The 113,441-nt window shown below is 41.4% G+C and overlaps 3 protein-coding genes across 8 annotated transcripts; all 3 read right to left on the reverse strand.

The window, feature by feature from the left end:
- Window positions 1–1,675: 1,675 nt before the first annotated feature.
- On the reverse strand, window positions 1,676–50,760 carry osbpl5 (oxysterol binding protein-like 5). Of its 5 annotated transcripts, none has more exons than XM_076732876.1 (23): window positions 50,515–50,760; window positions 35,453–35,512; window positions 17,732–17,887; window positions 17,419–17,492; window positions 15,982–16,062; window positions 15,514–15,615; window positions 14,973–15,176; window positions 14,166–14,250; window positions 13,912–14,074; window positions 9,328–9,541; window positions 8,899–9,083; window positions 8,713–8,794; window positions 7,774–7,872; window positions 7,499–7,595; window positions 7,242–7,340; window positions 6,766–6,863; window positions 6,565–6,654; window positions 6,073–6,209; window positions 5,194–5,373; window positions 4,404–4,533; window positions 3,994–4,108; window positions 3,798–3,900; window positions 1,676–3,452 (listed from the first exon to the last, which is right to left on the reverse strand). In XM_076732876.1, exons 3-23 carry the CDS (start codon window positions 17,865–17,867, stop codon window positions 3,317–3,319), a joined length of 2,610 nt encoding a protein of 869 aa, XP_076588991.1. In that variant the 5' UTR covers window positions 17,868–17,887; window positions 35,453–35,512; window positions 50,515–50,760; the 3' UTR covers window positions 1,676–3,316. The 5 variants fall into 5 exon arrangements, with proteins under 5 accessions (XP_076588991.1, XP_076588992.1, XP_076588994.1 ...); XM_076732877.1 differs by lacking the exon at window positions 50,515–50,760 and adding an exon at window positions 50,407–50,424; XM_076732879.1 differs by lacking the exon at window positions 17,419–17,492 and having other exon boundaries at window positions 50,515–50,748.
- Window positions 50,761–54,271: 3,511 nt separating this feature from the next.
- LOC143321627 (receptor-type tyrosine-protein phosphatase eta-like) lies at window positions 54,272–96,641 on the reverse strand. 2 transcript variants are annotated; one of them, XM_076732077.1, is made up of 32 exons: window positions 96,441–96,641; window positions 81,743–81,764; window positions 81,315–81,503; window positions 80,858–81,118; window positions 68,140–68,385; window positions 67,725–67,985; window positions 67,112–67,372; window positions 66,412–66,684; window positions 65,914–66,180; window positions 65,529–65,792; window positions 64,409–64,672; window positions 64,024–64,278; window positions 63,234–63,494; window positions 62,834–63,094; window positions 62,491–62,742; window positions 61,668–61,943; window positions 61,296–61,556; window positions 60,616–60,882; window positions 60,114–60,263; window positions 59,723–59,924; window positions 58,903–59,021; window positions 58,711–58,798; window positions 58,585–58,629; window positions 58,468–58,476; window positions 58,271–58,358; window positions 57,621–57,711; window positions 57,379–57,455; window positions 57,024–57,158; window positions 56,324–56,440; window positions 55,554–55,714; window positions 55,286–55,421; window positions 54,272–55,176 (listed from the first exon to the last, which is right to left on the reverse strand). In XM_076732077.1, exons 1-32 carry the CDS (start codon window positions 96,504–96,506, stop codon window positions 55,018–55,020), a joined length of 5,784 nt encoding a protein of 1,927 aa, XP_076588192.1. In that variant the 5' UTR covers window positions 96,507–96,641; the 3' UTR covers window positions 54,272–55,017. The 2 variants fall into 2 exon arrangements, 1 of the variants encoding a protein (XP_076588192.1); XR_013077228.1 differs by lacking the exons at window positions 54,272–55,176; window positions 55,286–55,421; window positions 55,554–55,714; ... (2 more) ...; window positions 57,379–57,455; window positions 58,468–58,476 and having other exon boundaries at window positions 57,685–57,711; window positions 58,271–58,361; window positions 58,579–58,629.
- On the reverse strand, window positions 70,669–73,158 carry LOC143321765 (receptor-type tyrosine-protein phosphatase eta-like). The gene is made up of 3 exons (XM_076732395.1): window positions 73,116–73,158; window positions 72,499–72,759; window positions 70,669–70,937 (listed from the first exon to the last, which is right to left on the reverse strand). The coding sequence occupies exons 1-3, from the start codon at window positions 73,138–73,140 to the stop codon at window positions 70,669–70,671; spliced, it is 555 nt and encodes a 184-aa protein (XP_076588510.1). The 5' UTR covers window positions 73,141–73,158.
- Window positions 96,642–113,441: the final 16,800 nt, after the last annotated feature.

The raw sequence follows: 113,441 nt of genomic DNA on the forward strand, positions 1-113,441 counted from the left end.
CACACACACGCACTCTCCTCTGGCCTAATTTGGGTTGTCGCTTTTTCCGTCACCCCCAGTCGGACAACACAATGGTCCAGTGTGCACCCACTCAAAAATCCAGCTAACTGGAGAATAGAAATAAGCCATGGAGGAGATTATTCCTCGATCTTTACTCAGCTACCAATCAGCCCACTCCGTTGCGTCGACCCTATTCATCACCCTGTTTCAGGACAGAAATCAAAACATGTGACTATCTTGAGACTTGGGTAAGAGATGGTAGAAATGTGGATTTACTGGTTTAGATCCATTGTTAGAGCTGACCTGCTGTGGTTCAGTCATAGAAAGTATCAGGGTGACACAGTGAGTACATCTCGGGTCCAAATATCTGCCCTGCCGTAGGGTCTTTGAGCAGGACGCCAAATCCTGACCACCTTCATGTACTTGTTCTGCTGCTAAACCTGTTCTCTGCAAGATTATGGCATAAAAGGAAACTCATTTGTTTGCTTTCATAGTTACTTTAAGACAAAATCTTTAGTACAATGCGGCATCGCTGCAGGCTGTGTTCATGTCTGGAACATCATTATAGCCCTTGGTGTAACACAGGCCTGGCGGTGTCTAACAACTGAGCGTTATTAGTGACAGAAGGGGGTTCAGTTCAGGTTGAGTCACACATAAAGGCTGCAGGTAGCTACAGTGAGCAATAAACCACAAACGCATTCCACTTCTGGAGATTAATCTCTGTTTGGATAGACCTGACGCTTTGAAATGCCGGGTACTCGCCTCACCACACAGACAGGAGTCTGCGGTGCCACGATGCCATCGTTCAAATCAAAGAGGAATGAACAGGTTGGCAACTGACACAACAAATTTGATTTGTGATTAAACTGAGAAAACTATAAAATTGACATTATTAGTAATTTATGTTTTAGCATTATACTTTGCAATTTCCAGCTATTAGTATTCTGCTCTTTTCTAAAATATACCTTGGTGACCTGTAATTCTTTAAAAATAAATAAATAAATAAATAAGACCATCTTTACAGTGAATGAAACTTTTCCTTCTTCTTACAAAGTAAGAGTAACTGAGTGCATTGTATGTTCGTAGTACTTGAACGTCTGTCACCCTGCAGGCCTCCTGCATTGTGGGGAGGCTCCTAAACACAATCCGATGGTCCTCACAGGAGCTTAAGTCTGTGTGTGTGGCAGAGATGTTGATCCATGTGGTGTCTACCAAGAGATTTTCACCTGCTCAGGTTCAACTCTCAGGCCTGTGATAGGGCTTTGCAGTTAATGTCAACCACTCAGCTCAAATCTCACGTAGTTTGGAGAAAAATGTTGCCACCAACGTTGTTAAGTCTTGTGTGTGGCCTACCATCAGGATCTTTGTCACCTGGAGTTCCCTCTAGTTTTGTCTCGTCTAAAATTTGCATTCAACACCTGGAAGAGTTTTCAGGTTGACTGCTGCAGTCTGGTTCTGTAAAGAGAATTACTTTTACAGTTACAAATGTGACAAACACTTGTAAAAGACCCAGTTCAGAGATCTTAGTTTACCCAAATCAACATCTCCCTCTGGTGGAGAATATTTGACCTCAGCGGAAACAGACTTCCTCTGGAAAGCGAAGTATTTCTTGTTTTGTGCACCAGCTGATACAATTTTCTACTATAAAGACAATAATGAGAGCCAAAGGCAGAGGCAGGGTTAAAATGTTTTACTGTAGTGATACAGTATGCAACAGGTATGAATGAAAACATCGGGCAACGTCATGTTCTCTGTAGTTTCATTCCATATGACAAAAATATCTGGTATGTAGAATCCCTACAACATGGCAGTAGAGTAGAAAACAGGAAACAAATGAAAAGAATAAACAGATTAAGGTGTAAATAAAAGCATTCAAAGAGTCGACTTCCTTCTTTGTGCTCCCCGAGTCTCTCCCATTCTCCCATTGGGTAGATTAGCACTGGTAATGGAGACTGAAATGCAAGGGTTTAAAACCAGTAAAAAGCCAAGATCACAGACCTGGCTTCGTATAGCACAACCATAATGGCTTACTCGCACGTATGTGCTCCCTCACACTGACTGACGCACACACACACTGACTGACGCACACACACATACACCCCTGGGAGAGCGATTGTCACCCCTGGTCTCCGTCCTCCAAGCTGAATTAGATTAGGAAAGTCAAGGTTAATCACCCAATAAATACATTCTGAAATCTCTTTTTGAAACACAGAAATATATACAAATTGATTAAAAGAAAAAAAAAAAAAAACTCATTACAGTGTTTACATCTTAAAACAGTCACTTGAACATGTTGTGGACCTAGATGTACACACAAACTCCTTCTATTAGGCCAAAGTATTCAATTGTTTTCTTGTCCCCCCCCCCACTCGTTCCCTCTGTCCCGTCCTCCACACGCTGCTTTTCTATGCAACTGATTGTACACACTAGTGTCATGGTCTAGACCAAAGCAGTGCTATGCTATTATCCCCTCTGTTACAGCACTACAGGCACACAAATACAAAGACACTCTGTTTGGCTTTCTGCCCTGCCTCATTCCCATTCTCCTTCCTTCCCATGTGTCACTACAAACACATACAGTGCTCCTTGTAAACAAGTACTCTTTGTCCTTTCGGATTATAAAATACTGTTTTGGTAAAATCATCATCAATAAAAGATGAGACAGAGTGTATTTGAGCGTACATCAATACAAAACACACAGAATTGCACTGTTGGAAGATATTCTTTCTTTGCTTACACACGTTGTAGTTTTCTTCTTCTTCTTTTTGGCTTCAGCGTTAAGGCCCGAAAATCTGGAGTGGAAGGGGAGTAGGAGAAGTCCAAGCGGTGATCTGCCTGTGCCCATAGGGCCTACTGTACTATAGGTACGAACAACACACATGGCACACTAACAGACAGACAGTATTGCAGGGTAATATAAAAAGACACTAAGGAATGGTGAAACATCCTCTCTGTCATTTCTTTTTTTGTTTTTCATTTTCCGTTTCATCTTTTTTATTCAAAATCTTTTTGAGCCGTGCTTGTATCCCATCCCTCCTTTCCTGTCCAAAGTGCGTGGGTGCCGGTGCTGTTTCAGTCTGGCTACACTAGGGGGTGCCGTTCCTCTCTGCAGATGACTGACAGGCGGTGGCTGTGTTTATTGCTATAATGTCCGTGCTCCTCCCCTCTTAGAGGAAACAAAAAGGGGTAAAGTTGCCCTCCTACCACTGATCTGGGCTCTCTGCCCTCGTCTGCTGATTAGAGTCTGTGCTTTTTGGGGGGAGCTGATGCCAGATCAGTGCCGGAGGGAAACTCCTTCCCCGCTGAGGAGTGGGGCTCAGGTGAAGACGTAGTTGAGGAGGAGCTGTGAGAGGAGCAGAACACAGAGGATGAGACAGTGGCGACCTGTCAACGACACGCCGTCGTCTGTCGCCCTCTGATGAGCCAGCTGACGACTCAGAGCCACCAGGTTCCTACAGGGAGAGAGAAGGGTCAGAGTGCACGTGTGTTTAAATAATTCAAGAATTAAGTCTACGTGATGTAAAATGATCACAATAAAACCTCAAATACATCAAAAACAACCCTCTTAAAGGAAAACTGACAGTTCTGAAAGTGACACTGATATGAACTAACAGTGGATATTATTTTGTAATTCTGATTTTGAATGAATATCATCACCTCTAAACTCTGTGACTCTATCCCTGTCCTAAACATATGTATTCAAGTCTTGGACACAGGGTCCAAAATCAACATATTCATGGTCCATGTGAAGACATGATGCTACTCTAATTCCCCCGACATGTGTGCGTTATTTTCACCTCTGGATGTCTTGCTGTGTCTTCTGTATAGATGTGATGGAGGCCTCTATCAGAGCGATGTCCTTCACCTCTTTATTGCACCGTGCACACTGGTTTGAGAACCCTGGGCACATGACAGTCAACAACAGAAGACTTACGTCGTGCAATTTAAGATTCTGTCTGCTTTTGAGCGTGTGTGTGCATGTGTGTGACTCACCCTCATTGTCTGAGGACTCGTGTGTGGGCTCAGGTGTGGTGCTGCTGCTTTCAGTGTTCTGGCTGCAGCTGGATGGCTGGCTGCTGGCCTTCCTACGTTTCCCATTCACCTCAGCCTGGGAGGAGGCAGAACAGTCTTACATTAGGTCATTCAAACATCACTGCAGACTAACAGGCAGGGAGCTGCCGGCTGACGCAACACGGTAACAGTTGAATAAAGACAGGGTTTAGCTGTCTGGGCGTCAATGCAGCGAGTAATGAGTGAGAAAGGACTCAGTGGTTGTGGAGCAGGTGCAATCTGGCTTGACAGGAAGGAGTGCAGCTTTCATTTTGATTAAATGTCAGTGACACATCCATTAATAATATATCACTATGGCTCTAGCTTGGAGGTGTGTGATCAGTCTGGCTAACCTTTTGTTGGCTGGCCCAGCTGTGGCTGTAGGAGAGTCCGTTGTGTTGCCACTGGCTTTTCTCATGTGTCTGAATCACTCCGTCCTTCTCAAACTGAACCAGACAGCGCTCAGGGTCCCATGCCCGCATCCTGCCAAACAGAACAATATTGTAGAAGCCATTTTTTATAATGGTCTTTATTAGTTCAGTTTATGGTGAAAATGAGTTGAATTTAATTTAAGTAGACAGTAAATTATGAATTGCATTATGTTGCGAATATTAAGGAAAGAAAATTATTTATTTTGTCTCTTAGTTTGAATTTATCTTAGTAATATTTGGTTATGGGTGGAGTATCCAATTATATATGGCCGGGCGCACAGGTGGTATGGTTGGCCCTTTTGTTCCTTGAAGGTGAAGAAGAGCGTCACGGTAAATGTTTTTTGACCGTTTAATTGTTTGGTAATCAATTACGCCTTTGGACTTTTTGTTGTCATGGATCCGCACTAATGATGGAAATTGTGAAACAAATGAGAAAATAAAGGAACGCTAAGAACGGATCCGTGAGTACTGAAAGTTGTTTTATATTGTGGACGGTGGATGCGTGTCAAAATTACGAGACTGCTCCTGTCACCTAAGTGACAATTTCATTTCATGGGAAAATTGTCACTACACTTATATTAAGATGAGGGTACGGTAGAATTTAATCTGAGCGTGTTATTTCCATCTTTTTCATCTTACTGTACAGCTTGTTAGAGAACAGCATGTGCCATGTCCTGTGTTTTATTTGCTTGGTGTGAGTGTGTGTTCATACTCTATGTGCTTGTAGGTCCACTCAGAGGTGACGGGGTCCTGATGGAAAAGTCGGGGGTTCCAGGGTTTGTCTCCTCTCTCTCTGGCCTCTTTCCGCTGAGCTTCCTCCAGCACAAACTTCTCCTGGGTGGCCCGCAGCTGGTCCCGATCCATGATGGCACTGGTCACATGCTGCCACAGTCTGTCAAGAGCATATTCAAACTCCATGAACATGAGGGGCAGACATACTGTACACGCGTTACAGATTTTCCTCACAGTGGACGGTTTACCTTGTCAAGCACAGGTGGAGCTAATAACGGCGGCACTTCATTTAGGTGTGTCAGTCCCAGAGCCATGGATATTGTGGCTCACTGACATGACACACTGACACACCTATATGGATGTTATTCCTAATTACTAATTAAGCCTGTGTTTAACCACAAAAGATTTACGCTGAGAGAAGGATCTTTTATCCTGTTACTTCCAATTAACTACCATCTGCTTAAAAGTCCAGTGTGTAGGATTTGGTGGCATCTTGTGGTGAGGTTGCAGATTGCAACCAACTGAATACCCCTCCACTCACACTTTCTTTTGAAGCAGTGGCAGCTAAAAAATGCAAAATGTGCTCTCTGGAGGCAGAGCTTGGTTTGTCCATTCTGGGCTACTGTACAAATATGGCAGCGCAACATGGCAGACTCAGAGAACCTGCTCCCTCTGGAGATATAAAGGGCTCATTCTAAGGTAATGAAAACCCACATTTTTAGGTGATCATACACTAATGAAAATGTAATGTCTCTCAATAGATCCTCCTAAATCCCACACACTGGACCTTTATCAATACTAACAGATGCAGTATGGGTGACACATGAATTATATTAGGAAATAATCACATGTGGTTTACCTTTCAGACTCAAACTCTCCCTGCTGGTCTATCTGGACCACTTGTCTCTTGAGGCGGCTGCTGCGAATGTCTGGGCTCGGGTTCCACAATGTCTCCCGCTGTCCCGAGCGCTTCTCATGAATGAACACCTCACTGTCCTGGATACAACAAAAAGGCGACAAAATGTTCAGTCCCATCAATCAAAGCAACTCACTACACTGGCCTCTCGTTATTCTGTCTCCTCCTGGCAACTCTAGACACACTGGAAAATATTCATGGTTTCTGTTAACAATTCCCAGAACGTAAAACGAACATATTTTCAAACCTTTGCATACTTCTCTCTGCTTTTTCAGACCCTCCTCTAAATGGGGTCATCTCTTTGCTCCGTCTCCCTGCTGCTACTACATTTCAAATGACCAGTTCTGCCTCCAATAACTACAGAGAATTACTGAATACCAAGTGGTAGTGAGGTAGTGGCTAGTATGGATAAAAAAGCTGAATAAAGGTTCTCACCCAGTGTCCGTCAACGGTGGCCAGTAGCTCCTCTCCGACAGAGATCTTCCCGCTGATCTGATTCACAGAGCAGGAGCCTCCAAGGAAAGGCTGCAGTGAGCAAAGTGCAACACCTTTATAACCACTGTTGACCTCAGAATGTACAGTATCAATATACAAACAGTAACGATGGAAACAAAGTCTTTAAGTTGAAAAATATACCTTGAGTTTGAACTCCAGCTCTGTGAAACATTTGGTTTTCTCACACTCAATGGTAACCTTCCCACCCAGCTCTAGTGTCATTGTGCCATACAGGATACCTACAGGAGACACAGACAGTCTTACTGCATCAGATAAACAGCACATCAATGAACAGAATGTAGATGGTCCTGCTGGAAGTCTGGAGACTTGACAGCCTCTGTCATCCATGTGTGAGATTTCATGATCAGACCACAATCTGACTTACTTATTTGACAGTCTATGCAGGCACCTCGGAGATCCACAAAGGACCTCATGCACTCATTCATTCATTCACTCACCTACAATGTCCCATCTGGCCCCTAGAGACTGTTGAGTGATCATTCAACCCTATCCTTTCTGTACAGTACTCGGAAACCTACTGCCGTCGTTAACATAGCAACAAGGTACATTGATAGATTTGTAGTGATAGCTATCAACATTCACAGTCGATCCATTACCTTTGCAGTGAGCGTAGGGCATGGTGATGACGTACTCCTCACCCCTGCTCATGAACAGCAGCCTGGCTTTGCCATCCAGAATAGCAGACAGAGAGTTACCTACAAGAGCACATGAACAGAGACACAGTGGATCAAAGAGCTGGAGAATCAATTCTCTTCATAATTTCAAAGGTATAGAAAGGGATCAAATGATGTGTGTGTTGGTGTATGCTGATCTTTCAGCTATGACAAAGAAATGACACATGTATGCTGTGTACCATAGAACTTGGACTTGGCCAAGATGCTCCCACTGATAGAAAATCCATCCTTCCTATTGCAGACATGAAAGGCAGAGATGGGTGGATGGTGGGACACCTGGCAGGCGGGGGGGACAGAGAGAGAGATGTCAGCCCGCTCGCACATATTAATTTTACACTTGCTGCATTTCACAGGTGTGTGTCTGTGCATTTGCTAAATTGTGCAGAAATATTTCACACAACGGATGAATCGTGTCCTGTGTATTTACACAGTCTAGCTGTGAGTCTGGTCTAACCTGTTCAGCTATGTAGAAAGTGCAGCTGTCGGTTTGAGGATGAAGCCAGCAGCAGCGAAATGTTTCCCCCAGGATTGGGTTGTAAGGCTTCTTCAGACCCTGGAAAATGGTAACACATACAGCAGTGTTAGCTACAAATTGTTTTTCTCTAAGAAGTCTCTACTCCAACCAGTTCAACCTTTCTGTTACAGCTTGCATTTATAGTCTCTTAACCAACACCTGCTGCTGAGGACCAGATGATCAATGGAGCAAACTGGCCTGAGAATTCAAAAAGTTAAGTCACATTAACACTTGTCTGGACACAATAATTCAGCAGGAAATAATGCACAACACTGCAGGCAGGCAGTTCAGCAGATGTCCTAAAAATGAGAAGTTTCAACCCATCCATCTCCAGCGAGTCACCTCGAGGTTGCCAGCACAAAAAGTGCCGAGTAAGCTCAGTTTAATCTACAGGCGTTATCCGCTGGCTCATGGTTGGTGTTTCGCTGAGGAGATAAATTCCTTATGGGAGGAAACAAATGGGAAGAGTCTCCTGACGTCTTTAATGCAGAGACAGCATTTGTCAAGAGGGCCAACAAATACAGTGTTCCAGAGTGTCATATTAGAGAATGGTAGCCCCAAAGGGACAGTCAGAAAAATGCAAACATTCAGAGTCTTCCAGTGCCCCCAAAATGACCGCTTCAGCGTGGGTGGATATGTAACTGGAAAACACGGAGGAATGCCCATTAACAGAGCTGTTATTCAGCTAAAAGCTTTGAAAGCAAGCAAGAAAGACCACCAAGCTACAGCTATTTATGTTTACTGTATTTTAGCAATAATACTAATTCAATCATTTGAAAATTTTGTCTATGTCACTGTTATTTCTATTTTTTTAATGTCCTATATTTGGGCAACTATGATAACAACGAGCCATGTGCAGCAGCAGTGAATGAATCTTACCTTTGGCTTCTTGTAGAAGCCAGACAAGTACCATCTCAACACCTGCTTGATCCGACCGTATGCACTCTCCTCCAGCGCAGCTCTGTGGCAGGAAAGAAGATGATGAGAGAAGAATGTAGAGAATAATTTCAATTTTCATCCAACTTTGAAGGAAAAGACTAATATGTGCACATTTAAGTTACTGACTGTGAGAGCAGATCAGCGTGGTAGTAGTAGTCAGACAGCTTGTCCAGGAAAGAACGTGGCTCCAGGATGAAGGTCGGTAGCACCACCTTGGACAGGTCCATGCCTGGCCGGAGCTGCTTCAGCAGCCCCCAGATCAGACCCTTATTCTCCTCTGATACAGTCTCCACCTGGGACGCCTCCCCAGCCTGGAGTAACACACACAGACATGAGTGAGGTCAGCAGAAAGTCACATTGGTGGCTCTCTGGTCAGAACACTTGGTTAAGACAAGTGGGAGAAGTAAAAACAGAATTTCTCAGAGGCAACTAGATAAATTTTAATTAATACTGGGCCAGAGAAAGTGAGAGAAGGTGTTTACTGATCTATGGTGGATATGCCTCAAACAAAACCAGGCAGAGCTCCCTGCTGCAGCTGTAAACTCAGCACCTCACCTCAGCCATCTCCTCTGTGCTCTGCTCCACATAGGCTGTGGCCTGTGGGCCGGGGGACGGCTCGTCTGATTGGTCCATATCGCTCTCCTCCGTCAGCCTTCCACCGTTCTCATTGGCCGTAGTGTCCCAGTCATCATGAGCCTCGCGCTCAGATTTGTCTGAAAAGCCGTCATGCTCCATGTGGTGATTGCCCAGCAGCACAGTGTCATTTAACCTGAAATGAAAAGAGAAGAGAACACCAAGGTTAGAACAATACCAAGCAACTTTCAACTGTCTTATTACCTACACTCATGATGACAGATCACATGATTGATGATAAGGTGCTTCTGTAAAAATGTGCATGAGCACAAACATCAGTTTGACTTATGGTTGCATCTTGATAGATTTGAACTGGAATAACGTGTAAGTCATTACTAGAGATAATCCAAATGAGTGTGGAAGCTTGAGGATGTATTAATAACCATGATTAGGCATTAAAGATCAGAAATGTCACATGACATTGCAAACATCTTGCTTAATTTTACTTCTGTGCTGCCAATGCTTTGATCACTGCCTCTCCAGTCAGGCAATCTACAAACAGCTCAAACATGGTGCAGAATTTAACTCCTTTGAAGCTTCCAGGCTCTGAAGTGGCCTTTAAATGTGGACTGAATGTATGATGTTCTCGAGTATCCTCCTCCTCACAGCTGTGATGAGGAAGCCCACTGTGTTACAGACTATCCGCTGTAAAAACCTGGCTGACCTGGAGGGTCTGGAGGTGTTTAGTAAATCTGACATATCTGGTTGCCAGGACAACCAGACCACACCACCTCATCTCATCCTTCATCCCACACCTCCCATTACCTGAATGTGAATCCTTCGTCTGAATGTGACTATGACACAAACAGGGAAAAGTATGCATATGTATGCACTTTACATATACACATACACTCATTGATCATTTTACAGCTACATTTTGCAACTTTTTGCTCTATCTAGTATCTAGTAGCTTCACAAATGTGAGGATTTGCCGCATTTCCTTTTAATTACTTTAATAATAGAAATTCTTAATAACTTTGAGGTTTGTACTCTGGGTTGGACAAAATAAGCATTGTGGGGGCGTCACTGTGGGTAGGTGCGACAACATTTCTCACTTTTTTTTGTAGAATTTTTACAAACCAAACAATCAATTGATGGATTAATGGAGAAAATAATCAGCAAATGAATCTGTGATGAAGCTATCATTAGTTGCAGTCCTATACAAAATAGTCCAAACTGAGCTCCGTCTGTCAAGTGAAAACATAAAATCCTGCCTTTAAAAGCATTACTAATGCATAAACAGATAAACAGAGACACCGCCTGTCTGTTTATCGAGGTAAACAGACACGTCCAAGCCTTCCCCCTGCCAGCATGTAAGAGTATCAGTACGTTGCCTAAAAGTGTGAGCTATATGGAGCTACTTTCGTCAGCTGTAGCCTGGCTAGATCAGTACAATTGCAACTGAAAGGCCAAGGACTGTGTTGACTGTCACAGAGAAGTAAATAGTCCCAGTTCATGCAGTGTTACTACAGCACCTTCCTGCGTTCTTCAGAGCACAGTTGTGTGAAATGCTGCTTACCACGGATAAATGCTACCAGCACGATCACTGATACTAGATAACTGTAGCAACGACGCACAGTGAGGGTCCATCAAAGAACTGCAATGGTCTTAGGTTGCATGTTGCCGCCAGTGTGCAGAGTCGATGTCAATGCAAAACAAAGTGTGCAAAGCTGCTTTGATTTGCTTTGCTGACACCACAATAGGCACAGTGGACAGTGAGGGTCACATGAGTCTCAGCCAGTACACATTATAAACACACAGCAAAGTAAACCTTGCCTACACTGTGATTTCCAATGATTTACCTGCAACCTGGCTGATGACCAATTTATTTTTCTGCCTAATCCATAATTTACCCGCATTTGGCACTTGGCAGATGTTAATTTTCAGATCTGTCCAAACTCTAACAAGAAGAACAGAGCAGAAAAAGAGAAACACAGGGAAGAAAGTCATGCATCAGCTTCTAAATGGCCAAAGAAAGGAGAAGTGAGACTGAGAGAGGGGAGGGTGAAATCGATAGTTAAAAAGGAACATCACGGATTCAATCCCACAGCCATTTTACAAGTCAGACAGTGGAGGTCTGCGTGCTCTGGGGAGTGCACTCGTCCAAAAACAGACAGACAGACACTAAAGCAAGTAATCATCATATGCGTACTCAAACATCTTATGTCAGATATTTCACAAATCTTCCATAACAAATACAGACAAGCATTAAGGTAGTGGAAGATAAAGGCAGTGTCATATGCTTTCAAATCAACATTCAGTGATGGGCTCATGGTCACAGAAAACAAGGAAGCAGCTTATTTGCAACAACGATGGAAGAGAGCTCAATTTTCAAAATGCCCGAGGGCTCGACAGACCAGAAGAGTCACATTCCTGCACACCCTGTGAATCACTAACTAACCAGTGATGTTATTCATTAAGCCAAACACGCCCTGGAACAGCAGCAGCTTTCCTTACCTTAGAGACATACAGCATACAGACCAACTCTTCCTCAGGAATCAAAACACCATCGATGATGTTACCAGTGAATCCAAGCACAGCGCAGTCTGTCCTTATCTCCTCTCCTCTCCTCTGTGTGCGTACATGTTTTCAATCCACTGGTTAAAAGGTGCAGTTTTGTTTCCTTGACTCTGGCACGCCTGCTTCCTGAATGTGTGTGTGCATATTTATGTCTGTGTGCCAGTGTGTGTGTGTGTGTGTGTATGCGTGTGTTTGTGTGCTGGCTTGCAACGGCTGCACTGCTGCCGTCTCTTTCTGGGTGGTGTATGGTTCACACTCTATTCCGTCTTCCTGCTCCTCTGTCTGTCACATGATCGTACGGGCTGCCGTGATTCGCTGGGAGAGGAGCAGGAGAGGAGGGCAAGCTGGGATCGATGGCCAGAGGGCGGGTCCAGCCATCGGGGGAGGTAAGGGGAGGTGGGGGGTGGGGAGGTAAGGGATATCTCATATAGGATCTAAACGCAAACAGCGATGCACACTTTGAGAAAATAACTATGATGGATAACTACCAACACACATAAAGAACGTAAAATAGACAGACATGCAGAGTCGCAAGCAGTAGCGCACAAACAAATGTTGTTAAATATTAATAGAAACAACATACACACCCTGGATGGGATGCAGGTTGTATTAAAACATTTGGAGTGGCTGAAAGTTTTATATCATTCTTGTTCAGCAACAACCATCAATGGATTTCCCAACTGAATCACGCACGCACACACAAACCTCCACACTTCCTGTTTCCCATGTAATGCTCCTCATCTCATTCATTTGGTTGCACATTCAAGAGTTCAGAACGGCCACAGTCTCCTACTGTCCACCGCCTGATGGGCGTTAGCTGCCTTGGTTATGAAAAGCAGCTGGGTTCCCTTTCCCCGTCAGCACTGTCACTCTTCAGGTGACTATTTGACAGTCTGTCAGTTTAAGACTCTGCTCTTAAAGCTGTATTTTGAATATTTTTCTAGGCCATATAAATGTAAACACAATATAAGACTAACCAGTTTTAGAGGGCGTTAAACGCCACAGTAGTTTCTTTGACAACATAATTTGCTGTGTGGAAGATATTTCTACACTCAAATAATCTATAATAAATATTCCATCCACAGACCACAGACTTTTACCCTGCTCACAAGGTGCTACTTCATACACTCAACAAAGCAAATGCTCCAGTGTTAAAATGTGGGGGAAAAAAAATGATTACACGACAGGCTCAAAGTAGGGCAACATTCACACTATGCTCACACTGTTCCAGCACAGCAGAGAAGCGTCACACTGCTGCTATGCTATTATGCCACATTTCATCAATGAAAAACGGTGCGCCACAAATGTTTATGTGTGCGTGACACACATACACACTGAATACACGCTGGCAGACCGACACATATGCATGAACGACACACGTGGCTAAGCTGCACTAATAAAGCTAAATAAAACAGTGACAGACTAATTTTAGCATAAGCAAGCTAAATTTAGACTCCATTTGCAGTGTGGTGTATTTTCAAGGGTATTTCAACTACAACAGGCACAGTGGCTGCAGTGGCTGCCTCCCACATGACGACACGAGCAGATGCAGAGAGGACTCTGTGGTGCATCTCTCATCTTTTCACTATGTTAATCAGGACTTCAAGATTCTATGTAGCTTTCTATTCTACACCAAAGGCACAGACAGGAAACATGGTTTTCAACAGGGGCCAGAAGACTAAATTAACACAGTGACAGCAACACTGTCACAGCACAGCATAAAGCTGTTTGAACACTCTTTACTGCTCTTCCTGTTTATGTCCACATGAACATCTGACTGGGCTGGGATGGCTTCAGTTACAGCTTCTGGGAAACCAGACACAGAGTTATGTGTATATAATTTTGCTATTTGTTTTTAAATGCAGCCTTCTACTTACAACTGTGATTAGACTTACACATGATTGTTAATGACCAGAAATGTAAGATGGTACTAAATTATATGTGAGAGGCTCTCAGTGTGTGCAGCTGTATGAGTGTATTGCTTACTGCAGCAGCTCTGTATCACTGAGTGCAGTAGATTGCAGCAGGTGGAGTATATGGGAGGACTCTGAAGACGTGCTGATATCTGCTTCTCTCCCAGCTTTGGCTGTCAGCTTGTAGAGACTGGAGCAGCTGAGAGATAGCTCTAAGGCATCCATCCAGCACCGACCTGGAGAGACAGGCGCATTTTAGAGATGTGAAGGAGGGCCTTCAATAGATTACGCTCATAAAAATAATCAACAGCCACACATAAAGCTCACCGTCAGACTCAGATGCTGCTCTGAAGATCAGGTAGTTGCTGGGTAGAGGCTGCGTGATGGAGCCAACATTCTCTCCTTTGGGACCCTGAGCATATGGATGAAACAGTGAGTCACGCTTCACGCCATTTTAGTCATGTTGTACCAACAGAAACAAATGGCTCTCTAAAGGGCCATAGGCATTAATGGAGCAAGAGGAGGACTGTCAATTAAAAATTAAAACTAAAATAAATGGCACCAACAAAACAGACCATCAACATGTGCAACAAAATTTCTTGAAATTAAATAGAAATACAGATAATTGTTTTAATCCTGCAATACAAGTATACGCCACACTTCCACTCAGCGTTGCTCAACCAAATCTTATTGAACAGATTCCCTCCAGATGTCTTAACAAAAACAAATGTCACCTCACAAAGCTTTTTCTTTTCTTTTTACAGCTTCAGTCCTAGTTAGACCACTGCATGCATGGTTATTAATTTCTACTTACGTAGAATTACCTAAGTCCAGTGTGCATTACCACCTGCCAGTCTCTTTTTTGATACCACCACTAGATGGCACTGAAGTGACCAATTTCCAATCCTACGCACAAGGGCATTATCAGTCAAGGCGTTAGCAAAAGCCCTTGCTTGTTGCAAAAAATTAAATCAGCCTTAGGACTAACCTTTAAATATTAAAATTATATCAAACTAGAATTATGCTAGTATTGAGTGAACAGTTCTATTAAGATCTCAGTCTGAAGTCTTCTTCATCGTCTGCTAAATCCTGTGTTCATAAAAATGAGCCAGTGAGCCTTCAAACATGTCTGACCTTAACAGCCCAGATGGATTTGTCTAGTGGGTGGTAGAGCTTGAAGCAGAAGCCGTCTTTCTTGGAGGGTCTCTCAATGAGCTTGCATGCGCTGAGCAGGATGGTGCCCACCCAGTGGTCTGTTTTGGGGGTCTTATAGATCAAAAGAACTCCAGGCTTCAGGGCACACCACAGCTTGGTCCAACTCTTCAAAGAGCCACGGATCTAAAGAAGGATAAGCGATAATGAGAGGAAATGTTATTAGAACATAATGGGGACACAAGACATATGACTAAACATGAAACTACAGGTTTGACGTGGAAGATGAAAAAAAAAGGTTGACTATGTTTAGTAAACTGAAGATGAACATGAACACTTTCTGAGCTGTTCCATTGTTGCACAGTTATTTGTAGCGAATGTGCAAATTGCAACAAGGATGATAATTAGCAAAAGGTGTAAATGACATATGATACACAGTCTGAATAGCGTGCTGTCAGTGTGACTGCAGAGATGTTGTTCAGGGAGTCAGTGTTGTAGCTCTGACAAACACACATCACCGCACCTTTAGCCAGTTGGACATGATGACAACACTGGGATCCTTTAGAGCGCTAAACAGTTCTTTTGCTGCCCGTTTCTTTTCTTGCCTGTAATTCTGCTTTTGGACCTGCGCAACAGAAGAAAGCAAAATAAAAACACATGAATGAGTCATCAGTCTTACTGGTCACAGGACTGATCTGAGAGCACCAACACTAGGTGGAAGCAGAGTCAAGCAAATGTTTGCCGTCCTGCTGTGATCCTGCTGCCTTTGGTTATCAGTGACATGATTGATTGCTGATGATTTGAAACATAAAGGTACAATTTCATTAGCTCCCCAAAATTTGTCCCCCAAATGGCTTGCATACATTCTACCCACTGAGCTTTGACTGACAGAGATACTGAAGAGCTAAATTATATGGACTATGATAAATCCGATTGCATAATAAAGCTCAACATTTTGCACGAGTGTCTCATGGCAGCAAGTGATGAGTACCTTGAGAGACTCCTTCCGGGCCAGCTTCTCTGTGGGGGAGGGGCAGTCCTTCTCAACACCATTAAACATTCTGGAATCAGACTGGAGGAGGTGGGGTGGAGAGGAGAGCGTCAATGAGGATGAAGAGGAGGGAGAGGATTTTATATCTATCTATCTATCTATCTATCTATCTATCTATCTATCTATATATATATATATATATATATATATACACCCACAAACTAAAGACAGTACAGAAAAGACAGAAAAATACATCTGTCTCTCATTAAATCTATATCAATAAATGAACAACCACGACAGAATTTTAAACTTACACAGACTACACTTTATAGTCTAATTGCTCCCTTTCTCAAATAGCACATCTGATCTGCCACTTGTGTGTATGAAGCAGGTGGGTGGCCCTTTCAATCAGCAAGGAAACTGACTGCCAGCCTCTGGTGTGACCACAAAACCACTGACTTCCTCAGTTAGACAGCAAAGGGCACTGACTCTTTGATGGGCTCCTCTGATCATTAAGTTGTTATTAGAATCTCAGTGGTAAATTAAAATGTAATTTCACTGCAATATGTAATTACATAACCATTTGTTCTGTATGCACTAAACCAATGTGACTCACAATATTATTTGGTGAGCCCACACAGGTGCTTAGTCTTATCTAGTCGTGTTAAAAGAAGCCACTCTTAAAGTGTAGTACACTATTACAAGCCCTGTATAAACGACAACATGCAAAGGTAACGCTGTGGTCACTCTCCTATTGGCCCAAAAAGACTTTCAGCATGGAATAAGGAGCAGGGGGCCGGGGATGCAGCTGTGCCTGCATCTTACTCCACATGAACAGTAAATAGGCAATATTGCAAGACGAGGTGAGGCGAAGCAACAAGGAGAGAGGAGACATGACAAGATGAGATAACCAGGTTGCCATTGGAAACATTTATGGACCACTCTTAATTAGTACTGCTGAAGAATGGACACAGACTGTTAGGACTAATACAACTTAAGCAAAAGAGGCAGCATCAGGACCATAAAGGTCTGGGTTGCCAAATAAATGCCTTGTGGTGCTGAAGACACAGTTCCCACCATGGCCCTGACACGTAAAATACCACAGCTTTTACACGACTTCATTACACTGGCGCAGTGTCATGACTTAAAAATGTCGTTATTTCCTGGTGTGGTACACGCCTAATTATCAAGAAGCAATACTCTGGTTTCTTTTTCAAACGCACTGAATGTTTGAAATAAGGTGGAAATCAGATTCTCATACTTCATATTTCATATATTAATATTCATTTCCTGATATGACTCAACTTTCAGGTTGATAACACTGCGAGCAATCAGAATCAGAAATCGTCACAGAGTAAAAAAAGGCGTACAGCTCATCTAATCTCTTGGTTAGAGTGAGCTGTTGAGGAACTGCCCAATCAGGAACTGTGATCTTACCTTGCTGCCTGGTGATTGGGCAGGACTAAGTTCATTACTCAGCATGGAGAGACCGTTCCTGTCTGTCTCACTGCCTGGTGGGAACCCACAACACACAGTCACATACAAATGAACTCTGCGAATAAACCTGCTGACAGACAATTAAAGCATGGCAGCCCCAAAAGCAGCCAATAAGCAGCAGCTGAGGTTGGTTGATTTATATGGAATAAAAACAGTACAGCACATCATCATTTCAGACACTGGAATCACTGAAATACCATATCTTTGTCATATTCACATTTCATTTGTCAGCTTTGACCTCGTGGTCTTTTACCTGGACTGAGGTTGTAGAGGTCGTTGTCTCCTCCATAAGACAGGTTCCGGGTGAGGGTGTGGGGGTCAATCTTGGGTGGGGAGGTGGCATTGGGGCACAAAGAAAACCTCCGATGGAACAAATTCTCCTCCTTCATCCTGACAACCTGCGTGTCCTCTGCAGGGGGAGAAATGCCGAAGGAGGGAAGGAAAGATTTGGAAAAGAAGCACAAAAAAGAGGAAGAAAAAGAATATTGATCAGAACAAAATGATGCAATCAAGATTTTTGCATTTGTGCATTTCTTAATCTAATATCAGGATTTAGAAACAAATCAAGTGATTCATCCTGTCTTTGTAGCTCCTCTTCTCTTGAATATGATTGTACTTGCTGTCTGTCCCTGTCTCACCGACTCTGAGCCCTTAAACTCCATCTCCACTCCTTCTCTTTGTGTGTATCTATCAGTCTGTCCAGACCCACGCCCTTTCTCCTGAACACAAGCAAAGACCTACTATCACAGACAGACTGATGGAGATGCCACTATTGGGTCCAATACTGCGCTCACATACTCGCAATTGGTCAGCAGTTTGGAGATATTTTAGTGTAAGTGATGATGACAAAAGTGGAAGAGGCTGCAAACTGCACACTGCTAAATTATCAACTGTCAGCCAAGGTATGAGATTCCCTGCCATCACCACATCACAGAAACTGTATTTGATTGTGTAGCCAATCAGATGTGATTCCTGCTGTGACCATGTTTCAGAGACTTAGCTGCAGCTGCCAAGAGACGTTTCACTGACACACAATAACCCCTCTACTGCATTGCAACTGTACTCAATCTGTGTGCGTGTGCTGAGCATGTTAGTACTGTAGTAAAATATTGAGAGAACGTAAAATAATAGTAACTGTAATGGCATTATTAAGTACTCATATCAGTACTCAATATTGGCAAGTACCCAAATGTAATAACTTGTACTTGGTCTGAACGGTCATGGTAATGTTGCATCCCCACCTATTGTACCAGGACGTGTCAGCCTGTCCACATAATGGCACTGTGTGTGGCCGTGACAAGCAGTTCAGACTGCACATTGTCAGTACATGTGACAGACAGCATCTCCGACCGAGTTCAGTCGCTCTGCCCACAGAGACCCACTGTCCAAGATGACCCCCACCACCATTACCACTGCTCCTCCATCCTCCCTGTCTGCCTGCATCAACAGGCTTCAATCCACAAATTGCTACACCAAAAAATGCAGCCTCCTCGGTCATTCGCTTAATATCCACAAGGATCCCATCTGCTAATGAGATGCACATCTCTGCACACAAAACGGGACAAATGAAGCTACTGCAGATGTGTGGCAGGATCAAGCTGCGGCTCTGCAGCTTCATGTTGTCATTGTGCTATTGTTAATTAACAGCGGTGAGTGGATTAGTCATACTGTATTTTCAGGCAGCCATGTCCACATGAAGGAGACTTAACAAGCACACACATATAAATAAACCGTACAGGCAAATGCATACTGTACGCGAGTCAACACTTACAGAGAACAAAGGTGTGTCGAGACTCCAAGTCCTTTTTCTTTGATAACCAGAGAGACAATGATGCAGCACTTAGCCTCACTTTGCCTGTTCTCTCCTCTCTCATATGCCCTGTTTTCATCTCTGCTGAGCTCTGTAACTATTGACAAGTTGCAAACTATTCATAGCATGTTATTAACAACTGCTGAGGGTCACAGCTGTTTCCAGACAGATCATTAAGCTTGTTCAAACGGGCGGCGAGCTGATCATAGCAAATCAAAGCTGATGGTAAAACACTGAGGTAAATGGAGCGTAGCTGTTACCACCTGGGTCTGTCTGGATGGCCACACTGTGCTCTGCTCAGATCAATATAATCCCATTCATTTTCTTTCAGTGCACAAACACATACAGTAGACAAGACCCTCTGACTCTCAGCCTACAGAACAGTCTCGCCTACAAGTCCTCAATTATGACATCCAAGAACAGAGTGTTACATAAAATTCATTCATAGAGCGTTTTCACTCTCCCACATTATTCAACTGCGATTTCACTGGTGCATGAAGCAAGTGCAGTATGTCAAAGTCTACATATACTGTTATAGGAGGGAAATCGTACAGTATTGTGAGCAAAATAAGCAGTCAATGACATGCCCGAGCATTTCCACCTTGGAATTGTATCAATTACAGTCTCAAAAAGACAGATTCAGACAGCCAGGGTGCCATAAGGAACCCATCAACTTGTATGGTGGGACTTTCCAAATCAGGATAATGTTGTTATGCATAACACAGATAACCATTCTGACTTGACGAGTCTGTGCAATTAACTCTTCTTCAGAATCGGTTTCCAGTTTGAACGTGTATGGCCGAATTACTCCTAAATTACCATTTATCACTGTGTAGCGTACAGTAGCTAGCAAAACAAAACCAGCAGGTTTGTGTGTTTGATGAGCAGAGTCTGAGGTGAGCAGGTATGCTTCACCTGCACCCGAGCGGTGGGGGGGTGTGCGGAGACAGAATTGGGAACTATTTGCATATACATAGATCTGTGCATACTAAATGAAGCCAAAGGTGTGGAGTTACATGTAAGCCATTTGACTTTCATGGAAAAATGATTTTGATGAACAGATGAATTTTTAGTGGTTTTATCAATGCCAGAGGAGGGACTGTGAATTGGAAATTCGAACCCACATGTTTTGGCAGTTAACAAATTGTTTCCTCCTTCTAAAAGTACACACGTACATATTAAAAATACACAAGTACAATCACATCCGTATACTCAGCACACCACTCCCTGCTTCCCTCCGTTTTCAACCCTGCCTCTGTGACTCACTCTCCCTCACTGGCTCCCTTCTCGTTTCTGATCTTGCTATATCTTCTGTGCATTTCTTCCTCCTGCCCTCTGCTCTTTTGTCCTTTCAAAGAGGCAGCTATGTAAGACCAAGATATGAGTGTGAAAAGGTAAATTTATTCTTCCCGAAAAGGAGCCTTATTTGTCCTTGTGGGGCAGGTCTATAAATAGCATTCGGTTGCTGCAGTGCATGTGTGCATGTGTAGTACAGTGCTGAACCCACAGCGCAGTACAGACTGCATGGGAAGAGCATGAAGCTTTTGCCTTTACATAACAGTAAACAACAGACTGGCACATTGTACCAGGACAGTCACACACAGAGAATTAATACCACGTACAGTACAGGCCCTGAGGCAGGTCAAGATGTGGGCAGACGTGCGGACTGACAGGACAAACCAATCACAGCTGGTTCCCACAGCTACAGGGTGGGATTTGATGGGAGAAAGACTGTGTATGAGCAAATCATGCAGTCTAGACGGAGCATGGGTGTGGAGTCCACGCATGCTTAATATGTTTGTGTTGTGTGCGGGCCTGTCAGTTGAATATATAGAGGCCATTCCAGTAGTGTTTGTGTGGTGAATGATGCAAGTGTAAAAAATGAGTGTGTCGTGCATGTCATCACTGTGTCTGTGTGTGTGTGTGTCAGCCTTGTTGCTGCAGACTGAAGGGAGGATTATGCATGCAAAATGATGTAGTGCCAAAGGAGAGAGAAAATGCTCCTCGCCAACTAGCCAATCCAAGCAGCAGTGGTGGACCAGGCCACATACAGTGCACAATATTCACAAAAACGCATCGATGAGTGCACAGATCACATGCACACACCAGCAGTTTTGCTGTGAGTTAGAGTCTTGCTAGGGCTGGGCCATTAACTAAGTTTTATTTTTGATTACGAGTTCGGCAGCAACAGTTATGATGAGATGATTGAGATGAAACGCGTTCTGTTTCACAAAGATGCTCTTGTTTTGTCTTTTGTTATAAATCCTGCACATCCCTTTCCTTTGCAGCAGCGTGCTTTCGGCACTCCCTAAAAGCTCAAACTCACTCTCAGCCAGGCTGTGGCATGTTTAGTTCAGCTCATTGCGGTCAAGTGAGCCATCGCTACCGAAAACCCAGTCAAGCCAGTCACCGCTTGAATTTTGATTGGCGTCTAGAGAGAGTCGCTTTTCAGCAATCCTCATGCAACACATCACATAGTAAATAAGTCTTTATATTTAATTTATTATTAAACATCATCACTATAAGACATGTATTTTTTTTTTAAGTTTATTAAATGTTCAGTAAATACATGATGTTTCCAGAGTGACCATGTCAAATAATTGTGATCTCAATTTTGACCACAATAATCTTGATTACACAATCCAGCAGCCCTGTCTTACTTCATCAGGGATGGCCTATCACATGAAGTTAGTTTAGAGTTTAAGACAAAGGAGTATTTGAAGCTCAGTCACAAACACACTGTTGTGTGTGGTGTTTTCCGGTCTAAATATAAATCAAAACATTTGGGCTACTGTATCCTCTGAGGTTAAATGGTTCAGTTGGCCTTTAGAGATGTAAGAGAAGATGTTTTGTGTGTAATAGAGAAGGCGCTACTGTGAGGGGAAGCATAACTCGACATCAACAGCAAAAGGACATTCAGATAAGGTATCAGTGGGACCAATCAGTGCAACAAAAGGACAAAATGTGAGTGGAACCTATCCAGTGAGAGCCCACAGAGAAATTCAAGCACCACTGAGTGCCCTAAACAGTCATTCTACCCTTTGACTGACCTATTAATATTGAAACACATCATGCAATCGTGCTGAGCCCCAACCCTCACAACTCACTGTACACAGTGCCTAAAGTTTGCCAGGCTAGGCTGGCATTAACTTCATCTACCACAGTCATGCCACACAGATGCTAGGCTAATATTTACCCAGTGATAGGAAGATCTTGTGGAAAAGATAACAGTAAGGTAGCAGCACCAGGCCAGTCAATAACACACATTCCTGTGTCAAATATTAACCTTGAACTATGAGAAGGATAGACAAGGAACAACAACAAAAGCATCTGACCCACAGTTACCTCGTTGAGGTGAAAGCACTTGTCTTGCCGTCACATGGGGCATGCTTGCTTTTAGTAATCATTACACCAATTGGGAGGAGGGAGGGAAACAAAGGGAGGTGTATGAAAGAGAGCATGTTGACATGTCTTAACCTGCATATTGTTAATATGCTTGACTGATTTAACTAGCATAAATCTCATGTTCTCTCAAGCACACACAACACAGGCTGGGTTGCAGATGTACCGTCTATTAGTAGCCTTGGCCGTCCCAGGAAAAAGTCCCAGCTGGCATTTTGTTCCATAGGTTTAGTGGAGAGGCCATTTCAAGCAAACAGTTTTATTCTATTAGTTTTGTTCTATTCCTAAATTCTACTCACAAACACTGTATAAGAATCTACTGAGAAGCCCTTTACTGAACCGATTGCATACATACACACAAAACATTGGAGCAGCAGTTAACATGGTATCATGCTAATGCAGCTAAATTTGAAAATGCATCGTTTCCTGTCCATTTTCATCTTTCACTCACATTACGTCATCATTTTTCAGACCCTAAAACTGTTTTCCAAAACCAATCCCAGTGCATAAATCTGTAACTAGCAACCACATGCTTCATGAATGTGGAAGCTTTACCCAAAACCTTGACATATGCCTTCACAGACTGTTTGGTGGTCTGTACAGATAATGCTATCATGCAAAGTTTGTGTCATCTTCAACAGTCTTTGCAATACAAACCAACAGCCTACAGCCAATTCCTCCACACACACGCTGTCATTACCTTGTATATATAATAATGTTCAGATGATTTCATGAAAAATACTGATTAGATCAGCAGTCTCAATGCAGCACTGCAAGAACTACTGTGGGGTTGACGGTTAGTGTCTTTATCTGCTAATCAAATCATGGTTTTACACTGGTTCTGTCTGACAACTGAAACAGAAAAATATGTCAATATAAATGATGTAAATGGTCTGTGATTGAGAGACACATCTTGAAACACAGAGATTTAAATGGTAGTTTGTGAGGATCTCACAGGCCCCAAGTAGCTCACAAAAACCAGACCAAGCAGATTAACCAGACTGGATCGGCCCCACTCATGTGAAGTATAACTTGGTTGTTTATCTTGGGTCAAAGAGGTCGACCTCGTGTGTACACGTTTTGTTTTTTTTCCAGTTAAATTCACACTGAAGAGAAGGCAACTTTTTTATTTTTACACAGTCCAGTAATCCTAAATTATACACTGACACTCAATCCATCAACACAAGTGCTATTTAAGGTGGGAAATGGCATATGGAGTTTAAGCATCCTGATTTAGCACTCACGTTGGCCCTACTCCCTCTGTCCCTGATGTTATTCACCCTATGTCTCTCTGTTGCCACACATGCAAAGAGTCTGAATGTATTTCAATAAGAAACTTATGTCCAACAAAAGAAAAAAAAACAAGACATTTTAAGTATTTCCAGTCCATGAAATCAAACAAAATTTGATTCGATCATTTTCACCCCTGGCTTCACAGACTGTGCTTTTCTGTTGCTTTACCAGTGTCTCACTATCCTGCTTCTCTTTAAGTAGCATGGTATTCTTGCTGTTGGCATCAGAGTGAAAAACAGCCGGGCTGATAAGGAAACTCTTCCAAGTGAAAATTTGAAATATTTTCTTCAAATAAATGAATAAATAAAGACCACACACACTATTCAAACTCCAGACAGGATCAGAGCAACAAACAAGTAAAGATCTGTTCAACTACAACAACAACAACTTAGCCATGACTGCCTACAATAAACCTGATCTACAGCACTGGTTTCCAACCCCCGGTCTGCAGACGAGTACTGACCACGCAAGATTTTATTCTGGGCACCAAGGACATGGTATGATTCTACAAAAAAAACAGGTGAATAATACTTACATTACTTAACAGGCTATTATAAGCTATTCTGTGGCAATTACCATGAACTTGGCACAGTCTGTCCCTGCTAGATTTCCTCATGACTCCATGTCACGCCCACAACAAGAGCAGACTGATTTCAAAATAAAGCAGAATGATCATTCCATCATCATCTATTTATCTGCTCGATCTGTATCTGCTGTGTCCCTATGACTGTTGCAACTACCTCGTTAACACGAGACAAAAATTGGAGCTTAACAGTTTCCTCAGAGGAGGAAGGGAGATAAAAGGTGTAATGTGTGTTGACCTACTTCAGACCTAACCTTTATATCAGTCCTGACCTCCCTCGAGCCTGCGGGGCTGGAGTAATTCTGTCGATATAAAAATGGCCTGTCATAACAAAAGAGGTTGGGAAGGGTTGGTTACACATCTTGAGCTAACACACTGCCATTTGCTGCGCACTGCCAGGAGCTATATGGGATGATATTATGCATATTAATAATTCAAAAAGTTCTGCCCTGACTGATGCTCTTGGATAGGTTTTTTAAAAATGCAAAGGCATGTGAGAGCATACCGACATGTATTTAGTCTCTGACATGACGTGAGAACTAATATTTATAATAAACATCATAATTAGAAAACACACATCCTTAACCACTACCCCAACTTTTCCAACTAGCGTAAAACAACATCTGCTCAACAGCTAAAAGAAAAATGGGTATAGTAGGGTGAGGGGGGTATACCAGTCTTGATTCAAGAGCAATACCCACTTTCAGAACCTCGATTCTGAATCAAACAGCGGCTCCACTGCATGTGTGTGTTTACATGAGTACACTGCAGTAAGTGCTCAGCTTGTGTCTGAGTGTGAGAGCCTTGCAAAAATGACAGCTAGCATCAAGCCAGCTGTTGCTAATATGATGGCACAGATTAAGTCCAGACACTCCCTCCATCCTTCCATCACTCCATCTGTCCTCCTTTCATCACCCCCAACCCTGTTAACCCCCTGTCTCCAGTCGCGGCAGGACTAATGGATGGCCATATGACCTAGATATACACCAATAGGCTGTTGCCAAGTACAGTGTGTGCATCAAAAATGCACACCTCAACATAGTGAAAATGGCACAATGGGGAGAGTGGGAATACACACACACACAAAAGATGTGCAGACATTAGTTCTTCCATTTACTTGTGTGCAGTGCATTTCAACCACTGGCTTTTACGCTGCTGCTGCAGGACTGCTCACAGACATTGTTTCTGTCCTAACAACATCCACCTGTTCAAATGCCTTTATCATTCCTGAAACATCAGAAACACCAGGTACTTTTTCATCTACTGCCACATCCTGTAAAACAATCAACAATTGCTGAGAAACACAGTCAAAAAAAGAAGACCAAGAGGCATAATCATTACATTCTTTCCAAACAGTCATTACAGACTCTAAATGGACTGTATTTATATAGCGCTTTTCTAGTCTTAACGACCGCTAAAAGTGCTTTTACAACACGAGTCAGCATTCACCCATTCACACACACATTGATACAAGGGTTGCTATGTGCCACCTGCTCATTACAAGCAGTAACAATTCACTCACACACACACACACACACACACACACACACACACACACACACACACACACACACACACACACGGCACAGCATTGAGAGCAATTTGGGGTTCAGCATCTTGCACAAGGATACTTCAATGTGTAGACTGCAGGGGCCAGGAGCTGAAACACCAACCTTCTGGTAAGTGGACGGCTGCTCCACATCCTGAACCACAGCTGCCCCAACTCATCAACAAAAAATGACCCATCATCATCATCATCATCATCATCGTCATCCATCATGTCGATAAGTCTGTGAGTATTTGTTTTGTGAAATCAGAAGTTATTTGTTCCTCTGCTTTGAGTAACGAGACTTGTGTGATGTTATACTGTCCTGAAATGAATTAACAAAATGTCCAGGCTCCTCGCTGGTTGTTCCCACACATTCGGAGTTATTACTGCTTTTGACATTCATCAACATGTGGCTGCTTGTAAAATTTAGATTTTTTAGGCTCATTATTAGAGTTTTGTAGCACAGTGTTAACAGCTTCTTGTAACGTTCTTTCTGAGCTCTGAAATTCAAACAATTTCCTGATGCACAAAATGATATTTACTCAAATAACTGAACAAAAATAATAACCTTGCATCTACTAGCCGACTAATGGCTTGAACTAATGACAACTAGTTGAGGGAGAAAGTCTTAAGTCGGGGCGGCTCTATGGTTTAGATCAAGCCTGCATTTGTTCATTTATACTCATTTTTGTGTTCTTGCTTTGGAGTTGGCAATTAAATATTGGTATGTGCTATGTCAATCACATTTTCACTCAATCAGTATTACACAGTTTGGCTCAATCACATTAAATTCTCTTCCTATCACTGGTGGGATGGAACAGAGGACAAAACTGGGGAAGAGAAAGTGAAAACAATAGCTCAGAGTAACATGACTTACTGAGGCAAGTGGGCTGGCAACATCAAAGCTGATGATCAGAATCTCCTGCCTGGCTGTAGGAATCTGACAGAGAGGCACAGAGGTAACCTTCTCTCTGTCCAATCTATTTTCTGACAAAGTGCCCTTCAGCACAGTACTTCAGTCCCAACTACAGCAAGGACAGAGTATGGCTCAACAGCAATTTTCCTTGTATTTACAAGCCACCCTCAGTTTCCGTTGTGTACCCCTTTGAGACCTTAGAAGGATGTTGCTCTAAGAGAAGAGACACCATGAGAAATAATATACAGTGGCATGCAAAAGTTTGGTCAAAATCCCGTTACTAAGTGAGACTCACTGTTATAGAAGTAACCACTTTTTATCTTTAGCTTTTTTACAGAAACGTGAAGTTCGCTGCTATTTAATTGAATCCATTTTTCCCTCGCCAGTGAAACGCTTGTCAGCCACTGCCTGCAACACAAAGCCAAATCATGATCGATCCACCCCTGTGCTTTACAGTTGAAGAGGTCTTCTTTTAATTAAATTCTGCACCCTTTTTTGCCCATTGCAGCCGAAACGTTCTATTTAAACCACATCAGTCCACAGGACTTATTCCCAAAATGCATCACACTTGCATGTTCCTTTCCAAACTTCTAATGCTGAATATTGTGGTGAGGACGCAGGAAAGGTTTTCTTCTAATGATTGTTCCACGAAGGTCGTGTTTGTGCAGGTGTTGCTGCACAGTACAACAGTGCACCACCACTCCACAGTCTGCAGAATGTTCCTGAAGGTCTTTTGTCCTTAAGCAGGGGGTCTGATTTGCCTTCCTGCATTGTGGGCATCAATTATTTTACTTTTCAGAGTGCTAGCAGCCGCTTAGAGGAGTCTGTGGCTGCTGGCTGTTGGGACAAGGTTTGATGTTTTATACAGCTTTGAAATCTGCATCACCTGGCCTTTCCTAACAATGATTGCGAACAAGCTGCAGCATGATCAAGCTGATTAAGATGAGAGAGCTCAAAACTCTTAGAGTGCCCAAACTTTGGCACGGGCCTCCTTTCCTTTTTTCACTCCACTATTGTATAAAACCAAAGTAATTATAAAATACTAATAGATTTGACCCGGCTGCTGAAACTTTTACGTGCCAATGTATGTCTTGGTAACACATCATAAAAAAGCAGTTTAGAAAATTTTTTAAGTATCTAAGAGTTTGACAGTATCTATGAATTTCATGCTAAGGCACCCCAGTTTCATAACTACCTTCCCTTCAGCTCTAAATGCCACTCCTGCATTTCCACTCCCAAAGCTGAAATGTCAAGATATGAGAAAGCAATGCATCAGCCAATCTGACTTTCCACATTGCACCTTGAATTATATATAACAGCTATACAAATCAGATTCTTTCTTGTGCTCTACTTCAAGTCGCTGCAGCAATTTAAAGGCCCTCTTACATCCTGACAAGGCCTTTTTATAGAGCTGAAAACCTCTGTGACAGAAAAGGAAATAATAAGCTGCGGAGGTTGGTAGAAAGAAAAGGAGCAGTGAATGAGCTCGTGTCTGATTCAACCAGCACAGGCCATGTGCTGGGCGAAGACTGGTCCTCACGGGAGTGAGTGTGTTGAGGGCAGGGGCTCTTGGAGATACAGGAGGTGTGCTGGGGGAGAAAGATGCCTCCCAGCAGAGATCTGGAGGCTGCCTATCCTGACCGGACAGAAGGAGGGTCATTAAGCAAAGGATGGTGGATGACAAGGTGACGGATATATGACTTTAATTAATGAAGCTAAAACAAAGAACAGAGGGTAGGAGTCAATTACAGACTCCTCGAGGCCTGAATATACTCCAGAATGGACACGTACACGGACAGCTGTGTTCATAAGGATAGAGCTGCAGTGATTCGAGTCGATTAATCAATTAAGGTAAGGCTGGGGAAATTCACTGGTTACAACAGTGAGTATAAAAAGGAGCGTTAGAAAAAAGAACAATTAGACGATAAAAAGATACAAAGTCAATTATAGAGGCTGTGTAGATAATATAGAAAACAGTATGAAAAATAGTGTGAATGGCTGAATTTCATTGTGGATTTTAACTGTTCAAAGAAAACTATTTTGATAACCGATAAATCATATCAGTTATTTTTCAAACAAGAAATTTACTGGTTCCAGCTTCTGTAAAGCAAGCACTGTTTTTTTTTTTTTTTGGATTGTTAGTTTACAATAGAAACCATTTGAAGACGTCACTTTGGGACCTGGGAGTTTTTACAATGTTTTACCTTTTACAAACTAAACAATAAATTAGTTAATGAACTAATGGATGATGAAAATAATTGTTAGTTGCAGCCCGACACCTTATATTTTTCCCAGAAATGAGACATTTAAGCTTCAGTCAAAATGCATATATTTGAGGCAACACTAACTGCAGTAAGGAGAAATATGCATGAACCTTTGGGTTCCCAACCTTCGCTGTATTATTTCGTAGTACCGATAATCATTCAGAACAGATAAACTTTGCATGCACTTTGAATTTCACTATAGCTGCGAGGAACATAAAATATGAAGTTCACTGATTGTGCTCTGTGTGACAACAGCCTCACTGAAGTAATATCTGACGAGTCTTCACTGTATAAACAAACAAAATTCATCCAGCAACTTATTTGGTATATTCAAAGCCATTAAGCTAAGACTGATGTGTTACACCAGCACGAACACACGCACCTGTTGCAGACACGGAAAGTATAATAATTTCAGCTTCAGACAGTAATATACTATTTAATCAATGGCCAGCTGCCAAAGATGCAGAAATTATGGTTAATGTCGCCTCTGAAGTAACATTTTTATTTTTAACTGGCATCTTTAAGCAAATTTGTCTATTTGTCCTGCGTTCTGTGGCAGCATCCTATTTGGCAACAAATACCTGCTGCTTCTACCTTCCAATCATATCATGAGCTGGCTCTTTCTCCAAATACTGACTGCATATTTTAACTGAGCAATAGAAAGCTATAGAACTTTCTGAATGAACAAACTGGTGAAAAGACTAGAGTCCCTGGTAAGCTTTGAAATGAGTCAGAGTCTGAGCCATCACACACCTACACAGGCACATTTAGAACACACAAGGTTGGCGTGTGTTGCTGGCTTCATACAGCTGTCTGTATTGTTGTTGTATCGTCATTTTATTGAAAATAAGTCATATTGGTGCAATAAATCAAATTAAATTGTCTACAGTCTGAACACAACTTTAAACGTACTGTCAGATCTTACATAAGTCCCTGTAACCTCTGCCCTATACATTAAAGCCAGTCTGCCAGTCATTCTATTTTTGCACTGCCGAACTATGAAACATTAGCCTTTCACAGCGTACATCGGTTGCTGACTGTCTTCCAGGTTTAATTTTCCAACAAAAACCAAGATGTGTTTCAAAATCCAGCTTTCAGACATCACAGTCTCCACCAGTATGCCAATGCAGCATACGTGCAGACATTTTAAATGAATCCACACAACTGCGTTAGCTGCAAGCACCTTCATAAAACGGAGATACTAGGTGAGATCCATGAGTATCTCCCCCCGTCTCCAACGTCTGATCTCAGCATGGGACTCCCCAAACTCTCCTTCCCAGCAAGGGACAGTGAGAGAGCAAACAAGCCAACTTCACACCACTTCTCTCCAAACTCCAAGCCTCTCATATCTGGAGAGAAAAAAAAAGAAAGAAATTGGCTCACTGGCTGGCTGGACTGCTGGGGGCTCTCACACCAGAGATGAATGGATACTGCCACAACAAGACTTGCTCATGATTTGTAAAACACTGAATGGGAGGTAATTGGGTCAACCTGCTAAGAGTGCAAGTTCTGCCCTTTATCCAGTCACTTGATAGTCATGTCACAAACGAGCCTGTGAACTAAATGAATGTAATGTAACGAGGTTAGACTTTTCTATAGATCCAAATTTGTGATCTGTTCTACACTTTCACGTACTGTCTTATTGTGCGCCTGTAACAGATCAAGACCTCCAACAGCATGGCCATCCTCCTCCATTTGTCTCTACTCCCTGCCCTCCTTCTGTCCCTTCATCAATCCAATCCCCCACTGACAGACACGTTAATGCTTGAGGCTGGTCAAGGCTTTTCACTGACAGATACACAGGCTTATCCTAGCTGGAGTGCTAAGCATATACTCAAGTCAGTGGAGTACATAGAGAGGGTAAGAGCTGATCCCAGCTGACACAGGGTGACAGGCAGGGTCTGCCCCCCCAACACACACACACACACAGACACACAGACACACAGACACACACACACACACACACACACACACACACTCTTCTCTTGCTAATACTAAATACTGTCATGTTAATAATCATAACCATTTTTGCACAACAGTGAGTTCAATATCTTTGCAGGTTGGGGTAGCACATCAACCTTCAGGCTGTGACCAATGAGTGCATCGACTAACGAAAGTTGAACAACAGGCACCTGAAATAGAAAAAAAAAAATAAAAAATCCAGCCAGCCAAATACAAACGTTGCTTTTCTTGTCCTCATTGTCTTCTGTCTTTCCGCTTCAGCTGTAAAACCTCGACTAACAGTTGAACTGGTATCGTTGGGCTCAATGGGCTGCACTCTCTTCCTTCTGCTGCCCGTGCCTTTAGGCTCAATACACTCGGATGATTTGACTGGTAATGGCGGTAAAGAAAATTTAAAGTTAACCCAGCCCACAGATAGGATGGTCTACCAAGATCTCTCCCAGTGCGACTGTGCACTTGATGATTGAGTTGACTCACTGAATGATTCAATCATCTGTTAATGCCCCTGTTGTTTACCCATCACCGTGGCTGGTAGATTGATCAAACTCACTTGTTACGTCACAAATTGACCCGTATCTGGTCGGTTTATAGTGGTGCTGATTAGCAACCCTGAAGCAAATAAATCACTTAAAACTGTTTTCCCAATGATCCCCGGTGGTATCTATTCATGCCCACAGTTTCAGTTTTATTTGTCAAAGGTTGGGAATCACCACATACACTTCAACTGCCAACTTAGTAAAACTGGTATGTACATTTCCATAGTAGTGTGTTACTTTTGGTATCATTATGCTGTTTTAGACAGAATCATAAGTCCAGATTGGTTTCCATGTGTCACTAATACACTGGGGGACTCTCAGATCCAACACAAAGATGGATATTGCCAATCTTTAACTATCAGGAACACAATAAGTAAACATAAATCTCACACTGGCTCCCTCAGTCTTGATCTCATTAAATGACACTTTGCTTTGCTGATCAAAAGAGACTGCTGGGTATTTTCTGTCAATGGAATTCTACAATACCTCGTGAAGATGCTATTTAACATTACTAGCACTGCCTTTAATTTATTCTGCATGACAACTAGTATGGACCTACTTTTCCTTCATTATTACAAGGTCAGGACCTGACTGTCTGAGTAGTCTTTCATGAACTGTCTCAAGGCTACATTATGTGAAATTAGCATTTCTGTATTTTCTCACATGTACTGTATATAAATTAACATTCTAGTAGCAACTGCAACTGAATAAATCACTACTACTACAGACTATACTGTGATACACCCATATTTATTGCTAAACAATCACTAGGATAATAGTTATTTTGAATCATTAGCCTATGTTTGTATAATTTAGCTAACTCTGTGTGGGCTCCAAGATGCTAGCATACAGAACATACCTGAGGTTAACAGGGCAACAGAAGATGAACTACAAGGTAGCCAGTCAAAAACTGTAATTCTCCACCTGCATGTGAAAGATTGTTCGTGTTTCTACCTTTACATGCAACAACCTTGTTGCACTTGTGAAAACGCACATTGCCCCCATTGCAACATACAACAGGATCCAGATTGGGAATGGCAAAGATGCACCACAGACGAAGGTCTTAATTTCTCCAACAAAACCGATAATGTGAGAGCTTATCAATACTATGATCTTTAACAATTTAGGCCTGGGCCCATTTAATACCAGGTACTCATCCCTAGGTGTGACCCATACATCTAATTCTATTCTGTTGCTCTCACTGTGCCATACATGTTGTACTATGCTACATCAAGTAATTTGCTGATCAATTGAAAATGTATGTATGTATATATGAAAATGTAAATATGTGTATATTAACATATTAACAGTCTTGCATACTTTTAATGCAAGACTGTTACTAATTTTAATGTACAAGAAGAAGAAAGGTGTACCAAATGTCTGAGACAAAGACATAAAAATGACATTTTGGTATTTCAGCATGTACTTTGCAGTAACCCCAGGGTGGGAAATTAGCATCAGCCACCACCCAAATGCTAGTAGAATAGTAGATTTCTAACACAAAATAATGATTTACTATTGACTGGCAGTGAATTTGAACATTTATCTGTTAGTTCAAATTCTAAACAGTTTCCACTCTGAGTACCTCCTTTATTAACACAGACAAGTGAAAATAAGCTAAAGTTGAGTTAGTGGAGATACTTTCTACTTGTGAAAATCAAATTGGGCCACAGTGCTAACTTCAAACTGTTGGTATAGGCTGACTGAAACAAACAAAGCCAGACTGATGGAGTCTACACTTTGTGCACAATATTAAACCTCATTAATGGAATACAGAACAGATGAGGAAACTATGTTGGCAGTTGACAAAAACATAAACTCTAAACTATTTACAACCATTATCTTGAAGTCGTAGTACATCAGACAGTCTGAATGTGTGTGGCTTTTGAGGCAGATGAAAAATGAAGCAAGAGCAGCCTGGGTGTGAACCGCTGGGTGCAGGTTGAGACATTTTTCCTGGTTAATGTGTAATTTGCTGTTAAATCTCATACGTCTTCGTGCTGCAAACACATGCCAAGATAAACATCTTGGGAAAGGCTGAATCCAAATGCTTCCTGACTGATATGAACAGGCAAGTGGTGTTTTTTCACAACCACCACAGCTCAGTCTGCTACAATCTTAGGACTGTATGGAGTAGCAAAGGGAAATTTCTAACTGAAGTAACACCAACACAGTTTCAGGAAAGCAAAAGTTTAGTTTAGTTTAGTTTAGTTTAGTTTAGTTTAGTTTAGTTTAGTTTACTAGTTTAGTTGACAGGGACCATGTACAGAATCAGTTCTATGCCAGAGTTAGCTAAAATAGCTAACCTGTGGTCCTTGGGCAGGGAGTTAAAAAGACAATAAAACACATACTAAACATTACCAACAATATCAGCAACAAGACAGCAACAGCAACAACAACATTACAGAGTAAACATCATACAAAACACATAATACATTTGGTGTTCTATATACAAGATCAATGATCGCATGATTGATTCTCTTTCAGCCATGTGTTCAGAGAAATTTTAAAACTGTGAGCAAATGTGGAGTGGGACTGAGGGCCATTTTCCAGTTGCTTGGAATGAGAATGCTGATTGCCCAAAAGTGGTCTTCCTAAATTTGGTGGAACAATCGCCTCTCATTAAGGCCCTGGACACCCTTACATTGTCCCTGCAGAGTGACACACATTGCTTGAGTGGTGGTGGTACAAGGTCATGAATCAACGCAGAGACAGAGACAGCTCTATCAGTGTGATTCCATCACACCAAAGGGAACTTTTTACAGTGAGGCAACTAAATTCATTTGACTAAGTGTAACAAGACCACCTGGTTTCCATCTTTCCGCCCAATGGACACATGTGCTCAAGAGCTGACTGTCTCCAGTGCTGTTTATACAGCTAACCAACATGCATAAAGACACTGGCACACTTATCCTTCCAAGGCAGCCTAAAATATACAGTGTACTAAGGGTGGGAAGCTGAAAAAAGAAACCGTAACTAGTCATTACACTTCCTCTGCCACTGTATGAAGGATCAACATGTACTCCAGGCAAACTGCCTGCTTTAAGGCTTTGCATATATCTCTGAAGTATCAGTCTGTAGCCAACTGTCCTTGTGCAACCCCAAACATTTACTCCCTTCTAACCCAAATGAATCTGACACACCCTGTAAGCTGCTGATCTCAGTTCTGTTAAACTGTTTCTGTTCTTCCAATGTTTCACTGTTCTCCAACTTTGCAACACTGACACACAATTGCTAAGATGGAAATGCAGAAGTTACCAAAAACAGCACAAAGGTAAACTTAACTGTCATTGTGATCAAATAGCTGCAAAAAGCAAGCAGATTTACAGTGTAATAAAAACTGACATAAACAGCAAGTACATCTACTGCACACCTTAAGAGACATGCCCTAATTCTCTTTTCTGCTGAAAAAGTGAGTTATCCCTCCTGGCAACACTGGGTAAAAATGTACTTGCATTTGTGTCAAATTTTGAAAGTAGACTGACGCCTGAGATAAAAAAGGTCCACAAATTAAAGCTTAACCTTGGACTGTAACATAGGAATGGCACACACAAACCTTTCGATTAACTGAAGCAAAAACAGATAGGTGGCCAATTTAATCGAGCATATGCATTATTAAGGCATTAAAGAGCAGGCCAGCAGTTGAGATCTCAGCTTACCTTTCACCTGAGCCGCAGGAGACACCACATCCAGATGCCTTTGTTGGAGCAACCTGTCACCTGCAGGGATACAGAAGTTCAGAGTAAGGTTTCACTTTAATTCGCACAGTACAAACAGACAAACTGGCTCACTCCCGGTGTTTCTCCTTCCCATGCTCCTCCTGGTCACACCACTGTGCTAAGGAGGGTGGAGCCCCAACCCACCCAGTCCCAGTCCAGAGGGAGCTGCCAACATGTCTTTGGGCCGAACGCCCGAATCTGTTTACCATCTGCACACACACCACTGTCAGTCAATTACAGGTATTCTCCAGCTAGTGCAGATTTGGGGACAAAAGAACGACTTGAGCAGTTTATCATGGACACAATCCAATGAATATGGTAACTGAAAGTAAAACTGTAACTGATACAGTTGAAGTCGGAAATAGACAAACACGTTTGTTTACGTCATTAAAACATATTTTTAACCACTGTACTGTTTGCAAGCCGGTTAGGACATCCGCTTTGTGCATGACATGAGTAATTTTGCCAACATTTGTTTAAAGAGAAGGGTTGGGCTAAAGCTTCCCTAAATACTCCCGGAGTATATGTTATTACCAGTTGCTGCTACACCCTTTCCTGCCAAAAGGTGGCTACAATGCACTTCAACTGTGATTTTTCATCTTATGTTACATTACCGTTTTTTAACACTTTTGTTTGTTCATGTCTATCTTTATGTGAAGCACTCAGTGCATGTATTTCTTTGCTGTAAAGCATTTTGAGGGGCATTTCTTGTATGAAAGGTGAAATACATATAAAGTCTATTACTATTATTATTACTTTCACGTGACAAACATGTGGTACATGTTCCAGCTTTTTATTCTCTGAACATCAGAAATGGAACGTTAATCAATAACATTAACAACATCTACTGACAACAAATACACATCTTTGGTCAAATACAGCAAGTAGCCGTAAATAAATAAAAATCAAAGTCACAACACAATGTCTTTGGCTACACTCCAGTACAAATAAATTAGCACAGCCTATAGCATCCAGTAGGCTTATCAAATAATAAAATAAAAATAAATAACAAAAAAGATAGTAACGCAACAATACATAACAATATATAACACCTTATTTTATTGGTATACCTTGAAATGTGTATGTATGTTAATATTGTAAAAGACATGTTTACGTTTACATATACAAGTACTACGTCTCTCACTGTAGTGGTATTATTCTTACAGACATATTGCGCTAAAATAGGTATTCAAATGGCTCAAACCCGTATTTTTTCTGGAGGAATAATCGAATATTACTTTTGGGCAATTTCGACAGCCCCACTTCTCTTTCTAATTGGTTGTACTTGGCATAATTATATTGTATTGTTTGCAGCTAAAAATGCTGCTTTCAACACCCCATTCTGGTCTGACTTTGTTTTTCCTTGAAATGCCTCTTAATCCTGCCTTTGCAAACAATGCATTCTCCAACAGCTGGGATGTGTGATAAGCCACAAATCCAAAAACTAAAACAACACACACACACACACACACACACACACACACATACATCAATTCACACAGCAGCAAGCACGCAAACACACACACACACACACACACACACACACACACACACCCCTAATATACAACAAGAACATTAATATGATTCCTAACAGATGCAGAGTCACATCCACAAATGCAGTAGTGCATCACTGAACCCAAAACAATTCAGTATGTCTTGTTGAAGGAAAACACATTTGCAAAGTAGAGGTTGGCTCTATGAAACTTGAGCTATATTTCAAAGATACAGTATCACCAATCCCCACGCCAATTCCCTGACTTCACCAAGGTTCTCAGTAACTGTATCAAACCAGCAAAAAATAAACATAATAATTCAGCAGTTCAAAAAAAGTTCTTGGCAGAGATGTCTGTGGATAACGACCCAGCTAATGATCTCCTGGAAAACCAACAAGTGTAAAATGGGCTGGGCAGCAAAGATGGAATCTATGCCTTCAAATGCCATCGCTGAGCAATGGAGAAAGCCATAATACTTGAGTACATCTAACCTAAATAAGAAGTGAACTGAGAGAATCCCTGAGCTGACCTCGAAGCGCTTAAGGGACAAATACAAAGGCAGTGAAGAAGAGATGGAAGCCAAACACAGGGAGCAGCTAGAGGAACAGAAAAAACACGAAGAACTGGGAAGGAAGGGGTAATTCAAGATCATCTCAGAGGACCATGGAATCCTCAAAATAACCAAACAGTATTAGTTTCTAATTATGTATGTATGTATATTTTTTTTTGTCCCACACAAAAGATGCATTTGTACAAAGTGTGCACGTACCCAGAGTAAGAAGTAAAGGAAGACACTGTGACCCAGAATGTGGCATGGTTTGGATGGAAGGAGTCCAGAACTACAGCACTTTCTAATACACACTCCTCGCTGTCCTACATTTTCTCATTCAGACCAGATGTTTAAGTATCCGTTCTTGGGACCAATTCGGAGCACATTAAAATAAACCAACTACCACATATAAAGTAACACTGCAAGATTAGGAGAGTGCCTTCACCCCATGACCTGCATTGCATTTCTTCTACCTCCAGTGTGCTGTCCAACAACACACCAAATATGCCACTGTCATATGGACTTGACAACACCTTGAGCCAGACTTACAGAAAGTACTTGTCACTATGAGAGCTGACGTACAGCTTACTGCAGAAGCTTGTGGGTTTGCCAAAGTCTTGTGCTGCCTACTCGTAGCTTCGAGTAATTGGGCCAAAATAGAGCAAGGGAAAGATTAGCCACACTAAGTCTGAAATAGAAAACTATATGGTTATGGATGGCTGAAACATTGCCGATGCATATTGCACAACTATTGCTCTGCATGCTTCTTTTCAAGCACACAACTAGGTAACATTTACATAAGAACACTTTGAGCTCGCCAACTTTTCCAGCAGAGAGCCAAGACTGACTCATAGGAGGGGTCCGGGCCAGATACTGCCCACTGATTCAGAGTTGTGTCTCTGGCTCAATTAAGGGAAACAATAGGAAGCATGAATAATAACTTGAGGCTGGAAGTGGGTGCTCCAACTTAGGATACAGGATACAGTAGTGGCAAGAGGCTGAGCCAAAACCGATTAGTGAGAACAACTGGCTGATATTTTTAACAGGCAGGAGATTTTATTGATTTAAGACATAGCAAAGACTTCAAACATGACACAAAGTCCTTGCACATCCATATCTGTCCATCTACAGTGTTTGAAATTTTGCATATCACTATTCAGATTGGACCTTTAGATCCTTCACCTCCTCAGGCAATCTTACTTTTCTCATTGTTTGTCCTTTCTTCACTAGTCAAACTTGTTCGCACATATTTTTTGATTATTATTTTTCTCAACGGTAAATAGTTATCACTCCTTACTTGTATCTTTACATTGTGGGCATTTCACTGATAATCTCGAAAACACAGATACTCAAAAACCAAATTCTGGAAACAGACACAAAACGTATGCAGATGCCTTGATTTTTTTATATGAAAAACTTCCATCTACATCTACCTTCATCTCCATCCATGTACATCCACTTTGCTTAATGTAATCTTAAGCAAAGCTGAAAGTGTTTTCAATTAACTGATTAGACGAAGTCCTTCACCTGCTCCTGGATCTGACAGTCTAATCTAAGTGGATAATGAAGGCTGATATTTACAAGTGCCCCTAGGTACACAGGGATTGGTTACCACGGTAAGCCAGGGCACACAGACAAACAGAGACAGACCATAAACTCAATCATTCTCCCTGCATGAAGGCAGAAAAAACAGAACCATGAGACACATGGACACAAAGTGTGCATTCACTGCACATAATGAGAGCAGATTAGACTTTACAGGAATAGTACTGGGTCTAAGGGTGCTTACCATTAAGTGCACTCAAATGTCTTACGGACTAATTAGTGCTCATCACATGCCCTCCTACCCCAGGGCCTGTCGTCCGTGCCATTAGGTTCAACTCTGGGTGGCCACAATAAAACTGGTGAGCAACTGATCTATCGGATCTAACAACATGGGACAAACAGTCAGCAGCAGCCATCTAAAATGGACCAAAGTCCCAAAACTTGGTTGTTAACAAATTACTATGCTTGTAAACACAAAAAAATGGTAATGTTTATGTAGCTGAAGTTGCAAACTTCACTGTGGAGGAGTGACATTGTGTTTGCCTTTTGCAGCTTTGGTTCTAGTAAATATAAAAGGTATCTACTGTGTCACATAGGTAAAACAGCCTGCTTTGGAATTTTTGCAAAAGCCTGGTAGTGTCTGAGCTGCGTTCAACCCAGGACAGTTGAAAAGCCGTGGACCCAATCAGATCAACCACAGAGCCACCTCGCTGTGTCGATCTGGATGGGGTAGATAAGGTATCTTTTTTCCGCTGCACTTCTGCACACCCACTGACAAGTTACATGTGGTGAGCACAGGAAGTTATATGTGGCCACAGACAAACAAATGCACAGCATGTGGGTTTTCTTCTGCATAATGGTGGACATTTCTATTTGAACGTGTGCTTCAAAGTAGGATATACATGTTAGTGAAAAACAAGAGATGTCATCATTCATCATGTCCCTTGTTTACATTAAGGTTAGTGGAACAGCCATTCAACCATGAATGTGTGGGCTGCATGTGGAAATTATGTGCTGATTGGAAGATGACACAGGTCAATTTCTAAAACAAGCTTTAATGTCAAAACCAGCAGCAAAAGTCAGCAAATGTTGCATCAATAAAACCATCATCACGTGGTATTAAAGGAATTCTTTGACATTTTAGAAAAATGCACTTGTTTGCCTCCATTCCTGCAGTTAGATGTGAAGTTCAATGCCAATTTGAATTCAGTAAACAGATCAGACCAAGACATGTTTATCTAAGTAAGTGCCAGACACAGACAGACACCAACACTGGAGGGAGAGAATGCAGAGAAATGAATGCTGCAGTGGTAAAAGGTGGGTGAGTCATTCTGGAGAAAGATATGTCATTCTCCAGAATGACTGGAAATTGAAAATCAGTGAAAATCTCCTCATGGTCCGCTAGCTTTCCGTTTTGTGTGTGTGGTGGGAACAAAAAGAAAAAATAAAAAAAGTTCTTGTTCGCAGGGGAGGAGCAACAGAAACGGTAAATCTTGCATGCTAACATACAATCGCATTGTGAAGTAGAGATAGCAATACCAACGACTGTTCTCCTGAATGACTCACCCCATCTTTATAGAACTTTCTATGAAAGTTTTTGATTTATTAGCTGTCCAATACCACAATGATTGGGAAAAGTTGAAGCTAAAACCCAATTACTGTCATCCTTTTTACAGTTTCATATACAGTGTCAGGATTGAATAGCCAAAAGATAGATTTGGGCTAGAGTATCACTTTAAGACTGAGGTCCCATGTCATGGAAACTGTTCATGCTCTGAAACCTGAGTTGTTTCTTAAAGGTTGAGGTGACACTTGCTTTCTTGGAGCTACTTGGCAAAGCCAGCTATGCCTGAGTGTCACAATTTTCCTCTAAGTGTAATCTAACAGAGTGTCACTGTCTTCAGTCACCTGACTACTGCATTAGGAAAACAGAGACTACACATATTACAAAGCTTCATAAATACAAAGCTCATGCTTCTGTGTTCATTTTCTGAAACAACACAGTTTAGACATACCAATTAGGGCTGCCTCCTAACCCACCAAACTGTTTGTCGATGAGACAAGTCTTAGTTCTTAGTTGAGTCTTTATTATTCAGTTAGTTGCAGAAAAAAAAAACTCAATTCGGGAGCTGGGCCTTGTCGTTTGGCCATGACAAAGTATTGGGGCAACAGTTAAAACACAGATCAGTTCTCTTGTAATGTGGCAGTCAGCTGCTAACTGTAGCAGCTGTTATCTAATGGTAGGTAGTGTAGTTATGTAGTGAGCTCTGTCAGCCATGCAGCTAGCTGACTCTGCCTGTGAGCTTGGTGCATCGGGGCGTGCTGGTGTTTACACCACAAGCATGAGAGCTTTGGGCCGGCGGGTGGAGAAGAAGGTTTTCAGGTCCAGGGAATGCTGGTGGGGAACACAGCTCAGGCTGATGAAGGCCACTTTGACAACAGAGAATACAGTATAGAAGTGATTTACAACAGCTCTGACCAGGATTCTCAGGTGGGACCAGAGGAGGTGTGAAGCGATAGAGGAGAGTGAATTTCTAAGTGTACATGATCTATCATGTTGTTAAGTTCGCAAGCATTTATTAGCATGAAGTCAGAAGTTATTTGTTTCTGTGTTTTGAACAACAAGACTTGCGTGATGTTACACTGTTGAAATCAATTAACACAATGCTCAGTCTCAGTTCAGTGCTGGTTGTTGCGACACATTCAGAATCATTCCTGCTTTTGCCTTTTGTTAACAGACGACTCGCTTCATGCGTGAGCTTGTAAAATGTATATTTATTGGGTTTTTATGACGGTTTTGTATTTTTCTGTAATGTAACACAATGTTAACAATGTCACCCATAACACGCCTTCTCAGCCCCGGGATTCAAACCATTTTCTGATGCACCAAAAAATATATCTATATAAATAACTGAATTAATCTCATAAACATGCAACAACTAGTCGACTAATGGCTGTAACCAACACCTATTAGTCGATTAGGAAAATCTTTAGTTAGGGCAGCCCTAATATTAAGAGTTATTAACTAATTTGTCCCTAGTAGATAAGATGCCATGACATGAAAACAGCATGCACATGCCAAAAATTAGAGCCAATCTGACAGAATCTGCACAGAGCGCCACTATGACCCTCCAAAGAGGGCTTTAACAGGCTGACGTTAAAACCGTGACGTAATCAAGCCTCTCAGCAACACATCTTTCATAATAATACATTCAATGTAATAAAAGGATGTTAAAAAAAAAACACATACAACCCTGCTGTAAACTTCACACAGATGCTGCGGCTTATCCCTTGAAACTGCAGATTATCAGCATCTGACATGGGTGGTACACAGCAGCAATCATATTCAGGGACTGGACAAAGTCCCTGTGCAAGGCCTGCCACTCAGAAACAGCTTTGAAACAAATGTAGATCGTGGCAAAGACTCATGTGCCACCCTTCTAATACTTGCACTGCAGGTAATTTGCTAAATTGTTGCACTGGGTCCTGTGTAAAACTGGGAGCTTTTACACAAGCAGCAGCTCCATACATTAAGCTAGAGATGAGTGAAAGGTGAATATTGATTGCAGAGGCACAAGCTGCCGTGGAAACACCACGGCCGCTGCTGCTTCTGTAAAAAGAAGAGCGGCGGCTCTACGGTGTTAAACCTGCTCTATAAATACACACACCAGCTACCCAGCAGTCAAGGAACAAACATCATGGGGTCAGGAGGTTAGTCGCAAACTCTAAATTTGTGTGTGTGTGTGTGTGTGTGTGTGTGTGTGTGTGATGTCAATTCTGTGAAACTAAAATCTTAAGATCATCATGGAGATGAAAAAAAGGCCTGTATTTTCAACCGCAGTCAAATATTTAGCAAATTATCTCCAGAATATTTCTTGCAGTACTAAAGCACAAGTGACCACACTTTAAGGAGTGTTTAAGTCATACAAGTAAGTAAAAATACAGGTTCACACAGCAGAACAACACTGGGGATATACTGTCAAGCTAGTATGGAGTTAAAAAGGCTGCAATTTGGGGTTTTTAGTAAAGAAGTGACGATAAAAAAGATGATTAGTTAAAGTATTATAGGACTCACTATGCAAATAACATCACCGGCACTTTGCAATTTGCATGGAAACCGCAGGATGGAAAAATCCAGTTTCTACTGGAAACTGTTGACTGCATCTGAGTCATAAATATTGTTTCAGATGTCTTAAAAAAGTAACTGTTAGTCTTTGTCTCACTTCTGTTATGAGAAACTGAAAAGCTGCTTCCCTAGATTAATGCGGTAGTAACACAAAAGACTACGTTTACAGACATTACAGGCTGGTATAATGCTGGTGTCACCATAAAAAAAACAGCAAATAATATGGCAGACATTTACATCTCACAGACAATGACAATACAGCCCAAAAATAATATATTATATTGTAAGGTGTTTCTGCAATAACAATACTCTTGATATACTAAAATACCGAAAAATATTTATTATTAATTTCAAGAACATGCAACTGCAACAAAATAAAACATAAATAGTACAACAAAAGTACACGTCTTATGAGGCTGCACTGGTGGCTGTGGCACATGTATTTCTTTTGCTAAACGTCTGACCTGAGGAAAGTTAACTTTGTGTAGCTTCCACCATATGAGCGTCTGCTGGTGGACACTGTAAGCAGCAGTAGCTCATCCTCAATCATCTGTCTTTCAGACTGCCCTGTCTTGGTGTCCTCTTGAAAAAGCTTCCACAAGTCTTCTTTGGTCTCTTTGCACCACTTGCTGTGTCTTCTGCTGATCTCGAAGCTTCTACATAGGATTTCAGAGGCAGATGTTCCTTCTCTCAAACTGCTGTGGCTCATATGACCTGGATCTCTTCCGGGCCCATGTACTGAGTGTGGGACTGCGGGTCAAGCATAGTTACCAGACTTATCAGTTTCACTTTCAGGGTCTTCATACTTTCTGTTCAAGTACTCCAGTAATGAGTTCTTTATTGTCTTGTGAGGTCCGTGTCATTCCCCTTCACTTGTAGTATGTCACTGTTAAACAATTAAGTGCAGACTTCAAGCATGACACAGCAACATAGTTGTCAGCAGGCGGAGCATCTGTGAATTCCAGAGGAGGACCAAAGGCCTTGCTAACAGACTCAGGATCCTCTTGCCATGTCAGGACTAGCATAGACCTCTGTGATGGCCTTTTCTCGTTCTGGTCGCTGGACCTCCTTTTGCCTTAATCACCATCTCTTGTTATGCTGTAGGTTTGTGTTGAGGCAGACTCATGTCTTTTTGAACATCTTGAAGTGCCTGCTGCCTCTTCCGACTGTGAGAAAAAGCACTGACAATCTCATTGCAAACTCCCACAGCTCTGTCACCCCTAATGTCCTGAACACTTCTTTCTGCAGTGAGACGGCAAAAAAGAGGGGGAGAAGTTAGGCAGTTAGAAATCACATTTCAACAATATCAACATTAGCTTAGCACCCCAATTATAGGATTTTTACATATAACATAACATTCATGTCACAATTTTAAGCATTTTTAAATGCTAGGCACAGTACACCTCCCTACTGAAAATATACTATATTTCTATATTATTACTAGAATGATTTGATGCTTGAATATAGAGTTACCTTACCTTATAGTTTTCTTATTGTAGCCTGGGCTATGGTATTTTTCAATCTTCTATAAGCCTATCTACAATATTCCCATGAATGTATTGTGTTGTATAGCAGTAATATTCATATGACATCCTTCAGAAAATTATTATAGAATTTTGTAGTTGTAATTTTGATAGGCCAAACACTGACTCAAGGCTTTGTATTTTCTGTATTTTTAGCAGCCACCGTAGGGGAGGGTGAGGCAAGAGGTGTTCATCTGGTTGCAATCTGCAACCTCATCGCTAGATATCATCAAATCCTACACACTGGACCTTCACCATCATCTACATCGAGGGGGATCTATTAAACCTCAAAGCAACAGGAATGCTATGTGCTACTTTTACATCTGAATTCATATCTCATATGGAAGGAAACTTACCGATGGCATTGTGAAGACATTGGCCACAGCATGACAGTCTCATCCAGATAGAGCTTCCACTGGCTGTTGCTGTACTGTAGTGCACAGTCAGGCTTAGATAGCGCTCTGTAGCTCATCCACTGTTGAGGTTTTGTGACCAAACCACTTCCACGCTACTGAAGTGGTTGCCCCTTTTTCAAACTAACTCCTCCACTGTGGAGCCGCCAGCAGTGGTTGTTTCGCTTTCAGCAATGCCTGTTGTTGTTGTTGTGCATAACGGTATGATGTCATTCATCAACAAGGAAGATTGCCTGATATTAATTTTCACGCACCACATATAGCACAGCCTAAACAGTAACAACATTCACATTGATGTAATGTGGCATTATAAGTGTGATATCTGTATAAATAAATGCATCCATTTGGCTAAAAGCTTTTCTTCATATGTATGGGGCCATCCAGCAGGCAGTGTATGCCACCATGTGTGCTCTCTTTTCCCCATTTAATGATGCAACTATATCACAACCTTAAAAATGTCAGTACTGCTGTACTGTGTTCACACAGATGACTTTTCTCTGGGAAATAAGTGACATTCTGTGAGAAAGGGACCTGTTTTTAGACATAATGGCCAACTTGCAGCTGTAAAATAACTTGGGACAAAAAAAACTCTGTAAGACCATGGGAGATGAAGGGAATCTTGGCACAATACAGGCTGCTAAAAGTGCGTTTGCTCTCTGGGGGCAGAGAGAGATTCAATATGGAGCAGTGTTAGCCTAGATTCCCCCACTAGATGTCGGGGAAAGCGTTTACATCCCAGGGGAACCGGAGCAGCTCTGAGCCACTTATCAAACCCTAGAGAAGGAAACGTCCATTGTTAAGAGCAGTCACATTCAAATGAATAGTTTACAGGGCTCAGTATCATTAGGAAAATGACTAAGAAAAATGTGGGTTTTCATACAAAACTACTTTATCTTATGTGGATAGTAACAATTTTGTTTTGAACAGCATTTTTAGTGAAATTTTGCTGATTCACATTTCAAGATACACATTATGTACAAAGAAAATACACTAATCCAGTGTCTCAGCGGAGCTGTGCAGAGTTGCATTCCAACACCAGTTACACAGCCTGATAAACAAATCTTACAGTTTTGTACGACTGAAAATAAAAGACTTTGGACTGCATGTTTATGCAAGAGAGGAGAACAATACAAATTTAGCTCTCACCTCATATAAATGTATAAAAAGATGATGTTCCATGAATATACTAGTCAGCATTCTGGGTAGCCCACCCAAGAAGATTAAGACCCACCCAGGTAGCTAAAATATGAATTTTATCGAGCTGGGTGGGTCCACAAATCCCAATTCTTTATTTTAAATGTAAACTTTGCAGCGATTCTACTGGTAAGGCTTCGCCATGGCAAGCCGCAGAGGTCACACGCAGTGCCACCCACTACCATAAGTAAATGATCAACCTGTGGAAAACACTGGGATGACAACACAGCAATTAGAACAGTCAGCTTTAAGTCTGCCTGCCTTGTTATCTTCTGTCAGTAAGCAAACATCTGAAATACTACATGGGACATAATAAACTTGATTACAGCTCTGATGTAACACCAGAGTTAAACAGAAAGCAGTGATGCTCCAATCATTTGAATGAATTGGAAGCACGGTAAAATAGGAGTGACACATAGGTGTTTTAGTAGTTAGATAAGGATCTATTTGTGGAAACTGTGGCATTTGTGGCCTGCCATTTGTTATCATTTAATTCCACTGATACCCTAAAAATAACAAACCCCGAATCCCAACACTTGCTGACTGCACAGCCTGCATGCTTCACTGACAGACAAAAAAAAAAATGGCCAAAGATAAACCTGATGATGCATTTGGTCAGGCATTCTGGTGTTCAAGTGGTTTAAAGAGTTTACTATGGAAATGTTAACCAAAACATTTGAGACTGATTGCAGCCAGGAAGGTCTCACTTGTCATACTTTCTTTCTCTGTTTCCACTTTTTCTAAAATGTCATACTTCCAAAAAAAAAAAAGGGGGGGGGGGGGGGGAGGCAAGCCATGTAAAACAATCAACAATCCTGGCCCTGCTCACCTGAAATTCCAAGAAAGATTATGAATTATTCTTATGGCGGATATTAAGAGGTTAGACTAGAAACCAGAGGAGAGATGACGTGTCGCAAAGGTCCCCAGCTGGACTTAAACCAGAGACACTGTGCGGTTACACAGTCAGCTTCTTGAACCCGTAGGCCACCAGAACACCCGAGGGAAGCGTCTCCTGTACTCAGACCTACAGTACGTGGTCGGACATGAGTATTCCTCACAGCACAGCATGGAAGCTGGGACATCTGTTGCTGTGTCTTCCTGCTAGAAAAAGCAGTGATAAAAAAAAAACCCAGCACTAACCACCCACAGAAAAAGCTCCTCACATTCTCACCACCACTCATTTCTCTTTCCTTCGTTCGCGACAACTCTCTCCCCATTTGTCCGTCACGGCAGAGCAAAGCCACAGTTCTAGTTGATAGGCTTAGGGACCAACACCATTAAATATCCCCACCTGATTAGAGCAAGGCAGACTGTCACGTGGCATGACTAGACTTTGGGTGTTAACAGATATCATCATTATAAAAGCTAGGTTGGAAAAACCTAAAGGTGAAAATGGGTGTTCATTTGTTTGGTTATAGAGGATTGAAACTCAATCTAATGAAGGGCATTAGGAAGAATATTTAAAGCAACACACACCGGATCAAAACCAGATGTAGAAACACAATCCCAATTTTAAAATGTGTACAAAACATAAATATCTGCTTGTTCTGAATTTGATGCCAGCAACACGTTTTAAACAAGTTGGGACAGGAGCAGCTAAAGACTGGGAAAGGAGTGGAATTCTCCAAAAATAGCTGTTCAACATTCCACAGGTAAACAGGCTCATTGGTAACAGGTGATAGTATCACGACTGCGTATGAAAGGAGCATCCTCGAAAGGCTCACTCGTTCTGAAGTCGTATATCAAAACCAAACACTCACTGAGTGTTGTTAAAAGAAAAGGTGATGTAACACAGCAGCAAAAAGGCCCCAGTCACAACTTTTCTGGAATGAGTTGCGGGCATTAAACTCAGAATGAGTGTACATTTGTGAAAAACAAGTTAGAACATTAAATATCGTGTCTTTGAACCGTACGACTGAATATAGCTCAGAAAGTATTTGCAAATCCTTCCTTTCTGTTTTTATTTATGTTTCACACAGGGTCCCAGCTTTTTTGCAATCAATGTTGTTGGAGTAGTGTCTGCTGTTATTGATCTTGTGACCTATTTCCAATGGCCTTGCAGTATTAATGACCTTCAAATGCCTATATGTTACCATCACTGCTACTGACACCATTTCCAGTGTGACATTTTGCGGTCAGTCAATATGAGATCAATTTTTGTTCAGTTCCAGCCCGGCAGGGAATCCTAACCCTACATATCGGGCCTTCATTACTTTGTACAACCAGCTCTGAAAGATGGAGTCAGCTGAGAGTGCAGACAGATCACAGAAACACTGAGACAACAAAGCAAATCAGGACTTTGCAGAGCTTTGACAAAAAGAGAAAGTGGGAAAAAAACAGACAGACTATTAAACTGTCTTTTCTCACTCAGCTGCAATTCTCCCAAATATCACCTGACATTCACTTCCAGCACTCCGGTAATCATTTCCTCTTTTGCTTAGATTGCCATCTCTTGAGATTTTTGTTTTTCGTTTTTTTTTTTTCAGCATCTTGAATGACACATTCCAGTCACCCTTTTAACTATTAACTAAAGTGCACTTCTGTGCTATTCTCATCTCCAGTAAAGCTCAACTCCACATAATACCACACAATTAAAGATGATGAGCTCTTCTATCACTGTCTACAATGGAAATAGACAGAGATGGATGAGGCGAAGTGGCACTGTAAAAACTCCACATTTAGTCATTATCTCATCAAGATGAAATATCACAAGTATGGCCAGACCCATACTGGATTTCTGAGGCTGACACTACTGCTACTCTGTCAGCAAAAAAAGTTGTATTATATGTATTATAAATGCATGACACAAACATTTTTGATAAATTTAAATGTTATTACCTAGATATGTACAAAGCAAGACATTTTAAAGTTAAAAAATACACGTCTTGTTGCTCTAGACAAGCTTTGTAACGAAGACACAAACATATTGTGCCATTTCTTGTAACTTATCATCTGACACATACACACTGGTACCAGTATTGGTAATTTATCAGCCTGGTTCTTATCACAAGAACACTGAGCACCTTCTGTAAAAAAGGTGGCGGCTGTAGCTCAGGAAGTGGAGCAATCATTCACCGATCAGGGGGTTGGTGGTTCGATCCCTGGTCTTGGCAGGTCTGTGTGAACTGTGTGAATTCATATGTCACCTTGGATTAAAGTGTCTCCCAAATGACTAATTGTAATTGTAAGTCATATTCAGGTTATAAAGGCTTTGTCATGAAAAGAAAAATGTTCTATAATCTATTTTTAAAAGCTCAACACTACCTAGAGCTCTAAATATTAATTGATGCCTCTCTGCAGGAGTGAACCATCACACCAGCAACACTGAAGTGCAACCATGAACAAGTTGAACCATCCGAGATGTCTTGGCCTGCATTGCATATAATTGGCATTTAACTGTGAACCAGCCTCACCTCTCTCCTTTGAATCACCCTCAGTACCACACTGCATTATGTCTCACATTACACACTGCATGCAACATGTCAAGCCCACGATTCATCTGAGTAATGGAGGTTGTTTAGAAGTACAGTTAATGCCTCTGGTTATTCCTCCGATGACTGTTCTGCCATAAGCGCTGTTATATAGGTTAACGTTACCCAATTTATCAATCCGGTTTACGGTTGCACTTGAAGCATGTGACAGCAGGAGGGTAAAACGAGTAAATCTGAGGAAATCCTACAGATGTACATGTCCTTGCTTGTCACCTCCACCCTAGACGTCGGTTCACGGTTGCCATGCAAACAAGTGACAGCCAAGCCGCAGCCGCATGGGGCATGGTCCGCTAACGTGGTGGTGATGAGGGTTTAATGTGACTTTCTGGAGCTAGCTTGCAACGCTAGCCGCTACCCAGCCAGACGACTCACCGAGCACACACGATAGATAACGTTCATACCACCAGTGGCCAAATTCCTCCAAATATTGCGACGTTATGATGCTCTACACTAACGTTACCGTCTGTATCCAAGGGAAAGGCAAATCCTCCTCATTTTAGTTAGCAGTTAATGCTATCAGAGCTCCGCTAGCTAGCTTAAGTTAGCACATAAAACATACCTTAGTTGAAGAAAACACAAGAAACGCTCGCTAAAAATAGTCCCGTTTTCGTCCTCGCTGTGTTGGCGTGCTGTAAGTTAGTAAGGAAGCAGTTAAATGCAAACTTACTCTGTGTCGACCTGCGTGGCACTCATACAGTTGTTTCCGAGCTTCCTTCCCAGTCCAGCGTCATAGCACGGGGCTGGGAGAGACAGCTGGGTCGTGGGGTAAAGCGGGCGGGCTGTGGCTAACGGTGGGAGTCGGCTGGAGGAGAAATTGCTCCGTTTCAACATGGAGAGTGTGGAGTGGACTGAATCCTCCTGCTGCGGTTCATGTTGCTGCTGCTGCTGCACAGGGAGCACTGGCGACACCTGTGGCCGCAGCAGCGTACTACACCCTCTTCTTCTTCTTCGTTCGTTTTTACAGACTGGTTGCATCCACAAAGACAAAATGTGCCCCCCCCCCCATAGATTCATAATCTCTTGTTTGTTCTTTTGCTTCAGAATTAGAATCAGATCGATTGGCCAAATATACATGTACATAAGAGGAATTTGACTCTGCTTTCAATGTATTAATACAGGAATCAGCCAAGAACAAGGATAAGATGAACAAATTAGAGTAAAAAATGGCAGATAATTAGAAATGGTATGTGTGAAAAGAGGGAAGCATATAAAGAATGGGCCTATATACACAATCACCAATGACCAACAACATAAGCTTGACAGTGCATGATGATATATGAAACTGCATTTTAAATTATAAAAATATAGTTTATAATGGAGGTAAGTGGGTGTTCTGCTGTTAGAGGGTCATTGACACTGTATGGCAGATCTAACTACTCATCAGAGTGATGTCCTGTGGGAAGAAACTTGTTGTGTCTGTATCTTTTGCCGTACAGAGCTCTGTGGTGTCTTCCAGAGGAGAGGAGTTGGAACAGGTTGTGTTCAGGGTGTGATGGGTCTGCAGTGATGTTTTCTACCTGTTTCCTGACTCTGCAGGTGTATAAGTCCTGAATGTGAGGCAGGTTGGCACCACTGATTTTCTCTGCAGTCCTGACAGTCTGTTGTAGTCTGTTCCTTCCCTGTTTGGACAGGAACAGACAACAATATCCATCACCGTCTCTACAAACCAGACAGTGATGGATGACCGGAGAACAGATTGGATTATAGCAGCATGGAACTGGATCAGCAGCTCCTCAAGCATGTTAAACTTCCTGATCTGGAGCAGGAAGTACATCCTCTGCTGAGCCTTTTTGATGACAGAATCTATACTAAAATAAAATAAGTACAGCTGTTTGATACAAAGTCTGAGCTTTCATTCCACCTTGTGCAAAATACAACATGTACATAGGAAATACAAAAACCTCAATGTAAGGAAACAGAACAAGGCATACAGGAACATGGCATTTAAGTGCACACAATGGCTGGAGCAACATCTTTCAATAGCTTTGACCGCATTACTAATCTTCAACCATCTTTCAGTGTACTGTATGGAATTATATTGGTGTTGTTTCTGAGCATTTCTGAGCATACAGTGGGACATTTTGTACGAAGAAAATAAACTACATGAACATTAATTGCTTGTTTATACCTCACTCTGTTTTGTATGGGTCTACCACAGACCAGGTATGAGGGCCCCTAAGCAGAATTTTGCAAAGGGCCGCAGGGAGATCGGGACCAGCTTTGTATCCACTACAATTATCTTATCCAGTTACAAGTTAAAACAAAGTTTTATTATCATTAATACATGACAGCAAACACATAACTGCAGAAGCTATCATTGATGATTGATTTAACCTTAGCGAAGTTGACCATTTGTAAACTGTTAAACTCCATCTTGCATTATTTGTTATTATTTGTGGGCATTTTTTCATTTCTTGCCAGGTCATTATGATTGAATTGTTTACTTGAGCACAAAATTGTTTATAAATGAGAACCAACTTCTTCCTAGATCTAGCCTGTTCATCCTGTATAGTTCTGTCGTGTCAAGTCTGAAAGTCTTCATACAGCTATAGTGTAAACTTCACAGGTTCTTAACTTAAAGAAGATCAAGGCAATACCCCTACGCAGCTGAGTGTTTGTGTGTTCCTCCACTTATTGTAACAGGGCACAAATCCTCATATGCGACTGTTTTTAATGCTTTCAAAGACAGCCAAAAAAACCCTATTATCGCCTCGATCAGAAGCTGAAAAATCCCTGTGTAATCCATTATGGTGGATTTACTGGCACATAAGCATTTGAGCTCATCATTAAATTTGGATCACCCAGTTATCTTTTGTCCTATTTTAATTTTGCATTTGCAGGTTGGATTTCTGTCGTAACAGCTCCAGCGCTCTGTATACTTTTCACTGCAACTCACAGCATAGGAGACTAGAAAGAGGCATTCACATGCAGAACCTATTTTTAGATCCAACTTCTGGATCTGAGAGACATGCAACAAGGATGATGAGGAGGAGTGCAGGGGAGAGACGCAGAAATGGGGGGAAAGGATGGGGGTCGGGGGGCATACTGTATGAAATGTGAGAGTATCAGGCTTATTGAAGCCGACATGCTGACAGTCTTATGTTACCACCATGCCAGGAGTGTCCTGCACTGTGTGAAAGTGATTGCTCTTAAAAACACCTCCATAATGTACAAATTCCCCCAAGTGTAGGCCTGATGTGAGCTGTAAAATTAGAACTTTTTGAAGTCTCTGTGTAAAAGCCTTTTCCTCATGAAATAAGAAACAGAAATGGCATTATTTATTCATCCTTTGAGGGTGCACTTAGCTACCTGCAACCATAAAGTTGCTCTGAATAATGCAGAGGTGTGCCAGCTCAGTCCTCCTCTGCAGCACGCAGCATATTCCATTGTTCGCTCTTTGTAATCTTTTCATTTGACTGGAACAATTCAGAAGCTATTGGCATAATGGATGGATCAGCAGTGCAGCGCCTGGAGAAGCTGTCACACTGCACGTTTTTAATGATATTAGCTTGTGAAATGTTCCCCGATACAAAACCAGCATATTCTGAGTGACTGATAACATTAAGGTGAGAACAAAAAGGAGAGGATGGGGCCGCGCTCGCACGGATTCAAATGCACAAACATAGCCATATACAAATGTGGGGTAAAATTTAATCCCATTTTGTTACACATATTAAAGGATATACAGATGCTCCTTGCTCTATTAACATTATTGCATTGTACCAGCAAGCATCTCATAAAGCATTTCAAAAACATCCTAAAACAGTGTGAATATTTGCTCTCATTAAAAATATTAAGTGCTTTCAATGATTCCCTTCATTACGCTACAATAAAAATAAAACATGGACTTAAAAACATCTACATGCAAACACACTGATCAATTAATCTAAAAAAAAAGAAAAAAAAAAAAAAAACGTACCTGCCTCATGGAGGGTTGTGCCCTTTAGAGGCAGAAAATAAAGGCCGTGCTCTGCTGGTGATTTTAACATCTCAGGAAATGTCCACAGATCGATGCAGCAGGAAGTGACATAACATGGCTGATTCTTTGAGGAATGTACAATGTAAAGAAAAACATTAACAAAACACAAACATTGGATGTGACCTCTGAGATCTTCAAAGTACACACAGGTGAAGTATGGGTGTTCTCACACCATACCTCCCAGTAAAATGTTCCGTTTTCATTGTTTGGACTTCCTGAGCTTTTGCTTAATGTGACCTATTTCTTTCATCTAAAAAAAAAAGAGAAAGAATCAAAGTAAAACTTTAACAATCAAATATGGGGTGAACAGCAAAATCTCCATAACAGCTTCACAAAGCACTGGCCAAAATGTCATCAAGGACATTGACAATTAAAAAAATAAAAAATAATATATATATATTTCTAAATGGTTCTAAATGTTTCTAAAAGTGGACAGTGTAGAAAGACAAATGCATCCAGTGCATTATTCACCACAGTGCATACAAGTACAAAAGTCTCTGTGACAAACAACAAAACTCCTTCATTGAAAGGCATTGCACAGTTCAAATTGGCTTAAGAGGTGCAAAAAGAATTGGCTGGATAATCTGATGAACTTTAATAAAAATATGATATATTGAGACGCTTAAATCTTTAGGTTCCTATTACAAGGCAGTGTAAGGAGTGAGGAGTGCCACCTGTTGGTGTTAAAGCATACAAGTTTGTTGAAGGCACAGTATCCATACCAGCTTTTTTTTTTTTTTTTTTTGTTTAAATTAATGGTTCAGTTAATTACAGATTTTCCTTTGTCAAAAGTGTCTGGAATAATACCTATACAGCATCCAACATATTACCTGAGCGAAACATATAATCATCAGTAAGTCACATTCAGTAGTTAACAAGCAGAGATAAAAAAAAAACTGCGATACAATACAAAATCTGCATTAAAAAGAGAGAATCCAAGTGAAAGTTTACATAAAAATCCAGAATCCAAAGTTTTTGGTCAGTAATTATGTCTGCTATTGATATACAGTCCCCTCTGTTATCAGACATTCAACATCTCATTCAGGAAACTACAAGATTCTTCACAAAAGCATGACAGGTATAAAAAATAAATACAGCACAATCTGTTACAGGCGTTCCCTTCACAAATGTCTGCTCAGCTTCTTGTTGGGAGTAAAGACAGAAGCAGAAGACCTGAGCAGTTTCACGGGTCTATGCATTGTGGTACCCATTCTTGGAAAAACCTTTCTTTGGTTCTACATTCTCGTAAATAGAGAGTGCAGCGGTGTTTTGGTAGATTAGATCCACATTGGTTCCAGTTCTTGATCTGATGATGTCCATGGCACACTGGTTTAAGAACACATACTGATCCTGCAGGGACATGAAATACAAAAGTCCGCTAAGCTGCAGGAAACTCATCATTTCAAACAACATGAGCAGCACTGTGACACAAAAACCATATCATGTGACTGTGTCCTACCTCTGTCTGCACCATAAGGGGCCGATGCATGCGCAGGTCATGGACGATGCCGTACACGTCCACGATATTTTCCCTTTCAATCTGGAAGATCAAACGATCGATGGCTATGAAGGTACCTGTGCGCCCAACACCAGCACTGAGACAGAGGAGGGACGACAGAAACACAGAACATCAGATCAATTTCTTTTTGTCATTTCTGAAACAGTTTTGAAAGCTCAACCTAAAAGTGTGTGCGTGTGTGTGTGTGTGTGTGAGTGCTCTATCAGACCTGCAGTGGACCACAGTAGGCGAGTGTCTGGAGTATTGGTCCATGTGCTCTCTGACCAGATGTCTGAAGCTGATGAGCAGCTCCGTGGTTTCTGGCACCCCGTGATCCGGCCAGGCTGTGAAGTGGAAGTGACGCACCGAACGGGTCTCTGCTGTTTTCACCTGAAGGGCCAACGTGCACACAAGCTCAAAATGGTTGCGTGTGTGAATGCTCAAAAATGTACGAAGAATATGATTTTAGGAAGTTACACACACAGGTTGTGATGCCAAGAAACAAATTTTCACAATTATTGCCAAGTCAGTTGTTTGATGCAGGAGGTAAGTGGAGCTGACAGTCTATAAATTGTGATTTATTGGTTGCAAGGATTCATATTTAAATGCAATGTGCCTTTTCTTCTACAAGTATTCCAAACTAAAGTTACTAAAATAATCACTGGTGTCACAAGGCCTTATTATTATTATCAGTAGTATTATTATTAGTATTATCATTATAACCTGAGAGCATTGAGAGCATGCTCTGTTTTGCAAGAATGCCCTAATTACAGTCCAATACAAAGCACACAAAAGTTACAGTATACATCAACAGCAAACAGGCCAAGGGACAGGGACAGCATCAATTCAAGGAAAACACATGCAGTCATATTGATCTCGGTCAGTCAAAAGGGATATACATTGATTAAAAGCTTGTCTAATTTTACAAGCTTCTGAAGACACCGTGCTGATTCTCTAAAAAGAGTTTTTCTTTGGCATGTGTAAGCTCTCGACACTTACGTTTTTAATGTCAAAGTCCCTGATGGTCCAGTCTTCAAGTGGTATATCAGAGGTTGTTGTTACAGTGATGTTTTCAAAGTACTTGGTGCCACAATCCCAGTATTGCTCACATTTTATCTGGAAAATAAGGACAATCATTCTGCAAATGTTCAGAATTCTTATTCAGAAACAATCCATACTCAAGCTACATCACATTTAGAAACAGCAGTATTTACTGCAAAGGCAGCTTATAAATCTTAATGAGATAACTTTTGTTCATTTCATGAGCTAAAATGCAACATATTAACCCCAAAACATCAGATATAATAGTTAACAACGGCAAGGATCACTTCACTGCACAATAGTACTTTAACTTTTGCTACTTTAGGTACATTTTGCTGATAATACTTACATAGGTTTGCTTAAGTAAGGTTTGAATGCAGGCCTTTTACTCATAGTGGAGTATTCTCACAGAGTATTATTGGTACTTTTACTCAAGTAAAGGTTCTGAATTAACTACACCACAACATCAGACTTTGATGATAGGGCACAATTGTTTTAACATGGAGGTTGCATTCATGGAATATGTGACTGATTACATCCAGGATGCCATACCCAGTGTTCAGGCACGACCGTATTGTGGCCGACAGCCGGGAGGACACAATGTTCCCACCTATGTAAACATGTAGCTGCTCGGCCTTGTGCGTGCGATGGTACTCACTCGTCCCTGTTCATTACAGCGTGTCAGCATGACCAGCGTCTGTACATTCTTCTCCCAGATCATCCTCCAGAACTCGCTGACTGTGGCGGGCAAAGGACCCTGAGCTGCAATATATTCCTTCCTGGAGTTGTAACCCTGCCAAACAAAACACCCGGCCAGAACACAACACAAAATGCATCCTGTTCAGTTCTCTAGGAGATCCTCAAGTGTTTGAAACATCGATGTGGATGATGGTGGAATCGTTTAAAAAGCATGACATTAAGCAAGAGGATGAGCAGTTACGTTGTCCAGTAGAGTTTACTGATACTGAAGCAATGAACAACTGAGAGCTGCTCTCAGGAGTGTTAGTACGCACCGGCATGTAGTTAGCATTGATGTAGTCGTCATATGGATTTCCATGGATGATAGAGAGTTTCACCCTAGAAGAGTCATCTAGGAAACGAGAAAAGATTGTAAATGAATAGAAAATGAAAGATGTTTGATCATTTTGAATTAATGTCCATGAAAAAAGGGACAGTTGGTAGTAGATACAGTGCTTAAAGAGTGAGGAGTGTTATTACTGAAAGCAGCAGAGGTGGATTTGTGAAGGTGACTCACAGGGAAGCACGTTGTTGTAGCGGTTCTTGGGCTTGTTCTCCGGAGTCAGGGCGCTTGTTTTCGCCTGAGCTGTACCAACAAGTTTCAGGTCCTTTAAGACAAGAAAAAAACATCATCGATGATTGGATGGCTCACTTCATGACCAAAATTTGGTGCATGTGCAGTACCAAATTATTTAGGATGCATCATGGATTTTTTTTTTTATCTCCAGTTACTATGATGACATACATTATTGTCATTATTTCTAGACACCGTTAAAGTGTCTGGCATGTCTGGAGGAAATGAGCACAAATTAATTCAAACTTATTTATTCTGGCTTCACTTTGTCAAGTGTGAAAATAAGAAGCCAACAAGTCTTCTTATTTTCTACCACATCCAAATCCCTGTAAGCTCCCCTGTAAAATCCTGATTCTTACACTGTTGCCTCAATTTTCTCAATTCAATGATCACATCAGTTCTTGGAAAGGCACAGATAGTTAGATATCAACATTGAATTTTAAGAAATGATGAGCAGTCGTCCCATTTAGACATGCGGTCAAAACGGTCAAATCAGATGATCGAGTTTTGATATTGGTTGCAATGACGATTAAATATTTCTTTGCAATATATTATATGCATCGGGAGTCCTTGAATATTAATCCATGTTTCACCTCAAACTCTTCAGCAAAGCCGCAGTTGGAGTCTGCTTTCTGCTTCCTGTAGTAAGCCTCGTAGTCCTCCACCCTCACAGCCACACTTCTGCTCGAACAGACACCAGAGGTCAGATGAGTTATGAGGTCACAGCTCAGTCTGTTCTGTCACAATGTGCAACACTTGATAGATCTGATCATAAGGGATTTATACTTACACTTTGGCTCTGGAAAAAGAAAGAGAAAAAAAGCAAAGTCGTCATACAGTCAGAACAACATTTGCTGTCTGATTACTTTAAACTTATAATAGCATGATAAACATGAAAAACACTCACCTGATGGAATGAATCTGGATGTCTGGCTGCTCTTTGTTGGCTATCCTACAGCACATGGAGAGTTTAGAGTTAAATCCTATACACACTGACTTAATAGTATGTAATGCTATAATAGTAATGACATACTTTCTCCACCAAATAATGAAGCCGATGAGGATGATGACGAGAACGCTAAAAACTCCCAATGTTACTCCGACAGCAATGCCGATGCTGACTAGTGACAGAGATTAAAAAAGAGCATGAGCATTTCTCACATTATGGGAGCATTCTTAGCAAAACAACGTATCAATAAAACAACTGTGGCTGTGAATGTGGTACCTGCTGCGTCTATTGGGAGTTGAACAGGTGGAAAGACGTTTGTTATTGACACCAGTGACATCGTGTCAATCACTAAGCCTTTTTGTAGAGACAGACTGGTGAACAGCACTATCGCATAGCTGCAGGATTAAACACACCCATAAGAGATTTACCATCTGTTTTCTATACATGTTATTTTTTAACAGTTCATCAAAAAAATCAAAATTTCATCTGTAAAATAACTAATAATCTAACTTATAAAACTAATAAAAGTACAATATTGGATTCCAAAATGTACTTAAGTATAAGTATCTCAAATTTATAATTAAACACAGTGCTCGAGTAAATGTACTTATTTCCACCACTGGCAACAAACCATAAAGAAGGTAATCTCATTACATTTTTACAAACTATTCTCAAACCCAAACGCCAAAAAAAGTTGGGATACTGTGTAAAATCTCCTTCATACAATCATGTGTTCACAAAGCGGTGAACCTCGCTTCTGGACGACTGAGCCTTTCCAGGATGCCCCTTTCATACCCAATCATGACACTATCACCTGTTACCAGTGAACCTGTTTACCTGTGGAAAGTTCCAAACAGGTGTTTTTGGAGAATTCCAGTTGATGAGGCAAAACCTTAAATATATTTATCTTGTACAGTTTTCAATTGAGTATATTATAAAAAAGGATAAGCCAATTATCCCATTCTGTTTTATATATGTTTTATACAGCAACCCAACTTTTTTAGAATTGGCGTTGTATCATTGAGAAGTTGTTACTGTACATTATCTGCTGCTGCACACCTATTTACAGTCTGCACAATATGGTCTGTGTGCTTACTGGTATTCTCCACTGCTGACCAGAACACCATTAGTGTAGCCATTCCATGTGGATCCATCTCCCACGTCTATGTTCAGATGGCTCTCCCCACTGCGTGACACCAAGTTGTTTTCTGTGACTGTTGCCAGGTATACTGGAGTATCCCCTTCTTTCCACTGATCATAAGTTTTTCCTAAGAACCCTCCCCAATCAGAAGTGTCACCTGAAAGGAATGGAAATACAGAAAACAATTACTGACACAAACGAGGACAAATGTAAGAAATGCATAGACTAGGCAGAAATCAATCGATGCCATGCACAATAACGGGTCACCTCAGCACTACTGGATTACCATATCATGACATCATTGCAACACTCTCTGGCACTGACAAGAGGAAAGAAAGAAACTTACCAGGGAGGTTATTTGTCACCAGCACCCCAACATGTTCGATAGGCCCATTGGTGCTGTTCAGCAGTGTGGAGTTAATCTGAATGGAGAACTTGTTGGACACTTTGTTAGTCACAACCACAAGTTTCTCATAGTCCTCTGGAATGGGTGGATCTTCAGAAAAAATAAGAAAGAAAAAAAAATTAGATTTTGAGAATTTTTTAACTCTAACATTGAGGAAACAAATATAACACTAAAAATTAGATAAAAATGAAACACTACAGGAAGTTTTGAGCTTGCTACCTTAACCATTCTGTTTCTTCTTTTACTAACAACCTGCCACAGACACAGTATGTGAATGAAATATACTGAGCATCTGAAATGACTGGACGTCTTTGAGCCTCGATCCACAAAAACACTTTGGAAAACTTGCATGTAGTTATGTTTGGACATATTATTAGTATTTACAATCTACCATTATTGAATAGAGGTTTAATTCTAATATTCACAAAGCATAACATCCTACTTGTGATGCCTGTCCGGCAGTGGAGAACCACTGGAGTGCTGGGCCGTCCACAGCTCTGAGTCTCCACACTCAGCTTGTATGTAGTAAAGTGACGAAGGTTGGACACGGTATGATTACAACAGGGGCTTGAAAAGTTGACCATCTTTCCGTCGTCTACAGTGATGTGGAAGTCAGAGTATTGACCACTGGGTCTGGTCCAGGACAGGATGACTTCTGCCTTTGTTTCATTTGGACCCACACACTGAACGTTTTTCGCTGAGCTTGCATCTGCAGCATCAAACAGAAATCAATGTCAGTGAAAACAAAAAACGAATAAAATTGTCCCTTAGACAAAAATATAATTTTTTTTTTTTCAGTGTCTTCAGGTGTTCTAAAACTTTGTTTTAGAACACCTGAGCAAAAATATCTTCGCTTGCTTGTTTATCGTGACTGACTTCCTTTCCTTTACTTCGAAAATTTGGATCAGTTGTCATTAACCAAGGTTTAACTGTACAAAGGATTCACTTACCAAATCGTTATTCGATAACATCATTAAACTCAGAATGCAACGCTCCTTTTAACCTAAAATCATCTCTAAGATAAGCTTGCTCGTCACAATTTTCATTTGTGCACAGTTGAAATACAAAATCATTTGAAAATATCTGCTTGAGTCGAGTCTAATCAAAGTGTTATGACCATACTTGTGCAGTAGGATTTCAATCTCGAAGCACCCTGTGTTCCATCGGAGGTCTCTGTGGTGACACTAAAGTCATACCGGGTGCCAGGAACCAGGTCATCAATATCGTAATGTGTTCCCTCAGTTATGTTACTACTGGCCCCATGTGAGCTTTGCCAGGTCACATTGTAACGGTAGCTTTCTTTGTACTCATCAGGTTCCGCCCACATGACCGTGATGCTCTTCTCTTCTGTAGAAGCGTTGAGGTCCTTCACACTGTACGGTCCTGATTGGTTGAAAGAGATGTGACACATGCAGACGTAAGCAGACAGCGAAGATGAAGCAGGAAAGTGCTTGCGCTTGCATATTATTCGGATACAGAATTAAAAACCCTTACTTGTGTTGACCATGAGGATCTGAACCTCCTCACTCTCAAAATCCATGACACCCACTGTTGTCACGGAAATGTTGTAGGGAGTCCCAGAAGACAGGGGGGTAAAAGTATGACTGGTATTGGTGGTAAATGTAAATATGTAGTCTCGTTCAATGGCTGGTTTGGAAGTTAGCTTGTACTGGAATGATGCACCGCTCATCAGAGGAGCTTCCTCCCACTGAATGTCAATGGAGCTGTTTGTCTTCGCAATGATCTCAATCCGCCCGGGAGGATTCGGGACTGCAGGAGGGAATTGCAGAAGGTGAGCTTCAATTGGTCACTGAAATATGAATACTTGCAGGGCCATGCTGATAGTGTTGCATGTTTTCTATTTCTATAAAACACAAAGATTTTCATTGCAGGCCATTTTTCAAAACATAGCTTTTTATTTGTCCTCACTTAAAACTTCATTAAGTATAGATTAACTTTTACGACATTGGATTTCTTTTGCTATTCAATAACAGCTGACTTGACTAAACAAATGATCACGTCATTGTGCATCCTCATCCTTGAAAGCACCATCAGTGCTTGAGCTTCAGCTGTGCTGCAGTACCCCATGGTCACAAGTGTAAACCTTATTGTAAAAAATAAAGGCAAACAGTAGTTCACTGCGGTGGATTCAATATCCAATATCACACATGTTTCAAATCAAGTAAACTGAGTAAAAACCACTGAATTGGATTGGATGCTGCGATTAGGAAAGTGCATAAAACCACTTGTTTGATGTCAAGTTCTGAATATGACACCACTCAAAAACTTGAAAATCTAACAAATATGTCACACTTACAAGTTGCATTAGACATGAATCCAGATGACACATTGAAGGGTCCACTGTATGCGGTTACCATGACAGTGTAAAGTCTTCCAGCTGACAGGTTCTTAAACAGCCAGGAGGTATTATCAGCTGGCACCGGAAAAGGTCCAGAAGTGTTTAGGTAGATGTCATAAGACTCCACATTCCCAGGAGGTTTGGTCCATGACACCAGGATTGAACTGTTGGAGCCCTGGCTGGAGACGCTGGGCTGCACTGTCTCAGGCTCTGTTAACATGCGGAGGAGGACGGTTTAAAGCTCATCAACCACACTGACAATTTGACATAAAGAAGCAGAAATGACAGCTCAGAGTCTTACTAGTGTATTGAGAGGTGCACTCTGCTTCCCCTTCGATGCCATCTGCTGCCGTGACAGAAACACAGAAGGTGCAGTTGGTCCCGGGGGTGAGCTCTGAGATCACTGTGATGTTTTCTGTGAGGCTTTTCTCTTGGGGGCCACAGCCTGAAGTCGTTATCCAATACACATATTCATTCTTGAACTCCAGTGGTTCCATCCAAACCAGACGCACAGCAGTTGTGTTTATGGTTTCAGCCTCCAACCGTCTAACGCTGTAAGGCCCTACAAACAGAGCAGAAAGAGTCTCTTATGAATAAACATAAAGCACATATATTTACTTTGGCTGTTTTGCTCATTTGGTTTGGGATTCATTTTGCGACCTCCCAGCTATAGAGACAGCATCTCTGCTGTATGTACACACGTGTAAAGTAGGCCACCGTCACAGGAGCCGCCTGAGTGCCATCTTGTGTCTGTGTAGTGACAGTGAAGCTGTAGTTGCTGCCTGAGAGAAGTCCAGTGATTGTGTCTGTGGTGTTGCGGACTTCGTTAGATCGAAAAATGGAGCCGTTAGAGGCCTGAACCACATAGGAGTAGTGAGATTTGCTTTCCAGCTGCTCCCATATCAAGGTCACTGCATCTGTGGTGATTTCTGTCTGTCTCAGCTTGGTTACAGAATATGGTCCTGAGAAAATGAGACAGATATGGAGGATATTCATATTGTGATCATTTTTACAGACATTGCAATATGAGTCAAAATATTAGAGAGAATGGTCATTTTTTATTGTTAATTTCCACAAAAAAAAGCATTTTGAAGTTACTATGATGAGGTAATTATGTGCATAATATGTCAACTGGTGGTCTTGCCTTGATGTGATAAAGCCCATCACTACAAATGTCAGAATTCATCATCAAGGTTATTACCATAGAAAAAAACATTAAAGTAGTTCGAAGTCAAGTCGAATTAAACTTTGAATTTAAATTTTGATTTAATGCTACTTGAGAAATTGTATGTTATGATTTTGTGTTGCTATATTGCAAAAATATTAATAATAACGACAACCACAAAACAAAACTCAAACATCACATGTGTATATAGCTGACTAAATAAACTACAAACCCACACTAAAAGCTGACTGAAATATAAAAAGACCAAAAAGAAAAAACAAAAGACAATAAAAAAGAACGTCATAACGTCCACTGTAATAACTCACTGGTATAGTTTGCTGCTGTCTCTGCTGTGCTCTCATACTCCCCCACACCTACAGTAACAACAGAGATATTGTAGAGGGTTCCAGAGTTGAGGTTGTCCAGCAGGAACCAGTTGTTTTCAATCAGAAAGGAGCTGTTAAAGCTGAAAACAGTGAAGTTGTACTGATGATGGTCCATGCCCGATGGGAGGGCCCAGGTAAAGTTGATGGACTTCACAGTCTGGGACTCCACTGTGATGGGTCCCGGAGGGGTGGGAACTGAACACGAGAAGGGACACGGTTTCAAACACGAGACATTTCTACGAGCATGAAATATTGGTGAAAATGCATACAGAACACATATATTGTGCATGTGCCATGCACAGGTCATGATGCTGATGTGACTCACAAGTTGCGTTGCAAACACTTGAACTGTTAGCCTCAAAAGGACCGCTTCTGGTGACCACCACTGCACAGTAAAGCACTCCTGGTGTGAGGTCCACAAACAGTATGTTCACGACAGTGCTGCTCAGATCTGAGCGGTTTCCTGCCAAATAGCTGTCTCTATACAGCCAGACGGAGTAAGAGACCTCCTGCTCAACTGCACTTGACCAGCTCACTGACAGGTTAGTCGTGCTTCCTATGACTGTGGTGATAGAGACTGCTGCAGGCCCTGTAGAAAACAAAAGCAATACACACTTAGCCTGAGCTCATGAAAATGAAGATGACGGCGTGGGCGGTGAACAGAATAATTGTAACACATGTACGGAGTGTAAACGCAATCAAGATTTAAGTGTATTCTGACCAAAATTACATTTGAGAGGACTCGATGTGACGGAAATATCCTGAAATGCATTTTTTAAGTCTGTAACTTTTATCATCTGTATAGAAACTTCACTCTTCAAATTTGACGAGCGGTCGGTCGTATCGTGGCTAGTGACCATACATAATATCATCATACAGCCTTAAAAATATTCTGTTGTCTGGTCTTTCCAAACATTTGAAACAATGGCAAGTTGCGACAATAGGCCAGTTGGACATAAAATGGCTTTGGACACCTTCTACTTCCAATTTGCTGAGCAGTAGCTTTAGTTACAGTTACAGTTATAGTCTATGGTTATGTACAGCACTGCTAACTAGGGTGTCCCCTGAAATCAACCCTAGTCCACTCATTCCTTACTGCAATTAATGTCTGTCTCTTGTCTGTATATAAACATTTAAATTTAAAAGATTATGATTTGTATGTAAATTGGCAGAGTATACAACAATGTTCCCACATTTATAGGAGTCAATTTCAGTTCTTTATACTCAATATGCCGAGTAAGAATTCCTCACAATCCCAGATGCACTTTATGTTTCGATCTTTATGTGCTTGGATTTTGATTCTGGAGTACCCTTTAAAGTACTCATCTGTACGTGTTTGAGTTGTGTAGTCCTTGATTGCAATTTTGATAAGGTAAATTCATATTTTTAGCCAGCAGCACTGTACAACACATACAAAAAACACACTGAACAAACTGAAGACATACTTGTGTAACTTGATGTGCTTTCCACTGCTGACTTCACTCCCGCTACAACTGTAGACACATTAAAAGTGTAGAACTTTCCAGGGTCCAGACCGGAGAAGGTATGCATCTCAGTCTCAGTAGAATCATTCTGAACCACCACGGCGTCCTGGAGCGCTATCACCGAATAGGAGTAGGAAGACTTGTAATCGGTTTGTCTGAGCCACCTCAGTCGGACGGCCGTCGTGTTCACATCGTCCACCGTGAGGTTGGTCACTGCTTTGGGCACTGCAACAAATACAGCCGAGGGTTATGTAAGACCGAAGACCACAGCTGAAAATGTTACTTGACATTTCTGAACCCATTAACCCTTCAGCAGTTTGACAAGCGTTTAAATGTGCGGCCTTACTTGTGTAACTGAATATCTGTTCCTCTGTGGATTCACTTCCTATTGCCGCTCTGGTCGTGACATTAATATTGTATCTAGTTCCTGGCTCCAGGTTTTGTAGATCAGTGCTGCTAAAGTTGGTTTTTGTGGAAAACAGTGCTCCCGTAGTATTGTAGGTTTGAACCACGTATTCGAAATAAGGCTGGGCTCCCATCGGGTATGACCACTTCACTTCTACTGAGCTGGTGGATTTAGGGCTGGCTACAAGGTCCAACACAGGGTTAGGCACTAGGAAAAAAAAACAAAGAGAAATGTTAATTAAAAAGCAGTTATATAGGAGAGATTTACGTTACATTTAGCACACTTGTAATAAAGAGTTCAGTGTTCTCAGGTGCTGACCAGACAAAATATTGGCTTGTTCTACAAATACTGCAAAAAAAATACTTAATTAATTTAATTTAATCCCTCCTAACAATGGAGACACGTCTATGTCCTCTGGTTTTTTCCTGTTATACTTACGGGTGAAAGCAGATTCATAAACAGCCGTGCTCGTTAAATTTTCCGGTCCAACTGTTCTTAAAGTTACATTGTAGGAAGTTCCAGAGGAAAGCTGGGACAGCTCTGTGTGATTGGTTTCGCTGGTTTCTCTCAGTACTTCGCCACCCTCCGACTGGTACATGACCAGGTAGCTGATCTGTGGAGCCCCCTCCATCAAAGCAGGAGTCATCCAGTTGAGATGGAGCGAGGAGTTTGTCCTATGACTGACGATGATGGAACCAGGAGGGTTGGGAACTAAGAGGTATGAATACAGGTACAGGAGCACACACAGCTATTAGTTTATGTTACCGTATAACTGTGATTTATAATTGTCAAAAACTGCCAACAAAATATACAGCCAGACTAGAATATAAATAAATAAGCCTTTTCAACCACACATTATAACTTATTCTGAGGACATGCTACAATGTTAATGATGCAAGTGGGGAGGTCAAACACCCACAACAGCAGCTAAAAGTCATTTATTTTGTTAGCATGGTGTCTGCACAAATTGCAACTAGTCAATAGTGAGTCAAGCCTGATTGATTTTAATGGTTTAATATCATTTAAATAAACTATATTTAGTTGCAAAACAGTATAAGAGGTATAACTCTTATACTGAGCTGCACAAGGTCTGAAAACAAATCACGAGAGCAGTTACAGTGCAGAGTACTGAACTTACAAGTGGCAAATGAAGACGGATCAGACGTGTCATTGAAGTTTCCAGCCACAGCAGTCACTGTGATGACAAAGATTCTCCCTGGATGTAAACCAGTAAAACTGGCTGTGGTGGAGGTGGTTTCATTGCTCCAATTATATGTCAGTTCGTCATTTGAGATGGTCACCAGATAGTGATCAACTCTCCCTGCAGGCAAAGTCCAGTTGATGGTCAAGCTATCGGTTCCTCTTGCTATAATCATTATTTCCACAGGCTTGTTCGGCCCTATGCAATAAAGAAAAAACAGGGCATTAAAACATAATATCCTTTCATAATGTGTTATATTTTGACATGGCTTAAGTAGAATAAAATATATATGATTGCTGTAAATGTCTATTTAATGGATTAAAACATGGCATAATATTGCAATGTGATCAATATATATTAGTAATTCAAACACTTTTAATCCATACAGAAGTAAGGATTTTGTTTTCTCTTCCGTCTAATTGCTTGTTTAATTATAGCTTTAACTTTTGTTTCTATTGGCTGAATCTCGTAACTTTTACTGCTACAAGCACTTTAAACTTTAAACCAAAATTATCATGAAGCAGACATTTTTTTCAAAGTATGGACCTACTTGTGAAGGTACTTATTGAAGTTCCTTCTCCTTCATTTGAGGAATTTACAGCAACAGCAGTCACTGTAATGTTGTACTGGTATCCAGGATTTAAATCATCAATAGTAAAGTAGGTTTCGGTAGTGGTGTTACGAAAGGTCTGTCCGCTTGCAGTCCACTGAACTATGTAACCGGTAGCACTGCCGTTTGGGCTGGCCCAGTTCAGAGTCACAGACGATGTTGTAACGTCAGTGACGTTTAGACTCCTCACTACAGCAGGTCCTGTGAATCCAAGAAAAGCACAAAGTGATACTATGCTTTACAGCAATATCTGTGGAAATGATTACACGCTTTGTATATGTGGTGTCTTGAGTGACATTTATCACAACGGCGCATTTCTAATGAGGAGATGTTCGATGCAGAAAGTGCAGCTTACTTGTGACTGAAGTGAATAGGTACGGCTCTCCATTTTGATCTCCAGCAACAGCAGTGACTGCGGCTGTGTAGCTAGTACCAGGGATCAGGTCTGACAGCAGAGCAAAGGTATCTTTTGTCTCAATCGGAGGTCTATCAATGTGCCACTCCACCCGGTACATGGACACCTCACCAGGAGGTGAAGTCCAATTCAGAGAGATGGAGGAGGTGCTTGTGTCCACAAAGGGTTCCCCAATTTTACCAGGTTCTGAGGAGGAGAGGAGAGGAGAGGAGAGGAGAGGAGAGGAGAGGAGAGGAGAGGAGAAAAAAACAGCAGCGAGGTAAGGAAATGGACAGATGAAATACTTCTCATGTAAAAAAAAGCAAAGTGTTTGAGTATGATACAGGGTATAAGAAACATGATCATCAAAAATGTTACACTGCAAGTGGTTCAGAGCCAAAACTTTGACCCATCACATACACACCTGTGGTAACTTATTTGTGTATCGAGTAAAAGCAGCTGGCTAAACTATTCTTTATGACAAACTGTCTTGGGCCAGTGTGATACATTGGCAAGTAGAACAAACCGTGACATCACAAATATCCAGAGCTACAACCCACATCCAGCATGAGCACGGCAGCTCTGAGGTAAAAGCTGAAATCATGACAGAGAGTCTCCTCCACCACATGTCTTCAGCAGACTCTCTGACAGTGTGAACCACACTTACATGCTTACTTACTTGTGTATTGAGTAACAGTGGTACTCTGTCCTTCTGTGAGGCCGTCACCTGCCACTGCAGTCACACTTATTTCATACTGGACACCAGCAGTCAGGTTAGTAATATCTACATGTGTCTCAGTCACATTTACAGTCTCTTTCAAATGTCCATCAGTCCACTGTACTCTATAGAAGGAGCTGTTTCCTTCTGGTTCAGTCCAGCTCAGAGACACAGAGGATGTGGTGATTTGAGTGACACTGAGGTTCCTGACAGCTTCAGGCTCTGTGAGTGCAGGATAATTGTCGGATGAGGAAAAAAATAATAAAAAAATAATAATAATTAACTAAAAGTACATAACCCACAGCTGAGTGTGTTTCATAACAGGAGAGCACAGTTGTCCATATGAAAAAGGTACAAATGACAAAATGCTGTAATCTAAGATCATTTGTTTCAGTTTAATAATTAGATTAAATGTTGTTTGTTTTACTTGTCTAACCCTCATCCATCATTCATGCTAATGTTGCAAATGGTCCCTCTTCAGTGTAAAGAGGAGGAATAACATCACAGTGAGGACGAGGCGACAAAATCAAATATGAGCACCGTCATCGGCAAAACTGTGATTCATCATCTTACTTGTATGGTGAAAAATCTCAGCCATTTCACTCTCTGTTTTGTCATCTCCAGCCACTGCTATCACAGTAAAATTGTACTGCACTCCAGCAATCAGCCCAGTGACATTTGTTTGTGTTTCAGTGACATTGACAGCCCCGTTAGTTGTTCCATCAGTCCACTGTACTCTATAGAAGGAACTGTTTCCCTCTGGTTCAGTCCAGCTCAGAGACACAGAGGATGTGGTGATTTGAGTGACAGTGAGATTTCTGACTACTTCAGGCTCTGTGAGGGCAAGAGGGGTGAGCGCAAAGGAGAAAATATGACATTGAAACATATATTAATCTATCACAAAGCACAGGATTAACATCAACATTGGAGCTCTTCAGAGACCATATGATGTTACTTGGGTTGTTCCCTTTCCTTCAGTGAGCTGGATTACTTTTTTGTGCATGTAAAATATCTGTGAAGTTACAAAGTTCATGCCAGAGAGAGCTTTTCTCTCCAACAGAAAAAAATGCTCCGCCACAGCCTCAAACACATTGTCAGTAGTTCAGCCATTTCTTCCATTACTTGTCTACTTCACTGCGTAACACAGCACCACCTCCAGCTCACTGACCATCCTCCACCTATGTGACAGTGGGCACAACTCGCTGTCTGCCATTGTTATGTGAAGATGTGGAAGATAACATTATGAGCAAAGAAGCCAGTTTCTCTGTTGTTGGCTGCAAGAACCAACACAAATCTTCATCCACTCCCACCATCTGAGGATGTCGAGGCCCCGTGGATTAACTGTATTTTTCATGGACACGAGAAGGACGTGGTCCCACAACAACTGGAAAACTGTGTGTGGATTTAAACATTACTCCACCAGACTGCTTTACCAACGAGGACCGGTAACTGTGCAAGCCCAAGGAGGGATCCATCCCGGCTGTCGGTGACCGGACTTAAAACAAGCAAGCTGTAAATTCTGACATCTTTTACGTTGTTTTACTGTCTGTTTTCTTGATTAGCCTGTTTGTCTTGGCGCTGGCATGTTGCGAGCGACAATACTTTTCAAAATGTTTTGTTACAGAGATGTGACATCAACAATGTCCAGAGCTACAACCCACATCCAGCATGAGCACGGCAGCTCTGAGGTAAAAGCTGAAATCATGACGGAGAGTCTCCTCCACCACATGTCTTCAGCAGACTCTCTGACAGTGTGAACCACACTTACATGCTTACTTACTTGTGTATTGAGTAACAGTGGTACTCTGTCCTTCTGTGAAGCCATCACCTGCCACTGCAGTCACACTTATTTCATACTGGACACCAGCAGTCAGGTTAGTAATATCTACATGTGTCTCAGTCACATTTACAGTCTCTTTCAAATGTCCATCAGTCCACTGTACTCTATAGAAGGAGCTGTTTCCTTCTGGTTCAGTCCAGCTCAGGGACACAGAGGATGTGGTGATTTGAGTGACAGTGAGGTTCCTGACAGCTTCAGGCTCTGTGAGTGCAGGATAATTGTCAGATAAGGAAAAAATAAAAATAAGAATTTTGAACTAAAAAACACTGTGGCAAGTACAAAACACACAACTGAGTGTGTTTCATGACAGGAAAGCACAGCTGTCCATACAAAAATGACAAAATGCTGTAATCTAATATAAGACTTAATCATTTGATTCAGTTTAATTAGATTAAATGTTGTTTTTTCACTTGTCTAACCCTCATCCATCATTCATGCTAATGTTGCAAATGGTCCCTCTTCAGTGTAAAGAGGAGGAATAACATCACAGTGAGGACGAGGAGACAAAATCAAATATGAGCACTGTCATCAGCAAAACTGTGATTCATCGTCTTACTTGTATGGTGAAAAATCTCAGCCATTTCACTCTCTGTTTTGTCATCTCCAGCCACTGCTATCACAGTAAAATTGTACTGCACTCCAGCAATCAGCCCAGTGACATTTGTTTGTGTTTCAGTGACATTGACAGCCCCGTTAGTTGTTCCATCAGTCCACTGTACTCTATAGAAGGAGCTGTTTCCCTCTGGATCAGTCCAGCTCAGAGACACAGAGGATGTGGTGATTTGAGTGACAGTGAGATTTCTGACTACTTCAGGCTCTGTGAGGGCAAGAGGGGTGAGCGCAAAGGAGAAAATATGACATTGAAACATATATTAATCTATCACAAAGCACAGGATAAACATCAACATTGGAGCTCTTCAGAGACCATATGATGTTACTTGGGTTGTTCCCTTTCCTTCAGTGAGCTGGATTACTTTGTTGTGCATGTAAAATATCTGTGAAGTTACAAAGTTCATGCCAGAGAGAGCTTTTCTCTCCAACAGAAAAAAATGCTCCGCCACAGCCTCAAACACCTTGCCAGTAGTTCAGCCATTTCTTCCATTACTTGTCTACTTCACTGCGTAACACAGCACCACCTCCAGCTCACTGACCATCCTCCACCTATGTGACAGTGGGCACAACTCGCTGTCTGCCATTGTTATGTGAAGATGTGGAAGATAACATTATGAGCAAAGAAGCCAGTTTCTCTGTTGTTGGCTGCAAGAACCAACACAAATCTTCATCCACTCCCACCATCTGAGGATGTCGAGGCCCCGTGGATTAACTGTATTTTTCATGGACACGAGAAGGACATGGTCCCACAACAACTGGACAACTGTGTGGATTTAAACATTACTCCACCAGACTGCTTCACCAACGAGGACCGGTAACTGTGCAAGCCCAAGGAGGGATCCATCCCGGCTGTCCGTGACCGGACTTAAAACAAGCAAGCTGTACATTCTGACATGTTTTACGTTGTTTTACTGTCTATTTTCTTGATTAGCCTGTTTGTCTTGGTGCTGGCATGTTGTGAGTCACAATACTTTTCAAAAATGGTTTGTTACAGAGATGTGACATCAACAATGTCCAGAGCTACAACCCACATCCAGCATGAGCACGGCAGCTCTGAGGTAAAAGCTGAAATCATGACGGAGAGTCTCCTCCACCACATGTCTTCAGCAGACTCTCTGACAGTGTGAACCACACTTACATGCTTACTTACTTGTGTATTGAGTAACAGTGGTACTCTGTCCTTCTGTGAGGCCATCACCTGCCACTGCAGTCACACTTATTTCATACTGGACACCAGCAGTCAGGTTAGTAATATCTACATGTGTCTCAGTCACATTTACAGTCTCTTTCAATTGTCCATCAGTCCACTGTACTCTATAGAAGGAGCTGTTTCCTTCTGGTTCAGTCCAGCTCAGGGACACAGAGGATGTGGTGATTTGAGTGACAGTGAGGTTCCTGACAGCTTCAGGCTCTGTGAGTGCAGGATAATTGTCGGATGAGGAAAAAATAAAACTAAGAATTTTGAACTAAAAAACACTGTGGTAAGTACAAAACACACAACTGAGTGTGTTTCATAACAGGAAAGCACAGCTGTCCATACAAAAATGACAAAATGCTGTAATCTAATATAAGACTTAATCATTTGATTCAGTTTAATTAGATTAAATGTTGTTTTTTTCACTTGTCTAACCCTCATCCATCATTCATGCTAATGTTGCAAATGGTCCCTCTTCAGTGTAAAGAGGAGGAATAACATCACAGTGAGGACGAGGAGACAAAATCAAATATGAGCACCGTCATCAGCAAAACTGTGATTCATCGTCTTACTTGTATGGTGAAAAATCTCAGCCATTTCACTCTCTGTTTTGTCATCTCCAGCCACTGCTATCACAGTAAAATTGTACTGCACTCCAGCAATCAGCCCAGTGACATTTGTTTGTGTTTCAGTGACATTGACAGCCCTGTTAGTTGTTCCATCAGTCCACTGTACTCTATAGAAGGAACTGTTTCCCTCTGGTTCAGTCCAGCTCAGAGACACAGAGGATGTGGTGATTTGAGTGACAGTGAGATTTCTGACTACTTCAGGCTCTGTGAGGGCAAGAGGGGTGAGCGCAAAGGAGAAAATATGACATTGAAACATATATTAATCTATCACAAAGCACAGGATTAACATCAACATTGGAGCTCTTCAGAGACCATATGATGTTACTTGGGTTGTTCCCTTTCCTTCAGTGAGCTGGATTACTTTTTTGTGCATGTAAAATATCTGTGAAGTTACAAAGTTCATGCCAGAAAAGCTTTTCTCTCCAACAGAAAAAAATGCTCCGCCACAGCCTCAAACACCTTGTCAGTAGTTCAGCCATTTCTTCCATTACTTGTCTACTTCACTGCGTAACACAGCACCACCTCCAGCTCACTGACCATCCTCCACCTATGTGACAGTGGGCACAACTCGCTGTCTGCCATTGTTATGTGAAGATGTGGAAGATAACATTATGAGCAAAGAAGCCAGTTTCTCTGTTGTTGGCTGTAAGAACCAACACAAATCTTCATCCACTCCCACCATCTGAGGATGTCGAGGCCCCGTGGATTAACTGTATTTTTCATGGACACGAGAAGGACGTGGTCCCACAACAACTGGACAACTGTGTGTGGATTTAAACATTACTCCACCAGACTGCTTTACCAACAAGGACCGGTAACTGTGCAAGCCCAAGGAGGGATCCATCCCGGCTGTCGGTGACCGGACTTAAAACAAGCAAGCTGTAAATTCTGACATGTTTTACGTTGTTTTACTGTCTGTTTTTTGGTTTGGCCTGTTTGTCTTGGCGCTGGCATGTTGCGAGCCACAATACTTTTCAAAAATGTTTTGTTACAGAGATGTGACATCAACAATGTAAAAAGCTACAACCCACATCCAGCATGAACACGGCAGCTCTGAGGTAAAAGCTGAAATCATGACGGAGAGTCTCCTCCACCACATGTCTTCAGCAGACTCTCTGACAGTGTGAACCACATTTACATGCTTACTTACTTGTGTATTGAGTAACAATGGTACTCTGTCCTTCTGTGAAGCCATCACCTGCCACTGCAGTCACACTTATTTCATACTGGACACCAGCAGTCAGGTTAGTAATATCTACATGTGTCTCAGTCACATTTACAGTCTCTTTCAAATGTCCATCAGTCCACTGTACTCTATAGAAGGAGCTGTTTCCTGCTGGTTCAGTCCAGCTCAGAGACACAGAGGATGTGGTGATTTGAGTAACACTGAGATTCCTGACAGCTTCAGGCTCTGTGAGTGCAGGATAATTGTTGGATGAGGAAAAAAATAATAAAAAAAAATAAATAATTAACTAAAAGTACATAACCCACAGCTGAGTGTGTTTCATAACAGGAGAGCACAGTTGTCCATATGAAAAAGGTACAAATGACAAAATGCTGTAATCTAAGATCATTTGTTTCAGTTTAATAATTAGATTAAATGTTGTTTTTTTCACTTGTCTAACCCTCATCCATCATTCATGCTAATGTTGCAAATGGTCCCTCTTCAGTGTAAAGAGGAGGAATAACATCACAGTGAGGACGAGGCGACAAAATCAAATATGAGCACTGTCATCAGCAAAACTGTGATTCATCGTCTTATTTGTATGGTGAAAAATCTCAGCCATTTCACTCTCTGTTTTGTCATCTCCAGCCACTGCTATCACAGTAAAATTGTACTGCACTCCAGCAATCAGCCCAGTGACATTTGTTTGTGTTTCAGTGACATTGACAGCCCTGTTAGTTGTTCCATCAGTCCACTGTACTCTATAGAAGGAACTGTTTCCCTCTGGTTCAGTCCAGCTCAGAGACACAGAGGATGTGGTGATTTGAGTGACAGTGAGATTTCTGACTACTTCAGGCTCTGTGAGGGCAAGAGGGGTGAGCGCAAAGGAGAAAATATGACATTGAAACATATATTAATCTATCACAAAGCACAGGATTAACATCAACATTGGAGCTCTTCAGAGACCATATGATGTTACTTGGGTTGTTCCCTTTCCTTCAGTGAGCTGGATTACTTTGTTGTGCATGTAAAATATCTGTGAAGTTACAAAGTTCATGCCAGAGAGAGCTTTTCTCTCCAACAGAAAAAAATGCTCCGCCACAGCCTCAAACACCTTGTCAGTAGTTCAGCCATTTCTTCCATTACTTGTCTACTTCACTGCGTAACACAGCACCACCTCCAGCTCACTGACCATCCTCCACCTATGTGACAGTGGGCACAACTCGCTGTCTGCCATTGTTATGTGAAGATGTGGAAGATAACATTATGAGCAAAGAAGCCAGTTTCTCTGTTGTTGGCTGTAAGAACCAACACAAATCTTCATCCACTCCCACCATCTGAGGATGTCGAGGCCCCGTGGATTAACTGTATTTTTCATGGACACGAGAAGGACATGGTCCCACAACAACTGGACAACTGTGTGTGGATTTAAACATTACTCCACCAGACTGCTTCACCAACGAGGACCGGTAACTGTGCAAGCCCAAGGAGGGATCCATCCCGGCTGTCGGTGACCGGACTTAAAACAAGCAAGCTGTAAATTCTGACATCTTTTACGTTGTTTTACTGTCTATTTTCTTGATTAGCCTGTTTGTCTTGGCGCTGGCATGTTGTGAGCCACAATACTTTTCAAAATGTTTTGTTACAGAGATGTGACATCAACAATGTCCAGAGCTACAACCCACATCCAGCATGAGCACAACAGCTCTGAGGTAAAAGCTGAAATCATGACGGAGAGTCTCCTCCACCACATGTCTTCAGCAGACTCTCTGACAGTGTGAACCACACTTACATGCTTACTTACTTGTGTATTGAGTAACAGTGGTACTCTGTCCTTCTGTGAGGCCATCACCTGCCACTGCAGTCACACTTATTTCATACTGGACACCAGCAGTCAGGTTAGTAATATCTACATGTGTCTCAGTCACATTTACAGTCTCTTTCAAATGTCCATCATTCCACTGTACTCTATAGAAGGAGCTGTTTCCTTCTGGTTCAGTCCAGCTCAGAGACACAGAGGATGTGGTGATTTGAGTGACAGTGAGGTTCCTGACAGCTTCAGGCTCTGTGAGTGCAGGATAATTGTCAGATAAGGAAAAAATAAAAATAAGAATTTTGAACTAAAAAACACTGTGGCAAGTACAAAACACACAACTGAGTGTGTTTCATGACAGGAAAGCACAGCTGTCCATACCAAAATGACAAAATGCTGTAATCTAATATAAGACTTAATCATTTGATTCAGTTTAATTAGATTAAATGTTGTTTTTTCACTTGTCTAACCCTCATCCATCATTCATGCTAATGTTGCAAATGGTCCCTCCTCAGTGTAAAGAGGAGGAATAACATCACAGTGAGGACGAGGCGACAAAATCAAATATGAGCACTGTCATCAGCAAAATTGTGATTCATCGTCTTACTTGTATGGTGAAAAATCTCAGCCATTTCACTCTCTGTTTTGTCATCTCCAGCCACTGCTATCACAGTAAAATTGTACTGCACTCCAGCAATCAGCCCAGTGACATTTGTTTGTGTTTCAGTGACATTGACAGCCCTGTTAGTTGTTCCATCAGTCCACTGTACTCTATAGAAGGAGCTGTTTCCCTCTGGTTCAGTCCAGCTCAGAGACACAGAGGATGTGGTGATTTGAGTGACAGTGAGATTTCTGACTACTTCAGGCTCTGTGAGGGCAAGAGGGGTGAACGCAAAGGAGAAAATATGACATTGAAACATATATTAATCTATCACAAAGCACAGGATAAACATCAACATTGGAGCTCTTCAGAGACCATATGATGTTACTTGGGTTGTTCCCTTTCCTTCAGTGAGCTGGATTACTTTTTTGTGCATGTAAAATATCTGTGAAGTTACAAAGTTCATGCCAGAAAAGCTTTTCTCTCCAACAGAAAAAAATGCTCCACCACAGCCTCAAACACCTTGTCAGTAGTTCAGCCATTTCTTCCATTACTTGTCTACTTCACTGCGTAACACAGCACCACCTCCAGCTCACTGACCATCCTCCACCTATGTGACAGTGGGCACAACTCGCTGTCTGCCATTGTTATGTGAAGATGTGGAAGATAACATTATGAGCAAAGAAGCCAGTTTCTCTGTTGTTGGCTGCAAGAACCAACACAAATCTTCATCCACTCCCACCATCTGAGGATGTCGAGGCCCCGTGGATTAACTGTATTTTTCATGGACACGAGAAGGACGTGGTCCCACAACAACTGGACAACTGTGTGGATTTAAACATTACTCCACCAGACTGCTTCACCAACGAGGACCGGTAACTGTGCAAGCCCAAGGAGGGATCCATCCCGGCTGTCCGTGACCGGACTTAAAACAAGCAAGCTGTAAATTCTGACATGTTTTACGTTGTTTTACTGTCTATTTTCTTGATTAGCCTGTTTGTCTTGGTGCTGGCATGTTGTGAGCCACAATACTTTTCAAAATGGTTTGTTACAGAGATGTGACATCAACAATGTCCAGAGCTACAACCCACATCCAGCATGAGCACGGCAGCTCTGAGGTAAAAGCTGAAATCATGACGGAGAGTCTCCTCCACCACATGTCTTCAGCAGACTCTCTGACAGTGTGAACCACACTTACATGCTTACTTACTTGTGTATTGAGTAACAGTGGTACTCTGTCCTTCTGTGAGGCCATCACCTGCCACTGCAGTCACACTTATTTCATACTGGACACCAGCAGTCAGGTTAGTAATATCTACATGTGTCTCAGTCACATTTACAGTCTCTTTCAAATGTCCATCAGTCCACTGTACTCTATAGAAGGAGCTGTTTCCTTCTGGTTCAGTCCAGCTCAGGGACACAGAGGATGTGGTGATTTGAGTGACAGTGAAGTTCCTGACAGCTTCAGGCTCTGTGAGTGCAGGATAATTGTCGGATGAGGAAAAAAATAATAAAAAAAAAAATAATAATTAACTAAAAGTACATAACCCACAGCTGAGTGTGTTTCATAACAGGAGAGCACAGTTGTCCATATGAAAAAGGTACAAATGACAAAATGCTGTAATCTAAGATCATTTGTTTCAGTTTAATAATTAGATTAAATGTTGTTTTTTTTACTTGTCTAACCCTCATCCATCATTCATGCTAATGTTGCAAATGGTCCCTCTTCAGTGTAAAGAGGAGGAATAACATCACAGTGAGGACGAGGCGACAAAATCAAATATGAGCACCGTCATCAGCAAAACTGTGATTCATCGTCTTACTTGTATGGTGAAAAATCTCAGCCATTTCACTCTCTGTTTTGTCATCTCCAGCCACTGCTATCACAGTAAAATTGTACTGCACTCCAGCAATCAGCCCAGTGACATTTGTTTGTGTTTCAGTGACATTGACAGCCCTGTTAGTTGTTCCATCAGTCCACTGTACTCTATAGAAGGAACTGTTTCCCTCTGGTTCAGTCCAGCTCAGAGACACAGAGGATGTGGTGATTTGAGTGACGGTGAGATTTCTGACTACTTCAGGCTCTGTGAGGGCAAGAGGGGTGAACGCAAAGGAGAAAATATGACATTGAAACATATATTAATCTATCACAAAGCACAGGATTAACATCAACATTGGAGCTCTTCAGAGACCATATGATGTTACTTGGGTTGTTCCCTTTCCTTCAGTGAGCTGGATTACTTTTTTTTGCATGTAAAATATCTGTGAAGTTACAAAGTTCATGCCAGAGAGAGAGTTTCTCTCCAACAGAAAAAAATGCTCCGCCACAGCCTCAAACACATTGCCAGTAGTTCAGCCATTTCTTCCATTACTTGTCTACTTCACTGCGTAACACAGCACCACCTCCAGCTCACTGACCATCCTCCACCTATGTGACAGTGGGCACAACTCGCTGTCTGCCATTGTTATGTGAAGATGTGGAAGACAACATTATGAGCAAAGAAGCCAGTTTCTCTGTTGTTGGCTGCAAGAACCAACACAAATCTTCATTCACTCCCACCATCTGAGGATGTCGAGGCCCTGTGGATTAACTGTATTTTTCATGGACACGAGAAGGACGTGGTCCCACAACAACTGGACAACTGTGTGTGGATTTAAACATTACTCCACCAGACTGCTTCACCAACGAGGACCGGTAACTGTGCAAGCCCAAGGAGGGATCCATCCCGGCTGTCCGTGACCGGACTTAAAACAAGCAAGCTGTAAATTCTGACATGTTTTACGTTGTTTTACTGTCTATTTTCTTGATTAGCCTGTTTGTCTTGGTGCTGGCATGTTGTGAGCCACAATACTTTTCAAAATGGTTTGTTACAGAGATATGACATCAACAATGTAAAGAGCTACAACCCACATCCAGCATGAGCACAGCAGCTCTGAGGTAAAAGCTGAAATCATGACAGAGAGTCTCCTCCACCACATGTCTTCAGCAGACTCTCTGACAGTGTGAACCACATTTACATGCTTACTTACTTGTGTATTGAGTAACAGTGGTACTCTGTCCTTCTGTGAGGCCATCACCTGCCACTGCAGTCACACTTATTTCATACTGGACACCAGCAGTCAAGTTAGTAATATCTACATGTGTCTCAGTCACATTTACAGTCTCTTTCAAATGTCCATCAGTCCACTGTACTCTATAGAAGGAGCTGTTTCCTTCTGGTTCAGTCCAGCTCAGAGACACAGAGGATGTGGTGATTTGAGTGACACTGAGGTTCCTGACAGCTTCAGGCTCTGTGAGTGCAGGATAATTGTCGGATGAGGAAAAAATAAAAATAAGAATTTTGAACTAAAAAACACTGTGGTAAGTACAAAACACACAACTGAGTGTGTTTCATAACAGGAAAGCACAGCTGTCCATACAAAAATGACAAAATGCTGTAATCTAATATAAGATTTAATCATTTGTTTCAGTTTAATAATTAGATTAAATGTTGTTTGTTTTACTTGTCTAACCCTCATCCATCATTCATGCTAATGTTGCAAATGGTCCCTCTTCAGTGTAAAGAGGAGGAATAACATCACAGTGAGGACGAGGCGACAAAATCAAATATGAGCACTGTCATCGGCAAAACTGTGATTCATCATCTTACTTGTATGGTGAAAAATCTCAGCCATTTCACTCTCTGTTTTGTCATCTCCAGCCACTGCTATCACAGTAAAATTGTACTGCACTCCAGCAATCAGCCCAGTGACATTTGTTTGTGTTTCAGTGACATTGACAGCCCTGTTAGTTGTTCCATCAGTCCACTGTACTCTATAGAAGGAGCTGTTTCCCTCTGGTTCAGTCCAGCTCAGAGACACAGAGGATGTGGTGATTTGAGTGACAGTGAGATTTCTGACTACTTCAGGCTCTGTGAGGGCAAGAGGGGTGAACGCAAAGGAGAAAATATGGCGACACAAAGTACTTAATGACAAACTACATGAATAGCACTGCATAGGAAAATCATAATGTCTTCACACCTTTAACTCCACTGTCATGTAGAGTTTGACATTAAGAACATAATGGAAAATTTTCCTATGTAAGCCAAAAGAAAAGGTGTACTTACTTGTGTACTGTGAAGTAGTGACTTTCTCTCCTTCAGTCTGGCCATCACCTGCCACTACGGTGACAGTTATATTGTGCTTGACCCCAGAAGTCAGACCAGTGATGGTTATAGATGTTTCGTGGCTAATTTCAGTCCTATTGGCATTTCCATCAGTCCACTGTACTCTATAGAAGGAGAGGTTTCCCTCAGGTTCCGTCCAGGTCAGAGACAGAGAGGATGTGGTGATTTGAGTGACAGTGAGGTTGCTGATTACTTCAGGGTCTGTGAGTGAAAGAGAAGGTGTGGAGGAAAGAAGAGACAAAGACAGTGCTTTCATCTGTGTATTTGATATGTGCAGGTCAGTTGTTTGCAGTCAGTCATGCTGAATCTGCAGCATACTACATTGTACGGAGTCATTGTTGTAAACTTGGTTATTTGGAATACAGAGTCACTGATTCAGCACAGTAGACAGACTTACTCGTTGTGACCTCTTTGCAGCAGTTCAAACAGTGAAGGACGATTTGATAGACTGTTCCAGGAATCAAACCACTTATTGAACCGTCTGCAGAGGTGTTGTTCTCAGTGGTTAAGGTGCAGTTTGGTCCAAATGTGACTGTTGTTGTTGTTGTTGTTAATGTTTCTGTTTCAGTGATGTTACATTCAGTGTCTAAGAGATAGAGGACAAAGGAAAACAAGTCGAACTATCAGCAATGAGCATAAATGGTTTGAAAACAGCAAAATCTCTGCAAAAAAAAAAAGAAGCATTGACAGGAGCGATCTAAGTAATAAGCTGATATGAAACACAAATTATGGCACTGTGTGAGGACTGTTTCTTGAATTATATAGAGACAAATCAACAGAAATGTAGCACATAAAACAAAATAAAGAAACAGCTTGTGTACTTACAGGCACACTCTGCTTGGGAGGTCTGTGGAGAGAAAAGCAAAGAAAATGATGTTAAGCCAGCAGAGGTCAGCATTGAGTTTAAAACGGCTTCAAAACGTCAAGTCAAAACCCAACCACCTGTTCCATGACACAGGGCATCAGGAAATGTAGCAGCAGCTCAAAGTGCAAGCCTGCTGAATTAACATAAATAAATGGAACTGCTGTTAAATAGGTCATGTTTAATGACACCAGCTTTTTGTATGTCCAGGGCATAGATAAAGGTACATATATTGATATGTAGCCCTGTGTCTTTAATAATTCATTTTGTTGGCCCATAAAAAGTCAAATTTAAATATATGAAGTGTAAACACACTGGGACCATCCTGTGAAAACAACCAGCATGTGTAAGCTTTTCATTGGAAAATCTGAAGTTCCCATGGCTAATAATAAACTTGTAATATTATAGACAAGATTAAGCTTTAGTATTCATCATGGCACTTCCTTTTCAGCGGTGTAAATGAATACAAAAAGGCTCAGTTCTATGGGATAAAGTCCCATTGTAACCGATGAAAAGAAAGTGCTTGGGTGCCAGTTTGTACAAACAAGGAAGTAAACCCCGGTAAAAACCCAACCAATGAGTATTATTACCAGAGTATAATCATTCTGTGGCCTCGGTTAATGGTGTGTGGGGAAACGCTTCTGAAAACACTGTTCTTCCTCCTCACAGGATTACATCTCTTGTGCTTCAAAATAACTACAAACAAACGCCGCTTACAGCAAACACTAATATCACATTTCTTTTTTCTCCTGAGGTTATCATCTGTATCCTGGTATCAGGCCGCTGATTCCACATTACTTATTAGCCAAGACTTCAACAGCCCAGAGTCACTCGCTGACATGTTGCCTTCCAGTCCGTTTACCACACAGCTAAACATTAAACACATGGCATCATTGCTCAAACCTGTATCATTCTCTCCCCCTCAAAGATCACGGACAGGGTCAATCATTAACTCCTAACAATGACAGAATAGACTTCACAGCATCACGCAACATCGAGTGAGGTTGCCCTTTAAAATGCGATCTGACAATTTTGGAGTGAAGGTTAGTCAGGGCGAACTTATTCTGAAGGACACAAATTAGCACTTCTGCTATCATGTTTTTTATGTTCTTTAACTGTTGCTGGTGTAACGTCGGTATATTCTTTCTTTTTACGTTTTTTTATTTAAGAAGGGACAATGCACATTAGTTGTCGAGCACTTGGGTCCATCATGTAAATGTGCCTGATTTAGCCAAACAGGCTAATTTTCAACTGCAATTCTAGGCAAGTTGATGGCATTTAAAAAGCATTAAAAGAAAACATACAAAAGCACAGACAACATTGCATCATAGTAAAACAATGACATAACAATATGGCATGTTAAAAAAAAACAACAAAATCATTAAGTAGAGCAGTGTAGCTTGTCATGCTAATGTGTACTGTTGAGACTTTTTGCTAGCATGGAGCATTCAGGGATTTTACATGGTGTTACATTATTAGCTATTTCATTTGTTATTTTTCAGATAGAAGATCTGGTGGCAAATAAATCGCTGAGAGCCATTCCCAGTAAAGTGTGTCCTTTCCTTATACTCAACCCGACGCAGAGTTAGATCCACTACATACACTGAGCATACAGATCTCAAGACAGATCAGATATACAGACGTACGCGTCAACCGAAATTTTATCAAATGAGGATAAAGTTAAGATTAGAAACATTACTTTCTATTAACAGCAACACAAACCACAGCTTCACAAATGACCATAATGTTGAATATTATAAGAACATTTAAAGCAAGGCTGCAACTAGCGATTGTTTTAATTATTGATTAATTACTAGGCAAAAGAGACACAAAATGTCAAACCTTAATTTCCCACAGCCCAATGTGACCTTTTCAACTGTCTTGTTTTTAACTGACCAAAACTTTCAAAAATATTCAGCGTCCAATGTTGTCCCTAATAAATTATAATAAGCAGCTGAATGTACATCTGCAATTCTTATTGTCTGTATTCAGAATTACACTTAATATCATAGGCTTTGTTCAGCATGTTTTGGCAACATTGTCCTTAATGACAGTCATGTCAATAAAGCAATTTAAATTAGACATTAGACAAGAAAGAAAAGGTCCATTCTGCATTACATGCTGCTCTGTTCACCCACCCATCCCTGGAGACGGTGCCCTCTCCTAAACTTTGCTTGTTCTATTCACAACAGTGACCCTTCCCTTCCTTCCAGTCCTGTGGGACTCTATTCTTCTTTCTGTAGTACGACGGTGCCACAGAGAGGTGCATGAAGAGTTCAAGGGTCCAGTGCACTCTGGTGAAGGGTGTTCACACAGGATGTGAACGTCAGCACAGTACTGCACTGAGACATTTGAACAAAATATAACTCATATGTGTGTTTTTTTCTATCTTTAATCAAAGTCAGTATTTGATTCTAGAAAGCCTTCAAAGTCTTCTTGAAAGCTCAAAACATTAACCTGCCAACCCACCATTACTTTTAAATGTCAGGTCGTATGAAACCACACCTGTCACTTCAGGTTGATTTTATAGATTAACTGGAAGAGCGGCCCGTATGAGGAAGTGCATATCTGCATGACCATACTTCTGCTGTTTGTGCAGGGTGTTAGCATGGCTGAGCTTCACACTATCGCCCTGTCAGGTGGGTGGTCGACAATTTCTAATTTAGTGACACGCTGAAGGTTTCCCTTCATACTAGATGGCTTCTATGTGATATAAGAGTATTTCTTACTGTGGTAAAGATCCCCATTGTCTACTGTTGGGTTCAGACAGACAGGTCAAAGACACCCGCTTTCTTTTTCCTTATTAACAATTAGTTCTCAAAAATACATTTATATGTGCATGGAAGCTGAAAATGCAATACACTCACTAGATTCAGTCAGAGAATTGAAAGGATTTGGATTCAATAGCTGAATTCCATGCTGGATTAAGAATTGATCAAATAATAATATAATAATAAAACTGTATCTGTAGCATTTCTCTTAACAAAGTTAATCAATGCTGTCAAACACCACCTCTGTCAATGTCAAATCAACAGTGAAAATGATCAAAATCAACACTTCCACTGCTAATTTACATATATGTAGATTTGTTTCTTTGTTGAATTTTAGACACTTTACAGTCCTTCTTCTACTTACTCTGCAAATCCAACATTAAACACGCACTGCCAACAAATACATACATCACCACTACACTAATGTGGGTGAAGACAATGAGTGAACAGAGACAAACTTTACCTAAAATGACAGAAATCTGCCAAATGCACAGTTGAGTGAAGATGCCAAACTGGGGAGTGAGGACAGAGCAGCTTATGCTAAAATGTAAACGTGACGCCCCCCCCCAATTTCATCCAAGACAGGCAATATCTCTTTTATTTTTTTTATTGTCAACGAATCCACTGAAAAGACCAAAACTAACAATGAACTGATCCAAGTATTACCTGTGTAGCTGTGTGTTACACAGATCCACTGTTGTACTAAAACTTTTGAAAACACGTAATATTAATTAAGCCACACTGTCTCCTTGGATTGGAACAAGACAAAAAACCCTCTGGTGCTCGACCCTCTGGTTTCAACTGCCAGCCGGTGGGGTCACACTGAGCCCAGCCTCAGCTGAACTCAACTGCATCCTGAGCCACACTGAGCGTGCTGAAGACCAGCATCCAGCCAAGTTTTAAAGGAAGAACTTTCTGAAAGCCGCCTGCTCAACTTCTGTGTTTTAACACAACAGAAGTTAGAACAGAAGAAACTCTGAACCCTGAACGCACCGCCAAGTGGTGTGTGAAGATGTTATGTGCTTGTTGTGAGAGAGGGGAAGAGAGACAAGCTCTGTTTTCTGTTGAAAAAGGAGAAATGGTGAGCCTTCATGTATTAACAAATATCTGAACATCCGAGAGAGAGAAAACTCAGGTTTTTGAACATTTTCTCACAAAAACAGATATACTGAAGCCCGACACTGCTCCATCCATTAAGTAATTACGGTGAATAACCAACATGTGCTTGGCTTAACCACAATTATACCAGGAAGACTTTGACCACAATACGTTTACAGGTTGAGATGCCATGAAACAGGTCTGTACGTCGGTCTAAGTGTCTGTCAGCTTGATTCTTTTGTTTCAGAGTTGCCAAAGTGTTTTCATGCACTTTGAATCATGAGTATGGCAGGGGGTTGAGTATCACCACTGGGAGTCACCAGAGGCATACATTTTTAAATCTCAGACACATTGATTTTTTTTTTCTTCTCCTATCTTTTGTTCTTTTAACACGGCCTGTTTAATGAGATTTAGTTCAAATCTCTATTCTTATTGGTTGATTAAGAGTATTGTCATAATGCTGTCAAAGAGTGAAGCTTGACTTTAAGATATTAAAGAGATAAGAACTGGTTTGTGGTGTAAAAAGACATTTTAATTTAGTTGCACATAAAGTCGGTAAACACATTACAACTGAACAGCTGTTGCCGACTCCAGATATAAAAGTGTCTGTGTCTGAGCAGAATCTGACAAATTCACCCTCTTCAAGCTCCACAAGAATATGGTAAAGGTCACATACCAGAATGTGAAAGCTCCATCTCAATACTGTGACAGTCTCATGTTAAACTGACCTGCGGGGCTGTGACTCCTCTGAGCTGGGATTCTCAAATGTTTTATTTCCCTTGGCGCTCATACTAAGTTTTACTTATTTTCTCCTGACTAAATAAACAAAACAATGTCTCAGGCCATTAAGCCTTGGCGCTGACTCAGAGAGCAGAAATAACACAAGCTCAAAGTCCCATTTGGGAAATACAGCCCAAGAACTACTGAAGTTCAAATGATTTACATCATTTTCGAAGCATCCACTGGGACTCGGCTCCACCCATCTGTGCATCCCCCCCCCCCCCCCCCCCCCCCCCCCCCCCCGCTTTAACCCTCAGCTGGAGTCTCAGTCTCATGCTTTAGAAGGATCTTACAGGATCACCTTGATTATCGGCCAATTCATTAAGATTTCTATTCTTTCACTATGTTTTAGATGTTTGTGTGAAATCACTATCAGTAGTAACTTATTGGTCTGTGGAAGCCAGTAAAAGGAGAACGATAACTTAGCCAGCTACAGCTCAAAGTATATAAAGATACCAAGATAGATAGACAAAGATATACAGTTCTTAGACGCTCTCCAGGGTTACTCCTTGTAACCGACTTTCATTTGAGGAGCAATATTCAGCGTTCACTATGAAACATGACCCTTTTGCCCTGTGTACTGTATCTGTGCCCTTTGACTGGGCCCGTCTGGACGAGGAGGAGGAAATGGCTGTACTGACCACTATATAAACATTACATCAACCCTAAAGGCAGCCTGCCTGCCACTCTCTGATTCCCTTTCATTCCTAGCAGTCTGCCTTTGCTGCTCGCCTCCTGATAACGCCCCAGTTCCTTCCTCCATAATAACACTCAGACCCAAAAACAATCCAGAAATCACCTTAAAAGCTGTTTGCTCAGAGATCAGCCTATTTGACCTTAGCTCCTTACGATCTGATAACTTGGAACAAAAACATTGGGAAAAAAAGAAATGCAAGATACTTCATCCCTGCTCCTTGAATTACGCAAAGCTGCACAGGGTTGAGGAGTTGCTGGTGGTGCACTTGACGACTTGCTGAGTGGAGAAAGTGGACCCCCCCTCACAGCTGGAATTTCTGCAAAATCATGTTATCTGACTCAAACCAAAACGTGTGTGTGTGTGTGTGTGTGTGTTAACGATTAGCGACACAAAACACCCAAGGTTCACGAGGAAGAAATGCATGATGTTGTTGATAGTCCATTTTCTTTCTGTCTCATTTACTTTATTGTTTTTTCCTTTCCTTCTTCTATCTTTTCCGGCCTTTTGTAGTAGCTTTTTTTTTTTCAGCTATCTGGTGCTCTCCGCTCACAGCGTTTGTGTGTTAACAGTACGAGCAGCATTAACTTACCCATGACACATGCATACATATAGGTATGTACAACCGGTTAATATTTGAACCCTGAACACGTGTAATGTAAGTGGTGGAGTCAAATTGAATCAAACAAAGCACTGAAAAATCCAAAATGTCTGTTTTTGGGTCGGTAGCTGTTGCGGGACAAATTGGGAAATGATTAATTTCCATAACAATGTTTTTTTAAGGTTCATAACATTTGCCTGTCTATTCAGCTTTAAAGACTGCTTCTGTGTGTGTGTGTGTGTGTGTGTGTGTGTGTGTGTGTGTGTGTGTGTGTGTGCATTACAAGACGAATCCTAACTTTCCACTGCAGAAGTTCACGTCCTGATGCAAACAGTTGTGTGGTGAGATCTGTGAAAGTTGCAATTCTCACTTTTTTCTGTCTGCTTCTAATGAATTGGCAGCTCGTTCTCTATTTTAAGTTCATTGCCTCAGTAGCTCATGGTCGACCTACTCATTGTTTCTGTTCGAACATAACTTCCTGGCACTTCCTGAGCCCACCCAGAGACCCCTGATAACAAGTCTGAACAGCATAAAGGACCTCGCGCTGTACTTCATACCCCCAACTCATTAAGGTCAAATAAAGGAAGACAAGAGCCACACGACATTGGCTAATAAATCAACGTTGGTCCGACTGAAGCTGGTCTAGGTCTGTTAAAGCCACCGCATAACTGGACAGACCGTACTGTTCCTTCCTCTCTATATGTAATCCTCTCACACCAATCTGAACAGTTAATGTTTTGGATAGTAATTTAAATTACAATACAAAGGGTTTAACGTTATACACTTATATTAACTAAAAAATAAATATCACCACAGCTGGTCATGTATTAAAGATGGTGTTTAATTGCATCAACTGACTGATTGTGCCATGCAACACTTACAACTTTGCCTTCGATTAAACAATTTCATCATGTCAGGGGAACCATGACCTTTGACCTCTGAAGCTACAAGGCTATGAGCGGTTGACATCACAAGGCACTGAAAGGAAACCTGTGCTGCAGCGTAGCTCTTAAAGGGTCAGTCCACACATACTACAGAAACACTTCCTCATTCACACCTCCAGTGGGGCCAGTCTTTTCTTGGGTGTGTTCAATTTTCTGGTGTCAAGCGCCAGGACTGATACACCGCAACAACATCTCTATACACATGTAAGTTAGTGAGAAAACAAATGAAACTTTCAAAAACTTTTTATTGGTTCCTGTAATTTCAACCAAATCTACTGCTGGTTTGTTCTTTTTCTACATCCCGACGTGTTTTTTATACATTTGTATTCTGTATTTCTGTGAGCAATGGCACAAAACTCAGAAAGAGAAATTCAATCTTATCGTCCTCCTGTGGAATACTATAGGAACATGAATCATAAAAAAAATGCCGAAAGCCACATCTAAAAATATCCGCTGCCTCCAAAAACTCCCTGCACACGATGGCTTTAGCTATGAGTGTGTTTGTCTCCAGGTACAGTATCAGCCTCCCACACCACAGTCCTGCCGCTGCTATCACGGGCCACATCAGAGACTATGGAAATGAGTGACGTAGTATTTACCATCCCCAACACTGTGCTGCGTGGTGCAGAGTGCTGAGCTCCTGGCTGCAGATACCCATCTGAGTACAATGTACTTGCACATTAGAGCTTCCTCCTAATGCTGCTGGCCATGCAACAGGAGGAAAGTGTGCATGAACGCATTCGTGCCAACAGCAGGGTTGGGACACAGAGGGCTGGGCCATTACACTGACCATAGAAAAGTGATGTTAGAAATGTGTTAAAGTGGAGTGTGGGGTGTGATGTGTGCTCATCTGCGGAGAAAGAGCAGCAGAGAAAACACAGTGTAAACTGTATTTTACTAGTGACTGGCTTCTTTGTGCTGTATCAAAGGGTGTAATTATTGCCTTAAAATTGCCAAAGAGTTTACAACTCTAGATGAACTTTCCCTTTTTAAAGCTAGACTCTGAAGAACAGTGTTTGCTGGGACAGGCTCCCACCCCATGTGACCCTTGACAGTGTGATCAGATTCATTCTGAAGGGAACATGATTATCTGTATCAAATTTCATGGCAATCCATCCAGTGGTTGTTCAGGAATTTGGAAAAGTCAGGAAAAGTTCAGGAAAAGTCAGGAGATCTCCATAGTCATTAAGATTCATCTGTTGTGGACAATTCTAACTATTGCTCTTAGTTATAGTGATGAGGTGGAAATTATCAATCACTTTGCTGATTCTTATCACTTATGAAACCCACTGGTCTTTCCAGTCCAGTGTAAATCTGTACATGGCAATTTCCTAAATCAATCCTTTCCTCCACCGAACCATGTAGTTTTGCAGTGTGGACAATCAGGGTGACAAAATATTGCATTGATTGTAAACATATAGGAAGAATATGGACCCAGGCGGACACTGAGCAACTTAAGGTGTTCATCAGCAGCCCTCAGTCCCCCAACCTCCTCTCCACCATGGATACCTGGACAGACTGGACAAACTCACAGAGACAAAGCTCAAGCACACCGTTCCCACAGACAGGAGAAAGGAAACAAGTGTGGACAACATGCCCATAAGGACAGCAAGAGACAAGAGGAGAGGCTGAATCTCCTGGAGGACAAAGATCCACATCTAGAATTCAGAATACTGAGCAATAACCAATGAAACTGCCACTGACGGCCTGTTAAATGGTCATTTTGCACTAATGTTGCAACAGTACGAGGATCCCGGTATTACACAATTATTAGCTATTATTATTATCAGTTACAATGACCCTTAGAGGAAAAAAAAACTTTTTTTGGTTGAACAACTTCACTGACTTTAATAACTCTAATATGGTAGAATCCAATAATGCAGATAAGCAAATGTACATGGTACGATAACCATCAGTTATGACACCTCAGTACACCGTGACACGGGCATACCGCTGCAGCCCTAATTTTGTACTAATGCAGCATTACACATCTTGCTCAAAGCACCCTCGCACTCACTCTGAAAAAACAGTATGAGTGAAATAATAACTTTCATGCCCACTGCAGCCTTGCCTGACCATGACTCGCTCTGAGGCCGGAGGTGAAATGATAGCTATCTGCTGACAATAAGGCCTTTGAGGACGAGAGAGGAGCCTGTGTCTCATTTACATGGACTGGGGAACTGTGACTCTTTGTAATTCATTGTGTACATGCTGAGCTTCCACTCGCAACGCTGGTCGAAGGCAGCGTGTTCTGGGATGTTCATTTGAAACTGGACTGTCTTCATACAGAGCGGCTGAGAGTGGGTGGAGGGAGCAGCATTCCACAAAGGAGGACCTGTGACTTTTGCACTTTAGATCAATAATGAGATACAAGACACAAGAGGGCTTATGCTTTCTAATTTGGATGCAACGAGAAGAATACATTTTGGAGATGGACGCTCGTGTTCAGATGCACACGTCATCGCACATCACCCACATTTTATTGTGGTGCAAGGCATTAGAATAGCAGCTAGCCAGAAGGACAGTGTTCATCACACAGAGTCCGGAGCCACAGACGGGCCAGTTCTTGTAAGTGTTAGAAAACGTCACATTTCCTTGTTCCAAGATGCTTCCCACTGATAGCGACGTCACCATCCTCTCATTTCGGCATGTTGCGAGGAGACCAGAGACAAAGAAAGACAAAGACACAGATACAGTGGATGGGAAGAGAAAAAGGCCCCGTTCCAAAACTCATGCAAAGTGTTGTACTTTTCCTGGGTCATTAATGGGTGAGGGCCAGGCTGTGGATTTGCACGCACGGCCTCTAGATTGCCCCGCTTTACTTTTTCACCTACTTTTACTCCCATTTCAGACAGAAAAAATGCCATGAAAAGCTGTTCAATACAGGAGAAAGATGTATAACATATTGACTACTGTGAGGACATTATTCCAAGCAGAAGAGCTGTGTCTCTATGGACTGGAAAGGACAGAATCATTTAAGAATTGAGAACTGAACAATGCATTTAGATTAACACACCAGCTCCATGGAAATATCTTTGGGCCGCATGATAATATCTAAATATTATTAGAGCTGGCCCGCCGGTATATTGCACGCACCACTAGTACTACAAGTCCTACTGGCACTGCCACTGCGTTGGCACATCAATCAAAGGCCTGCGAGCTTGACTCCCTGCCCCACTCGTTCATCAGCAGCCTGATGAGCTCGTTACCTGTGGTCAACTTTCAGCTACCCTCTCCCTGAAAAATGGCTAAACGGACGGTGGACTTTGAAAACAGGGTTTTCAAGGCAGGTGGGAGGCAGAGTATGTGTTCGCAGATATGTCGGACAAAGCTGTCGTGAAAAGCAGTGTGGCTGTCGTGAAAGAATATAACGTAAGAAGACTCTATGAGACAAAACACACTGACAGGTAAATTACTCTGGAAAAGCTGCATAAAGAGCCAGAATAAATGAATGCAACTGATTTTTCTTCTATTTAATGTTCAATGCTGTTGTTTATAGTTAAAAACTGTCTGTTAGTTCCAGGTTCAAGTATCTGGCTTAGACTAGTGTGCATCAGAGAGCAGCACACTCAGCTTTAATATATGTTTTTGCACTCTTTGGGCATTTTTGGTTTTTGTTTGAAGGAAATGATTTTTTGGCTGTTGTTGGCCTGTGGGAAAATGTTTTCATTTGAAATTACTATGGAAAGCTGCAGATAAAGCCATAAGAAATGACTGCAACTGATTTTTTATTTATTTAATGATTAGTGCTGTTTTACAGGTAGTAACTTATAGGCTGTGTTGGTTCCAGGCTCAATATGTGCAATAAGGTCATTTCAATCAGTTTTCAATAAACATTGAACCAGTCTGGCCCTTGACTTGGAACAATTTCTTTTAATTTTGGCCCACTGTGTATTTGAGTTTGACACCCCTGCCCTACACACTCTTCATTCACCCACATGTTATTTTGCATGGAGTTTGGTGACCTTACATTATTTCACCCCTACAGCTTTAACTGGGCATGGAACAAGTGACAGAAATAACACTGTATCCATGTACATCAAAAAATGACATCTTTTACAAGACATTCATGTAACAGAAGGGAATATAGCAATGTGATTATAACAGTAAAGTGTCCTGTTATAATGATGAATAACTGCTAACAGCTTGTTGAAAATTAGCTGTAGTACACTCAGTCAGCTGATGTATGACAGGCTCAGGTATATTCATTGCATGAATACAACATCGACAATTCACTCTACAGTGAAACCAACTGAAATTTAAACCGAGACACAAACTAAATAAAGCAGAACGCTTTACCAGAAACATTCACTTCAGAGGCGTAGTTAACAAACAGACTGTGACGTAGTGGTGAATTATTAACGTTTTTGATGGTTGAAATACTTCACGTACATTATGGAAAATGTCATTATGCAAAAAATTTCCTTTGAGGGAAGCATAATATTTCCCCTTCTTCAACTTCCTTTGTGCGTTTAGCCAGACCTTGTTTCCAAAGGTACATTGTTTTTTTGATCCGACTGTGAGAAACTAAATCACTGAAGCATTGAAGTATGGGGAAGCTGTTCACTGAGGCTTAGCCTTGTAGCCTTTAGAGTTATTGAGATATTCGTCATGGTTCACTTGTTCCTCATAGAAAAGCATTAAAAAACATTTCCACAAAACACTGATAGAAAATCAGCCATCCCAGAAAGCAGCACCAAATATCATTGCACCTATCTGCTCAGCACGCTTAACATTTTAGCTTTGGAAGCATGTGTCCAGCTGCACGGCTAACACACCCAGAAACGGATGTAAGAAAATAATAAAATAAAGAGCAGATGTAACGATAGCACTAATTAGAGCATGTTCTGTCCCTTTAAACCTTCAGTTTGGTGTTGCTCTGTTGTGTTGGTCACCAAAAGCATCAATAACTTTTGACCGCCAAAGGATCCCGTCTCAAAATGCCCCTCTGACTCTGTGGCCACGTCTCTAGCATGCAGTTGTTTAAACCTTTGTTGGTTTTTTCTTGCGTGTGGTAAACGATACTTTGACACATTTTAATTATTATTTAAAAAATCATTAGAATCAGACAATATCTGGGACAAAGATTACTTTTAGTTGGATGAACTCCTTTTAGGGTTTCAACATTAAACATTAAAACAAAAAAACTTCTTTGGAATATTGAGTGTAGCTGCTAGAAAAGGAATTACAAAGAAATGGCTTAAGTCAGACACGTCATCCATAGAGAACTGCTATGATATCATTTAAGAAATCTTTGAAATGACAAGAATCACCTCCTCCATGAGGCTTCAGGAATCTAATTCTGAAGAAATTTGTGAGAAGTTGAAAATGTCTATATGAATTCTTCTGTTTAAAGGTGTTTATTTACTAATTTTCTTCTCTTTATTCATTTATAATGACAAACACTTCCTGAGGGCTGAATTTCAAGTGTCCAAAAGCTGCAAAGGAGCGGTCAGACCTCTGATCTCTCAGCAGGGCAGCAGGTTTCACCTGACTGTTGTGTCTCTGAACTTTGGGGGGAAAATCACTTCTGATCAGAGCTTTAGGCATTCTTTCTCTTACCTGAACCACATTTATTAATAGTCTCAAAAAATGTGTTGTCAGCATGATGGAAAATTCTCTTCAAGGCTGAAGCGCGTATTTACAGCTGCTCTTCTCTTCCCAGTATTAAAAACTAATGTGCGGTAGCAGCTTTACATTTGCATGTGTGTTATGTAGCCTGTGTTAATCTCTGATCAACACGTGTGCTCTTCATAGAAGTGGACCACATTCACAGGCCAGTGCAGTTTTACTTCCCTACTGAAAACAATACACTTTTCATACCACTCAGGCACAAAATATAAATATGTTTCACCAGAACGCAATAAATTGCCACATTAAGAACTAATAAGACAAAATAATCTAGACTCAGGTCTTTTTACGAGCTTTTTCTGAAGCTTTCAACTTCCCAGTCTTCATAATGACTATTTTGTCATATTCTACAACTATGGCCCTATTTGCAGTTTTATTTTACCCATGACAGAACAAACCAAACACGATCATACCTGAAGGCTGCAGGTTCACTCAGTGAAACCGCTAAACAAATGCAGGAGAGACAGAGGCATGAAACAGCTTGAAGTTTCACCTTTTATTACACTTACAGTTCAGCTAATTTCAACTTTGAGCCCCAAATCTGCTGACCTGTTCAAGATGTGTCCAGTGTCAGACAGGAAGTGGAATATTATTGGTGGTGGTATTTGACTGCAAATAATAATGGAGAGTTTAATTTTGTCTAACAGGATTATTTAATTGTTCACTACGATAATACCAAGATTTGACTGGTAAACACCTGAAAGCATGTGGTTACCAGGTAAGACAATGTATAGTGTGTGTATATTCAGATGTTCCATTTTCTCCTCACACCTAAAAGCTGTGAGTGTGTGTTGAAGTGTTTTCCAATCCAAAGCCTCTACTGTGAAATTCTGGTTGAGGTGTGGCAAATATGTGAAAGGAAGCCATCACTGAAGTTAGTCAAGGCGTGTTGCCTGGTCTCAAAGTCTCAAACTTTACATTTTGTGCAAATAAATATCCGCCCAACCTCCTTCCTCTTTCTTTTCGCAGCACGAAACCATCGCATTTGATAGACACTGAAGAAAATCTATCTGTTTCCCCAGACCGACATCACTGTCGATACTTGTCTTATTTAGTGGATCGGGCCGCGATGTGACTGTTAACATTAAAAACATTTTCTCACAATATAAGACTCTCATCATCATTTCATTTCCACTATTCACAGAGTTCCTTGTAGCAAGGTATAAAGGATTTAGAAAGGGAAAAAAAATCGATCACAGGTATCAGAACTGGGAAAGAAAAAGTTGGAAAAGGGACTTCTTAATGTAACTTACTTTGGCTACGGCTTATTTGGGCTTATCATTCATAAGGAACGCCTCCAAATATTACTATATTTGAACTTTTTAAACTTTTAGTAGAACTTTTCATTGTAGTTATCAAAACAGTCCAACTGCTCTGGACTCAATCATCAACACAGTTGTGCCCCATAAAGCGGTGAATTAGACTCATGGCTGCAGGAGTGACAGGGACACTTTGCTGCACCTCATTCCATTCCTGACCCCTTTGTGTTGGCCACACATATCTCCACATGCCATTCTCAACCTCTCTCACCCTGTCCCCCTCTCTCTCCAGAAAGACCAGTGGAACAAGGACAGGTGGGTCTGTGGCTGCTGGATGCTCTGTTATGTAAGCTTTGCACAGGTCCGGTCACTGGATACTCACCTGAATAAATACGTGACCAATAACAACATTCCAAGTGTAAAGCAGCTCATTAGAGCGCTTGCATTGATGATTACTACAGAATGAATGTCCATGCATGAGGCGTTAGACCTAATGTATTCTCTCCATGTCTCCCAGTAAATAGCCCACCATTGTTAAACCTCTCCCCAACTGAAGGTCGGCGGATTAATTACGCGCAGACATAAATTTGAATGCAATTGCAGCTCTCAAAGGACCATCATTCATCTTACTGCAAGCCATGACATTCTCTATCTGCCACCGAGCGATCTTTGCTGACACCAAAGTGTTCTGTGACTTTCCTCTCAAGTCCGCTGCACCACCTGCTCGCTCCACAGAAGTAAATGGCCTGACAGCGCAGCAGCCACCTGCGCAACAGGTGCAGTCACACCTGCGTGGTAAACGCTGAGCAGATCGTCCAAACATTGTACCATGAACAAAACAATACCACCGTTTAATTCTGTAAATGAATGACAGCTTCCTTACCTCGAGCAGAGAGCTGAGGAGCAGGAGAGTCCACAGACAGACGCTGAAGCGCGGCTCTGGCTTCATGATAGCGCAAACTCAGGCGAAAAGATTCAAGTCGCTTCTTCACCAGCTGACCGCTTTCATGTCCACACTTCTCTCTCGCTTGAAAAGACAAAACCTGAACTTTCTCACTCCGAACCCGCTCCGACTTACGACAGGAATACGACTGGCAGCTACATCAGTAGGATTAAAGTCGGAGAGGAGAACTTTTCTCTCCTCCTCGCTGTTAACGGGGAGGAGCGGCGGCCGGGCGCGTCACTCCGGGAAGTTTTTGGTGAGGTCTGCCACTCCTCTCATCATCAGTTCTGCTTCAGTATCACCACCGCTGTGACACAGCTTCAACAGCCTGACCCTGCACTGGGAGCAAAGGGCTGCCCGGTCACGCAGAAATGAAAAGAGTCATCCCACATTCTTGCCATAACTTGGATACGCAGGGTGGAAAAATGCTTTGGTGACACTATGCCGAGTTGTCAAGGGAAATGTTTTTTGGAAACTTCCCTTAAGTTACTGGAATGGGTTTGCTGTTACAAACGAGTGATGAGCCAGTGATAAGCAGAGGCGTAGGGAGGAATTATGGGCTCTTAAGCAGGAGAGGGGACTGCAGGCAGAGGGACAAACTGGGGCTTCCTGGTTCCCAGAACCCAAACCGGCAGCTTCATACTATTCCTCACATTCAATGTGATATAAAACAGAAAATTCTCCCACTTGAGAAGCTGCACCCAGTGCAGATTTCACATTTTGTCTAGATAAATTATTTGTGATCAAGTGAATATGAAAATTTCTGTACATACACACATAGTCCGCTGTGTATGTTCATGTTTCCCGACTACCAAAAACGAGGCGAAATAACTTGACAAATGTTGCATTAAGCTTTGCTGTCCTTGCTGTAGGCTAGTTTGCACCTGCAGAGATTGATGCAACACAGGTGTTTCCACATATTTGAGCAGATGACCTGTGTAGACAGCTGGTTTGTTTAAAATAGACAGTGTTTTGCTTTTGTCAGAACTGAACTGAAGAAAACTGAAATGCCTCCTTTATGGATGCATCATAGATATTTTCAGGGTTGATATCAGTTTGGTCTCTGCCATCAGGGAAGTGACTTGTCTGGAACATGTTAGCTTGGCATGTGGGGAGGCGGCTAGTACAAAAATTGTCGTAATTATATGTCTTATCTTCTTTGCTAGCTTGCTAACATTTGCCACTTGCACTGACTGTGAGACTTCTCCCATGCTCTGACGCTACATGTCCATTTTCTCAATAGATTAGTTTAGTACAGCGATGAAAACTCATCATTGTGCTGAAATTGTTGTTGTTTTCTGGACAAAAATGTCCTGCGGGATCCACTGTTTTTGAACAACATCTCGTTCTCCTTCATTTACTTGTCATACAATGTTACTGTTTGTGTTTGCCAGCACTCCAGATTCTCTTGAGCGCCACATTTCTCAACGCCCTCTTTCCCCTGTTGACCAGACTCCACATTTCTGCAGCGTGACTCCACAAATTTATAAGAATGCGGGACAGTTTTCCCAGAAATTAACAATTTTTCTGGGCAGATACCCTGATGAGGCTTTGTCACCTGATTTAGGCTCTGACATCTTGAGGTTTTCATCCATAAATGCTTTAAAACAGTGAATTTGGCTGCTGAACTCTTCAAACAAAATTCTTGGGGGTTGAGGAGTGATGACCCAGAGTGCTGCGGTGGGTAATGAAGGCCTCCTCATAAAAATGCCCTGACTTCACCGATACGAATCTCATTCCAACCAAAATTGAAAAGTTGCTGACCCTGAAGCTGCCATTCGAGAATCAGCTGGTTTTGTTCAGGCTTGGAGGACATCTGAACCCGGTAGCTTCACTGTAAGGACAGGACTTCTGGAGTGCATGTGCAGTCACCAGAGCTAACCTTAATCCAGCTGTTGACGGTCAGTCTGAAACAGTGGCTTAGTCAGAGTCAAAACAGCAGCAGGTGACTGGTTGGTTATGTTTGGTTTGCAGTGCGAGACCATATGCCAGAAAGATGTTAAAAAAACTACAAATAAGTTTTTAAGTTACTGTCACCAAAGTAAAATAAGCTCACCAAAAAGGCTCACAATGTTCTTCTCTGACATTTGATGGATTGTTGATGTAAACCTTAACGTCACCTCCTGCTGGGCTTGCTTGTTTGAGCGTTGGAACGTTTTTGCGTTCCTGTACCGAGACATTCTATAAAACAAAGGTTGTGTGGACATATTATTTTCTTAAAGAGAAAAAATTAAAAAAAAAAATATCCTTATACATGTGATCAAGGCTAGAGAAATTCTTGGCAGAACTCTGCTCAACTTCAACAGGAAAAATAGGTCTATCACCTTCATAAATGAAAACACCTGTTTAAATTACATCAGCAGCCCGAGAGAGTAGTATGTCACAACCATACTTTATTTGTGCACTGAAGTGGATCACTTTCATTCAGCTGCATATGAACTCAGCAATTTTGAATCCTGATTGTTGCTTGGTTTCAAATAATTCACCATTTGCAGCTGGTTAAGATTCAGAGTCTGCTAAACGACTAAAGGGACACCTCATCTCTGTTCATTAAAGAATCAGGAATAAAATAAAATAAAATAAAGGGGAGTGTGAAATGTGGGCTTGTCATGCTACGTTTATTTATAGAGCATTTTTATCATCTTTGTCACAGAGCGCTGTACAGGAAACAGCAACTAACAGGCAGCTGTTTTCGCATGGCTGGCTGTAAAAATAGCAGGGGATCCACCTTGTGACACCATGTAGAAGAAAGAAAATAAGAAAGTGTGGTGATATTTCAATGGTTAAAATGAATATGTGAACATGAAACTCTGCTGGAGTGCAAGCATCCAATTTAAATGTACAGACTATGACAATAAACCCTCTAAATACTCCTTCTTTCAAACAGTATTCTGCTTTTGTTCCTTCCCCTCATCTCCCATGCTTGATTCCTGTTGTAGGTTTTTGCTTTGTTTGGCCTCCACTCCAGCACAGCTGAAAAGTGCATTTCAAACTTTATCTGTCTTCAGTTTGGGTGCATTGTTAATCTATCACTGCAGAGCCGTGGCTGCTACAAGAAGGAGGTGAAAACATGATTATGACTTGAGCAGTTGACTCAGGACCAGGATTCCAGCTTCACATCATCGTTCTCATTTTGAAGTTAAACTAGAAATCTTGATCCAGAATTTAAGCAGCCTCTGTGTGATAGAAATGTATCTCACGGGGACGCTTAAAGTAAACTCGAGATGCTACACTTTTGTATCAACGACAGAACATGGCCGAGAAGAAGTGCGATATGACTTTCGTGAGTTGCTGCCAATCACAAAAGTGATTGTCAAAGGCATTTAATGTTTTAAAAAATGGAAAATCAATGATGAGAAATCAATATTTGGAAAAAGCTGTTTTTAACAACCGCATTCTGATTTGATGGCCACTAAACAGGTGGGCATTAAAGGGTTAACTATGCTTTATTAAGCAAACTGCTTTGTTGGTGTCTGTGGGCAGTGCAAGAGGACAGCCGTCATTGATAAGGACAAGAATCACTGAACTTTACAGAAGGTGATAACAGTGCACAAAAACTGACGTAAATAATTGTGTGAAGAATTAGAAAAAGTCTGAGAGAGTTCAAACCCTGCTTACTTTCTCACCTCAGCATACCTGGCCAGTCACCATGTGAGACAGTGAATGTTGGATTGTCGGCTTCAGAAAGTTGAAAGATTTGCAGGACCCAGCCCCTCACTTCTGGTGGTGGTCATTAGCTTTGGGTGTCTCGTGCTTGTCTACCTTCCAGCCAGTGGCTCAGGAGGTGGAGCGAGTTGCCCACTTATCACAGGGTTGGCAGCTCGATCTCCAGCTCCTTCCATCCACGAGTCATGAGTGTCTTTGGTATGTCTTCAGGCAAGACACTGAACCCCAAATTGCTCCTGTTGGTCAGATCAGCGTCTTGCGTGGTAGCTCATTGTCACTGGTGCGTGAATGAATGAGTTATTGAGAGGCAAATTGAGATGTAGATTGAAAGCTGCATAAAAACAAGATGGCCTTCCTGAGCAATTAAAGCATGAACATTAAGACATGCTCTATCAAAAGCATTAGAGGCATATTAAAGATACATAAGTATAGAAGAGACTTTGATTAGCTTTTCTTTTTTAGTTTTAGCAGGGGGTACGTTCTTCATTTTCAAAAGATTTCGGTGGAATATTTAAGTATCACAAAATTGGAAAATCCTTGTAATTACTGGTACTTCAAAGTGCTGAATACCTTATCTCGCTGTGGATGGCTCTGATGTGTTCATGCAACATCAACACTTCTTAATACTAGTGTTGCCTTGCTGAAGATGTGGGTGATTTTCTGACCTTTAAATAGCTCGCTGGATGCCGAAGCTGCCACCGCTCTGTGAAAGACAGTTTCATAATGGCTGTTGTAAGAGGCCTGCTGATGATGGATGCTAATGGAGATAGAGATGATATGAACTGGTCACTATGACCCACCACTTCCAAGGAAATGTTATGTAATAATCCTCTGGGGATGGTTCCAGCGTGTTTGTCTGTTTTTTTCTGCAGGCCTGCTATCTCCATTTGTGCTTTTGTTGCCAGATATTTTTTTTGTGTTTGTCCAATGCTTTTCTCATGCCATCTCCCCACCTTCTTGTGTCAAGAGAAAGAGTCCAGTAGTTTCATGGGTGAGATGATGCTGATATTGTGCAGGCAGAGACGCTGAGAAGGAATGCTATGCTATCTGCATGATTTCATAAACATGCACACATCACTCAAACCTGAGCCCTCAACATCCAAGCCTACACTGTGGTCATGCATACTGAGCTGCTCATACAGCAGCAGCCTCAGTTTTGATTTGGTATCTGAGTCTTACAACATGTTCCACATAGCATGATCAATATCAATAGGACAGGTGGACAAGACTGGCAGTGAAGGCAGGGCTGGGCCCAGGGCGATGCTGAAAGTCAGCGGCAAAGGTGGAACAGGAAGTAAAATTAGGAGAAACTCTTTCAACTTAAAACAGAAATAACTAAACTAAAATCCAAAACCATGACGTGACACCACTGCTTTTTAACTTTGTCTCAACATTTCGCCACATATGCACTGTACTACAGCTGGATGACAAGACACATCCATTATGAACTGAACCCCCCTTTCCCTGTAGACTGGCAGAATTGGTTTTGCAAGTGTTTGTGAAAAAGCATTTGCTATTCATCTGGTTTGCTTTTGTTGACCTCTTGAATGTGTGCAGAAATAAGCCCAGCTGTCTACTCCACACCACTTCACTATCAAGCTCTGGCCACTCACATTCCCACAGAACTCTCCAAAATGTCAATGATGGAGTTCAAATAATGGAGAGTATCATTTGTAACTGCCCCATCAGGAGCTCCACTCATCCTGGTGGCATTTTATCCTCCCTTAACTTCCTCTCCACTGTCTCTGTCTTCCTCTCTCTTGTGTTTTTTGTCCTCATTGTCATATACTCACGCATTGATTAATGTACTGTTGCATTTAGATATACATGAGGTTGTTGTTAATTCATGCACATTCCAGATAATTAATGAAGGTTTGTGGAAAGCCTACTGAGCATAACTGATGGTTTTGCAATGCAAGACGCCACAAAATAAAGTGGGACATTCAAATAATGCAGAACGAAAACCCTGTAAATTTACACAGGAAAAACGGGAACAGTAATCAACAGACATGCTAGCAGTTGTGTGAATGGTGGTTTGAGCTAAATGCTAACATCAGCATGCTAACATGGTCACAATGACATTGCTAACATGCTGATGTTTAATTGCTACAGCTAAATGTTTAGCATGTTCACCATCTTAGTTTAGCATATTAGCATGCTAACATTTGCTAATCTGCAGTAAACACAAACTACAGGTGAGGCCAGTGGGAACAGGTTTGCAAGTATTGAGTCATAAACCAAAATACTGTACGAGTTAAAAATGATGAACTAACCATTACGGTTCAGTAAGACATAACAGCTATCATGGTGTAAAATTTGCATGACAGCTTTATTTGGAGTAGATACGTACATTCATCATGTTCATGTGAGGGCAAAGACACAACAGAAACTGCATAATTCAGTCACATAATGCAAATCAAATGCAAATGAATGTCATATTTGTTCTTTTCCTGCATCTGACATGCCTGAGTTTTCATTCTTATCTGCAAATAAAAGCAAGCGTAGGCTCCAATGTAAGACATAACATACACTAAACGAGACCTAATGCAAAACAGACACAGTCATTACATTTCCAAGAAGTTACAAAGTCCAGTTTTTATGTAAATTGTGTTTTCAGCTGATTTATACGCATCACATCCAATGCCATTGTCCAGGACAGTGTCTGTAACTGCTTTGTTTTTGTCTTAAGACTCCTACCTGTTGAATGTCTGTGTAAGAAGCTGCAATGGCCATTTTGCGATGTTGGATTTTGTGTCATAAAAATCAAAGAACAGGAAAGAAAAGAACAACAGGGGCCTGATTACATTAGATGATGTCTATATGATGATTGACTGTATATTCTGACGACACATTTTTTATCAGAATAACTGGAAAGAACTTCAAAGACCAACGCAAGCAGACACAGATGGACACGGTTCAAGTTCAAACATCAGTCTGAAAAGGTGAATCTTTGAATCTTTGCTCTCCTTGATAAAAGTTACAAGCAGTGAAGAAACTAAAGCATTTCTTGTTCCAGACCAAATAATGAAGACAATGGAGGAATTAAGCCAAAACAGTTCCTGTATATACATTGGCTGTCAGCCACAAACTCCACCTGGAGGTGATTTTCAGAGATAGTGAAGTGCTCCACTTCAGGAATGTGTATAATAAGTAGAAGTGCTTGGTTGTTTGGCATGTTAAAGGTCATATACATAACAAAATCAATATGAAGCCATATCTCTGACATACATCACTTTTGCTGACCCAGTAGACATTTTATGTACATATAAACTAGCCATTATTTTATTTTATTTTATTGTCTTTTATTCATTGTAGTGATTGGGAAACTCAAGACATCATTAAGCATATGGGAAATTCCATTCCATGTCTAAAGACACTGAAACAATCTCTTGGATCTTGGGTCTGGTATTACCTGATCTTAGTGCTGCATTTGACACAGTTGACCATAACTGGTTCAAATCATATTTACAAAATAGGGAAAATTTTACATCAATTGGTAAACATGAATCTGAGCAATCAAAAATCTCGTGTGGGGTCCATTCTCGGGCCTCTTCTATTTGATATCTACATGTTCCCCCTCGCTCAGATTATGGAATATTATAATATCTCCTACCATACTTATGTAGATGACACACAAGTCCACCACATGACTGCAGTCCTTACATTTCGTGCACTGAACAAATCAATGAGTGGACATGGCAGGATTGTCTAATAATTGTTTTTGGCCCCCAACAAGAACGATTAAAGGTCAGTGTTCACCTTGAATCCATGACCCTAAAATCTACAAGTCAGGGCAGAATCTTCATGTACTGATGGACTCGGACCTGAATTTCAACAGCCACATAAACACTCCACTTCTAAACTCCTATTACTTGTCTATAAAACACTTTAGGTCTCGGGCCTAAATACATGTCCGATTTCTTTCTGCGTTCCGAACTGATCCAGACTCCTCAGGTCATCTGGGACAGGTTTACTCCCAGGATCAAAACTAAGCAAAGTGAAGCAGATTTTAGTTTCTTTGCTCTCAACATGAGGAACAAGCTTCCTGAATGCCAAACGTCTGCTAAAACTGTTTAAATGAGGGCTGAAAACACTCTTGTTTACTTTAGCTTTGCAATAAATTAGACGCATAACTTCCTCTTAATCTGTAACTATTTGTTTGCTTGGTTTTGTGTTTGTTGTCTTTTAAGGGGAATTTCATTTTAATGTTTTTTATTTGCTTATTTTCACTTTTTGTTTTATTGTATTTTAAATACAATTTAGATTCTTTTTGATGTTTTATACTTTTAATGTATTTCTCAACCCCTTTAAAGCACTTTAAATTGCCTAATGCCTGAATAGTGCTGTATAGATAAACTTGCCTTGCCTTTCATTGGATGCATTCCAAGTGAAACCTTTTCTTCTGCTATCTGGGTGATAAAGTAATGATTCTCTAATATGAATGATCACCACCTTTGAAATTGGCCTGAAACTTGCTGGGATTAGAAAAAAAAAGTGTTTGAAGTTTGCTCACACAATCTGTTGCCAATTGAGATCATTTTTCTCTTCGGTTCCAAAGGAAACACCCGAGGAAATACCCAATTAATTCTCTTTCTCCACATTTTTCCACGTTAGACTGTTGTTATTTGATTACAAGTCCTAAAACTTTGTGGCTTTGGTAACAGCACTGATAGAAAGTTTGTTGAATAATGTTGCAGTGACGCATTGCTGGAGTCAGATGCAGAGGACTGTGTAGGAGAAGTAGCATGATAGTCACCACCACAGTTATCTGTGATGGGCTGAGACAACAGTCAATTAAGTAAATACTGTATGCTGTGAAGCATACAGTTCAGTACTTCCTTGCGTTAGCGTTAGCACTTCCTTAGTGGAACAATGATTCTCAAAATGACCACAAAGAAACACATTCAAACAAATAAAATTAGAACTGACATTGTAACTTGTTGAAAAAGTTTATTAACCCTTGGCATCTACATATGTAATCACGTGTGTAGATACAAACTTTGAAGCCTGAAGAACTGTTATCCATCAGTTTTTTCCCTTCTTCCTTTTCTCCCATTCTCCACCTTGTAAACTCTGGTTTATGCATCTCTGTCTGTAGACGTACACCTAGACATGGACTTTTCCCCTCTCTCTGCCAAAAAGTATTCTCTTTGTCTTACTTGACCTTGGTTTTTTTCTACTTTACATTGCTGCTCACCAATTTCATAACTTTCACCTATGACTGGTAGCCATGGAGGGAGGAGGGAGCAATCAGGCAACGTAGAATCCCACCAAATTGTGTAATAAGCTCACTGGTCTACCTTGTATGTGTCAGGTTTTAGTCTTTAGTTCCCATGAGGCAGGTTAGCAATAATGAATATGCAGCATCCTCTTAAACTTAAAAATAAAGCTTATTGAGAAACATTTCAGGCGAAGGTCGCAGTTTGGCACCAAAACTACATTGGGTAATAACTATGGGTGATGTTCTAGGGCTCAGATAGACTGTCGCCGTTTATACTACATTTGTCATTATCACCCCATGCTGGTATTGCATCTAAAAATAATGGATACATTGGAACTACAGAGGATCTACACTTAACCGAAGCATGGATTACACTCCCTCTGTTTGAAAGTGTGCTGTCACAATAAAGGGTGAACAAGGGATGTTTCCCTTTAAATCTGTGTTTAGATTTGAGGAAAACAGACACTTTCTAATTATGCCTGTGCACAAAACTACCAGAGCAGGATATTCCAACTGTAACTCTGCTCTTCATCACTCCATCTACATAACTCTCCATCATTTGTTTGTTTCTGTTAAACAAATAGACATAATTGCTGCTCTGACGACCAAACATGTGTGTTTACATCTTCGCTGTCAGAGCTTGTGGTTTAGATTTGAACACTGGAGTAAACAGGGACTCCTAATCTTGCGTTTGAAACTGTCCAGTCTGGAGTCTTGTCCCTCGATGGGATCTTACAATGTTGAAAAGAAGTTTCTAACAACAGTGGGGTGGTGAGGTCGCTGTGACAGAGCCCTCCAGCGAGGGTGGAGATGCACTGAAAAGACATTATCTCTGCACACTCCATTAAAAACTCTATTAAAGGCATGTCATTTACGTCCCAGATTAGCCTTGCATAGACTCATACTCCTCTTTCTCTGCACATTCCCCACTTTATGTACACATTGTTGGTCTGGAAGGCGCACACAGACTCCCTCACTCAATCACAGCTAAAGACAGACGTAAACTATTGTGTCACTTTCAATACATCACATAAACAAAAGCAAACTAAAACCCTGTTATTAATCCACTCATGTCATCACACACCCTCATGCAACCACCCCTTGTTCTAGTTTTACTCTACATGACACAATAGTATTTAGATAAACCGTCAACAATGTTTTATTTTCTTCCCTTCATGACTGTGATAGTGTAGTATGTAATTACCAAGTGCACAGTAGGAGGGAGCATAGAAACCTACTTCATGAAAAAACAATTAAATTTAATGGATCTGAACTTTTGACCCCTACCCCAATATGTTAAAAAGTGATGAATGAGTCTGGCATCAGTCTTTGACAGGACATTTGAGGACAGGCTCAGAGCTGATGTCTAATCTCAAGGCTTTGTGTTTCGACAGCCAAAGACGGAGCTCTCAGCCAAAAATGGTCCAAGAGCAGCACCAACACATTGCTGGTCTAGAACCAAGAGCTGATGTGTCTGGTTTTACTGGTGCTGGGTGCTGATGGACGTAAACCTGCAGTTGGATGGAAGCTTTCTGAAGATGTAGTGAGCCTGGTGTGATAGTTCTGCCGCTATCCTACTGGCTGCTGTTTGACACCATGCAGAACACTCATGGGCTCTGTGAAGAGCTTATGGACGTCCATCTCTATGAAGGTGAGAGTGAAGGCGGGGGGGTAGACAGCGGGGGGGTGAACAGTCATTGTGTGTGTTAGGGAGCCTCTCAAACATAGTGTAAAAGTCTATGTGACATGCTCACAGGAGTTGATATATGAGCATACAGTGTCAGCGAATACACTGCTGACACATGACAATTGACATGCAGATGGCTGGGAAAAGCGTGCTGTGTCCTCGCTTCCTCCACTTGCGGAGGGCACCAGCTCGTTGGCCCCTATAGCACTGCACAGGGTGTGTGTGTACAAGGCAGTCTTTCCAGTTTCTTGTGGGGACACAGCCATGGACCTCTTTGGAAGGACTCACAATATTCAGCAGAAGCTGTTAGTATTGATTCCCTGATTTTCGGGAGCATATTCTGATTGTACCTTTAGTGCATAATGGATATATATAAATATGAATACACAAATAATCGGGAGCACTTAAACACAGGGGCTGCCAGCACAGAATTTGTCAAATATATATTTTTGTCAAACTTTGTAAACTAGAAGACCACTCATGAATCACTTGGAGGACTGTGATGCAGATTGCATACCGGACACTCAAGAATCAGACAGGAGCAGAATAAATAAATAAAATCTTCTTTCTCCAACTATCATGCCCGCCCCCACCCCATTCCTAGCACAGGAACATGGATCAGGCCCTGTGGAACCAGGCACTAGAAAAAAAGAGTGAGCTGGGACTTGTGAGATCCTGTGCTAGAAGGAGGATAAAAATTGTCCCCAGACATCGATGTTCAATATGCAAACATGTCTCGCAAGAATTCTTGAACATAGTTGCTGCAGTTTGGAGATCAGTTAGATAGACTTGTCTTTCTGTTGCATCTAACATAATAAGGATAACTTCAACTGTCTGCCCTTTTAACTATATTAGCAATTGCTCATTTGTTAGCATTGCTAATGCTGTCTTCATATGGGGTCATATTTACAGTGTTCACAGTAAGAGTCCATATTTGGTATTCACAACCTTGTAAGTGGAAATTTTCTAAAAGTTCTGAGCTCGAGTTTTGATGTGCTTGCTTAAGTTCTCAGTGATTGCAGAAGCCTTGGAAGTTCATTTTTTATCGGATGGTAAGTTAATATGAATTTAGGGTCACGTGACTGCAATCAACCTATTGTACATTTCGCTTCTGCAGTGCAAAGTCAGTTACTTCTTTTTTCTTTGTCTTATTATTTGAGTCCTTAATGAAGTCCAGACCATCCTTAGATATGTGGAGTGTTGGTTTAGTTTGAGGCTTGTGCAGATGCTGTGTACAGATGTTGTGAATCGGCCCGTTGTTACCGAACTTTCCAGTAGCTTGTCCTTGATTCCAGGCAGAGCCTATTTTATGATCCAGACGTCAAATAAGCCAGTTTCAGTCGTCTGTAAAGATGCAAAAGTTCTTCACCTCCACCATATTCACCATAATATATTTTGTTAGACTCTCTCTACCTAGCAGAGGACCACATTTTCAAACACAGGCTTTTATTTATCATTAGTTGTTATCATCTCAGATTTAACTGAACTGAGATGATAACGTTAACTGGACTCACCTATAAAAGTGGCTCAGTAGTACAGAGACGTTGGAAGGAGGGTCAGTGAACCAAACAGTGCTTTTGTCAGAAGCTTCCCCTTGAGAAAGGTTTTTATTATTCAATATTTATACAATGAGGGGCCCATGGTTTACCTAATGACTACTGATTCATGATTGACATGAGCATGCATGGCACAGGCTCATATGAACATTTTTTATTCTCATGATCAGCACTACTGTGTTGGACAACACTGACCACAAGAGAAGTGATAGTGGTGCAAGGGGTGAAGCAGCCCCACACTCCCTCACCCCCATTTTACAGCACCGCCCTCCAGAAAATAGTTCCAACGACATCTCTGTAGTAATCTGATCTTTATGTGTTAATTCAGTAGAGTTCCTCTTAAATTAGTTCCTTGTTTCTTTCTTTTCAGTTGCTGAACACACAGGTATTTGGAACCTTGCTGTATCGTGTTACCGTTGTGACAATGAGTTGTTTTTTCCCTTTTCCCCTGATGCCTGATTTGTGTTTAGTTTGACCCTGTGACTGAATATAACTCATTATACCACAAATTTAGCCTTCCAGTAAATACAGTTTCCGTCACAGATCTAACGCTCTGTAGTATCACAGAGTGTCTACAGGAAACAAGCTGACTGCAGCAGCCTACAGTCATCTGATGAACAGCTCCCTGATGCCCACCAATGCAAATGTGCAGCAAGATTAGCCTTGTCAGTCTGTGTTAGACTGTGTTTTATGCGTCCAGATAGGCAGGCTGGAAGCTGCCATCTTCATCTGGATGTGATGAGTCACAGTCAAATCTGAGATTGGCATCAGTTAAGCAACAGACAGGAAAGCTTTAAGCTCAATTAGCCCACTAAAAGTCACCACATTAAATATTGCTTTGCCAAAGACTCCAGAGGTGTGTGCTAATGAGACACGCTCAGCTGGCTTCTAGATGTTCATAAGAAACCAGCAGTGAGCCATTAGGACCGCTAGATGCCTCCATTTGTTTCCAGTGGAATGCTGCTCATTGTCTCATTGACGCACACATTTTTTTTCTATTTCATATAGTAATAATTCAGATTTTGACATATTACAGTGTTTGATACTGTTGTATTGTAACTGTACCATCTCTTATTTACAAAAATTTTATAGTAACTATTTTTAAACTGATGTTTTAGTAAAACAACATCAGAAAAATATCAGTGTGTATCGCAGCAAGAGGAAAAGAGGAAGTGATGTAACAGTTTGATGTTTCAGTGTAGCTGCTCAGGACACAGACAGCTCAAGGCCGCCGAATATCAACCTCTTCTCCTGTATCATTAATTAGGTTAGATGATGCTTTCACACTCACCGTTTACACTGTGTGACAGTGACCTTGTGTTTGTGTTGAGTCTCTGTGTGTGTGTGTGTGTGTGTGTGTGTGTGTGTGTGTGTTTGTGGAGGTGAGGTCATTTTAAAAGGGGATGAGGAGGAGAAGATAAAGAAGGACAGAGTTCACTTAGTTGATTGGAGCTGGGGGAAGGTGAGGCTGCGTGGGGGAGATATATGGACAAAGAGAAGAGGACTCTGACTGAAGTAGGTCATAAATAGTGAAGAAAGAAGGGAGAAAGAAGGAGGGAAAGTGTGTGCAATGAGATGAGATTTTAATACTTGACTTCAATAGTAATAGTCTAAATAATATAAAAATAAATGAATTGATAAATACATTCAAAAATCAAAAATAGGATTTTGAAGCATGTTCATGTTCTCGTATGCATCTCCATAAACCAATAAATGAGCATGAGGACGATAGTAAAGCATCCACACACTGGAGTCATAGCTCTCTTACAGTTTCCATGAAATCAAAGCAGATGTTCAAGCTTTTTTATCATGTGTTTTGTGCTGATTGTCATCTCTATGCCAGTATCTGGCCCAACAATGACAAAAAAGCTCATTTTGAAGGTTTTCTTAATGGCACTTCAGACTTCAGATATTTAAAAAATGGTACTGACTCATCATGCACTCCGAGGCTTATTCTATTTTTGTGTCAAACCAAACTTTTATAAATTTTTATGACACTGCTGGAGCGGAGTGTGTCTGGGAGCCAGGCCTCACTGATTGCTTTACAAAAACACAACGTTAGAACTTTCTTCACAGATTTGGGTGAAACTGGATCATGTTTTCTGGAGAAAATATTTTCTGGTTTTCCTACTGGTGTCCTCGGGCTGCTCTGCCTCAGCTTGCTGTGATTTATGGAATGTCCTCGCAGACAGACCGCTTACTGCAGCAAACTGTATCCGCAATTAGCTAATTAGCTCGGTTAGCCATGCAGCTAGTGGTCCTATTAGCTGAGTCAATCCCAGGGTGCCAGGGGCCAAACCCAAGAAAAGATAACCAGGTGGGCCCACTGGGACTTTTGTTACTACTTACAGATTGAAGTAAATAAATAAAATACAAAATAAAAGTCCAATGTGATAAAACAGAGAACTCTTACTCAACTACTTGAAAACATGCCAGAGAGGGACTGACTCAGCTCTGCATTCATGATTGTGGCTGCAGTCTGTTTGAGGGAATCAACTCAAGATTTTGTGTTTAACAGTAAAAAAAAATAAATCTACAATCACAGATAATATTTATTTCTGTAATATTGTATACAGCCTGTGACTGCACTGAGCTGCTATGTGTGCGCTTGCACTTGTAGCATGATGTCATTGCAGATATTTCTAATGGTTAAAAATTAACAAAGTAGTAATGAGTAATAATTAATCTATAATTAAACTAGTTTAAAAAACTGTGACCATGACACTCAGGCATGGTCAGATGGCCAGTGCTGCTGCTGCATGGGAATGTTTATCTACCTCACTTACAAAGGACAAGGACTAGCCAAAGCCAGTAACCTACGGGGAGGCCGTGTGGGTTTTCTTTGGGCAACCCAGTGTAGGCTGCCCACAGTGAGTGTTTGCCCTCTACACACTGCCCCACAGTAAACCCACACATACCCACAGCAGGCCCAGAAGGGCGTGTAGTCTGAGAGAGTCTGCTAATAGGACAGCTAGCTGATGGTGGCGGGGGAGTAAGACACATTTAACACTATTGGCTACTGTGATGCCAATCAAAATCTGTGACAAGTCCCTGGCTTCCTGTTATTGTAGGAAACACGTAAATATGTTGAATCAGATAGGCCCCCAGGAAGTGCGCTGGGAATTTGATATAGTGGTCAAACCGTATGGCCTAATTACAACGTTAGGTGATGACCCAAAAAGACTGTGAATACATTTTTTGGAGCATCACAACCCCTGTGAAATGACTCTTTTCTTTATCTAAGTTTCTAAGTCCATTCAGTGCAGTAACACTCTGCTGTTGTGCATGCTCTATGGGCACTGTGGTCCATAGGGCATGTGCAGAATGTACTTTTCTAATGTCTTTACCTGGGTGAAGTGACTTTTTTGGCATCATGCACTACTGAGCAACATTCGTAGGGATGAACAGAGCCCTGCTTCAATGCTGTATCCACATCCGAGACTTTAAGCTTTTGTTAGCGATGCTTCTTCACTGGGTCTTTGCCTGCAGAAGACCTATGTTGGATCGGGATATCTCTCATAAAAGCTGAGAGGAATTTTCAGCGTTTTGAGAAATCTGCTCATTTGCTTTCTGCAGAGAGTGAAATGAGAATGTCAATGCCACTCTCATGTCTGTATGGTAAATGTGAAGCTAGAGCCAGAATGTGTTTAGCTTTAGTTAGCACAGAGATACAGCTAGCCTGCCTCTGTCCAGTGGTAACTACATTTGCCTACCCACGGCTGTAAAGGTCACTGATTAATACCTTATATCTTGCTTGCTCTGTGAAACTCTGTAAAAGAAATCATATAGTGGTTTGACATTGGTTTCTGGTATCAATCCTCTCATCTCCAGTAACTCTCAGCAAGAAAAGGATGTGTCAAAAAATGTTGAACTATTCCTTTACAGTAGCACTGATTCTGGTGTGTTCGTACTTTTCTATTGAATTTAATGTCTGCTTTGTCATTCAAGTGAATATTGAATTTTGATTTGGTCTGAGAGAGTCAAATTTTATTTTGCTATACGGTAGATCTTAACTTCTTTGTCTTTATATAACCTGCAGTGTCAGATCAGGTGAAGCTTTACTCTGTCTCCTACTTGCTGTCAGCAGAACTGACACTCAACCTGCTCAGGTTATGGCCACTCAGTATGTATTTAGTTAATGTCTTTCTTAATTTCTGGTCATTCATTGTGCTCAGATTATCCGCCACATTGTCTGGTAAGCGCTATATCGCAGTGAAATTTCCTTTGAGTTGCTTTGAGAGCTTTTTAGCCTTTTTCATCTCATTGCTCTGTTTTTTCAGCCCCACACTTTTCTGTTTAATTCATTCTTACCGCTCTCATTTGACACAGCATGCATCAAAAAAGCTCAGAAAACCCACTGTACACTACCTACCCACCAAACAGCAGACAAAGTTAGCAACAAGCTGGTGAACACTGTGGAGCATATATCACTAAAGAGACAGATATTTGGTGGAGCCCAAAAACAGAGATTCACCAAGTTACCAAAAACACAGATCCACGTGAATGCTAACGTTGCTCTGTGTGTGCTAAGTGCGTACTGTATATGGAAAACAGTTTGCTATTAGTTTGCCATGTTAAATCAAAGATGATGCTATGTCTGTGTTGTGTTTACAGCTTGTTTACGCTTCCCTCAAGGGCCAAAAAAAATCAGTTATTTCAGCATTAAATGATTTGCATATTCCTCTCTTTAATTATAATATACTACATATACATTATTACACTGCATTTACTTTAACAATGTACACCTACATTATATAGTTTAGTATTTTCCCCCTTTACATTCAGACTTATTTTATTTGCTTTGTAAACCT

This window comes from Chaetodon auriga, chromosome 6 (assembly GCF_051107435.1).
Source record: "Chaetodon auriga isolate fChaAug3 chromosome 6, fChaAug3.hap1, whole genome shotgun sequence".
Taxonomy (NCBI): domain Eukaryota; kingdom Metazoa; phylum Chordata; class Actinopteri; order Chaetodontiformes; family Chaetodontidae; genus Chaetodon; species Chaetodon auriga.

What these genes read in the sequence shown, in the direction of transcription:
- LOC143321627 (XM_076732077.1), bottom strand. Translation starts at nt 96,506, where the DNA reads ATGAAGCCAGAGCCGCGCTTCAGCGTCTGTCTGTGGACTCTCCTGCTC. An exon ending in TTATGAATCTGCTTTCACCC is followed by an intron (nt 66,181 to 66,411) that starts GTAAGTATAACA and finishes TTTTTTTCCTAG; the next exon opens with TGCCTAACCCTGTGTTGGAC. An exon ending in GTCAGCAGTGGAGAATACCA is followed by an intron (nt 59,022 to 59,722) that starts GTAAGCACACAG and finishes TTAATCCTGCAG; the next exon opens with CTATGCGATAGTGCTGTTCA.
- LOC143321765 (XM_076732395.1), bottom strand. Translation starts at nt 73,140, where the DNA reads ATGGCTGAGATTTTTCACCATACAA. An exon ending in TGAGATTTTTCACCATACAA is followed by an intron (nt 72,760 to 73,115) that starts GTAAGACGATGA and finishes CTGCACTCACAG; the next exon opens with AGCCTGAAGCTGTCAGGAAC. An exon ending in CACTGTTACTCAATACACAA is followed by an intron (nt 70,938 to 72,498) that starts GTAAGTAAGCAT and finishes CTGCACTCACAG; the next exon opens with AGCCTGAAGCTGTCAGGAAC.
- osbpl5 (XM_076732876.1), bottom strand. Translation starts at nt 17,867, where the DNA reads ATGAAGGAGGAGAATTTGTTCCATCGGAGGTTTTCTTTGTGCCCCAAT. An exon ending in CCCGGAAGGAGTCTCTCAAG is followed by an intron (nt 15,616 to 15,981) that starts GTACTCATCACT and finishes TCTGTTGCGCAG; the next exon opens with GTCCAAAAGCAGAATTACAG. An exon ending in GCTTCTACAAGAAGCCAAAG is followed by an intron (nt 7,873 to 8,712) that starts GTAAGATTCATT and finishes ACCATTTTCCAG; the next exon opens with GGTCTGAAGAAGCCTTACAA.